This window comes from Lactuca saligna, chromosome 4 (genome assembly GCF_052625555.1).
Source record: "Lactuca saligna cultivar CGN05327 chromosome 4, ASM5262555v1, whole genome shotgun sequence".
Taxonomy (NCBI): domain Eukaryota; kingdom Viridiplantae; phylum Streptophyta; class Magnoliopsida; order Asterales; family Asteraceae; genus Lactuca; species Lactuca saligna.
This window is the reverse complement of record NC_136420.1, coordinates 53,609,741-53,729,232: the sequence shown is the minus strand read 5'-3', so window position 1 is coordinate 53,729,232 and position 119,492 is coordinate 53,609,741. Positions and strand designations below refer to the sequence as shown.

Below are 119,492 nucleotides of genomic sequence, written 5' to 3'. Positions count from 1 at the left end.
AGTAAATATTTTATGTTCCTTATAAAAAATCATTAGGTTAGATTTTGATGTAAGCTTTTTCAAGATTAGAGTTTTCTTTGTACGTTCATATCATAATTAATATACACAAAACCTTTATCAGATTACTTGCATATTATGGTGATTGATTCTTGATTGTTCTTGATATTTCGCATTCGTCATCTCGAAATTATTTCCAACAAGTGGTATCAGAGCAGGTTCTTGTATATCTCAACAATTATTGCAAGAATGGATCTTGTTTATGATGATATTTTATCATGAATCTCACCTTGTATTTCAAGTTTTGTTAGTTTTCTAAAAAGAAAAAGTCTAATACCTTGTTTTATTGCAAAATCTTGTTCAGATCTGTCATCTTCTATTCATTATTTTCATCTGATTTGTTCTTGAATCGTGTTTTGGAAGAAAAAGAATAAGAATGTCGTGTTTTGTCAAACTATTTGTGTTCAGGTCTACTTTATCTCTCTAAAAACAATCTCAGATCCTTTTTCTCTCTCTAGAACTCTTATCAGATCTACATTCTTTCTCTTTAAGTTGTGTCACTTGTTGAAGATCTAATGAATTTATTATTCTATAACTCAATTTTAGAACTTGGATTAAAGGTTACTAAACCATACTATGGTGTCGATAAAGTGACTTTGTATCACGTTCTTGGTGATTATACGTTGAGGGATGTTACTGAGTTATATAAATTTTTTGTTAACAAGAAAATAAAAGAATACTCACGTGTTAATGAACGTGAATTACAAAAGAATGAGAGAATAGTAGAACAATTTCGTACTATCTATGGACATTTATATTGAGAAAATAAACAATAGATTTTGGAGATGAAAAGAGTTGAAAAGGAAAAGGAAGATATTCTTGATATTCTTGGTGAAGTTCATAATGTTCTTCATGTTTCTGAAGAAAAGATGACTCTAGATGTTCTTGTTGAGGGGGAGTCAAGTGGTTCATGTTTTTCAGAAGTTTTACAATCTGAATCTAGATGTTCTGAAGACGAATCTCATTGCAAAAATTCAGAAGTCGTGAATGTGAAGACATTTTTTTTCAATTGGAACTCAAACAAATGATTTTTTTTTTTTTTTGTGATGTTTTTGAAGGAATGATTCCTTACAGAAAGCCAATACTTCAAGATGTTCAGATTTACCAAACTCCTAAGGATTGTGTTCAAAAGTTGTAACACCCCCGTTTTCATGTATTTTCAAATTCATCCCCTAGGTTGTAATTAGGTCATTTTTAGTCCTTGGGGAAGAAAGGAGTTGGCCGTTTTTGGATGAAGGTGTTGAAGTCTAAGTAGTCCGAGACTCCAAGTGTTCAATGATGTTTCGGAACCAAGGGTATAATCGTAATTTGTTAGTTTGGGCCTTTTTGAATTTTAGGTTCTCGTTCGGAAAGCTTTAAGACTATGATGAGTTGCTAGGAGTGTAAGGCTTTTCGCAACCTTTCTGTGGATATAAGGATCGTCGATAACGGAGTTGAAACAGAAATGTAACACCTATTCCAGGAATTGCTTAATGGATGCAAGTTTTTAGGGTTTTTGGTGTTGTGATTCGACGAGTTGGGAGCCCTGACTCAACGAGAAGTCATTTAAAGGATCGTAGGATTTCGACCCTACTCGAAGATTCGGAAGGCCCTGACTCGGCGAGTAGGCGTTGTAGAGGAAACCTTAATTTTAGGGATTGGTATTTGCAGCCTCCCTTATTTCCCCCTTTTTCCAGAGAAACCTTAGTCTGTGACCTCCCTCTCTTTAAGTGTGTGTGTGCTTGGAGAGTGATTCTTGGCGCTCTTTTGGAAGGAACTTGAAGCTTAAAGAGGTTGTATTGAATGGAAGGCAGTAGATACGAGATTTCCTCCAGTGTTCAGCTACTTTGAGGTATAAAGTCGAAACCTTGGCTTTTCATTGCTTAGATTTCCTTCTATGGAAGTTTATGGCCATTAGCAGCAGGGTTTGGGATCATTCTTGGATTTGTGCTTGTTATGAGCATATGGCTTTAGATCTGGATATTTCAGGGCCTTTGGGGACTTAAAGTTTCCAACTTTATCAAGTATTGGCCCCCTTCATGCTCTAAGTCCCTTGTCAAGCTTTTATTTAGTGTTTCTAGCCTTGGATGCTTTACATAACACGTAACGTTTGCAACTTTACATGGTAACTACAGCATAAGTGGTTGGATCTGTGATTTGGAGCTTTGGTTTCCAATGTATAGGACCGAAAACGAGAAGGACTAAAGGAACTTACCAATTTCTTTAATCAAATCGACGAGTCGACCAAGGAGTTTACGACCAAGGGGTTTTCGACTGAGTGGGTTGCGGTCAGAAGTTTGCGGTTGAGGTTTTACGGCCGCAAACACTATGGAACCCGACGAGTCATTCAAGTGACTCGGCGAGTTGACGAGTTAAGCAAGGAAGTCGACGCATTGAGGTCAACATGGACTATTGACCTTGACAGTGGATCTTGACTTTGTCCAGGGTTGACCTGAGGGTATTTATGGGATTGTGTCAGGTTAATCACCTGATGATTATGGGTAGTTGAGAAGGAGCAACGTGTGAGATATATCTGACTTCAACTTATCAGTTCAACATCCGAGAGGTGAGTCTTCTCGCCATACCAATGGGACTAAGGCACCAAATCCGACCTATTTTATAATAGTTGGTATACTTGTTGTGTAGAGTTGTGTGGTTTGAGTATGTAGTAATATGTGGTAGAGATAGCCTTTATGGCTAACAGTAGAGATAGCCTTTATGGCTAATGGTAGAGATAGGCTTTATTGCTAATGGTAGAGATAACCTTTGGGGCTAAGGGTAGAGATAGCCTATGTGGCCAATGGTAGATAGCTTGATAGCTAATTGATATGTGATACGTGGTAGAGGTAGCTTTTATAGCTAATGGATACGTGATGTATGGAAGAGGTAGCTTGTAGCTAATTGTTCTGTATTATATGGTAGAGATAGCTTTTATAGCTAATAAGTTGTTAACCTAATTAGGGTTGTTTATTATTTGGATAAAATCGAATTGTCCAATTGGACAATTTGTATTGGACTATTTGGTTTGGATATTCGGATTTTTAGATTGGTTTTTAACAAAACCGAATTACTATTTTGGATTTCGGATTGCTTTTGGCTTATAAAATATGAGCTGAATAGTCCAAAAAAACCGAATAACAATTTATTATTTATTTATTTTTAATATAACTATAACTATTAATTAATTCTATAATTTATTTTTTCAAATAAATTCGAAAAGTTTCATCTAATAAAAAACATTAATATGTATTTTCTATGAAAAGTTTTTTAACTATTAAATGTTAAACTATAATATACATTCTTAATAGTTGTTTATAAATTTTAACTCACAACTAAATAATTTTTTTTTGATCTTTTGTAAAAACTGGATAATATTATAATTATATGTCATTTTAAAATGTTTTGGTTGTTGAAAACCGAATTATAAAAACCGATCCAACCGAATTGTAATTGGATTGGATCGGATCAGATTTAAATTTAGTTTGGACTATTCAGATCTATATTTTAAAAAACCAAAATCAATTTGGATTTACTTAATTGGATCGAATCGAACCAATCCATCCAAACGAACACCCCTAAACCTAATTGGCAGACAAGTCCTTGGACGCTTACAACATTAACTAAGTGGATGACTACCCTTATGAATCAGAGTCTCCTCGCGGGAGAATGTGGCTTTTGTGTATAAATCTATACGAGATTGACTATCACGCACCTTGCTGCTAGCTACAGTCGGACCGGCAGGTCTATGGGTGACAAATGTCATAAAGGATATCGGCATCCGTTTCACGTCGTATCAAGTTTAAGTATGACCATAAAACTTGCCAATAGTACGGCACTTTTACGTAATAATACACTACTCACGAACAATTGCTTTAATCACATAAATATGAATTATATTTATGCATCACCGTTTCGGAACCCTTAAAGTAACAACACACACACACACATGGGAAAATAAGGGATTTTACCAGTCAAACTTCAATACCTTACATACTGGTAGTAGCCAGGGTTTTTAAAACGAATCATACTTTACATACAATAACAAACAACTTTTATACAAATTCAATGACTAGTTTCCATTACAAAAACATACTTATGAATTCACCAGATTTATGCTGATATGTTTTCAAAATCGCTTCTAATCTCAGGACAACAGTAGATAGGTACTCTTGCTAGCTTATGGAAAAGATGGAGCATTTTTGGAGTCTCGTCTTTATCTTTTGTTTATATATATATATATATATATATATATATATATATATATATATATATATATATATATATATATATATATATATATATATATGTTTTTAGTGTATACAAACTATGTTTTCAAACAAATGTAAATATTCATATTATAATGTAATGGTTGTGTTTCACTTCAATTACTATGATGCAATTATTGTGATACTACAAATGACGTCCTCCAGTGCCGAACGTTTCCGCTGTTCCGGTTTGGGGTGTGTGACAGTCTAACTAAAATTTTTCTTAATAAAGAAGATATTTCTTTTTTTACAAAGATCTACATAATTACGATTCATTTGAGAAGGACGGACCTTTGTTGGAATATCTTTTTTCATTAAAGTCATCTTCATATGGAAGAATAATTATATGTTTCTTTATGTCCCAAAAAGCATTAGGGTGGTCGGAACATATATTTATAATTAATTTATTTTTTAAAATATTAATTTTTTCTTGTAATTTTGGATTTGTAATTGTTCCTCTATGTTTATTATTAAAATTTCTTCTTTTAGAAAATTTATTTAATTTGTTTTTAAATCTATAAGATCTATCCAACGAGTAAAAGGTTTTGCAATAAACTCAAAAAATACTTCATAATTTTGAAAATTTCCTAAGATTCATTTTTCATTAACTCTGAATGGTAATATTTTTTTTTTGTAAAAACAAAGTACCCAAAATAATTCTATTATGGGACGTTTTGTTACAATTTATTGTGAAATTTAGCAGAATACAAACTTTATTGTTACAAATCTTGGCATTAGATAATTTATAATTGATATCTAATTTTTCTCCACTAACGGTACGAATAACATGAGTATTTTTTTCAAAATATTTGATAGGAATTAAGCCTTCTTGTATGCAATTTATATCTGCTCAACTATCAACAAGAGAAATAATTTTTATTTTATAATATTCTCCAATTATTAATTTTATTTTGACGTACCATTTTTGGGATGTAACTAATTGCATAGCACTTAAGAATTCACCAGACTCATTAGTTGAAGTTGATGTTTTATCATTGGATTTTTTTCAAGAGTGATAATTCTATTTTCTAACCTATTATCATTACTTTTGAGAAAAGTAATCTTCTTTTTCAGGTTGTTACTTTCCTGTGTGTAGTGTTTAATGAAATATTATTTTTCATTTTCAATCTTTGATCTGTGTCCTTTATAGAATAAATTTGTTCTTTGACTTGAGTATTTCTTTGATCATTTATTATTTGATCAATTATTTATGATCTTAATTTAGAATCATTTATATTTTTTAAAATGAAAAACATCATAAATGGTCCCCGTAGTTTTCCAAAATCTGAAGTTTAGTCAATGTGGTTTAAAAACATCATAGATGGTCCCTGTGCTTTCCAAACTTTTGATGATTGGTCCTTATTGCTAACTCCGTTAAATTTGTTAGTTAACTAAAGGGCATTTTCGTCTTTTCACGATCACAGGGACCATTTATGAAGTTTTTCTATTATTTACAAAGGAGTCTCTCTCTCTCTCTCTCTCTCTCTCTCTCTTTCTCTCTCTCTTTCTCTCTCTCTCTCTCTCTCTCTCTCTCTCTCTCTCTTTCTCTCTCTCTCTCTCTCTCTCTCTCTCTCTCTCTCTCTCTTTCGCTCTGATGCCTGCTTCCCCCTCCTTTGTTTCCCTCTCTCACATAGTGTACAAAAAGTTGAAGCTTTCATGGTGCCATGATTCATCGGCTACCGACTGCACGCATCGTGGTAAATCAAATGCCCCACCGTACCCAGCCCACCATGCTCAACAATTGCTAGGTCGATGTTGATTTCTCCCTCTCCGGCAAATCTGAGTTGTCAACCCTTTTCCATTCAATTGACTTCTAATCGTCAACCCTTTCAAATCTGTTCGTCGTCGGTGTGGGTCCGGCGGTGCTTGGGCTTTCTTTAATAGGCAACTCCGATAAGGGTTAGATCGACAAAACCTAACCTTGAAACACCGAAAAGGGTTAGATCGGCGAGGTTTCACATCAATGGTGAGAGGGATAATCGAAGAAGGACGACTGGCGGTGGTTGATTCCATTAAACATACCAGAGAGAGACAACCAAGGAACTAAAAATAGTATCAACTAGAAATCGGACCCCCCCTTCAATTCATATAATTCGATCGACAAACACAGTCACCCAACGTCGCATGCTCCTTCTCTTTCTTCTAATCTCGATCACAAATCTCCTTTTTCTCCTTTTTGAATAGACTAGCCTCTTCTTTTATCTTTTATTTTTTACATTTAAAACTATTAGGGATGATGATAATGGAGGAATATGGGAGGTCTTTGGTGATTGAAGGTGACGTTGGGTAGTGATGTTTGTGTGGGTGGTGTAGGGGGATGAAGAGGATAGAAGAAGTTGATGAAGATAAGTGAATGGAGACTGGAATTAGAAACTTGTGAAGGTTTGTTTGAAGGTCAATTGCTATGGGTTTTATGGAGTAGGACTGTAGGGTAAGGTGGCTGGAAGTTTTGAGGAAATAAGGGTGGTGATGGGAGGTGGTTTTGGTGGTCATGGTGGTGAAATGGTGAAGGTGGGTCTTGGTGAAGCGGTGGCTGGAATGGAGATTATTGAGCTAGGAACGGTGTTTGGTGATGGTGAATGGAGGAATAAGGTGATTCATGATGGTAGAAGGTGGCGATGGTTGTGTGGATCTTGGGAGGTTGATGGTGGTCATGGAGAGAGAGAGAGAGAGAGAGAGAGGGGGGGAGAGAGAAACAACTTTAACATTAAATAATAATAATAATAATAATAATAATAATAATAATAATAATAATAATATTAAATAAGAGAAAAACTTCATGAATGGTCCTTGTGATCATGAAAAGACGAAAATGCCCTTTAGTTAACGAACAAATTTAACGGAGTTAGTAATAAGGACCAATCGTCCAAAGTTTTGAAAGTATAGGGACCATCTATGACGTTTTTAAACCATAGGGACTAAACTTTAGATTTTGGGAAACCATAGGGACCATTTATGATGTTTTTTCTTTTAAAATAGATAAAATATCTTTATTTAAGACGTTTATTTTGTAAATTATCCTGAAATTATGATTGAATATTATATCTCATCATCACATGAATAATTATTTTTGTCTCTACAAAAACAATTATTTTCTTCTTTATATATAAAGATGTGTAAATTTCTTCATCAGAATTTATATTGTTTATTTCATTATCAGAGGATGATTCTTTTGATGTATTTAAAAGAATTTCTTTTAATTTTTCTTTCATATTATCTTCTAGATTTAGATTATTAATTTTTTTTTATTTTACATTTATTGGTATAGTGATCAACTCTACGACATTGTTAACAAGTTGGTGGATTATATTTTTTCTTTTTATTATATTTTTCTTGTCTAAAATATTTTCTTTTAGCTCTATATTGTTTTTGATTTTCACTATATTTTTTATATTTTTAGGGGTATATTCATTTCTAAATTTCTTCCTATTTTTAGAAGTATCAATACCAAATTCCTCATAAAAATGACCTAATTGTTGTCTTTCAATAAGACAGTTGTTTGTAAGTTTGGGAGAAAACCTTTATATGATGCACTATATTTCAGAAGATTGGTATGATTTTCATGAACTAGATTTTGGTGAAATGAAATGGGTGTCCCTCGAAAAGACAAGAGAAGAGTATGCATTCTTTTGAACTGCTGGAATATGGTGGCACTAAGAACATTACCAAAGACAATTACGGGTTCTATAGTCTATACCACAAAGATGTGGTACTTCCCCATGAATGTTTGAATGTTAATCTTATACACGTGTGATACTTTGTTAGCACTCCTTTCTCTGTTTTTATCTTTGCATATGTTGGAACATTTTCAAGATATTGAGAAGCACCATTCGTTGATTGGGATTTTTAAAGATGTGGTACTTCCCCATGAATGTTTGAATGTTAATCTCATACACGTGTGATACTTTGATCCCTTTCTAAAGTAATGGGCTTGTTAATTACATGTACCATGTATAAAAACAATATTAAATTTTGTGTACAGTTTATATTTATAATAAACCAACCAAAAGCTACAAAAAGATAATAACACATATAGAAGTGTGTTAGATGTGGGGAACAAGGGTTTTATTATATGTTTAAGTATATTTATATGTTTAATTCGTATTTAGTTTCCAAAGTTTTATCCTCTATTCATAATTGTTGCACTGATGACATCCTTAGTGTAATCTACATACAAAGTATTTAGAATTCCAAACCAATTATTATTTCATACTTAACAATGAAATTTATACCATTTATAACAATGTATATTTTCCAATTTAATTTTCAACATGCTTACAACTAATTTGTAGGATTTAAATTTCAATTTATATTAAATTGTATAATAGCCTACGAACCAGAGTCACCAAACGCTCATGTGTTAATTATAAATATATACAAAATGTAACTTACATTTCCTCTCACAAATTTACTGTAGCTAAAAGTGCTACATAAAATGCATAGCGTACAAGCCTGATTTGCGTTCAAATATATTGTCGTCCCTCGCCACACATCTTTCAATTGTTTTGAATTGAACTTACAGAATCGGTCCTTACAGTTTTATATTCTATTCTTGAATTATCCAACTTGCCCCTTTTCTTTCAATTTTTACCTTTACAACCAACTTAACTTGTCATTTTCGACCTTTTTCATTATTTTATTCGTTTTTTACCCTGTTACTTCTTCTTCACAATACCCTTTTTATTTTTTTACTTGCCATTTGCCTCATTCTAACTTTTTTTTTTCATACTTTTTCCTGAAAATCTATGTTTTTTAAATATAATTTACAAGACCAGTATATACAATAGTATCTGCCTATATATTTTGCTAGCAATAAATACAGCGATACATACATTTTATCAATACAATTGTTAAATTAAATTAAAAAACAGATTAGACGGCAAAAAACTAGATATAAATTGTATAAAATAGTTCCTAAATTCTTCTCAACTTTACTTATAATGCGCATTATAATACTTCTTTTTACATTATGGTCTCTACATTCTTATGGATTATTCATAAGCAATCTACTTACAAAAATAGTCCCTAAAATCTTTTAAACTTTTGATAATTCAGATAACATTCATTTCTTTTAAACTTTTAGTGTTTTCTGAAGTTGTGATATACACAAGAAAACCACAAGTAAGAACCCGCAGCAAGCGCGTGATCAAATACTAGTTTTTAACATCACTTAAGTTGTATATATTTTGGTTCGATGGGTTTCTCCGGTTTAAACCAAAACCAAAACCCAAGCCCAAACTATTAAGTATTATTTATTCCATACTGTTCAGAATTCAGTTTTCTTCAAAATCCTTTTCCGGTTTCGGTTTCTTTGAAGTTGGGCCCTCTTATGGATGCACATCAGAAATTAACAACGATGAAGCGAACCACGAGAAATATCGTTGCCCCGAAATTGTCAATAGCTGACCAGGTAATTTTTTTGTAAATCTTTTTTAATTCCAGTTTTATGATTTCAATTTCGCTTAATTAGTCCATTACTTAATTATCTAGGGTTTAATTGTTTATATCTATGCGATTCGTCCTCTCTTCTTGAAGTAATGGTTTTTTTTGCTTTATGTAGTTGAGGAAATGAGAGTATAAATGTTTTTTGATTTCTTGAAGTATGTTACTATACAAATTCACACCTTCATGTTTTGCTTTCCTAATTTTATTATAAGCATTTAATCTCACTTTTTTGATCAATTGATGATTTAGTTTTGGGCAAATCTGGTAGTCCGATCCGCTTGACAGGTGGGTTATTGGTTTCTTTCATTCTTGATTCTTTATGTAAGCCTTTGATTTTTTTTTTCTCATGATAAAAGATTTAGAATAGTTTGTCTGGTTCAACGGTTAACTAATCCTTTAGATTATTCAGCCAAATGTATATTTGGAGTGCATTTTTTCAAACTCAAAAATTTAGAATAGCAATGTGGAATTTGCATATAAATAGCAATTTATTATGGTTTTCTAGAGTGGATAAAGGATTCTTGAGCCCTGTCTCCCCGACTTTCCCAATGCTTGATGTAATTGCTTTTAAGGGGAACATATATACCCTACACACTGGTAATAGTGTGTGTGAAATGAGACTTGGTCTAAACCCCAAACTAACTTTACTTGAATTCAAGAATTCTCCAAAGCTGGGTTTGAGCTTAGTGCTTCAGCAGTTTGTAAGTTCAGATGAAAGCCTTTATGTGTTTGATTGGATTGTACAATATGATAAGTGCTTCAGTGCTCACAAACTAGATTTTGGTGAAATGAAATGGGTGTCAGTGTCTCCACAAGGAGAATCTGTTTTCTTTCTTGGCGAAATGAAATATGGTGTTGCTATTAAACCAGAGTCATGGGCTGACTCTCAGTTATTACAATACAAGAGATATGTTGCCACTGATCAAAGTCCAAAAGGCATGTTTAATATGGACCACTTATGGTATTTCCCCCATGATTGTTTCAATGATAACTGTATACATGAGTGAGTGATACACTTAGTTGTTAGCTTTGCATATGTCACAACATTTTCATGATATTGAGAAGCAACATTATATTAGTGGATTTGGATTTAGTAGTTGGTTGCATAATAGTTTTTGGTGTCTTTTATGTAATGAAGTCACTTTTCTTGGTTTTTAGATGTAAATTGAAAAAAATATGTATATGATTTCTTTTTATCGAGTTTGTATAATCTTGGGTATTTTATTCTCAGCTTCTCGTTACCTGTCCATAAGTCATTCCAGAATTGAGTTTTTGTCACCTGATTTGATAATGTCATTGAAACATAGCCCCATCGCCTCAATATCTTTTTTTACCCTAGCAATGTTATTCCAAACTCCTGTTATTATTATTTTTTTTGGTTAAATAATCGATTGGCTTGTTTTTCAAGTTGTGGAGTCCAGTAATGACTCTAGGCCATAGTGAGGAGGGCTTATATTTGAGTCTCCACCACCATTTAACGATGAGAGAAACGATTAATGCACGAATTGAGCCCACTCCCAAACCTCCAAGTTCCCTTGGAGAAATAATCTTCTCCCATGAAACCCACTTTATTTTGTTTTTCTCCTCGTGACCACCCCATAAGAACTTCTTTCGAATCTTCTCAAGTGTTTCTATAACACCAATAGGGGCTCTAAAAAGAGACATGTAGTATGGGGGTAGATTACCTAATACAACCTTAATTAAAGTAAGTCGCCCGCCAAATGAGAGGGTCTTAGATTTATATCGAGTGAGATTGGAGCAAAAAAAATTCTATTATTGGTTTCCAATTTTTAACCAAATTCATATTTGTCCTGACCGAACCCCAAGATAGGTGAAGGGAAAAGCTTCAGCTCACACATTAGAATATGTGCCCATTGTACGGTTTCATTTAGTGACGCCCCTACACCAAAGACCTTAGGTTTGTTGAAATTTACTATCAGGCCTGATGAGACATGAAAACATTTGAGTATTCACGTTGGATTTTTCAGGTTATACCTTGACCATTCACCCACAAATAGTTCATCGTCTGCATAGAAGAGATGAGATATTAGTGGTCCATCCCCCGACATTTTAATACCTCTGTAAATGTCTTTTTCCACAACCAATTTCACTACTGCATTCAGCCTTTCCATTGCTATTATGAAAAGAAATGGTGATAATGGGTCCCTTTGTCTCCCTCCTTCTGTGATGTTAAACTTAATGGTAGGGGATTCGTTGAAACCACATATGCATGAGAGGAAGCAAGGTTGCCACAAATTCATGTTCTCCATTTAGTACCAAATCCCATTTGAGACATCATCGAGTCTAAATATTCTCAGTTTATGGAATCAAAAGTTTTATCAAAATCTACTTTGAAAAGTAGGGTTTTCTTCTTTATACTTTTTGCTAATCCACATATGTCGTTACGATTAATGGACCATCACGTATGCTCCTCCCCTCCATGTATGCAGATTGAATCTCACCCACTACCTCACCCATAACTATTTTAATCCTAGTAGCAAGTAACTTGGATATAATCTTGTACATACATCCAATCAGGCTAATTGGTCTATAATCGCCTAGATTGGCTGGATCTTTAACCTTGGGGGCAAGAGTTATAAAAAGAGGAATTACACCCACGACCTAAAGTGCCGAATTCATCGAAATGTTGTACGAACTTCATTTAATTGGTGTGGTTGTTTGCTCGGTTGGAATTTGATGAAATTGATGAATTGACAATAACAAACTCATGTCTAAATCATGAAGGGGTGTGAAAATATTACTTAATTATTATTTTTATGTGAAATTAAATATCCTCCACATTTTATTTATACTCATCTTCCTACCATATTAAATATTGACATGTATCATATTTAATAACACATTTAATGAAATTAATAATAATTTAATCTATTTGTCACCATTTTATATGAGTATACGGATAGTACGAAGAAAATATAGAAGGATATTTAACATGTATTTATATTGTGTTAGGAAAGTATTAGTCGGGCTTTATTTCAATATATATGGTGTTTTGTATAAATAATCTATCAATCTAATGAGAAGGCATGAGGTTGACTTAAAAACGCTTTCAATTTTCTTCCTTGGAATTTGATGGACTTGTTTATTTGATGAGACAAATTCATCTCTAAATCTTGAAGTTGTGTGCAAGTATAAATGGTTTAAATACTAAGAGATTGTTTTTGTAGTTCAAATAACAATACAACTATGTGTTGCAAACTATTTTTTCTGAGCGTTTTAAGTTGTAATTTTTGACAATCAAAAAACTAGTTTGTAAGGTTTTTTTTAACTACTCCAAAGGTTTTTATCAATCTCATGGAGTGTTTATTTTATTTTATTTTTTATTTTTTATATTTTTGAAAATTCTTCCAAATATACAATTTAGTAATTATAAAAAAAACTTATATTCCCCATGTCGTATATTATTGAAAATAATATTTATTGCAAATATAAAATATTCAACGATGGTTACTAACTTATCAATTTTGGTTAAAGTTCTATTTAACGTTTTTGATGATTACATTATTTAGTTATTACTTATTTCTACAAAATATAATTTTTATTTCGTTGTTTTAAATGAATATAAAATATTCAACAACGGATATATCTAAGCTTACGAATTTATCTATATGATGTCGGTTTTGCCCTTATACAATGTCGTTTTTATTGAAGACTGAGAAATTAGTATTGGGAGTACTAAGAAAAACTGAGAAAGCGTTTTTGCATCTATATGATGTCGTTTTTTTTTGTAGTACAAAATTTGCTAAGCATATTGCGATTTCTTTTTTTGCGTAAAGCAGAATTGTTCTGCGTATTACAAAATTTGCCATAATATTATGTACATCGTGATTATTTTATAGAGAGCAATTATTGAAGTTTTTTTTCTTTGTAGTGGTCTTTAAACGACGTTTTCCCAACAAAATGAAACTTGATATTGTGTAAATGAAATCTTATGTTCAGAAAGTTTTTACAAAGTCTGTAATTTAAAAAAAAAAAAAAAAAGTTAAAATCTTAATTACAAAAGAAAAAAATATCTCATTTGTCATATTTATAATAAAAGGATTATTCTTCCATAATAAAAATTGTTTTATTTATAACTATTCCATATGGTTGGGAATTGGGCTTTCTTCAATTTTCCTTTTCCAATTTTCGTTTCTTGGCCCTGATTTGAGGAGAAGTTGGGCCCGAAGTAGCAAAAATATCGTTTCCCCGATTAGGTATAAATATTATCAATCTTCTAAGTTCTACCGAAATCATCAACAGCCTTCAATCAGGTAAATTTTTTGTAAAATATTTATATTTTCGGTTTTATAATTTCTATATCTATGCGATCAAGTACTCTCTTCTTTAAGTAATGAGTGAATCAGAGCATGAATGTTTATTGATTTCTTGAAGTATGTTACTATACAAATTCACACCTTGATGGTTTTGGGTTTTCTAATCTTATTATATGCATTTAATCTCACTTTTTCGATCAATTGAAATCTGGTAGTCGGGTTATTGGTTTCTTCATTCTTGATTCTTTATTTAAGCATTTGATTTTTTTTTTCTTTTAAGTTGGTAATGACAAAAAAAAATTAGATTCGTTTTTCTGGTTCAATGGTTAACTAATCCTGTAGATTATTCAGCCAATTGTATACTACTAATGCATTTTTTTCAAGTCGATCAAAAGCAGCTTTCTTTACAGATTATGTAATTGATCAGTAATCGTCTTCATGTTTTTGATTTCTAATATTGTCTAACAAAAAACAGTAACATTGCTTTCATTCATGGATGTCACAGAAAAGGTTGAATGCAGTAGTTGTAATCTTGTTGTGTAGGTGTGACCCTTTATTAAATTATAGAGAATAATTTTACAATTTCAAGTTACCTTTCATGTCGTATAGGACTTTTAATGTGTCTAGGCACAATCAGATTGTATGTGGTGTAGACATTTTGTGCTTGTTTTACTTCAATATCCTTCTCATATATGTGCTTGTTTTCTCTTTATATGAGAAGAATAGTGTTTGTGTGTATGTGTATCTTCTGTGGAGTTAGTTTGCATTTACAAAGATCTTAAATATTTATCTTACTTTTGCTAAGTGTAGGAATGGCTAAGCCAAGGAGTAGGAATAGAAACCAGAATCAAGATGATTCATCTAGCAGGAAGAAGAGGTTCAAGACTTATGACCATGGTGGTGTGGCACCTTGGTTAGAACTTAACCATGATTTGCTTTATTTAGGTATGATGCGACTGAGAGTTGTTGATTTTGTTGCATTCAGTGGAGTTTGCAAGTCATGGAGGTCATTCGCACTCTCGAACTGGAATAGGGTTATGGCATCCAAACCACCCATGTCCATGCGTATATCTACTAATGTTAATGAGAGAGAAGAGCGTTACCTCTATCTAGAGGACTTTGGTGGAAGAAAGTTCAAAACCATTCTTCCCCGTTTGGTTGGCCGGAATTTTGTTGAGTTAACTTGTGGTTACTTGGCATTTTTCAATCCACATCCCAAATTGATGTTACTTGAAACCAAGAATGTTCCGGATCCAAATGGTTATAAGACGTTTCTAAGTTCGGGTGAAAAACTTTATATGAGGCACTATTTTTCAAAAGACTCGTGTGACTTTTATGAACTAGATTTTGGTGAGATGAAATGGGTGTCCCATGAGAAGACAAGAAAGGAATATTATATTTTTTTTTCTATATCCAAGTTTATATGGCAAAAATGTGTTTTCAAACCAGAGTCATGGACTGGCCCTTGTTTAAAGTACGCGGGATGTGATGTTAGTGACAACACATATGGGGCTTTTTTTGCAAACATGTGGTACTTCCCCCACGATTGTTTGAATGTTAATGTCTTACATGAGTGATACTCATGACTTGTTACCACTCTTGACTTTCTTTTTATCTTTGCATATGTTGGGATGATCTTTTTCAAGATATCGAGAAGCACAATTCGTTGATTGGGTTTTTTTAAATTTATTCTTTAAAACTTTTTGTTGTCACTCACCATTTGCTTCAAGTGGTAAATCTATCAATTATACCTAGGGCTGTAAACGAACCAAACGAACACGAACAAGATCTTGTTCATGTCGTTCGTTTAAGTTAGCCGAACAACAAACGAACACGAACGGATAAACGAACGAGATTTTCTTGTTCATGTTCGTTCGTTTAACAAATTAGTTTGTTCATATTCGTTAATTTATGTTCGTGAACATGCTAAACGAACATAAACGAACAAAGATAAAAAAAAAAAAACACAATTGAACATATATGAACATAAACGAACATATAATATATCAATATAATAAAAAAAATAATTGAATATAGATGAATATAAATAAACTTAAACGAACGAACATAAACGAACGTAAATGAACATTATAAATGAATGTTCACGAACATAAATAAACGAATGAGACCATTGTTCATGTTCGTTCATTTAACTAAACGAACGATAATTTTTGTTCATGTTCGTTCATTTATTAAATAAACGAACATAAACGAACTTCCTGCCGAACAGTTAACGTTCAGTTCGTTTACAGCCCTAATTATACCTCTATTTTTTTATGAAGGACCTTTCTTTTTCGGTTGATGTAAATTGAAAATGATATCAAGTGAATTGTGTCACAAATAGGGACAATGGATGATTTTATTCTTACCTAATGACCTGTGATTATTTTTTGTATGTAGGTCCTTTTAATGGCTTACCATTTTTTTTAATATAGCATGACCTTTTTTTAAACAGTAACAAATCAAAAGAAAGGGACAACGATAGGATGAGACTTTTATGGAACTTCGAATAACCTTTTTTGTTCATTGTATGTTTGTATAATGGCCAAATATTTTTTATATTTGCCATTCATCTTACACTGATTGACCTTATGATGGCTTTCCGTCATGGATCATTTTGTTTCATATTTGAGTTGACCCCTTTTTAAAGTAACGGGTTTGTTAAATATATAAGTACCATGTATAAAAACAATATTAAATTCTTTGTACAGCTTATAATAAACTAACCATAAGCTACAAAAAGATAATAACAAATATAGAAGTAGGTTAGATGTGTGGAATAAGGGTTTTATGGTACGTTTTGATATTGCTCAAATGTGAATTGATGTACGTATATTTGTATATTTATATGTTTAATTCGTATTTAGATTTCAAAGTTTTCCTCAACTCATGATTGTTGCCTTGATGACATCTTTAGCTTAATGACTTTAATCTACATACAAGTATTTTGGTTTACTGACATGGATGGTTTTTTTAAATCAAGAAGCCCCAAACCGGCCTGGCCCAACAACACGATCTCGATTAAGTCCTAGAGAAGTCGGTATAGCTCGGTTAACGAATGTCCATACATATGAAAATTGTCCCGTTAGAGCTACTGATGTCAAATTGGGGAAATGTGACTGTGTATTTCTCTAACATGATACTAGCACATCACAACTAGGACAATTTTTTTATGTAACATGATTGGGGGGGGGGGGGGGGGGGGGGGGGGGAATGGGTAGTTGCACAAGGTACAATTTTTTTATTTAAAAACAAAAAACTTATAATAACAATAAGGATCCATTTTTTCTGGTTTGTCCTGGGCCTTTAAGGATATTTCATTCCTCAGGACCGATCCTGATGACAAGATGTGTTATATTGAGCTAACATAAAACGATTCAACGACCGACCCAGATGACAAGATGTGTTATATTGAGCTAACATAAAACGATTCAACTGGAACATGGCAAAATAGCAAAGATGACATACAATAATCATATTACTTTATTTAGTTCATACTAGATCATACAAAAACATGACAATAAGAAGAAAAAAATTGACAAACACGTAAACACATGTTATTATTGCGTAAATTTTGAAAAAGAATATGACACGACATTGTGTTTTTTACAACAGATGCAGTAATATGAATTTAAATTTCAGTTTCATCTAAATTTCGTTCACTGTCATATATTTTTGTTATGCCGCTTATTTGATTGACACCCTAGAGTCGACGATAGACTTGCCATGTTGACTAGTCAAAACCCACCCACTGGTCGGGGTTTACTTGACGCCCCCAACCAAATGTGCACCTCTAGTGGGTGGGGGAAGGGGGGGGGGGTGACTAACAATATTATTAGAGAAAATTACATACAAAAAGTCACGTCGTTGTTGTCCTTTTATTTTATAGAATTTCCACGACGTATGGTATATGAATAGTGAATAACGATTTTTTAAATTGAAAAAGTAATGGTTTAATGACAAACAATTAATGACTTTCCTAGTAAAGTACAAGAGCCGATAGACCCATATAGATTGAGTTATGGTTGATAGCAGAATGACCAAAGTATCGGAGCCTATAGATCTGCATAGATTTAGTTAGCGTTGATGGCGGAACGACCAAAGTACGGGAGCCTATAGACTCGCATAGATTGAGTTAGGGTTGATGGCGGAACGATCAAAGTACGGGAACCTATAGATCTGCGTAGATTTAGTTAGGATTGATGGCAGAAGACAAAAGTACGAGAGTCATTATTTGTATGCATGTATATGTATTGTGGTATATTGTGTTTTGGGGAACTCACTAAGCCTAGCGCTTACCCATTTGTTATAAATGTTTTTCAGGTACTTCGTGAGAAGGGAAAGGTTCGACTGTACACGTACACACTCGCAACATGTTTCCACATGATGTCATTATACTCTGGTATATTTTAATAAATAAAAATGAAAACTTTTGGGTTGAAAATTGGAACGTTATAGGTGATTTTATCACCTTCCAAGGTTTTATGTTGGAGATCTAAAAGGATAAGGGCTCTCCTCGTATATCACTATGTTCTGACATTTACTTTGTCTTATTTACTGTTTGATCGCTTACAACATTTTTTTTTTCATATTTCCTTGATTATTTATTTGATTTCATTATTAAAACTACCATGATATTTTGTGGTATCTTTGTTCTTTTTTGAATATCTTAAGGTTAATTGTCTAAATTCATTCATTATATGACTTTAACAATATTTTTGTTCTAAATACTTCAAATACACTTTTTTGTACTTTAAAACAAATCAATCTTATTAAACAGTTTTTTGAATATTATTGTTTTCTTCCCATGATCCTAGGAACAACCAAGATCTTCGTCATATTTCAAAATCTTAAGCACTTCAGCTTTAAACATTATATTTTAATAATCACACCACACTTACTAATTTAGTTATGAAATTAGTTTAACAATTTTTGACCAAAACAAGTTGATGCCATCCATGGGACAAGTGGTGTTATATTAATTTTTTTTAACATTATTCAAAAACGATTTTCTTGGATTTTTAATCACTTACATAATTTTTTAATAAGAATGTCTTCTTTACCAAAATCCACTCATAGCACTATTCCATGCATCTCTGGTGGTCAGAGCCTATCCCTACCTCCTGCTATCAACCCAAAAAGAAAGAATGTTGAAATCTCCAAAAGTATTGTCCCATCATCTTCACCAGTCCAATATCTAGGAGGTGCAATCCAGGAAATGCCAGTTATGGTCTTAAACAACGAGATCATATCCATGCTGACCATAATGGACCGACATATTACTAAACAAAGTGAAACCAACAAAATGTTATTTGAAAGAATGGATAAATTAATCTCAAATTCAAGAAGGCTTGTGGGGACGACATGTAACATTCATTTCCCAGTACATAATTTATTTTGGATTAATCTATTCAATTTGTTGAAATTTGAAAAACTGAAAAACGAGGATTTATTTGGTTTGCGCAGCGCACCTCTTTAGTAAGTGTGGCGCACCTGGCCCATGGTATGAATGATTTATTAGGATTTTCGTGGTATCTAAACAAACATTAACCCCTAAAGTTTGATCATTCTCAACCCCCATGACCCTTTGAGTGACTTTTCAAAAGCTCTAACCCTCTCCCCTCTCATTTTGAGCTTGAAAACTATTTTGGGAGCTTATTTCTCTTGATTTGGTGTGAAGCTTGAAGAAAAAGGTGCTTGCAAAGTGTTTTGGTGAAGGGATCAAGTATAGATCCATCAAGGTTGCTTCATTTCTTGGTCACTGTGAGTAAAAAGCTTCTAACTTGCTCATTAGTTTCATAGATCTTGTTATTTTTCATATTTTTCACTTTTTAGTCCCTTTGAGCTTGTGTTTTGTATTTCAGAGAACTCCAATACCTTTTGAGCACTACGGATCCCTCTTTGGATTTGTTGGACTAGGAAAGTTATGTTTTGGTACTTGTCCTTTAAGCTATGCAAGTTATAGTAGCATTTTAGGTTAGTTTTTGGACAAAATTCTAGATCTTGGTTGTTGTGGTACGTCTTAATGGATAAAGTTGGAAACTTTATCCATTTAGACTTTGTTAGAGTTCAGATCTGGAAGATGGGGTTGTGATGAAACATCCCAAAAATACAGTCCAAAAATTTCGTTTTAAAACTTATAATAAAACCATCAATCACCCATCATCATAAAGAAAATCAAGAATCATGTATCTTAAAACATCATGTCAAATACTATATCAAAATCATATGAGAAAAATATCATAGTCTAAACATCCCAGGCTAAAACTATGGTGTGTAACATGCGATCATCCCAATCCCTTCCTCTTGCTAGTGGAAGTACCTGAAACCAAAACTGAAAACTGTAAGCACGAAGCTTAGTGAGTCTCCCCAAACTACCACATAACATGCAACTAAGAGATACGGTCCCCGCCCACACTCCGCTTTCTAGGAGATTCGGGCCCCGCCTACACTCCGTTGTATAACATACATACAAGTATCACACAGACAAAAAATATATCTACTATTATCAAACAGTCACATAACTATACTTAAATAATACTACGAGATTCGGGCCCCATCCACACTCGGCTGCTATAAGATTCGGGCCCCGCCCACACTCAACTACTATCATATCACATATACGGGACGACCTTTGTGCCGTAGACCCGTTCCTACTGAAGGAAACTCACCTCGTAAGGCTGACTACTGAAAACTCGAGTGAAGAATCTCTGACTGCTGCTCTAGCAACTCCCTGGCTATCAATTCCATAATAACACTTAATCAAAAAGTGATAATTCTTCCCAGGGTAAAATGGCCATTTTACCCCTGGTCAAAGTCAACGCTTGGGTCAAAGTCAAAGTCAACGTTGACTCCTAGTCAACCCAACTCGTCGAGTTATCTCCCAACTCGGCGAGTTCCTAAACTATTTAGACTCGTGGTTAACCGAGTCGACTCGGCGAGTCCCTTCACAAACTCATCGTGTTTTGTCTGTCATAAAATCGGGACACCCCGATTCAACTCGTCGAGTCTCTCCTTGGACTCGTCGAGTTCTTCAAACCCTAAGTCCAAAACTATGTCCAGCTCACTGAGTCATCTCCTAAACTCAACGAGTTCACTCATTAACAGAAGAGTTGGGGGACCACGACCCGACTCGCCGAGTTGCATTAACAACTCGTTGAGTCCCCCATGATCTTAATCTATCCAGTCGATTTCAGTTGGGTTCATTGCCTCCAAAAAATATATCTGAACCCCTAAGGTCCTTATGTCACGTAAAGTTTCCAATTTTACGTGCATACATGGGGTTTTTAGCTCACAAGGTCCAAAAAGGTGTATCATAAGGTGCATGAGACTCCCATGGCCATAAATTTGGCACATTTATTCCATAGAGTCCCTCAAAGACTCTAGATCTGCAGTTGATACACCAAATCATGCTTGCATCCATGAATGGTTCCAAAATGCACTCCAAAAGCCCTAAACTACTGATGGGTATTAGTATACTACAACATCTTATGGTGCACATACAACCCTAAATGCTTTGGATCTATGTTTTCTCTAATTATACATGCAATATTGTTTCCAAAGCATTAAGCCTACAACTAGCATACAAATGACATAAACGACATAGAATGAGTTGTAAAATTACCTCTTTGTTGTAGCTTGTAGTTTTGGCCTTTAAGAACTTAGCGCCAATAATGTGAATGCCTCAAATGGAATCACAACACACCTTGGATAAAGGGTGACTTTTGAGAGTGAATTCCTTGCTCTAAAATGCCTCATATGAACTCTAAGAACATAGGTCACAATTTTAGTTATGGAGAAACATCTATATATATATATATATATATATATATATATATATATATATATATATATATATATATATATTGTAGGATTCCAAGGGTCATGGGATCCATACCCATGGGTTTATGATTCATGGTTCATGTGACCCAACTCTTTATGTATCCATACATAAACTTAGTCCAACATGGATCATAAGCCCAAACATATATATATATATATATATATATATATATATATATATATATATATATATATATATATATATATATATATATAAATATAACTAATTTACACAATTAGTTCCTATTAATTTAATTAGTCTCTTTTGATCACAAATAATTCCAGATTAATTCTTGATCAATACTAATTAAATCATATGATTTCATATTAATATATTAGAACTTATAATATATTAATAAGTCATAAATAACCTCTTCTTAAACGTCCATCTCATCAATTGTCCATATGCTATGCAACCCAAATAGACCATGTTGCTCTCGGGTCAAGTACATATCAATTATAGTTATGGGCTTAGACACCTAATCCAACAGTCTCCCACTTGGATAAGTCTAATAACTATTATTGCAAGTACGACTCCACAACCCGACTAGCAATCGTAACTCTTAAAAGTCGTTGTCAAACTCTGACCTAGTCAATGATGTGTCCATTAGATAAGGGATCATATATTCCTCCGTTCTAGATATCATATGGACTGAGACATGTATTATAATCATTCTCTCTGTCCATCTGTTGTTTCCCGATTTCCAATTTATGACTACCGGATAATTGAACAAATCAAATCAGTCCAGGCTTAGCCGAGCACTTAGGGGTGTCATCACTAAATCATCAAGGGGCCCACATATATCGCTTTTAACCACATGGGGTAAAAGGAATGAATAAACTTCGACCTAAATGCGTGCTTGTACCTACTCATCAAATTACACACAACAATATGTTTTATTACACCAAGTTACTATTGCGTTTTCATACGTCAATGTGCAACTGACTTGCAACTACAAATCACATGTCTCCGTTTCAAGAATATAAGATATTATCATCTCACAATCACTCGTGATAAAATCTATGAAGTGATCGGTTGAGCGTGGGTTGAATCCAATACTCGAATCTTATTCTAGGAGTACTCATGAACATTGTAGTTAACTTGTGCTATGACTAAAATACCTCTACAGACTCATTCATGATAGTCTTGCCTCAATACCTACTTCTAAAGTATGATCAGCTATGGATGGTTTGAATAACCTAGTTATTCAGGAAATCAAAACATGCAAAGTGAAACACAAGAATAATACTAATCCAATATGGCCCCAAAATTTTTGAGTGCCATATTGATTACTCATTATTCATTGTATAATGTTTCGATTTATCAACTTAATGCTTGAATCAAAAAAATAGTTATGTCATGCTTCAAGCATGCAAACTATGTTTGTCTATGGTCCTGACTTTGTGAAATAGATCAACTGAAAAACATTTCAATGATGCTCATTTCATAATTCCAAATCTTTATCGTAAATGTAAGAATGTCAAATTCTTGCAATTTACTATAATCTGTTAGATTCTAAACTTATATGCAATGATCCTCTTGTAATGACTATGCACAAAAGTCACAGAGACTTGGCAACAAACATTACAAAGTATTCCAATGGAGAGCAATTCCATGGAAACGAAGTCTCAAATCTAAAGTACATTCATTTGAAAATCCTTCTTGCATTAAGTTTTCTAACCTTACATAGATTTAAAGAATAACTTCCACTTATGGAAACATTTCCATCTTCCCATTTTGAATAAGAGTTACCTCTTCTCAGAGTATGTCAACATGGTCCTTTCCAAAATTTAAAATATACTTCCAACTGTCATTGAACAACCAATCTTTGATAAACCTTAGATTGTCCTCGACAGTTGCTTAACCATTTTAGTCATATCCGGTTCTATTCCTTTTTCCCTCTTAATTCCCAAGGCATTTGGAAAAATTAGAACATGAGAATATTATAGCATATGCAATCGATCCTATACCCGAAGCATATAGGATGTGATTCATAATGTCAAACATAAAGACATGATCCTTGATAAGCCTTTTGCTATAATATTTCTATTTGTCATTTTCTCACAATTCGAATTATGAAGAGGGATGCCGTAATCATAATCAAATTTTGAGAACGCAGTTAACATTTCCATATATAGAATTTCCTTATGTTGAACCATTCCAACATAACATTCATATACATTTGACTAAATTTGATTAAAAAACCAATCTAAGATTTTGGATTTGAAATGAAGTATAAATTCCTCTCCCTTAATTATAGCAAAACAACTTTTCAAACCCACAACTTTGCGAATTGGAACTTTTGTTTTCTATAATTAACATTGCTAACTTGCAACACTTTCCATAATAATTATGCTCCCAATATCATCATAATTATTATCTTACTTGCATAACACTTATGCTCCCACTAGCTTTGACATGTATTCAGAAATCAGCTGGACTTCTAGAAATCAATACTTATTGACTTTCATTACCAAAGTTCAGATTTCGGATACGAGATGCTTCGATAAGACTTTATCTAGGCTTCTCAAACTCATACACCTTTCATTAAATAGCCCACATGCGTGTCTTAACAATTTTAGAACTTACAACAATAAGTCTAAAATGTATAGACCTTTTCCATTTCTCACAATTCGAATTATGAAGAGGGATGCCGTAATCATAATCCAATTTGAGAACGCAAATATCACAATTGCTATCTCTTTAAAATCTACTTAGTGAAAGCGCTTCCTCACAATCATTTTCATGAATTGGAGATAAAACTTATGACACTTTGATTTTATGGTGTATGTGTTCCTATCCATGTGAATTTGTCATAACCATAATCACAAGACAAGGTTAGTGACAAATCCAAACTCATATGGACTGAACTTGTTTAATCTTAACTTCTTGCCACCTTGCAGCACAAGGGTCTACCATTGCTTGCAAATTGTTATGCAAACAATTGAGAACTCATAAAACTCAGATACATGGTCAGCTTAACTGGATTGGGCACAAAAACAAGAACATGCCAACACGATAGGTTATAAACCTCAAGTCGTGTGCTAGTGATTAACAATAGGTTTACTCTTTATTAGTTCTTGAAGTTTTCAGGATCTTTAAGACTCCCACTGACCTCTTGACATATAAGTTTCTCTTTGTCAAGAGACATCACTTGACAAAAAAATATTCAAGAGTTAGTGTGGTTTCTTATCAAGACAAACACTTCACACAATTGGTCTTAGTTGGTCTTTGTTTTATCCAAAACATCACAACTTACCAATTTCAAATGTACAAGAGTAGAAAAAATTTTACTCTACATTTGACAAGTGTTATAAACCTTTCTTAAGATTATGCCACTCAAGTTACAATCTTGGAGTATGACTCTAAGACTTGTTCTTGGAACGAAGTATGATTCACCTTTTGATTTAACCATTTCAACAATTCACGATTTCTCTTCTTAGCCATACAAGTGCACTGAGGTGTCCTTAGAGGATCAATTGTGATATGATCTTTCATAATCATTAAGATGATCATAAAACACAATACTAAAGTGCTATCCTATCCTTTCAGATTGGAGAAACTTTTATCTTTCTGCCTAATTTGATTGTTCTTTTTCGTTCTGCTATACATTGAAACTTTTTCAATGGTTCAGAATTATATTTAATCTTGTAAGTATAACCATATTTACTAAACTTTAGTAAATCATGAAGAATAGTCTTATCGCTCTTTGTGGTGGACTTGACCAGCGCACAACCAAGTGTACCTGATCCCCCAGTCCTTCACTTGAATCACATATACATGTGGACAAGGAATTAGTCTTAATTTCCCAAAGATGAAGTTTCTCATTCATCACACAATACAACTTGCATGATTCCGAGTTTCTATCCAATTGAAACTTGGATGATGAGAATCTTTCCTTATTTTGTAAATTTTGACTCTACCACAAATGAAAGAATCAAATCCATTTTCCAATATTGCTATCAATGGAAACATATTAATAATAATTTTTCACAAATGCCATTGTAAGGAGACTTAAAATAAGATAAAAATAAAAAAAAAATCTTTATCTATAAAAGTGCGGAAAACTTTTCCTTACAATGCAAATACAAAAGAAAACTATGTTGTTATCTATTCCTAAGCAATCTATCATAACTCTTAAGCAGCAGCTCAAAATTCTAATCATCGAACCATGCGATTGAAATCCAACTTCGCGACCAGATTCAACATACTCTTCCTTTAAGCTTCCTTCCTTTTGCATGATCCTACAAAACATCAAAATGCAACCTTGTCACATCATGTATTAAGAATCAACAATTAGGAACTTAATATAATTAGACAATGGACTTTACCTGATGTAGAGTAAAAAAATCTTGACTTTACCATTCTTGCGATCTTTCAGGTAAATCTAGCAGCTTCGCAACCAGTCCCCCTTCACTTGGCAATAGAAACATATGAACTCTTTGGAAATGGTACACAAGACTATCTCAGACTTAGCCTTTCTATTTACCATTTGGTCAAATGACTTGACTATGGCTGGTCCCTTTCCATTGGGAAGAGAAACCTTTTCTGGACTTCCAATGTTCTAATTGTCAATGTCCATGGAAGTTTGGGGAGTAGATCTTCCAATAAAATTTGCTTTACCGGTGCACCAAATCATTGTTGATTCAACAACATTAAGCAAACATGTTAGATTAATAAGGGTCATGTCATAATCTCCCATATAGTAGTCCTTAAAGAACCTGCTATATGACTTAGGAAGTGATTGAAGAATCCAGTCAACAACCAACTTCCTCTAGACTTTGACACCCAACTCTCCCAACCTGTCAATATGTAACTTCATCTCCAAGATGTGAGCACATACACACTTTCCTTCCTGTCAATAGGGCTTTGAGTGACCTTGAACTTGTGGGTTAGGGAGAATTATTGTAGGAGGTGGAGGAAGTGAAGTTCTACTATAGCATGAAGAAGGGATTAACCTTTCACCTTGATTGCCTGCTGGATAATCATCTTTATAAAGAAAGCTTTTTCCATAAGATTCGGGAAGACCATAGTTGTTTGAACTTAGACATTTATGAGGGAGAAATTCAAGTTAGTTGATTTTAGTCCTTAATATAACACCCAACATGAAATATTAAGGCTAGGACCCAACACAATACTTTACAATTCGGAAGAGGGATGTCGTAATCTGAATGCAAAAATATTCGAAGGTAGGTAAATGACGATTTACCAATTTCCACCATGAAAAATGAAATTGATTATTAAGTTTTAAATGGATTGAAATTCCTATATCCTTTAAGATTCATTGAAATTTCAATGGCATGTTTAAATCCCGATTTTGCTCTTTAAGTTTGTAACTGGGATGCCGAGGATCACAAACAAGGTGTGAATAACCATGCAAATTAGCTTGGTACACCCAATGTTACAACCACCTAGTCAATGAGCCGATTAACCACACACACTCCATTGATCTATGATTAACATCAAGCTACCATTTTCCATGCAATGTCATTCCCAAATTAGTGTCCGTTAACCACATACTCTCCACGAACGACTTAAGAAGGTGCAAAGTGCAATTTCATGGGTTAGCATTAAATTCACATTTTTCCAAAGTAACTAAGATTGGGAATTTATAAGTGTTTAGTTACTTAGTATTTCATTATACTTTTAATGAGAATTTAAATGTACTGTGAAACTCGTTCGGCTAACAACCCTCCACCAGTCAAGAAAGCGGTGGGTGAGAGTGGACACCCATTAAACTACCATTTTATAGGCAGTAACCTTATACCCCCCCTCTTATAGATCGGCTTCGTGAATAAGATCTACTAACGGTAAGACTGACTTTATTATAATAAATATATAACTATTAAACCTATAATATTATAATAGTATAAGGATTGAATTTTACACTTTTAAAATTCTAGGGTTTGGAACTAAATGTTTCAAAGTGAGACTTTGCATTTACAAATTCCAAAACTTGAGGGCAAGTTTTGAACTATTCAAAAGCTTTTGGAATCCATAACTTATCAGTTTAATAAAGGTTTTATGAAAAGACTCTTGACATTTTATAACTTGAGGAAAAGTTATGGAGTTCACAAAAATATTTATGTAAAAGACTCTGCAAGTTCTATAAGTTGTGGACAAGTTATGGAAGATTTAAAACCATTTAATGATAACATTTAAAAATGAGACTTTTAACTTTCCATAACTTGAGGACAAGTTATGGATTTCATCAAAAACATTTAGATAAAAAATTGTAACTAACAAAATCAAACAATTTGTCTATGATCTAATTAAACTCATAAATTAAGATAATTCATATCAAACAAATTTCAAGAAATTAGCCTAATCACATAAACCAATACAAATCATGAAACTGTGACAATTATCTTTTATTTTGGATCAGGATCATCATTACCATATCAACAAAATCAGATTTTATAAACTAAAACATTTTATGGTAATGATTCTAATCCAAAAAAGGCCAAAAAAAACTCGAAAAGAATGTTCACTGGAGCACCAACTCGGCGAGTACATGAACTGGACTCGTCGAGTTGGACCTTTTTTGAGTGGACTCGGCAAGTTCACTGTTCAGAATGCAGAAAATTCGATTTTTTGCTTTGAAAACCAATAAAACATCAAGTATAGTGAAAAACAATCCTAGGATCTTGTTGAGCGTGTCAAACCCAACAAATAAAGAGGTACGGTATACTCCAAAAGAATCCCACTATATTGCAGTAAAAGTTAGTACAAGGCAAGTAGGGTCGATCCACAGAGACACGAGATAATCAGCCTATACCTCTTTTCATAAGGTATTATGGTCACAAACAGTAAAAGGGGGGTTTAGAATGAAATGATTAAAACAAACAACTAAAAACACAAGTAGTTAGCTAAATGAGTGAATTGAATTCTGAATTTGTAAGGACTCCAACTCTATGTATGACAACTTAGCAATGCGATTCCAAGATAACATGATATTTGCTCAATTCTATCTAAGTTGGTACTTGAAAGTGTTAACAAGATCTAACACTTCCCATTCACCACATTAATTAACCAAAACAAGCTCTTTGATTAACCCTAACCTTACTAACCTAATCTAAACAAGCTATTAGAATTAGAATTAGATTAAAAGATTGCATTAAGCTTTATGTGAATGTTCCCAACAACACCCAATACTCCTCACAAGCTCGGGAGTGTAAAAGTGTGTGAAAAGATTTACACTAAATTCATTCAATGGAAATCAATTTAATGCTTGTTACTTAGTCCAATTCACAAAACAATTACGGATTTTGCAAAATCAATAACTTGAATGACCAAACCCTAATTCAAATGGCCAATAAGAATCACAATTAAAATTAAACATTCAATTGAAGCAAAATCAATTTCACTAGATAGAAATTAAAAGCAAACATCAAGTCATATGATTGAAATCACAACCAAGAAGTCAAAACATGAAGTAGGAGAAACTAGGGTTCTAGCCACACATGGTTAGAACAAAATCACAAGTTGTAAAGATGGAAATGATGTGCAATTACAACTTACAAATAAGAGAAATAATGTTTCCATATGCTAAACGATATAATCCTTGCGAAAACCTTCAAAATTCCCTCACCAATAGTGCTCTGATATGTTGTGTGTGTGTAAAAATGACCCAATTTCCGTGATATGAAAAATAGGAAAAACTGTCACAAGGCAGTTTTTGGGTCAAACACGACCCGTGTCAAAATAGAGTAAATCAACATGGTTCATGTTGAGTGAAAAATTCTCTTCAATCCTCAATTATAAATCCAAAGTTTGATGCTCAAAACTGCTCAATTGGGCCAAAACGACCCGTGTCAAAATAGGCTAAAATGACAGGGGTCGTGTTCAGCAGGGTCAAACTCTTATTTTATGGTCAACACGGCCCATGCCCATTCTGCAGTATAAAACCAACACGCCCTGTGTACCCCTATGACTCCAATTCCAAACTTCAAATTTTTAACTTTTCTGCTATGCATCCGATCAACCCGAAAATCTTCACCAATGCTTCCCGGCACCTCCAAAATCACAATCCAACCTCTGTTTCACCTGAAAAAGAAATGAAAATGTGCAAATAAGGTTGTTATAGATACTAAAGTGAATATGAAAAAATGCAAGAAGAATGAAGTATAACTAAGCTAAATAAATGCATAAAAAGGGACTGAAAAGTGTGCAAAAAGGTGCACAAAATGCTCCTAACAGCTCTGATACCACTAATGAGTTTTAGTATACTACAACATCCTATGATGCACATACAACCCTAAATGCTTTGGATCTATGTTTTCTCTAATTATACATGCAATATTATTTCCAAAGCATTAAGCCTACAACTAGCATACAAATGACATAAACGACATAGAAATGAGTTGTAGAATTACCTCTTTGTTGTAGCTTGTAGTTTTGACCTTTAAAAACTTAGCACCAGTAATGTGAATGCCTCAAATGCAATCACAACACACCTCGGACAAAGAGTGACTTTTGAGAGAGAATTCCTTGCTCTAAAAACGCCTCATATGAACTACAAGAACATAGGTCACGGTTTTAGTAATGAAGCAACACACACACACACACACACATATATATATATATATATATATATATATATATATATTGTACGATTCCAAAGGTTATGGGTAAACCCTAATCTATACCCATGAGTTTATGATTCATGGTTCATTTGGCCCAACTCTTTATGTATCCATACATAAACTTAGTCCAACATGGATCATAAGCCCATATATATATATATATATATATATATATATATATATATATATGTATATATATATACATATATATATATATATATATATAACTAATTTACACAATTAGTCCCCATTAATTTAACTAGTCTCTTTTGATTACAAAATTAATTCCAAATTAATTATTGATCAATACTAATTAAATCACATGATTTCATATTAATATATTATATTATAATATTTTCATAAGTCATACATAACCTCTTCTCAGAAGTCCATCATATCAAATTGTCCAGGTGATATGCAACCCAAATGGACCATGCTACTCTCGGGTCAAGTACATACCAATTATAGTTATGGGCTTAGACACCTAATTCGAAAATTACCCCATAAGAAGATATAGAAAACAAATGGTCAAGGTATAGACTTGATTACCAGAAAGTGAAGGAAAAGTGATGTTGCTTCTGGATCTACAACCTTCTCTTGGAGTCCTTTAGCTTCTTCTTCTTCTTCTTCTCACAAGCTTCAAATCATACTAAAACACTCAAAAATGGTTCACACACTCACACAAATCTCAATCTCACTGATTAGGGTTTTATGGACAATGGAGGATGATGAGGGGGGGGGGGGGACAAGGGGTGTTATGTTCTTTAAATAGGGGGGCCAAACGCTTCAAAATTAGGGTTTCATTCTGGCAGTCCTACTCGTCGAGTAGGCACCAAAACCCACGTACCTCTCAATCTATACTCGACGAGTTTGGGGCTACCAACTCGTTGAGTTGCCTTGTAAAATGAATAAATAACTATTTAAATGCATATTAGGGATCTGGGCATTATAATTCTCCCTCACTTGTCTTAGACTTCGTCCTCAAAGTCTACTATCTCGAACAAATCAGGGTAGTGCTCCCTCATTTCCTCCTCGGGCTCCTAAGTCCATTATGATCCCTTGCGGTGCTACCACTGCACCTTCACGAACTGAACAACCTTGTTCCTCAAGGTTTTCGTCTCGTGATCCAGAATTGCCACCGACCTCTTATATAATTCAGGCTGTTGTCAACTTGAATATCCTCCAAGGGCACAATCGCTGAATCATCCACCAAGCACTTCCGCAACTGGGAAACATGGAAAGTGTTGTGGATCTGGCTGAGCTCTGCTGGTAGATCCAATCGATATGCCACCTTGCCCACCCAGGCTATAACCCTGAAAGAGCCAATGTACCTGGGGCCCAGTTTGCCCCGCTTTTGGAACCGGATGACACCTTTCCAAGGTGACATCTTTAAGAGGACCATATCGCCCACCTGAAACTCTAAGTCTCAACATCACTTGTCAACGTAGCTCTTTTGTCGACTCTGAGCAGTCTGGAGCCTGCTCCGGACCTGTTGGATTCACTCTGTAGTCTTTAACACTACCTCAGTACTCCCCATGACTCTCTGGCCGACCTCACCCCAACATATTGGGGTCCTACACTTCCTCCCGTAGAGCATCTCAAAGCGAGGTCGGTCTATGCTGGCATGGTAACTATTGTTATACGCAAATTCCGCTAACGGAAGATACGTATCCTAAATGCCACTGAAAATCCAAAGTGCTTGCGTGTAGCATGTCCTCAAGAGTCTTTATCGTCCTCTCGCTCTGTCCGTTAGTATGAGGGTGGAAAGCGGTGTTGAAGTGGAGACGAGTGCCCATCTCCTCGTGAAACCACTTCCAAAATCTGGAAGTGAAACGTACATCTCAGTCTGACACCACTGAGACAGGCACTCCATGTCGTGCCACTACTCACGCACATATATCTCAGCCAGCTTCTCGGCTGATATGCTCTCCTGGATCGAGATAAAATGAGCACTCTTGGTTAACCGATCCATGATGACCCATATCAAATCTACTCCACGTGCAGTACTAGGAAGCTTGGTAATGAAATCCATAGTGATATCTTCCCATTTCCATATGGGAATGTCCAATAACTGTATCTTTCCGTGGGGACGCTGATGTTCGGCCTTGACCTTCCTGCAGGTCAAGCACCTCTCCACATATCACGCTACGTCCCGGTTCATGCAGGGCCACCAGTAATCAAGGCGAAGATCTTGATACATCTTCTTCGCCCCAGGATGGATAGAGAACCTCGAATTATGAGCATCATCCATTAGAACCTGTCGTACTTCGCCCCAGTACGAAACCCAAACCCTACCATGCAGGGTCAACAACCCTTGGCTATCATAATCAAACGAGGTAACCCGACCTACAATCCTCCCGTACTTCTGGCGCTCTTCCTTCAGGCCCTCAACATGTGTCTCCCTAATCTACTCCAGTAGTGGAGTGATCACTATCATCCTTAAACATATATCTCTGATCGGAGCCACCACCGCCTTGCGGCTCAGGGCATCGCCCACTACATTGGCCTTGCCCGTGTGGTAAGGATTCTCACAGTCATAATCCTTTACCACATCTAACCACCGACTAAGCCTCATGTTTAGATTTGGTTGATCCATGATGTACCTCAAACTTTTGTGGTCCGTGTATATGGTACAACAGACCCCATAGAGGTAATGCCGCCAAATCTTGAGGGCGAACACCACAACCCCCAACTCGAAATCATGTGTCGGATAGTTAGCCTCGTGAGGCTTCAACTGCCTCGACGTGTAAGCTATTACATGACCCTTCTGCATCAGGACTGCACCCATGCCCGTAATCGACGCGTCTCAATAAACTACGAAGTCATCAATTCCCTCGGGCATAGTCAAAATCGGTGCCTCACATAATCGTTGTCGAAGAGTCTCAAAGGCTGCTTACTGCTTAGGCCCCCAACGAAATTTCACCGACTTCTTGGTCAGTCTAGTCAAAGGAACAACAATCTTGGAGAAATCCTGGATGAATCTCATGTAATAACCCGCTAGACCAAGAAAACTTCAAATCTCAGTTGGAGACCTCGGAACCTCCCACTGCATCACGACCTCTATCTTGGCCGGATCGACCAGAATGCCCTTCTGGTTGACAAGATGCCCCAAAAACTGCACCTCATGCAACCAGAACTCACACTTGGAGAACTTTGCAAAAAGTCTCTCATTCCTCAATGTCTCCAACACCTCCCTCAGGTGCTCCTCATGCTACTCCTGAGTCTTGGAATAGACCAATATATCATAAATGAAAACTATCACATACTGATCCAGCATCGGTCTGCACACCCGGTTCATAAGGTCAATGAACATGGCTGGAGCATTGGTGAGCCGAAACGGCATCATCACAAACTCATGATGATCATAGCGAGTCCTAAAATCTATTTAATATTCCATCTGTTCTTAAAGTAGATTGTTATTTACATTACTTCATATTTTGCATAAAAACCTCCCTTTTGTGACCAAAGTACCTTGTGCAAAGATTCATATACTTTTGTCTCGTGTCTCTAAAAATTGATATTGCTTGCCTTGTACTACTTTTTAGTACGTTATAACAGTGTATTTAGAGTTTGTTGTACCCCTATTACTTGTTGGGTTTGACATACCTAACAAGGTTAATGCAATGTCATTAACGTCCTCTAAAGATCTTTTTTATGATGTCTTGGCAGGTTAAGCACCAAAGGTGAGTTACACTGTGAATGATTGACAAAACAACATGGCTTATTATCTCATTGATGACATACATCCTTCATGGACTGCCTTTGTCAAGTCAATAAGTTCTTCACAACTTCAAAAACACAAGTTGTTTGTTGAACATCAAGAGATTGCTAGAAAAGATGTTAAACGAGCATTTAGAGTTTTACAAACTCGTTTTGTATATCTTCACTGCCCTTGTCTTATGTAGGATAAAGATATGATAAGGAAAATTATGATTCTATGTACCATCATTCATAATATGATTGTTGAGGATGAACGACACACATATTTTCATTATTATGATCCATCCAAATTTATAACTACAAAAGACAAACAATCTTTTGAATACTCTACTCAAGGAATTACAAATATATCAAATTATATGATCAATAGGGCACAAGTTCACAATAAAGAAACGCATAACACTCTAAAAACGATTTGATTGAGTATATATGGAGAGAATTTTGAAGAATAATTAAATAGTTTGCATCATCTTTCGTGTTTGAAACTTATTTTATCTCTTTTATTAAATATGTTTGATGAATGTAAAATAATTTTTTATATATTTTTATTTAAATTTATGCTTAAAATAAGTAATTTATTTGTTTCAAAATAAAATATTTATTTTTAGTATTTCTAGTTTTTAGTAAATATAAATAAAAATAAATTATATATATTTTTAAATAAAAGTGGATTGGGCTGGGTTAGGTCGGGTAGTCTAAGGATTTACGTTGCAGTATTCTTCCTTCGATCCTTTGCATTCGTAGAACACAAGCCATATGTGAGATTCCTAGTTAGAGAACTGAAACCCTAATCGTAAAAACTTTGGGTTGTGTTTTTCGGTTCTTCAGGTGTTTACTAATTCCTTCTCTAAACGCTTGCGTAATTTTCTTTTTCAATTCTGTTTGTGAGCGTTAATGACTTGCAACAAATTTGATTCTCTAATTTAGAAAGTTAGGAATTCTGATTATATATACGTTCTTGTTCTTCAGTGATTCAATGAGACCCAAACACCCCCGGATCCATGTCTATCTCTCTAACTACGTTCCCCCGATACCCAAATCTACCCACGGCATGTCTGCAATCGAAGAACTCTCTGTAAGTTTCATTATTTTTATTATTTTCTTTATTTTACGTTTATAGGGTTTTTCTGTAATTGAGAATGATGAGATGATTTTCTTCTGTCAATTTGGGTTTTGATTTTACTCTTTCTAATTTAGGATTCTACTATCACCCTGTCTTCTTCATCTTCTTTTCGTTGATTTTTTTTTTTTTTTTTTTTTTTTTTTTTTTTTCCTGTAAAATCTGATTTTTTAGGTTTGTTTCTGTCGTATTGTGTTGTTGATCATTTGATAGATAAAGTCTGGTGTGTTTGGTTAGTTTTGTTGCTCGTTTGAGAATGTCTTGTAGATTCAATGTTATGAAAAAATAATTTTATGAGATAACCAGGTTTTATTCAAATTTATGTGATCGTGTAAGACTCCATAAGTTAAACTATATTAATTTGTTTCTTGTATCTCTTCCTTTGATCTGCATATTACTAATAATAGAATTCAGTCAAACTCTTGGATCTACTCATATTTCTGGATTTAACATGTAAATTTTCATGGCCATAACATGATAACCTCATTTTCTTGTATCTTTAATGGACACGTGGCTTAAAAGGCAATGTAGTTGTACTTCACTCCTATTGTTATCTAGTTATGTAGACCATTCCTGATGATTTGTTTATTACTTTTAAATGTCTTTTATTTGGTACCAAGAAACATCATGAAGTGTTATGGTCTACAACAGTCATAAAAGCATTATTTTTCTTTTTTCCTTTTCCTCTTTTCCCTCTATGCATTTTTTACAAAGAATGCATATCCAATAATATGCGATCTTTATTGTGATTCTACTTGTTACTTGGTGTCTGAAGTTTGCATACTTACAGAATTAGGTGAGATGAACTCCATCAGTGTTGTGGAATGAAATCATTGTTTAATAAAAAATGCAACAAAGTGGATTATGATGGCCATGGGTCACCTGTAAGTTTAGATCCCTTTTGTTTTTTATTTAAAATCTTGCTTTGATTTCTTTCAATTTCATTAGGGTATTTCCATTTTATTTGTAATTTTCATTGTGATGCTAGGTTAAAGTGGTAGGTGTAAGGCAATATCCTTATACTAAATGTGAAACAATTTACTTATCATTACATAACACTACAAGGAAAACGATCATTAGCGGCGACAAAAGTCGTCGGTAATAAGTCAAGTTGTCGCCGGTGATAGTAGTAGCGGCGATACGTCGCTATTGATGAACTTGTCGCCGCTAATGATAGATGTCGCTGCTAATGACCGTGTCACCGATAATGATAGATTTCGCCGCTAATGACCATGTCGCTGGTAATATAATTCTGTCGTCGGTAATAGTGTCGCCGGTAATTACAATTTTTTTTTTTTTTAATTAACGATTTTGGTTGCCGATAATAATGTACTCGGTGATTACATAACAACATTTGATTAAATATAAAAAATAATAGTGTTGACGCTAATTACAAAACAAACATCCGATTATAATTAATTAAATATCAAAAGTCATAATATCCAATTATATATAAAAAGTAATAATATCGTCCGATATTAGTGTTGCCGGTAATTGCAAAAAACAACCAAAGGTTTACAATCTACCAAGTAGCAAAACATGACAACGTATGCAAATAAAACTCATGGTGGCCTACATACCATCATCTTCGTTCCCATTGTTTCCTTGATTATTTTGGGATTGAAAAAACGAATATAGCTCATCCCTATATGTCGGGTCGTTCAGCATGGCATGAAGATTTTCCAACTATATAATTAATAACATATATAAACTTATAAGTTAAATTATCAAACATAAACAAAAACTATCAAAATACATTGTTATTTTTAAACCAAGATAAAAAACCAAAGTACGTTGTTATTTTTGCACTTGGGACAAAAATCTAATTACCAAAGATTTTAGCAAATTATCACCACAAAACCAAAATTACCAAATCAACATGCATTTTACGATGCTAAGTAGATTGATATTTTTAAACTAAGAGAAAAAACCAAAGTACGTTGTTATTTTTTGCACTTGGGATAAAAACCTAATTACCAAAGTTTTTAGCAAATAATCACTACAAAACCAAAATTACCAAATCAACATGCATTTTACGATGCTAAAGTAGATTGCTATTTTTAAACTAAGACAAAAAACCAAAGTACGTTGTTATTTTTTGCACTTGGGACAAAAACCTAATTACCAAACTTTTTAGCAAATAATCACCACAAAACCAAAATTACCAAATCAATATGCATTTTACGATGCAAAAGTAGATTGCTATTTTTAAACTAAGACAAAAAACCAAATTACGTTGTTATTTTTTGCACTTTGGACAAAAACCTAATTACCAAACTTTTTAGCAAATAATCACCACAAAACCAAAGTAGATTGTTTTACCTGTGATGGTTGTGATGGTTGTGGTGATGGTTGCGAACGCTGTGGAATCGGCGGGAGAGCAGAAGGTTTACGGCCAATGCCTCTAATATGACCACGTCGCTCTCCTAATACTTTCTCAAACGCAGTTCTTTCTTAAGCGGGTGTTAACTGACTTTCACATTGAGTTTGTTCTAAGAGTTCTTCAACTAACCGATTCTGAAACTCTCAAAAGTGAGTAACAGTTAAGTATAAATAAACATTTCATTATATGATAAAATTATAATTAAATACTTACATATTGTTGTTCCGCCTCAGCAGTAACAAATACATCATTCTTATCGGTATGAGCTTTGCGAAACGTTTCCACTCTCTTAAGGTTTTGCTTAACTTTAAAAACTAGATTATATTTTAAATAAATAATTATATGTATCGTACTTTACCTTCTTATAGCAAGTACTGCTATACGAGCTCGACCCCCACGATTCACATTTGTTTGCATTTCGCGTATTTTTTTGTTCCTTTCTGAAGCAATTTTGTGTTCGTTTGTTTGGAAATACTCAACTGCTTTTTTCCAATTATCAACTTTCATACCCTCTGGAGGGTTGGCTATCGCTGCCGAGATATCTTCATACCCTCCGACTAACATAAAATATTCTTTTGCGTCAGCTTTACGTCTCGATAACCTTTTAACAAAGCTGCTTGGAAACTTTCTGTCAACATATTAGCTTGTACATCCCGGTACATTTGATCCAAATCAAACTTTGTCTACAAAAAAAAGTTAACCAAGTAAAAAACAATTTTAGTTAACCATACAAAATATATTTAAATAAATAATTACCGCTAAATGTTGTAATACGGTGTCCTGTATTGCATACAGGGGAAACTTTTTTCCAAGTGCATTTATCAAAAGGGACCATCTGCCACATTGTTTTTCCAACTTCTCGGGAAAACATGTCTTTCGGCTCTCCTACGGGATCAAATGTGATATCCCTATCATATTCCATGCTAATCGGTTTGCCCTGGTTCCGTAAGATCGCTTTTTTAAGCTTTATATTTTTCGCTTTGCCTCGAACTTTCCTTCGTGCAGATTGCTTAACTACAAATGTAATTAAAAATTATTAGAAACGGTATTTAATTTATAATAACCGAGCAAAAATAGTAAAGAAGAATTCATAATAAGACTTATCGTCCTGCTCGTGATGACCAACACCTTTACCACCTGGGAGAGGTGCGTCCTCAGCTCCACCACCCCCGTGTCCACGACACATAACAGTAGCCATGGTATACATAAACAAAAACCATATTGTCATTATTTCTTGAAAAATTTATAAGATATACAAATACAATTTTTATTACAAGTACACATTACATAGAAATAAACATTTACATAGGAATAAACATTTCTATTTAAACAAGAAATCCAAATAAAGTTCATATTACAAACACGTATTACATAAAAACTATTCTAATCAGAATCTTCCTCATATCCTTCAGTGTCTTCTTCTGTATCAAAATCAGAATCGGTCTCATCGTAATCAGTCTCGCAATCAGATACATCATTGACTATACCAGTATAGCATCCTACTTATGCCAAAACCACATACTTTTCCACATAATACACAAGAGCATGAAATTCACATACATATACCACATATACACCAAATACAAATACATTCACATACACACAAAATAACATCCTACTTAAATTAAATACACATATTTTCACATATATAGATAATAACTTCCTATTTATACCAAATACAAAAATTTCACAATCATATACCACATTTTCAACAAACATACATATATTCACATACACACAATAACATCCTACTTATAACAAATACATATAATTTCGTATATATATAGATAATAACATCATATATATATATATATATATATATATATATACTTCTACCAAATACGCATACACCACATATACATCAAACACACATACATTGACATGTATACACCGAATTCACACATATTTATACAAATACCAAATATACAATCTAATTTTCACATATGGTAATTTTCACATTATTTTCACATACAAATACCAAATTCACAAAAAATGAAATAATAGAACCTGCGGCGAAAATCAACGGATATGTAGCAAAAAAAATTGGTCTTCACCAGAAAATACCCTCACCGGTAAACCCAATGATAACACTACCAAAACACTGAAACTGAACAATTTATTGCAATTTAATCATCAAATTCAGCTCTTAATAATCACCAAATGTCCCTAAAGGTTAAACTAAAAGTGGAAGTAATACAACAATCAAATTTATTATTTTTTTTTCTAATCCAAAGACAACACCACTAAAAACAAGAAATTGAACAATTTATTGCCATTTAATCATCAAATGTAGCTACAAATCGAAATTAACATACAAATTAAAATGGAAACAACAAAATCAACAAACGTTTTTTCAAGAAATGAAGCTAGAAATCGGTCCTAAAAGCCCTAACCACCTCTTGATCCTTAATCTCACACAATGTGGGGAGATATGTAGTTGGAACAACCTAATTGAAGACAAACTCGGTAGAAGCTAAAAGAGGCGAAGTGTGGGATGCAACAAACAGAAAGCAAAATGGGAGAAATAAAGAAACCGCGTGCTTTTTTTTATCTGCGAGAGCCTTTAGCTGTGACACATTTAGCGGCGACAATTAGGGCTTTACCGACGACAATCTGGAGGGAATGGTACCGCGTCATTTTTTAGCTAACTATTAGCAATGACATTTTTACCTTTTAGCGGCGACACATATGTTGCCGATCGATATTAGGTTAGTGCGGATAAGGGGTACCCCAACCATTGGATTGAATATTTGATCGAACGGTTCAGATGTAACGGAGGGGGAAAACGCGGATTCGGGTGATGACCCTTTAGCGACGATGCTATTACCTACGACGTGTACTTTTAGAGGCGACTCTAGCATTTGTCGCCGCTAAAAGTCCACATCGCCGGTAATAGTGTCGCCGTTAAATAGTGTCGCCGGTAATATTCTTGTAGTGTCGCCGGTAATAGTGTCGCCGTTAAAGGATGATACACGCCTTTCTTAAAGAAAGCCATCAATTGTAGAGGAGCAACTTTTACCATTTTTTCTCTCTAATAGACAATGTAATACTTTTAAACAAAGTACTTTAAATAAATGTATAACCATGTAAATAAAATATAAACGGTTTTTCAAACTTACATTTAGATCAATGTGGACAGTGAACAGTTTGTACGAGCTAACATCTCTCCAAAGGAAATCCACTAGGATTGATTGTTAAAATATACCACAAATGAGGGTTTAGTAGCAATGAAAATGTGTCAACATACGTGTGTCCATCCATGATTTTACAAAAAATTTCAATGCTAACTTTATTTATCGGGTGTAAGTAATAATAATAATAATTATTTAAATAAGTTTGAGATCTACTATAAGGGTGAAAGAAAGGGAGATGTTGGATATGATACATGTGGAGTATTGAAAATAACTATTCGTCAAACTTTTTATGTAAATCTGCTTGAAATTCTATTAGGACACAAGTTGTGTATCCATATTGACGACTCATAGTTGAATTTCATGCAAATTTACATAAAAATGTTTGATGAATAGTTGTTCTCAATACTCCACGTGTGTGCCATAATACTCCACATCTTTCTTTCTTTCATCCTTGTAGTTGATCTCAAACTTATTTAAATAATATTATTAATTTATAACCCGTGGAAACCACGGTTTTAAATTAAGTAAACTTTTATAGTAAAACCTCAAAAGTATTAATTAATTATTTTAGATAAATTAATTACGATATATTTTTATTAGTTATGTGAAATTATAATCGTTGATTCAAATAAATATATAAAATAAACTTTTAATATATATTAGACATTTTTTTATTTGTGAATTAATGAAAAGAAGAATATAAAATTTAAAATTTAAAATTGAGAATAAATACATTAACAAATAACATCACATTAATTAAGAGGTATAATAAATTTAAAATGGAGAACTAATAAATTGACAAGTGGCATCATATTAATTAAGAGATCTAATATAGTGACACATGTCAAAATAACTACTCTTTTATTAGTATAAGGATTATTATTACTTATACCCAATAAATAAAGTTAGCATTGAATTTTTTTGTAGAATCATGGATGGACACACATATGTTAACATCTTTTCATTGCTATTAAATCCTTATTTATGGTATATTTTGATAATTGGTCATAGTGTATTTCATTTAGAGAGATGTTAGCACATACAAACTCTTCGTTGTCCACATTGATCGAAATGTAAGTTTGAAAAACCGTTTATATTTATTTACATAGTTATATATTATTTAAAGTACTTTGTTTAAAAGTATTACGCCCTCTATTAGAGAGAAAACATGGAAGAAGTTGTTCTTTTACAATTGATGTCTTTTTTTAATTTAGAGAATCTTATGATCGAACCATTTCCAAATTGAATTGACTTTCTGTGAGTATCCGAGGTATCATGGATACAGTTTTATTAGTGATGATTGGATGATTCGCATCAGCAATAACACATGGTTAAATCGGTTGGACGATGCTATTGATCTATGGTTGTCGGTTAATCCATGGGTTCACTTCGTCAAAACGCTCCAAGAAAAAAGGAAAAATGATCGGTATCTTTATTTTCTGATTTATTTTTATATTTAAAAATATAAATGAATAATTTACATGAAAAATGATCGGTATCTTTATTTTTTTCGATTTATTTTTATATTTAAAAATATAAATGAATAATTTACATGGCCATAATTTATAAATGTTGTTGGAAAATCATCGGTGGCAAATAAACTACTCCCTTATGTTTGTTTTTTTAAAGACATTATATTCGTTCAATTTGTTTCTCCAAGATGGACCATAAATTTATATATTATATACGTAAACATATAAACAATTATTGGCGATATTTTTGTTATAATTAAGAGAATATAATAAAGATTAAGCTAACAATTATTGGCGATATTTTTGTTATAATTAAGAGAATATAATAAAGATTAAGCTGCATATAACCTACAAACACGACATCAAATTGTAAAGACCTATTATGCATTAAAAAGAAAGCATATAATATACGATTCTTAAAACTGGTTCATTTGAATTTAAATAAGTTATCTTTTTTTAAAGAAATTATAGATTTTTATTGATATGAAGTTAACTAAGAAAATCCATTTATTAATAGTTATCGTTTTTTCCGAACATTTTGATTTTAACTGAATTAACCAATATAGAGTTCGAACTAAAGATACTAGAAACCTATCATGAATGGAAACGGCAGTTAGGGCGCCGTACCCGTATCAGATACTCTGGGGAAACGGATATGTAGGGGAAACGGCAGTGAAACGTTTCTTGGACATATCAACAGATCTAGAAACGTTTTGGATAAGTTTCCACAAAGTTTCCTGATTCTTTTTTGTTTTGCGTGGGCTTTTCAAGTCCAAATAGGCTAATGGAGTAATAGGCTATAATTGCCCCACAACTATCACTAATCGCTGCCTCCTTGGATAATTATAGTCGAAGTCGTTTACTGCCTTGTGCACCTTCCTGTCCACGATCAAGAATAACTGAACAAGAAAAAATTCAGTAATTCACCACTCACCAATTCAGAAATCGATTATTATGGTCTCATAAGAACAAGAAACACAAGGATCAAGTACATTAATATATATATATATATATATATATATATATATATATATATATATATATATATATATATATATATAAAATATTTTTATATTGCCGTATCTTTGCCCTATTAGTATCTTGAATTTTTTATTTTTGCCGTTTCCCGTTGCCGTATCCGTTTCCGTGCAACTTAACTAGAAACAACTAACATCGGAATTATTCCTAGAAGAAGTTTTTAATTCTTTATGATACATTTGTTGTGAGATTTTTATATTTTCAGTGTTTGTTTCAGACTTCTTTTAGTTTATTTTCAAGCATTTTGTGGTGACTGTTTGTGTTTGTTTGAAACTTGATCTATATTAAAATCAAACTTTTTTTGGTGAATGTTTTATCTATACATAACTTATATATGTTGATGCTTTCTTGATTTACTAATGTTTTATGTATATATAAGTTTATTAATATGTTGATGTTAACATGTTTACTAATGTGGATCTTTCAACTTTAATTATGATGTTTTTTTTGTTTCATATTTGCTAAGTGTTATTTATTATTTATTATAAAAAATGCAATTACTAAATTTTAGTACAAAAACTCAATTAATCATTCATGGTCAATTTGATTGTAAATAATCAGTAGAAAAATAAACATAAATATATATAGAAAAATTAGAAATATGATCACATCTCTCTCATTCCTCAAATACGAATACAAGTATTAGATACTCACCCAAAATTAAGTAATATTTGATCTTTCTTTAAGAAAATAAAAAATTAGCAAACTTTTTGAAATAACAGTTTAATATAATACAAATGTAATATGTTTATTTGAACTAATTAATAAAATTCCAAATCTAGTTTTTTATATTATGTTAAATATTCAACAATGCTTAAGGATCCACATATTTTGATTAACCAATTAAATCCGTCAATCCCATGACTGTACCAAGATTTTTTAGGATTGATATTTTTCCTACAAGTTATAGCACTATTATTTTGAATGTTTTTTTTTTGGGTTAATATCATAAAAGACATTATATCTTTTGGTTTTTTCCGGATTAAACCTTAATTACCTTGTTTTTTTTTTTTCATTTTTTCCATAAAAAACCATCTACTATTTATTTATTTTTTCATAAAAACCCTCAACCTCACATTAGACAAGTTTTTTTGGGGGAAAAAGTGCTAACATGGCTAAATAGAATCAAAGAAATTGGAAAAATGCAAGGTCTTTTTCAGGAAAAAAAACCAAAGTTGAGTTTTAATCCTGAAAAAATACAACATATAAGGTCTTTTATGATATTATATATACATTTAAATATTTTCCTATAATGATATTTGAACTTTTTTCCCATCATAAATTTTATTATAATAATCAAACCATATATAACATTTTACTTTATTTATAACAATAGACATTACACATTGAAAAGTCATTATACTTTTAATAGTTTTTCAGTTTTAAAATATTATGCTTTATAAACAAACATCTTGTAGCATTATTCTTTCAGTTCCAACATACTTTTAAAACCCAACCTATTAGAGTACATTTACTTATTTTTTCTTCCAAGACAATATACTTTAAAAATCTGAACTTTGATTTGGTTTTGATTTATAGCTTTTTACTTAGATTTATTTCCCTTTAAAACATTATACTTCTACTTTTTTCATATTAAAGTATTGTATTTTGAAAAACTAATCAAGCTTACTACTTTAATTTAATGCATTATGCTATTATGCTTTCAATGGTGACCGGCTCTTCCAGGTAAATGGCATATCATTACCGGTTAGGAAAAGTAAAGAGTTACAATGTTATACATTCAATATGTGATTTATTCTGACATTATATATATATATATATATATATATATATATATATATATATATATATATATATATATATATATATATATATATATATATTACACTTCAAAATCCAACATATTAATACATTTTACCATTAACATTTAAACTTGTTTCTTCATCCAACTATTGGATAATCGAAATAGTTTCATTTTTAGCGTTGTACTTTCATGATATTATAGCGTTGTATTTTTTTTTTTTTTTAAATTTTTTTTATCTATTATAACATCATTCTTTCATTTATAGCATCACACTTTCAACTTTCTTCTTATTATCATATGAAAATGCAACCCATTTTTATCAGTGCAGATTAATTTGTTTTTGGATGACATTGTAATAGTTGGGTAGGATTTCCAAAGCACATTGCTATAATAGTAAGAAATAAAAGTAAACAAATAAATACAAGTACACTACTAGTTCTTACATTTAACTTGTTTAGGAAATTATGTAGTTCATTTCTTGCTCACAACATACTTCCATTTATTTGTTACTATATATAGCCTTTTACTTTAATATCTTTCTATTACAAAATTGTGCTTTCAGTCTTTTCTTATTAAGGCATTGTAAGAATCTACCCAGTTATAGCATTTTTAGTTGCTTTCTGTAATAAACAAAGAATACTTTTAGACACCCTTTAAGATTTCTGAGAAAACAAAAAAAAGCTTTTACCATATCATAGCAGTCTGCCTCCTATGTTGTTAAATTTACACTTCAGTACTCATACTTTGATTGTTTCCACTAACTAACTGATACATTATTTATTATGTTCATCAAAGCTGTTCTTTTAGATGGAAGATGGAAATCTGAAACACAAAAGAGGATGATTTTATCATTGTAAAATACCAACAGAGAGTCCTTTTTTTCATGTGGCAACAAATTAGTTAAGCTTTACCAAACAAAACATCACAAATTCCAAAATATCTTTAAAAAAATCAACTCAACAATATGTACAGAATTATACACTCATAATATACCAACTATGACATGATCCCTTTGTCAAGCTATTGTTGCTACAATGGCGTAATATACTATAAATAAAAGTCGCCGCTAAAAGTACATGTCGTCGGTAAAAGCGTCGCCACTAAAGGGTTATCACTCGAATCCGTGTTTTCTCCCTCGGTTACATCTAATCCGTTCGATCAAATATCCAATCAAACGGTTGGGGTCCCTTATCTGCACTAACCTAATATCGGCGACACGTGTCGCCGCTAAAAGGTAAAAATGTCGCCGCTACTAGTTAGCTAAAAAATGACGCGGTACCCTTCCCTCCATATTGTCACCGCTATTGACCGTTGTCGCCGGTAAATCTCTAATTGTCGCCACTAAAGGCTCTCGCAGATAAAAAAAATGCATGCAGTTTCTTCATTTCTCCCATTTTGCTTTCTGTTTGTTGCATCCCACACTACTCCTCTTTCAGCTTCTACTGAGTTTGTCTTCAATTAGATTGTTCCAACTACATATCTCCCCACATTGTGTGAGATTAAGGATCAAGGGGTGGTTAGGGCTTTTGGGACCGATTTTTAGCTTCATTTCTTGAAGAAATGTTAGTTGATTTTGTTGTTTCCTTTTTAATTTGTATGTTAATTTCGATTTGTAGTTGCATTTGATGATTAAATGCCAATAAATTGTTCAATTTCTTGTTTTTAGTGGTGTTGTCTTTGGATTAGAAAAAAAAATGAATTTGATTATTGTATTACTTTCACTTGAAGTTTAGCCTTTAGGGACATTTAGTGATTATTAAGAGTTGAATTTGATGATTAAATTGCAATAAATTGTTCAATTTCAGTGTTTTTGGTGGTGTTGTCTTTGAGTTTACCGGTGAGGGTATTTACAGTTTCTATTATTTCATTTTTTTGTGAATTTGGTATCTGTATGTGAAAATTATGTGAAAATTTTCATATGTGAAAATTAGATTGTAAATTTGGTATTTGTATAAATATATGTAAATTTGGTGTATATATGCCAATGTATGTATGTTTGATGTATATGTGGTGTATGAGTATTTGGTAGAAGTATATATATGATGTTTTTATCTATATATATGTGAAATTATATGTATTTGTTATAAGTAGGATGTTATTATTTGTATGTGAATGTATGTATGTTTGTTGTAAATGTGGTATATGATTATGAAATTTTTGTATTTGGTATAAATAGTATATTATTATTTATATATGTGAAAATATGTGTATTTAATTTAAGTAGGATGTTATTTTGTGTGTATGTGAATGTATTTGTATTTGGTGTATATGTGGTATATGTATGTGAATTTAATGCTCTTGTGTATTATGTGGAAAAGTATGTGGTTTTGCTATAAGTAGGATGCTATACTTGTATAGTCAATGATGTTTCTGATTACAAGACTGATTACGATGAGACCGATTCTGATTATGATACAGAACAAGACACTAAAGGATATGAGGAAGATTCTGATTAGAATAGTTATTATGTAATACGTGTTTGTAATATGAACTTTATTTGGATTTCTTGTTTAAATAGAAATGTTTATTCATATGTAAATGTTTATTTCTATGTAATGTGTATTTGTATTAAAAATTGTATTTGTATATCTTCTAAATTTTTCAAGAAATGATGACAATATAGCTTTTGTTTATGTATACCATGGCTGCTGTTATGGGTCGTGGACACGGGGGTGATGGAGCTGAGGACGCACCTCTCCCAGATGGTAAAGGTGTTGGTCATCACGAGCAGGACGATAAGTCTTATTATGAATTGTTCTTTACTATTTTTGCTCGGTTATTATAAATTAAATACCGTTTCTAATAATTTTTAATTACATTTGTAGTTAAGCAATCTGCACGAAGGAAAGTTCGAGGCAAAGCGAAAAATATAAAGCTTAAAAAAGCGATCTTACGGAACCAGGGCAAACCGATTAGCATGGAATATGATAGGGATATCACATTTGATCCCGTAGGAGAGCCGAAAGACATGTTTTCCTGAGAAGTTGGAAAAACAATGTGGCAGATGGTCCCTTTTTATAAATGCACTTGGAAAAAAGTTTCCCCTGTATGCAATACAGGACACCGTATTACAACATTTAGCGGTAATTATTTATTTAAATATATATTATATGGTTAATAAAATTGTTTTTCTAGTTTTTTTTTTTTTTTTTTTTTTTTTTTTTTTTTTTTTTGTAGACAAAGTTTAATTTGGATCAGATGTACCGGGATGTACAAGCTAATATGTTGACAGAGAGTTTTCAAGTAGCTTTGTTATAAGGTTATTGAGAATATAAAGCTGACGCAAAAGAATATTTTATGTTAGTCGGAGGGTATGAAAATATCCCGGGAGCAATAGCTAACCCTCCAAAGGGTATGGAAGTTGATAATTGGAAAAAAACAGTTGAGTATTTCCAAACAGACGAACACATAATTGCTTTAGAAAGGAACAAAAAAATATGTGAAATGCAAACAAATGTGAATCTTGGGGGGCCGAGCTCGTATAGCAGTACTTGCTATAAGAAGGTAATGTTAACTATTTATTTAAAATATAATCTAATTTTTAAAGTTAAACAGAACCTTAAGAGAGTGGAAACGTTTCGCAAAGCTCATACCAATAAGAATGATGTATTTGTTACTGCTAGGGCTGAACAACAATATATAAGTATTTAATTATAATTTTATCATATAATTAAATGTTTATGTATACTTAATTGTTACTCACTTTTGGGAGTTACAGAATCGGTTAGTTGAAGAGCTGTTAGAACAAACTCAATGTGAAAGTCAGTTAACAGAGCGACGTGGCCATATTAGATGTATTGGCCGTAAACCTTCTGCTCTCCCGCCGATTCCACAGCCGTCGCAACAATCACAACCATTACAGGTATTTTGGTAATTAGGTTTTTTTTCCAAAGTGCAAAAAATAACAACGTACTTTCGTTTTTTTTTTTTTTTTTTGGTTAATCTTAGTTTATAGATAGCAATCTACTTTAGCATCGTAAAATGCATGTTGATTTGATAATTTTGGTTTTGTGGTGATTATTTACTAAAAACTTTGGTAATTAGGTTTTTGTCCCAAGTGCAAAAAATAACAACGTACTTTGGTTTTTTGTCTTAGTTTAAAAATAGCAATCTACTTTAGCATCGTAAAATGCATGTTGATTTGGTAATTTTGGTTTTGTGGTGATTATTTGCTAAAAACTTTGGTAATTAGGTTTTTATCCCAAGTGCAAAAAATAACAACGTACTTTGGTTTTTTGTCTTAGTTTAAAAATAACAATGTATTTTGATAGTTTTGTTTATGTTTGATAATTTAACTTATAAGTTTATATATGTTATTAATTATGTAGTTGGAAAATCTTTGTGCAATGCTGAACGACCCGACATGTAGGGATAAGCTGAATTTGTTTTTTCAATCTCAAAATAATCGAGGAAACGATAGGAATGAAGATGATGGTATGTAGGTCAGATGAGTTTTATTTGTATACGTTGTCACGCTTTTCTACTTGGTAGATTGTAAAACTTCGGTTGTTTTTTGTAATTATAGGCGACACTAATACCGGGCGACATTATTAGTTTTTATATTTAATCGGATATTATGATTTTTGATATTTAATTAATTATAATCGGATGTTTGTTTTGTAATTAGCGTCGACACTATTATTTTTGATATTTAATCGAATGTTGGTATGTAATTACCGAGTACATTATTACCGACAACCAAAATCATTAATTACAAAAAAAATTAAAAAAATGAAAATTGTAATTACTGGCGACAGTTATTATCGGCGACACGGTCATTAGCAGCGACAAGTTCAACAATAGCGACGAAGTAGTAGCGGCGACTTATTACCGACGACGCGTCGCCGCTATTACTATTACCGGCGACAACTTGATTTATTACTGGCGACTTTTTGTCGCTGCTAATGATCATTAACCTTGTAGTGTTATGTAATTATAAAAATTGTTTCACATTTAGTATAAGGATAGAGCCTTACACCTACCACTTTTGCCTAGCATCACATAGAAAATTACAAATAAAATGGAAATACACTAATGAAATTGAAAGAAATCCAAGCAAGATTTAAAAAAAAAAAAAAAAAAAAAAAAAAAAAAAGGTATCAAAACTTACAGGTGACCCATAGCCATCGGAATCCACTTTGTTGTTTTTTTATTAAACAATGATTTCATTCCACAACACTGATGGAGTTCATCTCATCTAATTCTGTAAGTATGCAAACTTCAGACACCAAGTAACAAGTAGAATCACAATAAAGATGGCATATTATTGGATATGCATTCTTTGTAAAAATTACATAGAGGAAAAAGCAGGAAAAGGAAAAAAGAAAAATAATGCTTTATGACTGTTGTAGACCATAATTCCATAAGAAAAACCACTTCATGATGTTTCAATAAAAGACATTTAAAAGTAATAAACAAATCATCTGGTCAACATAACTAGATAACAATAGGAGTTAACTACAACTACACTGCCTCCCAATTCATGAAGCCACGTGTCCATTAAAGATACAATAAAAAGAGGTTATCATGTTATGACCATGAAAATTTACATATTAAATATAGAAATATGAGTAGATCCAAGAGTTTGACAGAATTCTATTAGTAATATTAGTAATATGCAGATCAAAGAAAGAGATACAAGAAACAAATTAAATATAGTTTAACTTATGGAGTCCTACATGATCACATAAATTTGAATAAAACCTGGTGATCTCATAAAATTATTTTTTCACAACATTGAATCGACAAGACGTCCTCAACGAGCAACAAAACTAACCAAACACACCAGACTTTATCTATCAAATGATCAACAACACAATACGATAGAAACAAACCTAAAAAATCAGATTTTACAGAAAAAAAAAAAAAATCAACGAAAAGAAGATGAAGAAGACAGGGTGATAGTAGAATCCTAAACTAGAAAGAGTAAAATCAAAACCCTAATTGACAGAAGAAAATCACATCATCATTCTCAATTACAGAAAAACCCTATAAACGTAAAATAAAGAAAATAATAAAAATAATGAAACTTCCAGAGAGTTATTCGATTGCAGACATGAATGGATAGATTTGGGTCTCGGGCAAACGTAGTTAGAGAGATATACATGGGTCCAGGGGTGTTTGGGTCTCACTGAATCAGTGAAGAACAAGAACGTATATATAATCAGAATTCCTAACTTTCACTGAAGAACAAGAACGTAGTTAGAGAGATATACATGGGTCCGAGGGTGTTTGTATTTTTTTAAGGGAAATCTCGGATAAAATCTCATTATTTTGGTCTAATTTATGGTTTAATCTCAACTTTTATATTTTAAATAAAAAAGTTCTGATTATTTTATATTTTGCCAAAATTAACAAAATAGTCTTTATTTTTTTTTTAATAAAAAATGACAAATTATCAGATAAAATTATAGATAATTTGGACTTTTCTGTTCAAAAAATAAATATTGGGATTAAACGGTATAGTGACCCAAAATATTTAGACTTTATCAGAGATATCCATTTCTTTAATCCTTTTTACGTCTATTTTTTACATATAATTTATGGATGTGCAGATATAACTTATAAGATGTCGGATATGTAAATATTATGAGTTTGAATTCTTCTATCCTTTGAGACCAAATCTTTATTTTTGTTAAATTCATGCGTTGAACTACCAAATAACAAATAATTGAGATCAAGCGATTACCCAATGTTTCATCAAGACATTTTTTTCTTTTTTCAAATTATAAAGTATTATGACATTTAAGCAATATAATAATTTAATTGGTTATACTTATAAATAAATGATATTGATTTATAGGCTCACTTGCATTTTTTTTATATAACTATGTTCTTATAGAACACAATGTTTACTTGTATATTTATAAGGAATAGTGGCAAAAATAACAACATCAATTAAAGAATTTGACCCACTTTTTTTTCTTTATATCGAAACGACCCTTCAGTATGGAATGGACATTTTGGATTTAGGACATTATATAATTCAGCTTTAGTTTTTTATTTGCACCATCCATTCCAATTTAGTTTCTTTCAAAACGGTGTATAATCTTCAACATTGATATATTTTGCTTTTATTTGGATTTAGCGCCCAAAGTGGCCTATATGTCAGTTTTAAACGTTAAAATAACATCTTTTTGTTTCTATGCTTGGTATGTTGCATTGCATTTTATGACATAAGCCCCTACTTAGTAGTATGTGCCCGAAATAGGACATTCCTAACAGACATGAAAAGATGTTATTATATTGACACCCACGATTGAAAAAGACATGAGGCTTTAGCGATATTAGAAAAATATGATTGTTTCACCGATCTAGGTTTAACTCCTCTCCCTGTTTAAATTTCATCTCCTTCTAATTTCGATCTAAGTTTGGATCTTGATTGAACGCCACTTGTGATCCCCTTCATCTCTCCGTCGCCTTAAGACAAATATTAAGCAAATATTGCCGATATACATACCCCCCACGCATAGATAGGGCTCAAATCAAGAAAAAAAAGGGAAGGATATATGATTAAGCTTTAGATCAAGGGGGAAGTGGTGCTATTAACCCACTACAATCTGATTTCAAATAAGCCCATAAAGATTTGTTTTATTATTTTTCATATAAAAGAATTCTCACAAAAAATTATTCTTAAATAATTTGATTTTGATGATAGTTATTCTTAAAGAATGCATGAAGGGAACACAATGATCAAGAGGGACTGAATGTTAGATGATGGTGTGTGGGATGGAGATAAAAAATAGTCATTGATCTTCCAAAAAGAATGCATTTTTCATTGTTTGTTTGTTATTATTGAGTGTTACATTATCATAGAATAGTATATAGAGCTTTTTATTTTGTAAGAATGTGATGAAAATATATATATTCTATAATAATATGTATTCTTTCATAAACATATTCTATTATAATGTTCGAATTAAGATAATTATTATCCATAAAATCAAATTTCTAAAATTAATAGATCTAGTACAATGAGATTTATGTGATTATTCTATTTTCTTCAATTTAATAATATAGGTAAATCACTTTCTTAACACAACTAAAACCATTGGTCAACATTCATCCTTACATCTACACAATAACATACACACACACACAAACACACACACACACACCCCTTCAGCGTCACTGCGTATCATAATACCTCATGTCATGGTAAACCTCCCATTCTTCTCGATAACGTGTACAAATAACGTCAAAAATATTAGAAGTTAATATACTTAAACATGTAACACCCTTTTTCCAGATTAGATCAGTTGAGGGCTCTGAGGGATCAAATGCAAGGTTTTTGGGAAAAACCTTGTGCCACGACGTGGGAAACCAATTTCAAGAACGCACATATAGATGGCAGCCACGATGTAGCAAGAGCTAGGCCACGATGTGGCAGTTGCTGCAGCCCAAGCCCACGATTTCTAGGGTTTTCTCCATATTTAAATGCCTTGACTCTAGGGTTAGGTCATTTCCTTCAGCCTCCACCCTCCTATCTCGAAACGCTAGCCTCTCAGCTTGCATCTTGAACTCCTTGTTGGTATTTTGGCCATTTGAAGGTTGTAGGAAGGCTTTGTTGAGCAAAGGATCAACTAACATCTTGTCTTCATGTCTGCATTTTCTAGACTTGGGTAAGTCTCCAAGTTCCCACCTTTATGGTTCATTCTTTGTAGATCTAGGTGTTGAGCTCATTTTTTTTCTTGATATGCTGGCATGAATGGTTGGCTATGATAAAGTTGGCAACTTATAACTTCTTGAGGTCTCTTGGTTATCCTATGTTCCAGATCTAGACTTTCATGTTGTTTGGTGCAATGCTTGGAGTTTTAACTCCATTTCTTACCCTTTTTGACCTATTTGTGGGAGTAACATGCATTGTACATGCATGTCCATAAAGTAACAATTTTTATGTTTTATTTAAGGGCAAGGAAGCCCTCTGGAAATTTGGAGCAAAGATGACTTAATGGATTAAGTCCTTAATGTGAGAAAAATGATTTCTAGAAGTGGCTACGACGTAACCAAAGAATGATCAAAGCATGGTGGAGTCTCGCTTCATGATTTTTTTGGTCTTGGCATTCCACGATGTGGCCAAGGAAGGCCTACAACATGGCAACGTCCTGCGTGTCGCTTATTTTGTCTGGACATGCCCACAACGTGGCCAAGAGATCACCACGTCGTGGTAGATATTGACCTGGTTGACCATTGAATTTTGACCAGTTTGACCTTGGGTCAAACTTAGAGGATTTGGATTGTTGATTGAGGATTTATCTCTTTTGGTGTTAGTTGGTTCACAAGATTGAGCAGTGCAAGTTGTGAGAGTGTTAATGTACTTTTTCGATTCTTCACTTCAAGTGAGTTTCTCATTATGCCATGTATCCTATATATATATATATATATATATATATATATATATATATATATATATATATATATATATATATATCCTTTGCATGGTATGATAGTGGTACTGTTAGAGTACAAGTATGCTAGTTAAGTAGGTTGGCTCCTTGTTATGCTTATGCAATATAGGACCTTTGTTGTCTTGGTATGCAAGACTGGTAAGGCCTTGCTTGTTGATTGTATGATATTGCTAGGTGTCATGATTGGTTAGGGTAATGATAGTATTGACTGTTATTGAATGTTTACCCTAAGGGATTGTATGTAGTTAAGTGCGATAACCTGAGAACTCGTGGTCTAATGCTCGACTACATGATTCTTGTTTAATTTATTGCTTTTCGGTGGATCATTTGTTCGAATGTCTATCTGATTCTGACTATGTATAGCTTTAAAATTGTATGGAAGGTCAGGATTTTGTCCTTAATAATAGTACAGAAGACTAGGATGTAGCTCCTAGCAATGGAGTTTGGGCTAGGCTCGTTATGTATGGTTGGATAGGGTCCGTATGTATGTTTGGGTGGGGTCTGTTATGAGAGTTGGGTTGGGCCTGTTATGTATGATATATGTATGTGGATAGGAGTTTTGGTTGCTCGACTCTAGAATCGAGGATTGTATGTGGATGCGTTGTATATATGGTGGAATATGTAGTATACCGGATAACTCACTAAGCTTTATGCTTACAATTGTGGATAAAATATTGTGTAGGTTGTTCGTGAGAAAAGAACTCAACGGGATTGTACACACGCATCGAAAATATTCGTTTACGTGGTTTTGTAATTTAACTATGATAATGTGCGATTTTACCAAATGAATGTTACTTAATGATTTCCAAGATAAAGGTTTTAATTGATTAATTTATTTTGAAAAGGAAAAATCTATTTGAAATTTTTAGGATGTTACAAAGCATATATTTGGAGCCTTGCCTATTTATCATGACCAATATTTTCCAATCAATTATATTACCATGAAAATGAATGTTAAAGCCTAGCTAAACTCTCTTCGAAACCTTATATTATATGCATTTTATATGTCTACCAGAGTAAAGCTGTGAAAACTACAACTGCTTGATTTATTGTAAACCTAATTCGCAGACTCAAATTCAAACTTTGACAACAAACCTTGTGATATGTATTTGGGAAGATATGCCAATGTTAAGTGGAATTGATTTCACACTCTCTTACTCCCAATTGTTGGATTATGTAGAATCTATAAATGGTTTTAGAACCAAATGGATTTATTTTTTAAAACAATTCAATTTTAATGTATTTCGTTTCTGGTTTTTATATATAGAAAATGGTAGTCGAAACATGATAACTTTCTTATGCACAACAATTTAGGTTTTAGAGGTTATATAATATACAAATTGTACAATTTTTTAAAACATGAATAGTTACGTAAGAAAAAACACTTCCCAAAAAACCATACATTGTAACAAAAAAAAAGTTTTGGAACCAAACGGTTTGTTTTTAATTTAGCTTTGGGTTTTGTTCAATCTTTTTTGTTCGATTTCAGTTTTTCTTGCCCAACCCTATAACCCTATTTTCGGAGAAATGAAGCGAACTAGCAGAATTATCATTCCTCGATTGCTATAATTGTGGAAGTAATGTCTCGTAGTTCCATTTCTGCCGATTAAAATTCTTAATCCTAGAAACTCAAACATATTCTTCTACCCAATTTGTCTACCGCGGTGAAAGGTAACTTTCTTGTCAAATATTTTTACTTTCAGTTTCATCTTTTCAATTTCGCTTAGTTGATTGCTTGATAATCTACGGACTAATTTTTTATATCAATGCGATTTAGTACTCATTCATAAGTTTCTTGAAGTAATGATTTAAATCTGTTTATGTAGTTGAGCAAGTCAGAGCATAAATGTTTATTGATTTCTTAAACTATGTTAATTCACACCTTGATGGTTTATGGTCTCCTAATTTTATTATCACAATTTGATTTGATCTATTACTTTTTGGGAAATCTAGCAGTTTGATCCATTTGACGCGTGACTTACAGCCTTTTCGGTTTCTTGATTCTTTAAGTAGCATTTGATTTATTTTATTTGATTTATTTATTTTTTCTGTTTATGCTAAATTTTAGAATAGTTTTTTCTTGTTCAATGGTTAATTGATCGTTTAGATCATTCACAGTTTTTTCTGCCTCTATAAATGAGTAATAGACTTAGCCAATTGTATATTAGGAATGCAATTCTTATTAAGACTTTTTACCTTCCTAGAACTGTTAATTTCCACTTTGCATCATCTAAGACTTCACTAATATGTCTACGCACAGTTAGATTGTATATCGTGTATACATTTTGTTTCTCTTTTTACCTCATGATCCTTTTCATATTTGTGCTTATTTTCTCTTTTCCTTTTGCTAAGTATAGGAATTAATCGCTAATACAAGGAGTAGGAATAGAAACTGAAATCATGATGATGCATCTTGTAGGAAGAAAAGGTTCAAGACTCGTGACAAAAGTGGTGTTATACCCTAGTCCGATCTGAACCATGATGTGCTTCTTTTAGTTCTAATGAAACTGGGAGCAGTTGATTTTATTGCATTCAATGGAGTTTGCAAGTCATGGAAATCACTCGCACTCCCTAACAAGAAGATGTTTATGCAATCCAGACCACCAATGTCGATATGGATCAAAGATTGTCCTTATAAAAAAGAATGCTATTTAGAAGACTTTGAAGGAATAAAGTTCAAAATCCGCCTTCCTAATTCTATTGGCAGGAGATGTGTTGGATTAACTTGTGGTTTCTTGATCTATTTTGGGTGTAAAGTCCTTGACTTTTGGCTTGTGAATCCCATCAAGGCATCAACTTTATTTCCCTCCGTTCCCTTGTTTAGCAAAGTGTGATCCGATTAAGGCTATCCTTGTCTTTTCACCTTCAATATCTGGATGGGTGTTGGTGGCGTTTCTGAAATATAGTCATTCAATTTGGTTTTGTATATTGGGTAATTAAAGGAGAATGGATTCATGTCTACTCTGCTTACAACCTCCTTGATTTACTTGCTTTCAAGGGGAAGATATATACCCTATCATCCATCAATTCTTATTTATGTGAAGAACTTAAACTCTATCCAAATCCCAAATTGACATTACTTAAAACCAATAATTTTCCAAAAACGGCTTGGAGCTTCTTACATCGGGAGTTTGTAAATGCAGGTGAAAAGCTTTATCTCTTGGATCGCGATCCAAAAAAAGATATCTTTAAGGTCCAGGAACTAGATTTTGGTGAAATGAAATGGGTGTTGTTAGAAGGAAAGGAAATAGAGGAATATGCTTTCTTTCTTAGTGTCTTGAATATTTCTGTTGCTATTAAACCAAAGTCGTGGACTAACTCTCAGTTATTACAATACAGGAGATATGTTGTCACTAAGAAAAGTCGAAAAGGTAGGTTCAATATTGAACACATGTGGTATTTTCCTCATAAATGTTTGAATGTTAATATCATACATAAGTGACACTCTTTTTTTTTTGTTTGTATCTTTGCATATGTTTGATATTCTTAAAACATGAATCTTGCAACTTATTGTTTTAAACAGTTTCCTCACTAGTTCCATTTGGTGGGCACAACTTTCATTTATATCATCTGTTACTATGGGGTTGAAGATAAATATTTCTGGAACTACATTATTTGATTTTTTTTAATAATAGGACGCATCTAAATGTTATGGAATATGTCTCATAACAGAAATAGATGATTTCTTATCCAATAACTACATCTCTTTAAACCGATCCTGGAACTGATAGAGTTCAATTCCAATATCAATCAATAATACACACGAATAAAAATGCAAGAGATGGCTTTTATCATTTTTATTTATAGATGTTTGCTTTCACTTAGTTGTGTTTTTTTGAACAATGTGGGATAAGAAGTATACAAAGCCCAATAGAAATGGTTTTAGTCTCTTTACATATACATGTTTGTTTTCCCCAATTATTGTAAACAATTTGATTATTTGATTTTAACTGATTTAATTAATTTATTACATTTTCTTTCCATGTCAAATTTTCTTCGACAAAATTGCATAAATGATTCATATGGTTTTGGAAAAGTTCCAACTTCAGGATTGCTATTGTGATAACATCCCAAGAAATATATCCTTCTCATTAATATCAACATAGAGGGTATTTGACTAATCTTTTGAGGGGTCAAAAGTTCTTTTTAAAAAAGATAGAATGCAAAAGATGTTTAGTAAAACCATTTTAAAAACTACTTTTTGATTTTTTTATATAAAGAAAAGTGATTTTTTGAAAAAATCAGGAAATACTGTCTTTTTGTAATTTTTGCCAAAAGAATTTTTGGCTCCCAAAAAGATAAGTCAAACACCCCATATAAGAGAAGTGCACCAAGGTAAAAGCATAAAAATCTAAAACCAAATAATAATAATAATAATTAATAATTTATAAGAGGAGTGAACAGGAGGAATATTCGGGATGTCTAAACCGGACAGGCGTGCCTATTTATGATATTAATGGTTGTGTTTTTGAACTATCAATATAAAACAATTATTTGATCATTTAAATAAGATTTTAAATGCAGAACTCAAATCAAGATATCAAGTGAATTTAACAATGTTTAAAATAGCTAAAAAGTTTTAAATGTTTAAAAATATGAAACCAAAACATATCAAATTAATTCAAAAGCCAATTTTTATTTATTTATTTATTTTTGTAATAATTGAAAGTATTCCAAATAAATGGTTTTTAAACTAATCAACAATAATAGATGAAAATAACAGACAATTATAAGTTTTATTACATTATTTCACAAAAATGGTTGGAATTTTAAATATTAATCATCGTGATCAAAGACTAAACATGTCAAATGACTCATTCTTAAATCTATTAACTATGTTAAAAATAATATCAAATTAAGAAGCATATTTAGTTTTACCGATACGAACAATCATATTGATAAAAACATTATATTAATATAATAACAATGATGATGACAACGACAAGGACGTCGTTGCCAACATCAGTGAGTAGACATCAAGGACGGCAGCAACCATAAAAATAACAATAAGAATACCAACATTCCCTTGTCATTTGGTACCCTGTTACAGGTTTTGGTATCATAAAGAAACGGAAAAGACGAAAGCAATAGACTTCATCAAGGAGATAATTAATTATTTTTTGTTTTACATGAAATAGCTTTTTTGATTCTTTCCTTTTATAACTATTATTCTGAAAGGTAAAACCTAGAGCATACAAACAGGCCGAGGATAGTTCATTTTCTAAAATATAAAATACAATAATTTTTTTTATATGGAATCAAAATACCCTATATATTTTATTCAAGATATTTTAGGAACACATGTTAAAGATCATTGGTCAGATATGTTTATATTTGGCACGGTTCCCAAAAACCTGTTTATCATTTTTATATTTATACTTGGATTCCAAGAAGCTACACACGCCTGCCTACTTATACACTTATATGTACCCATGCAACAATATATGAGCTTAATTACTCCACTCTTTATTCATAAAGAAGCCATGGAGTTCCATCTCTCATATTCATCCATTGTACTCACAAGCTTTCCTCTTATCATACTACCTTTCTTACTCTACATCCTCAACAGAAAGAGAAAAAGGGCAACGAGAGAAAAGAACCGAAAACCACCACAAGCAAAAGGAGCATGGCCTATAATCGGACACCTACACCTTTTGGGTGGACCTCAGCTACCTCACCATGTTTTAGGTGACATGGCAGATATATATGGCCCTATATTTAGCATTAAGCTTGGTGTTCACCAAGGTCTGGTGGTGACTAGTGGGACGATAGCTAAGGCTTGTTTTACTACAAATGACAAGGCCTTTGCAAATCGACCAAAATTAGAGGCAACAAAACTCATGGCCTATGATAATGCCATGTTTGGTCTCGGTCCATATGGGGAGTATTGGAGACAAATGCGCAAGATGATCATGCTTGAAGCTCTATCTCAAAGGCGAGTTGATATGTTTGGACATATTCGAGCTTCGGAGCTTAGAGCATCCATCAAAGATTTATATGTTGGTTGTATAAGGGACAAAACGAGTGAAAATTCAGAGATGGTGATGAAGGTGGAGATGAATCAATGGTTTGGGAAGTTGGTTGCAAATATTATGGTTAGGATTATTACAGGGAAGAGGTTTTTGCCACATGAGGAGGAAGGGGTTCGATTTCAGACCATAGTAAGAAAATTCTTTGAGTTACTTGGGGCATTTGTGGTTTCTGATTTTATCCCTTACCTCAAGTGTTTCGATGTGGGTGGATACATAAAAGTAATGAAGAAGACAGCCAATGATTTGGACAACATCTTTGAGGGATGGTTAAAAGAACACAAAAAAGAAAGCAAATCTCCCCAACAAGACCATGAAGGCAATCGAGTCTTCATAAATGTGTTGAATTCCATTCTTCAAGATGCTTCTCAAGAGGAATTCCCCGGTTTTGACCATGATACAATTATCAAAGCCACATGTCAGGTAATTAAACTCATACTTTTTCATCTCATTGTTTTGTCATTCGTTTCCAATTAATGTTTTGTAATTTTTCCAAAACCCTAATCCAAGATCCATTTTGGCAGCAACTCCTAGTAGCAGGCTTGGACACGACATCTGGGACATTAACATGGGCTTTAGCATTACTGATCAATAACCCAAAAACACTAAAAACTGCACAAGACGAAATTGATGAACATGTTGGAAGAGACAGATTGGTCGAGGAATCAGACATGAAGAACTTAATCTACCTCGATGCCATCATCAAAGAAACATTACGTTTATACCCAGCTGCACCTCTCTCAGCTCCTCATGAGTCAACGGAGGACTGCATTGTGAGTGGCTACAACATTCCGAAAGGCACTCGCCTGTTGGTCAATCTTTATAAGATGCATCGCGACCCAAACATCTGGCAAGATCCCCTCGAATTTAGGCCGGAGAGATTCTTGACAACTCAGAAGGATATTGATTTCAAAGGGAAACATTATGATTTACTTCCTTTTGGTAGTGGTAGAAGAATGTGCCCTGGTATTAACTTTTCCCTCCAGGCTGTGGGTTTAACACTCGCTACTTTGATTCAACAGTTTGAGATAAAAAATCCATCAGATGAACCTATTGATATGACTGAAAGCTCCGGAATGACTATCTGCAAATCAACTCCACTAGATGTCCTTTTGGCCCCGCGGTTATCCTCTAATATGTATTAGCTTGGTTGATGATGATATATCAAGTTCAAATGGCCTACAAATCCCTAAGAGCCACCATGCAGTTCCAGTAACAGTCATAAAGTTACCGAATCTTGACCCAAAAACATGATCCATTTTCATTCTGGTTTGAGAATGTGTATGTACTTGGTGATCAAGTTAATATAAGCTTAAATATTGTTGTGTAATGAAGTATATATTGTGGTTAAATTCGTTTACCGCTTGTATAATATCATCTTCATGCCATGAGTTTAAATCCGTATAATTTGTTCCTCGTATCATCAAGAACAATAATAGTGTAATATATATCAAGTCTGATTATAGTGTGTTGATTAACATTTATGTTTGAAGTAATGTGTAGTGTAACATCCGCATCTTCATCATATCTAACTATTTGCATTAATGTGCGTAGAAGAGGAATAAGTGATTGTTGTTGTGAAGATGAGGCTCGATCGGTTGTGTCCGATTACACATCAAAGAAGCAAGAGAAAACCTGAGGGGACAATTAGTTAGCCCATTTTTTTTGTTTTTTGTTTTTTTTTTTGCCAAAAAGTAAGGTATTTAGAGTATTTTTCGTTCTCAAGAAATAAATCACATTTTTTGCCGACTTGAAGAATGATTGAATAAGTATTTAGAGTTGAATTTTACATTATTGGAGGGAAAATGATTTTATAAGATTGGTGGGAGCGGGCAACATCATTAGGCGTTATTCCGATGTGGACGACAAAAAACGGTGTTATAACGTCTTGTACACCCCCCCCCCCCCTTCCTGTTGCGTTTTTTGGTTTTATGATAAAAGATGTTATGATGGTAACAGTAGGAAAGGAGACATTTTATTGGAACGGTCACATTTTTGATCGTTTGCAAACGGTCACGAAAATTTAAAAAAAAAATCCCTATTAATATAAATACACAACATTTTTATCTCTATTTTACCTACAAAACTTAACAAATTCTTTTAAGAATTCCTATTTTTTTCAATTTCATTTTCTTTTCTAGTACTCTATTTAATTAAAAAAAAAATGGATCTTTTTGATTCGTTACATCCATACAATCATTATATCGACGAGGATGATATATTCGTGTGTATGATGTATCGATATGTTACCAACATGCTACCCCAAGAGTCAACTCCACTAATGATCAGACGTGCGGTGTTGAACAGAAATCATAAAGAATGACATAGACGTCTATTACATGATTATTTTACGGATAATGTGTCTACCAACCTAACGATTTTAAAAGAAGGTTTCATTTGTGGAAAAATGTATTTCAACGAATAACCAATGCAATGGAAAGCGTGTATTGTAATTACAGTTGTTTTAAAATTTAAATATATGTTTCTTAGGTTATTAAATAATTGTTTTAAAAATTAAGTATATGTTCTTTAGATTATTAAATAATTGTTTTAAAAATTAAATTTATGTTTAGGTATGAATATTTCCAAATGTGGTATGATACGAGAGGTAAACGAGGTTTTACAGGGTTGTAAAAATGTGTTGTTGCAATCAAGCATATGACTTTGGGAGGGTGGGGGGTCGTCTGATTCTATTGATGACTATATGAGAATATCAGAGCGAATTGCACGAGAAATGTTGTATAGATTGGCGAGAGGTGTTATTGAAACCTTCGCTGACAAATACTTGCGCAAACCTTCATTGAATGACATGCAACAACTATATGTGGCACATGAAGAACGTCATGGTTTTCTGGATATGCTTGGAAGCATTGATTGCACAAAGTGGATATGGAGATATTGTCCTATGGCGTGATAAGGTCAATACACAAGTGGTCATCTTGGATCGCCTTCGTTAGTATTACAGGTTGTTGCATCACAAGACTTATGGATTTGACATGTTTTTTCGAAGTTGCGGGTTCTAACAACGACGTAAATGTTCTTGATCAGTCATCAATATTTCAACACTTTTTGACAGGAAAGGCATCGGATGCTCCTTTCACAGTAAATGACCATGAGTATAAGTTCGGGTATTACCTCACAGATGGAATATACCCACCATATTCCATATTTGTGAAGGCGTTTCGACACCCGATAGAACCAAGAGACAAATTTTTCAAAAGAAGACAAGAAGGAGCACGTAAGGACGTGTGGCGTGCTTTCGGAGTTCTAAAAGCAAAATGGCACATAGTTAAACATGTGGCACGACCTTATGAGTTGGACACTCTACGAGATATTATGTATGCATGTATCATATTGCATAACATTGTGATTGAAGATAAAGGACGAAACATTGCGGAGTATTCGCCTACGGAACCTGGACACATTCAATTTCAACCAATGACAACATAATACTTACATAGAGTCGTTGATATTCAAGATCAACGAAAACACAAACAACTTCGAGAAGACTTAGCACATAATATCTACGATGACACTGAAGATGAATAATTTAGATCAAAAATGTAATTTCTTTTATCATTTTTTTTTGGATTTTAGGTTTGTAAATGTTTTTATCCTTAGTTGTAATTTTTTAGGTTGTTTTTAATTTAGGATTTAAAATTTTATTTTTACTTTTAAAAAATTATTTTTAATTTATGATTTAATTTATATAATAATTATAAATATTATGACATGAATAAAAAAGAAATTGGAAATATAGAAACTAAAAACATCAAAAAAAATAAAAAAAAATAAATAGTGTTACTACATGTTATTTGGTGTTGCCCATTTCCACATTGGGTATTATAACATCCATATATGACTAGGATGATGATGTGACACCTTTTGGGTGTGGTAACATGCAATAACATGTTGTTAACACCCAGCAGTCTAAGGTAATGAAATATCATTTCTACAAACATTTAATCATTCCTTTTTACACGATTTATCACAAAACTGATTCGAACTGTTCAAAACCTACAATTTCGACAGAATTTTGCAAGTTAATGTGTTTTTTGTACACAAAACTTTTGTGCATACAATTTTACCATTACATTATGTCTTTGTCATCTTCCACTAGTACAAAAAGTACCTATGGCATCGGTTTTTAAAAAAAGGGTTGTCATGGATTTGTTTATTTGCATCACTAAAAGTTATTAATCAAATCTCAATAATATTTTAGTTACATGTTAACTTAAAGTCATCACAAAATGTCATCAATTGTGACGGTTTTTTGTTTGATATATGGTTTTATGTTGTGATGATTATTAACCGAGACGTAAATACATATAAGGTGACACAAATTTAAATTTTATGTGACCAAATCATAATCACGGTTTAATTCATTGATAAAACATGTGACTAAATCTTTTTAGTGACTAATTAAAAAAACAAAACATGTAAGTAAAATTATTTTATAATCACTTTTTTTCATCTTTATTAAAATTTCAACATTTTGGTTCCTTACTTATAAAATTTTCCTCTTTAATCCTAAAATTTCAACGATTTTGTTTCCATCCTTACCACAAATTTTCCCTCTCTACCCTGAAGTTTCAACATTTTCATCCAAGCAAGAAAGGACTGTGTTAGACTTAAATAGTCATGTTCCATGTTTGTAGCCGCCATCTCCCAATCCCACCTTTGGATCGAAAACGACTCACCATACGCACATGCTCTTCATATTTCTCCTTCTTATTTCTCTTCCTCTCTAACCCTAATGCAACTTACTGCACTTCTTCTCTCAACTTCCAGATACCTGTTTGGATTCCCCACACAGATACACACACTCATGATTGAAGGCAGAAACGATTGAAGGCAAGAATTGGCGACAAGGGCATGATTGAAGGTAGAAACGTGAAAATAAGTGAATGTTATTCTCGATTAGCTAAAAAATTACACCTCTCAATGAAGAAAACGAGGAGGCTGAAAACTATGAGGAGTCCTTTTAGGTTTTTCTGACTCGAGGTTTTATAGAATTTTGTTTTTCTCTTTGATCTTTCATACCGAGTTGGTAGGGACGAGGACTAAGGACTGAGGTGTAGAGGTTCGAGAACTTAGGCAGGGTACCGAAGTTCAATCCTTAGCAGGGAATCACCCTGAGTAGCAATCGATATGAGATTTGGTCCCAAGTAATGGTAAAAAATAATGTGTGCCTGCGTTTTGCTTTCAATTTCAGTTTTAGTCAAATGTTTCATCTCCCCTCCTATCTAGACTCAAAAATACAGCTTTCAGTTTGTTCTTTGTGACTTTGCAAGTTTAGATTGGAAGTTGTTTTTTAATTTTGATGCTCTTCACAACTTGATGCTTAACCTGATTTCTGATCGTCGTAAAAGCCTCCAATTTTATATAAAATAGTTGGTTATGTCTCAAGTCCATTTTTTGATACATTAAAACCCTAAGATAATGGAAAAATTGGTTCATTTTTACCCGGTGGCCGAATTTGACCTTCTAAACCAAGGTTTTGAAAACCGGACCGGAGATCGAACCAGTCGTCTTACTGGTTCGAGGGTTCAAGTGGTCCAACCGGTCGGACCGATCTCAAAAACCGGAAAAACCGGTTGATGTCTTAATTATATTTAATTATATAAAAATACAAAAAATAAAAAAATAATAATAAATATTTTTTAAAATTTTCGGTTTTGACCGGTTCAACCGAACCGGTTTTTACCGGTTCACAAGAATACCGGTTTTTTGGCCTTAAAGAACTGGATCCGGTACCTGTTACTGGTTGAACCGGCCGGTCCGGTCCGGTTTTCAAAACATGGTTCTAAACCCGGTCACCTTAGTTGAATGGGACAGAATTTGAGGAGTTGGAAGCTGACGTGGCTCCAAGATAGCACTACTTCCATCAAAGAAAAGAAAAAGGCGACGACCTTGAAAAGAGAGCGAGGGACATTCGAACTCGGGTCTTCCATAAAGCAAGGAGCGTTTCAACCACCAAGCTGAGGAGTTTTGGTGTTTTTACTTCACAACATGTTATATTTATTATTTAACTAGTTTATAACCCATGAGAATCACAGCTATAAAATTAATTAACTTTAATACTAAAAACTTAAAACTATTAATCACTTATTTTAATAAATATATAAAAGTATAATCATTGATTTAAATAAATATATAAAACTATATCACTTTATAATTTGTGTTACTTTTATTTTATTTTTTATTCTAATGTTATTTAATTTAATGTAATTAGAATGGAAAATTTAAAATTTTGAAATTTAATATGGATAATCAATAGGTTGATAAATGTCATGCATTAATTAGGAGACATAATAGAGTGACACATGGCAAAAGAAAAATAAAATATGCATTAATTATAAGGCCTGATATGGTGACACATGTCAAAAAAAGAATAAAACTATTATTTTATTAGAATAGGGAGATTTTCTGTAAAAACTAAATAACAATAATAATAATAATAATAATAATAATAATAATAATATGAGAAAATAACACATGAAAAAAACATTTATTCAAAAATACCAAAAAATGACATGTGTCCAAGTTAATGAAAGAATGACATATGGCAAAACTATTTTCATTTATTAGGGAGGATATATATATATATATATATATATATATATATATATATATATATATATATATATATATATATATATATATAATAATAATAATAATAATAATAATAATAATAATAATAATAACATAGCATTTTTATATAAATGCCTTAAATAAGATCTAGCAAAAATAGAAATTAAAAAACATTTATACCTTTAAAATATATGTATATCCTTATAATAATAATAATAATAATAATAATGATAATAATAATAATAATGTATAAATTTATAAAATAATAATAATAATAATAATAATAATAATAATATGATTTTAGAAGTATAAATATCATTTTAAATATATATATAAATACATTTGAAAACAAATTTATGTTTATATATTTATATTTATTTAAAAAGATATTCGAAATTGTATCTATATGTCACACCCTAAAACCGAGAACGGCGGAATACGTTCTGAGGTGGAGGACGTCATGTACAGTATGATAACAATTGCATAATAGTAAAAACAAGCAACAACAACAATTGTATTAATATAGTGATTTTAAATACAAGCGTGTTCTGTATAGTTCTGATAGACACCAAAAGTATAAACAAAACAAATGATGGGTCTTGTATACGCTCCGTCTTCTCAAAAGCTGCACCAGGACCTGTCTATCTTTGACCTGAGGATACAAGTTATTTTGAAAACTAGTATCAGCATAAAGCTGGTGAGTTCATAAGATTTTAGTGTCGTTGCTTGTATAAAAGTGTTGACAATCATGTAGTATAAAAGCTGAAATTAGTGTTTGAAAGTAGTAGAAATCCCTAGAAAATCCTATAATTTCCAGAATTGTGCATTTGTAAGTTAAATCCTTCGAGTGTGTACAAGTATTTTTCATTGAAACTTTCAGTTACAAAAATAAGGTAATAAGTTTCATTCAAGTAACATGGATGAGGAAAAGTATTGTCGACTGGCTGTAGTAGTGTCGCAAACTTCAATTAGTAATATGTATTTATTTACTTCGGGAAGTTAATTTGGACTTTAATTCTTAGTGAGCTAATTCAGATATGGATGTAATCTCTCATGTAACCAATATGAGTGATGATAGAGAGAGCCCGATGACCTTCCCGGTCATACGTGGTGTAGTGATGTAGTTCCACCCTTGGGCCTAGTCGGTTCAGACTGTAGTTAACAATCGGGATGTAATAGCGTCTGTCATGTATAGATCTATACATGTAGTGTTGCTTTCCTTTCAGGAAGCTCTGGTTACATGGTATTTGCGCAGTAGAGTGCTGCATAGAGGGATAGTGTGTCATGTTCTGGATTAGTGTATTCTCTTGTATTATAGTATAGTAAGTTTTAGTATAGTATAGAGAGTATTCTCTTTAATGTGCCTTAACTCGTAATATTAGTAATTATAGTGAGTATCATAGTGATAGAGGTAACGAGCAGTAGTCTTAACTATACCTATTATTGTTAAATAGAGTGTAGGGTTTCATGCCTTTGATTTACAAATGTGTTGAATAAGATGAAGACTTTCATATCTAACACAAGTATATATGATATATAACTAAGGAATCAACGATAGTTAGACGAATAACAATGTACCCTAAGACCACAATCAAACAAGAACAGGAAATAAGGCGAGCTATCGGTCCTAAGTCCTTCAAGTCTTACTTATATAAATATATTGGTGTAGACATAGTTTAAAAGAAAAGTAGTTTAAACACAGTTTGAAAATATTTTAACAACAAATTAACATAGAAAATGCGTTTTGATAATTATCTAAAACAGTTTTATTGACAAGTAGCTAAAAGTATAGAAATTCCTTTTTGGTTGCAAGTTATAAATCACATATGATGTGATGCTAAAACTTGTATCCCCCCCCCCCCCCCCTTAAAACATGTAAAAAAACATTTTGAAAAGGTTAATTAAGGGGTATGAACTCACCTGTAGCGAGTAGATAGGGTGGAAGTGTCGGGTGAGCTTTTGGTGTCAAGTAAGGACTTGAACACACTGTATGACCCTAGTAGCATATGAAGACATATGTTTACAAGTAATTAGTGATTATGACACTAATTAAACACATATAGACATCCTAATGCGAAGAAAAACTCTTTGGTCAAGGGCTAGAAGGTTATTGGGTTGCAAGGAAGGAATGTTAGGCCTCACTATGGAGTTTACTCCTCAAACACTCACCTTAGGTGAGTTTACGGCTGAGGGACCATTTCCCCCCATGAGTTTACGGCTGTAAACTCATGGGAGGAGTGTATTTGTGAGCTTTCAAGTCTCTTGTATCACTAGGAAGGGTTCCAAGGTAAATTCCAAGGCTTGAGGGGTGTTTAGGGTTCAAAAGGGGCACTCCCTTGGAGTTTGCGGTCTTTGGATGACTCCTTGGGAGTTCACGGTCGTAACACACTAGGGTTTACGACCGTAAACCCTTTAGCACACTATTCGTTTCGTGTTTTGTGATCCTAAGCTCAATCATACAAGTTTCTAGCCCATTTAACATGCTAAGGAGGGAGTTAGGGACACTAAAACACCCTTTTTGGTGTTTACGGTTCATGAATATTCATGGACCGTAAACTCATGTTTACACTCCTAAAGGCGTGATTTCGGGTTTCCAACTTAATGCATGTATGTTTCTAAGTCAAGGATGAGTATTAAAAGAGTTTTGGAGGGATTTTGGGCTTCAAAAACCCCCTTAAGGGTGTTTACGGTTTTGGGAGGTATTCTCAAACCGTAAACTCGAGTTTTAAGGTGTTTGGGTGATTAAATCTCGAGTTTGTATGAATGCAAAGCTAGACAACAAGTTAGGGAGTATTACTTATGATTTTGGAGCTTGAATGAGGTGATTCTTAAACAAACCCACTTATAGAGAGATAAAGCTTTTAGAGTGAGAAAAGTTCATGGGAAAGAGCTACTCATCCCTTATATAGGGCTTGAGTTGCTGGCCAGGTGGGGATCCACCCCATACCGACGTTAAACGGAGTTTAAAATTTTACCTGTTTAAATGGTCGTAATTAAAAACTTTTTCCAGATAAATTGGAGGGTATTTCACGTGTTCTTATTTATTTTATTACGACACTAATAAAATAAAATAAAACATTTATTGATTTGTCTAACCCAAATGTTAACGAAAATACTAATAAAATTATTTTATTAGTGGCAATGGGTTATAGTAAGGAAATAAAATTTCAGGTTGTCACAGTATAAGTTCAAATAAATTTTTTAATAATAACTAGAAAGGTTACCTCCGCTACGCGGGGGCAGAAGCTTTCAATGTTATTTCCGAATTAATAAATATGTCAGACGTAGAAAGTGCATGGATGAAAAGTCCGGACTTTGTCCCGGACTGTTTTTTCATGTTTTTATGAAAAAAATGTAAAAGTTTTGACTACAAGGACCAGAAGTGTCAAAATGGCTAAAGAATTAAAAGGGTAGGAATTAGCAACTTTTTAGAAAATGGATCAAAGTTGTCAAACTGTTAAAGTTTTGTGGCCAAACTTTAAATATTAAAAGGTTCCTGAAAAGTGTAAAAATATTGATTGCAAGGACCAAAAGTGTCAAAATGGGTAAGGAATGAGGAGCAAAGTTGCCAAAAAATATTGAAATTTACGATTCCTAACTTTGAAGCCCAACGATAGTATAGGGACACATTCTGCCAAAAAAATAACAAGTTCACTATTCCTTTTCTTGAGAACTATAATAATAACTAGATGCTAACCCCCGCGTTGCGGGGTTGGAAGGTATTGTTTTTGTGTACATGTATAGTAGATTGTCTTAATTGGTAGACACAGTTAAGTATGTTGTTATTCTCTGCAATCCGTCATTTTACAATTTTGATGCTTAAAATAATAAAAAGAAAGGACATTGCCCTTTGCAGAAAAAAGGATCCAAATTATATAAAGCCAAACATTAAAATGAAAATACATTGCTCGATTTTAGTTTTTTTTTCTAAGATATGCAAAAAAAAAATCCACTTAACATCAGTCTTGCTGATGTGCACTTGGCAGACTCATTAGTTCTTGACGCATCCCACTAAATGTGGAAGAGCTTCTGCCATTCAAGTGTAACGCCCGTAGATCCGGGCTAGTCAATTTAGAGGCAATAGGGTCGAAAATGACTTTTCAACAAAAGATTATTTAGAATAAATAATCTTAACCAAGTTGTAGAATATGTCACAAGGTTTTCGTACATATAAAGAACGCCGAAATCTGAGTTATAACGAAGAAGTTATGGCCCGTCGAAGTTTCGCGACGGAACCGGCACGACACCGGGAAGCGTAAATAGTGAATTTACGATGGAGGACTTTTTAGCCTTAGTGATCTAAATGAAATTCGTAGAATATGTTAAACTAAGAGCGTCGATAAAAAGAACGCCCAAATCTGACTTCGTATGAGGAAGTTATGATTTTTCTAAGATTCAGCTTAGCAGTATACAACCCGAAACTCGAATTTTAGTTCGAGCGGTTTTTGGATTACGCGACCTAAATGAGAGTTGAAGGTCTCATTAATAGGAACTCAATGGTAAAAAGACAGACGAAAATGGAGTCCGTATGAAGGAGTTATGATATCTTCGCGGTCATTTAACAGTCTAAACGCCTCCTACTGTTAAATTTGAGATCGGTCGAGAATTAGCCGACGGAGTCTAAACGAAAGTTGTAGATCTTGATTTTACCTACGCGTGGATATAAAGAACGTCGAAAACGGAGCTCATATGCGAAAGTTATGATTTTTCTAAGTTTAAAGGCTGATACGCGATAGGGGGTGACGTGGCACCACCAGAATTGGACACGTGGCACCACCAGAAGGCCGCCACATGGACCAACTCGGCGAGTAGGTCCCTCCTACTCGGCGAGTAGACCAGTCAGCACCCCTATAAATAGAGGTGCCGGGTTCCATTCATTCTCACACCTCAACCCTCTTCCTTCTCTCTCTAAACTCTCTCTCTAAGCCTCCCTAACCCCCCAAAGCCTAGGGTAACTCCCTAGCACGAGGCGGAAGTCCCGAAGCACCCGACGGATCCGAGAAAAGAGCCTTTCGGCTCGGGAAACGCTGCTCCAGCGAAGCCCGGTTTTGCGAAAAACCCGCTGTAAGTGAGATACGCCTACGCTAGTTTTAATATAGCTTCTAATTAATTACAGTAACATTATTAGGACCTTAAAATAATTGTTTGGTCTATTATTATGAGTTATATTAAGTGTTATTTAACGCTTATATAATAATAATAATAGCTATACTATTAATTAGTCGCGGTTATCGTTAGACTAAACCCTAGTGGTGTTGATACTAGGTTTTATCGAAGGAAATTGTTTTGAAAGTATCGAAGCGCTGTCCGAGTGTTGAGTCACCACCTATCAAGTGAGTGCATAGTCCCTTTCATCTTACACATAGATATGAAGTATTTTATATAAACTACGTGCTATGTGTGCATATTATCTGAATACTTGCTGTCTATGCTGGATGAACGTTTTATACATGTTTTAAAGGATTCAAAATTGTATACGTATTTTATATATACGAATATGTTGGGTATGATGATGGGTAGATGAATGATGAGAGATAGAAGATGACGTGAGTATACATTGGCAGCTATAGACTTAGTGCCTATGGGACAAACACCGATAGCTATGGACTTAGTACCTGTCAGACGTTGGTAGCTATGGATTTAGTACCTGTTAGGAGTTGGTAGCTATGGACTTAGTACCTATTAGTTAGACACCGGTAGCTATGAATTTAGTACCTGTAGGAATTGGTAGCTATGGACTTAGTACCTGTTGAGCACTGGTAGCTATGAATTTAGTACCCGATGAGTAAGATATAGCGGCTATGGAATTAGTGCTTTACGAACGAACATTGGCAGCTATGGATTTAGTACCAGTCCTATAACCCTGGGAGTAAGGGATTCCGGAATAAACGAATGCAGGATAGACGACTCTTAGGTTAAATCCTTAAGAGTAAAGAAGATAACGGGGATGAGTAATTAGGTTGATTGTTTGATTGAACATAATAATTATATTATTGTGGGTTGAAAACCCTATGTACTCACCAGGTTTCCCAACCTGACCCACTCAGTTTATGTATATCACAGGTGACGAAGTGAAGTGACATTACACTGAGAGATTTAAAGAGATGTAGATCACTAGTGTAAATAATTGTAAGTTCTGTTTATGCTTATGTTTCTGTATTAACGATGACATCCCAAACATTTTAAGATGAATAAAAATACGTTTCTTCGAAAATGTTTTAATAACGTATTTATCGTGTTTTTCTGGGAACAAATTCCGCAACCTTTTTATAAAATGAAGTACTCTGATTTTTATAAAACATAAACAAAATCGGTCTTTTCTGGCCGTGATTTTGGGGATGTCACATCAAGTATGTCCCCATCAGTGATTTCTTAACACCTCCTGAATAAAACCAATTGTCTGAATTTTTAATGTTTATATTAAAAAAAAAAAATTTACTTGAGCTGTAGCAGTCTTGTCCATTTAAAGCTTCTTTCAAGTCCGGGTTGAATTTAGGGCATGAAAAGAACAACAAAAGAGATAAACTCACATAAGGATCTACACTCCCAATTGCAATACAATAACACTCAAACCATTTTTCGGTTTAGGAAGCAGGTGCCAACCATAAACTGATAACCACTTCATTAGCATTTGCAGGGACCTTAAATTCTTGTCCCTATAAAAGGCATTAACCTTGTTAAGTACGTAACTGACATTTTTAATGCTAAAGAATAGTGGTATGTTGAAAAAAAAAACACAATATTCTCTTAAACATTTCATCGAGCAAGTGGCAGACAAACCTTGAAGTACAAATTCTGATAAAAAAGATCAGCTACATGTAATCTGTGTACAACAACATTACATAAAGATATAAATGAAGCAAAGGAATTAGTATTATGGCTCAATTAGGTAAAGAAAACTTATACAAACAGATAGATATGATGAAAAGTGAAAAAAAATTAAAGAAATAAACTTATTAAGGTAGCTTACCAAGGGTTTGTGTTTGTCATCGGGGATGAAAAGAGAAATGTGGTGGTATTGTGGAAGCTCTTTCGTTCCGAACCATACATTCTTTGTTCTTTCTGTGAATTCACATGAATGTAACGATATTGCAACAATTTCCAATCTAAACACCAAAACAAATTGAAGAAGTGCTGAAATTGGAAGACTAAATGAAACCAAAATTGAAAGATAATCGGACCTATATGGGTGAAATTGAAACACAATTAGGATTTATGGAGTTGAAGTCTCTTGTAACAGGAGACGATCGAGCGAGTCGTTTCCTAACTGAATGAGGCGGTGTTGCAGTCCCTTGTAACAGGAGACGATCACACATAGCAATTAATGTCAGGAAGTCGATGACTCATTAGGGCACCACCGGTGACCGCTCGTTTCGTCGTTTTTCACCAACAGTGTGGAGCCGGTAAATGGGGTGACGGTGGTTCGTTGTAAGGAAGAGGAGCCGAATTTTTCTTAAATAGAGAAGGGTAATAAAGAGAAGTCGAAGGATTGTCTCCAAGATTTCCAACACAGAGTTTCAAAACTGGAATATAGAGCAGATAAGAAAAAATCGATAAATCGTCGGTAGGGAAAACGGAATACACCCAAGAAGGATTAAGGTGGTCGATTGGGAAGCATCTAGTTAAACTGTATATGAAGATGCATAGTAATGTATCTATTGGAGGATGAAGGCGGTGGACACATAGTAAAAGCGAATGCGTTACCGGATTAAAAATTAAAAAAAAAGAGCCTATATATATATATATATATAAATAATAATAATAATAATAAAAATAATAATAATAAAAATAATAATAATAATAATAATAATAATAATAAAAATAATAATAATAATAATAAAAATAATAATAATAATAATAATAATAATAATAATAATAATAATAATAATAATAATATTGGCGTTTTAGATTATAAATATAATGTTTTAGAAAGCCTTTCAAAGAAACCATCCTAGTCTAGTGGTAAAAGGCTTTGTAACTTGGGGAGGTTGCTTGAGTTCGATCCTTCTCAGCTACATTTTCTTATTTAATGTCAAAATATTTAATTATGGAAGCTGATATAATTGGGTTACCTGCTATAGCCGGGTAATGGGGTTTTAATGCATAAAAAAATAGACTTGGGACATAACCAACTATTTTATGTAAAGTTGGGGGGATTTTATAACAAAAACCCTTCTGATTTCTCCTAAATGGAAATTGATCTTTGGCTTGGTCTTGCTTGGAGTTTTTGTTTTGTCACGACTATTTTGTCGATCCTCCCCTAGTCAACAATGAGTAAGACATCAACTAAAGATTCAAGGTAATTGACTTTTTACTTTGTTTTATTATAATTTCTAGCCAATTTTCCTTATCATAACATCCTATTTTGTAGCTTTTTTTATGGTTATCTTTAAGTTCTTTTATCACATGTCAATATGGTACATGAAGCTAAAGTAAGAGTCACATATACGTATCCCATTAGCTTGTTTTCTATTAATAATTTAGCATATTTTGATTTGAAGATACATAAAATAGCAAACAAAGACCCTACTATCGTGGACTAGGGTGAAAGTTCTTTGTATGATTATGGTCAAGATAATAATATATGGATAAAGTTCTTTTGTAAGGACCTAAAAATCACGCCATAAAAAAATTGTTTTTAGATTTATAAATCTTTAATACATATTTTTCCTAAAAACCAAGGTAACATAACATTATCAAATCATAGTAGTTCGCAGAATACAAAAACATATGGTGTGTACTCTGCAGTCATCCAGAGCTCTCCAAATTGAAAACCGAAGTACCTAAAACATAAACTGAAAACTATAAGCACAAAGCTTAGTGAGTTCTTCAAAATACCATACAACATACAACCATATATTATCATGCAACATACATCTTGTTGACATGGACTCCCCCATGGTCTTTATCTAATATGTTATGGGATCCCCCATGGTCTTTACCTGGAATGCCATGCGCTTCCCCCATGGTTTGACATCCAATTTCCACGGGCTCCCCCGAGGTCTTCCATGCAAGTATCACAGAGACAAATAGCATACCACATAACATGCAATGGGCCTGTATTAGTGTCTTCGACCCATGGATATAGTAAGAAGACTCACCTCGTACTACTGAATCATACAGAAAACTCTTGGTTGATGGCTGACAAATCCTCAACTACCAATAACAAAACAATACCCAATTATCAATTGGGTTCCAACCCATAACCATAACTTCATACCTGGGGTAAAAGACCATTTTACCCCTAACCTAGCCTTGTCCAAAACTATGGCCCAAACTACAATCTAAAAGGCCCAAAGGACAACTAATCAACCAATGGCCCAATTTTCCAAATTGGGCCCAAACCCATTACATGGGCCTTACCTTGAGGCCCAACCATTCTTCTAGTCCAAAACACTATGCATTTCGATGGCCCATTAATACTTAAACACTCAAGCCCAAAACACCAATAACTACTCATGACCTCCATGGCCTAATTTTCCAAATTGGGCCCAAACCCCTTTATGGGCCTTCCCAAAATCACTATCAGACCAAAACCTAATGGCCCAATAGGGCCCAAGCCAGTTAAGCCCAACAGATGACCCACATCGAAGCCTAATAAGCAAAACTTCTCCAGACTAAGTACGTGAGGCGTACTCAACTGTACGCTACACGTACAGGCTGTTTGGCTTGTACGCTGCATGTACAGACTTGTACGCCCAATGTACTCCTCCATTGAGCAAAAACCTTCATTAAGCTCTTAATGTTTTATCCGATAAGTCCAAATCACAAATCCACTTCTAAATTAATGTTTAGAACCATAAAGTCACTGACTTGGTGACTTTGCATGCCCGAAAAAGACCCAATCTCAAAGAGTAGCATTCTTCTTTCATAAAAATGTAACACTCTAATCCATGTAATTACCCTTTATGCCCTTGAAATGATTTTGTGTTGCAATGTTGCCTTTCGTACGATGGGTGTACTTATAGGTGCGGTTAGCGTACCGAGGTGGAATGATCGCGAAGGTGCACCACGTACGTGGGGCGTACAAGTTGGTATACGGGGCATACATGGCAGATGGAAAAAACCCTAATATCTGAGATTGAGACCTATATAAATGTCCTTTGGTCTTTTGGACCAAACCCTTATCAATCTCCATAGCCTCATTTCGTCCTTTAACCTAGATTTCGTTGTGAGCGTAATTTTTGAGCTTAGAAAGTGTGTAGTTGGCTATTTTAGAGAGCATTCAAGAAGGAGAAAGTGGTGAACAAGCTTTGGGTGTCATTGAGCTTCTAGATCCTGCATCAAGTTCATCTTGAGGAACTTCTGAAGGTATAAAGTCGTAAACTTGTCATCTCTTTTGTTAGTTTAAGCTAAGGTTTTTGCCATAGAGTCCCTTTTTGGTTCTTAGACTTTTTCTTGTGAGTTGAGCAACTCCAGAGAATAATATGGATATATCTGTTCTTTGTGAGCCTACTAGATGCATAAAGGTGCCATCTTGAGGGTTTTATAGTTTCCATGCATAAGCTTGAGGTCTTACATGAAGTCTAAATGTAAAGAATGAACTTTTGGGGTCCCTTATGGCGTACAAGGGCATAAAGTAGCCAACTTTATGCCTGAGGATGTCTTAATGAGTCCAGATCCAAAATTGGACGTTGAAATGCCAAGTATTAAGCACTTAATGGTCGTGGTGCTTAATCTGCTTATACGTCGTGCATAGTGTACTGTACGCAGTGCATACTACTTAACAGACTAGTACGCTAAGCGTACTGAAGTGGTATGCAGGGGGTACGCACCCAATTGGGTTTGGGCTTGTAAGCTTATTAGGCCTTATTCAGTTTTCGACCTGGTCCCATATAGAGTTTTAGGTTGATATTATGTTTTGGGCCATACTTATTTTGGTTGGGCCTTATTGGGCTATGCGGACCATTAATGAGGATGTCTTAATGAGTCCAGATCCAAAATTGGACGTTGAAATGCCAAGTATTAAGCACTTAATGGTCGTGGTGCTTAATCTGCTTATACGTCGTACATAGTGTACTGTACGCAGTGCGTACTACTTAACAGACTAGTACGCTAAGCGTACTGAAGTGGTATGCAGGGGGTACGCACCCAATTGGGTTTGGGCTTGTAAGCTTATTAGGCCTTATTCAGTTTTCGACCTGGTCCCATATAGAGTTTTAGGTTGATATTATGTTTTGGGCCATACTTATTTTGGTTGGGCCTTATTGGGCTATGCGGACCATTAATGACTTTTATCTTGGATCTTAGGCCCATTAGCAAAGGGAAGAATTTTAGGTTAATATGGAAGGAATTAGGCTTACATGATTGGACTCTTTAGTTGTGTATAATCCTAATTTAGGGTTAATTATATCATTATTCAGTGTGTGGGTTCAGACTGTTAGGCGAGCAGCTTTTGTGTCAGCAGATTGAGGTGAGTTTTCTCACTACACTCATGGGTTGAAGGCACCAAGGCTGGCCCATTAATTGATATGAAATAATTAGTAATGGAGTATGTAAATGTTGTTATTTGATCTATATGTGGATTTATGTGAAGACCGTGGGAAGAGCCCATGACACATGATAAGACCATAGGAGGAGCCCATGGTTCGGGGATACAAGACCATGGGGGTAGCCCATGGCATTCCAAATGAAGACCATGGAGGGAGTTCGTAGCAAACATATATGTATATATGTGTGCATGGTATTATATGATTATATGATTCGTGTGTTTTGGGAAACTTACTAAGCTTGTGCTTACAGTTCCATTGAATCTTTCAGGTACTTCTAAAGGGCTCATCTTGATGGTGTGGTGTGCATTCTTCAGTGTTTTCACATTTAGTTTTATACTCTGAATTTTAAAATACTATAGCTGTGTAATGGGATTTTTAGACACCTTGTGGTTTAAATTTATGAAATTAGAAGTTAAAATTTTCTGTAAAAATTTGGGTTGTTGAAGAAAAGGACCCAAACTCAAACATGTATGGTTTTAAACTATAAAGGTGCCAACTTTATGGACCTTGAACCTCAGAAACACTAAGAAGGACAACTCAAAGCTCCTGAGTGTAATCAAGACCACTAGATCTCATTCTAGGGACCAAAATGAACCAAAACTCATAAATGATAGATCTAAGATATCAATGATCAAGTTCAAAGCTTTTTACCTCTAACAAGCTGAAAATGAGACACATAAGCAAGATCCATAAGCTCTTCCTTGATTCACATCCTTGCACCAAGCTCCATCTTCTTAGAAATGGACCAAACACACCAAAAATGGAGTCCATAAGCTCAAAATGCCACCATGAAGGCCTAAGGACAACTTCTAGGGTTTTAGAGGGTGTGGGATGACTTAGAAAATAAAGAAAGAGGCTAACATTATGCTTATATAAAGTACAACCCTAAAATTAGGGTTTTCAACCTGCCCCTCGTACGCCCATCGTACCACCTCGTACGCCCAGCGTTCGAGGTCTCACACCGACCCAACCTCGCACCTATGTTGCGCATTCCTATAGATATGCCTTGCGTAACTCCCTTTTCCTTGGTACGCCCTACGTACCACCTTGGTATGCCCTACATACTAGGGTTTTCCCCAAATCCTAATTCATGCGAAGACCATAACTTTCTCAATACAATTCTGCATCCGACCATCCTTATATCCATGAAAAGGTATCAAGATGCTTAACACTATTATCATTTCATACTTTCCATAAGATATCCTGAACGAGAATCCACTTTCCATAAAGACCGAGTTGACAAATTACCAAAATGCCCTTTGATTCCAAAACACAAACCGAATACCCAAACCATCCGAAATACCTTATCGAACCCCAACTGAGTTTGAATCTCAATTACCCAAGGGTTCAAAGCCTACTAATACCCAAACCCTAATCACCATGCCCAACATGGGATCAACTCGAAACATGGCGTTACAACTCTCCCCCACTTAAACTAGATTTTGTCCTTGAAATCCGTCCTTACATTTCTCATCACGCCAAACAATCTGAACACAACCACGACCCGAGAATAATACAGTCTTCCTAAGACAACTAAAACCAACCCTAGTAGAACTTACCAAACCTGAAAAAGAACAAACCTTAAAGCCTTTTGGAGAAAACCACCACTATCTTTCCCGAAACCCGAAACCTCAAATTGATCTGACTTCTCGATAAACCGCCCATACTGAGTTGGAGCTCCCCAAATAGATCCTTACACGACGATTTGGAGCTCCCCAACTCGTCGATTTCCCGCCCATAACCCCAAAATGTTTGATAAATAAATATTACCTGGACCAAGCGTTACAAAAGACTTCATTGGGATGAGGCGGTGTCGAAGATGGCCCCCAACTGTGAACATCGGTCGAGTTCGCCCCATCAAATAGTTGGGTACAAAGATCAGGGCAAAGGAGGTGTAACTTCTGGTTCTTTAGGTAAATTTCTTACCCTTTTAGTTTCAAATAATGTTGCATAAGGACCTAGTATGTGTAACGCCCGCAGATTCGGGCTAGTCAATTTAGAGATAATGAGCATCAAAAATGAGTTTTTGATGGAAAATTATTTATAAGGATTAATCTTAACCAAGTTGTAGAATATGTCACAAAGGTTCCGTACATATAAAGAACGCCGAAATCTGAGTTATAACGAAGAAGTTATGGCTCGTCGAAGTTTCGCGACAAAATCGGCACGACGTTGTGTGATGTAAATAGTGAATTTACGATAGAGAACTTTTTAGCCGTATAAATACAAACAAAAGTCATAATATACGTTAAACCGAGAGCGTGCATAAAAAGAACGCCCAAATCTGACTTCGTATGAGGAAGTTATGATTTTTCTAAGATTTGGCATAACAGTGTACAACCCGGAATTCGAATTTCAGATTGATCCATTTTTGGCCAATGCAACCTAAATGAGAATCGAAGATCTTATTAATAGGAGCTCAACGATAAAAAGATGGACAAAAACGGAGTCCGTATGTAGAAGTTATGAATTTTACGCATTCATTTAACAGTATAATCTTCTCATAGTATTAAATTTAAAATCGGTCGAGAATTAGCCGATTGATTCAAAAGGAAAGTTGTATATCTTGTCTTCACCTACGCGTGTATATAAAGAACGCCAAAAACGGAGTTTGTATGCAAAAGTTATGAATTTTTAAAGATTGGATGTTTTACCTGCGTCTGACGCCACGTGTTAGCGCCAGACTTCGCCTTGGAGCCTACGCAAGCTCATGACGTGAGCACCCATTTTCACGATGTGAATCGGCCCAGACATCATATAAATAGAGGTGTAAATCACCCCCAAAACTCACACCTTTCATACTCTTTCTCTCCAATTACCCCCAAAACCTCTTCCCCCTTCCCTAGTACCTCCTAGGTGTTAGAGGCGAGTCCCGGAGCGCCGGAAGGCTTCAAGAAGAAGAGCTTTTGGCTTAGAAGTTCTGCCCCCACAAAGCCCAACTCCTAACCAAACCCCCTAGTAAGTGAGTTATGCTTACCCTACTTTAAGTATAACTTATGTTTAAGTTCATTATCTTTATTATGAACCTATAAACAAGATTTATCAGTGATTCCGAGTCATTATACTGATTGATCTACTTACGGGGATGATGTCTAGGCTGTGATTTAGTGAGGTGTTTAAAGTGGGATTTCCAAACAGTATACTTCGTATACCAAACGGACCTTACCTCCGATATGATCCTGCCTGGTTGTTCCTTACTTGATAGATCATGAAAGTAGACTTTGAGTTAATGATGAATCTATACTAATAATTAGTCGTAATAAAGATTAGAATAAAACTTAGCAATAATAATGCTAGGTTTCGTCGAAGGAAAATAGAATCGTTAGAAGCAAAGCGCTGCCCCGAGTTTGTAATCATCACTTTAACAAGTGCATAGTTATCTTACACATATATATGAAGTATTTTATATAAATTACTTGCTATGTGTGCATATTATCTGTTTATTTGAGATCTATATTGGATGAACAATTTTATACATGTTTTAAGTGATTTAAACTATATAAGTATTTTATATGTACGTATATGTTCGATAAAACATAGGTAGATGAACGAGGAGGGATGAAAGAGGATATAAGTAAACAATGGCGACTATGAGACTTAGTGCCTAGACCCTGGCGACTATGAGACTTAGTGCCTAAACCCTGGCGACTATGAGACGTAGCATTTGTTGTATAAACTCTAGCGACTATGAGACTTAGTGCCTAAACCCTGGCGACTATGCGACTTAGTGCCTATTGTATAAACCCTGGCGACAATGAGACTTAGTGCCTAAACCCTAGCGACTATGCGACTTAGTACCTATTGAGTAAACCTTGGCAACAATGGATTTCATGCTGATTCCTTAGGATGATCCTTAGGAATAAATGAACGAGGAATAGATAATTCTTAGGGTAGATCCTTAAGAGTAAAGAAGATAATGGGGATGGATAATCGGGTTGATTGTTTGATGTTTAAACATAATAATTATATTATGGGTTGAAAACCCTATGTATTCACCAGGTTTCCCAACCTGACCCACTTAAGCTTATTTGAATCACAAGTGCCGATATGAAGTTACATTACACTGGGATATTAAAGAGGTGTAGATCACTAGTATAAATGAATGTAAGTTATGTTTATGCTTATGTTTCTGTATTGACAATGACATCCCAAATGTTTTAAAATAAATAATAATACATTTATTCGGAAAATGCTTTGATAATGTATTTATCATGTTTTACTGGGAACAAATTCCGCAACATTTTTATTAAAAGAAGTACTCTGATTTTTATAAAGCATAAACAAAATCGGTCTTTTTCTGGCCGTGAAAATGGGGATGTCACAGTACGATGGGCGTAAATGAGGTACGTTGGGCATACCTCGAAGAGCATTGGACATGGGGTAGCCCCTGGTACACTGGGCTTACCAATTGTATGTTGGACGTACATCAGCCAGGGGTTATTGAGATGTAACAATATTTAAAGGAATCTGACCCATTATTTTAATCCGAGATATAAGAGATTTTCCATATATATTGGAACTTAATTTAGGTGTATAAAAGAAAATTACCAATATAGCCTTATCTAGGTTTTTAAATTGATTGGTCCACAATCATCCCTACATCCACACAATATATAGTTAGTACATATGAACCTAACTCTCTCTCTCTCTCTCTCTCTATATATATATATATATATATATATATATATATACACACACACTCACACCTTCGCTTTGGCTTCCCATTCTTCATTATTCATGTTGAAAGAATTCGTTATAGGATTATAAAGATTTTCGGTTTTACTTTTAAGTTTTAACCACATTGCATACTTTGCTCTTAAATAGTTATATCAGTTTTTCATTTGTTTTCTGTCGACAAGAAAATTATGATCGTTTTTTCAATTTCTCTGTGACTACAGTCCATGAACTTGCTTTTAGGCTACTACCCTCCCGACCATTACTTGTTAATTCGTGTATACATGCTTCCAAAAAAGTTTTGTCTACAATCTCTTACTTCCAACTAATTCTAGTCATTTTATCTGTCATGTCTATTATAAAAAGAAAGATAAATCATCCACATAACACACATTTACAACATAAATCAAGCATAAATCTGAGTTCATCACATTTTTAGCAACATATACGACATAAGTTTTGATTTCATACAAATAAATTCTGATTTCATAAGCATATAACATTTTCTGAGTTCTAATTTCATACAAACATATTCAACATTTTCTGATTTCAGACCAACATGTACAACATTTACTGATTTCACATACCTAAAATCTGATTTTATACACACATTAGTTCATATTAAAATCACCCATTAGTTTATATAGAGAAAATCAGATTTTATATACAAATATCAACAAATTTTATGCACACCCTTTAAACCATTTCAATCCAAATAGAATGAAATCAGTAATTTCATTAGACATTAACTTTTTTGTGATTTAAAAAAAAAACAAAAATAAAAGGTAGAATTCGTTACCTGCTGTGGTGGTCGTCGCCGGTGTTGTGGAGGTCGTCGCCGGCGCTGTGGAGGTTGTCGCTGGTCGGAGATGCTAGGAGCAAAACTCGCCGGTGGGAGATGTTGAGGAAGAGCCGACTGATCGATGGAACTATTTGTTCGAGCGTGTTTCTTTTTAGGTCTCCAAGGGAAGACGAGGGCAAATAAGGAAAAAAGGGTTGTGAGCTTTTTCTTTTCCAGTCAGCCAATATTTTTAGGCTTACCGAGTAAGCCGTTTGGGTTAGCATGACTGGCCGAATCAACTACAATATGCATCTATAAAACAATCAGACTGTTGACCGAGTCAACAGTAAGCACTGACCAGACTCAGTAAATTCAAATCAAACAACTCCTTAGTTATATTCTTTTATTCTCTATTCAGATAAAGTACTCAACCTTGTAACCCTTAAATATTATTTTATTGAGATTAATATAGTATTCTTCAAAATGTGTTTTTTATTTTTCGATTTTAGGTGTTCCACTATAAGTCGGGTGTTTGTACGATTTTTTTGTTTGCTTTTTGAATATTAGAATTTCTTTCTAAATTGCTTAAAATTTGGAATTGCTTGAAAATAAATGGTTTTATTCTGATATCGATGATACTATATTATTGTATTACATCTATATCCAACCACATCATTTCACTAAGCCGTTTGGCTTACATACGTATCTTCATATATTGAAAATCATAAATTTCAAATATAAACTAAATGGCTTTTTGTCTATCCGTATTAAGGTGTTGAAAAATTATCTATTTTCTAGTTGAAGGATTAAGTTCTGTGATAAAAATTAATAATTTAGAAATAAGATTTAGAGGCACGTTAACGACTTTAACGTTCAAAAAAAAAATAATAAATTAAACATCATCATAATTTCATTACTTCGGCTACACTATAAATTATATAGGCCCCAAATTATTTTACTTTCCGGTGGAAGTTGGGGGCTTTTGGCGGGAGAGTATTAGTGAAGCTAAGTAGCGACTAGCTAACTAGCCTTACAGGAAGTGATAAACTTCACCAAAATCACCTGCAGAGATTGCAAAATGTGGAATCACCTGTAATTTTTTCGATAAATTCTTAGTAAGCTTATTAAACTTAAGCCGATTCTTCTCACCGAAATCGTTTACAGCCCCTCAATCAGGTAATTCTTGTGGTAAATTATTTTACTTTCAGTTTATTATTTCAAACTCGCTTGCCTGGCTGCTTACTTGATTATACAGAGGGTTTAATTGTTTATATTTATGCCACGATTCAGTACTCGTTCATAACTTTTCTTCAAGTAATTGAGTAATTCAGAGTTGAAATGTTGATTGATTTCTTGAAGTATGTTACTATACAAATTCATGGTTTTGGTTTTCTAATTTTATTTTATTTTTTTAAAATTGCTGGGCAAAATTTGGTATTTTGATCCTTTTGACACGTGGGCTATTGGCTAAGTGTAGGAATGACTAAGACAACGAGTGTGACTACAAAATGGAGCCATGATAATGCATGTAGCTGTAACACGTTCAAGACTCGTGACAAAACTAGTGTGGCACCATGGTCAGAGCTTAACCATGATGTGTTGTTTTTAGTTATGATGCGACTGGGAGTCATTGATTTTATTGCATTTAGTGGAGTTTGCAAGTCATGGAGGTCATTTGCACTTTGTAATAAAAAGAGGTTTATGTCATCCAGACGACCCATGTTGGTATATATGGATCCCTAAGTATCCTTATACGAAAGAGTGCTACTTAGAGGACTTTGAGGGGAACTATTTCAAAACCCTCCTTCCCCATTGTGTTGACATTGGTATGAACTGTGTTGGATTAACTTGTGGTTACATGGTCTTTTACGGGGAGAAAACCCGTGACTTTTGGCTTATAAATCCTATCACAAGGAATGAACTTCACTTCCCAGCTTTCCCAGGTTCACCAGGTAAGGCTATTCTTGTCTTTTCACCTTCGATACCTAGGTCTGGGTTGGTGCTTGTTGTGTTAAATCGATTCAGCTATAGAATATGGTTTTCACTAGAGGGTAAAGGAGCATGGAATCATGTCTCTTCTGTTAACCACTTTCTTGATCTACACGCTTTCAAGGGAAAGATATATGCCCTAAACTCCGATGGGAGTTTATATGAACTGAGGTTCAATCCAAAGCCCAATTGACTCTACTAGAAATCAAGAATTTGGGGGAGTCGTGTATCTTTCATCGGGAGTTTGTAAGTTCGGGTGAAAATCTTTATGTTATACAATACATTTCCGAAGGTTTCTTCCAAGTTCAGGAACTAGATTTTGGCGAAATGAAATGGGTGTCGCTAGAAGAAAATACGATAGGAGAATATGCTTTCTTTCTAAGCATATGGAATCATCATGGTGTTGCAATTAAACCAGGGTTATGGGCTGTTGACCCTGGGTCAGAATTCAAGAGTTATGATTGCTTCTGTGACTCTACCCATGAAACTCAGAAAGGGAGGTTTTTTAAAACACGCATGTTGTACTTCCCCCATCTTTGTTTGGATGTTGATCTTGTTAATGAGTGATCATACATGTGTTAATTACCACACTCTTAAGTCTTATCTTTTCGTATGTTGAATATTTTCAAGACTTGTATCTTGCAACTATCTTTTGCTTCATTATCATCTAATTCTCCGTTTTATGTTTTTTGTGTGGATTAAGAACTTGCAAAATTCATATATCCGAGAAGGTTAATCGACATGACATATTTCTCCCTCCATTTTGTGAAGATTTAAAAATGAATGTAATTAAATATGTGTGGTACACTTGGTGCAACATGACGTGTCATTCTGCCTTGCTCGAGTCTGAGTGGGCTTAAAGATTGCCAACCCTTTATATATTTTGAAAATATTGAGCAAGGTAAGCATGAAATATGTCCAATAATTTTACAGACATAAGTATAACATGGTTATGGTCAATCAAGTGCTGATAAAGGTCATTACTAAACAAGCAAATATTTAATATTTTAACGTTACTCATTGTAGATGTCGCGTTAATTTATTTGTGCCTTTGATTTAATACAACAATTAGCCAATAATGAGTTAGAAGAATGGTCCCTTAGTCTTACCAAATACTACAATATTGGTCCCTCAGAATGAAAGTTTCTCAAAGAAGTCGCTAAGTTTGATTTCTGTTTCAGAAATGGTCCCTCCATAAACAATGTTTCAGTCTTTCTGTTAAACACTCACACGTGTAATGCTCATGAGGGTATTTTGTTTTTTTTCTTCTCTCGTCTCTCTCTAATTAATTATCTGTAACCGTTTTCAATTCTAATCGTAGATTTTATCTTTAGATAACAAAGTAGCCTCATGTACATTGCACATGGGAGTGTTTAACAAGTGGTTGAAATGCTGCTGTGGACAACTATGAAACAAAAACTAAATTTAGGAAATCTCTAGGAAACTTTTATTTTTGAGGACCATTCTTGCAATTTTTTGTAACGCTTAGGGACCATTTTTGTAATTTACTTAGACTAATTACGTTTGTATTATAATACAACAATTTTTGGTTTTTATTGCGTATACCGATTGTGGTCGATGTAGAATTACATAATATATTTTAAAATCAAAAGGTTTGTAGTTTAACGGTATTAGGTGTTGGTGAAAAGGTATTCATTAGCAATATGCTTAAGTTCAACTCCCCCATTTGGGACAAACAGAAAGATATAGTCTATGAGTATAATAGAGGGTGTGTTGGACATTTTATATAAACATAATATATTTACTAAATTGCCTAAAATGGTCTCTATAATTGTCATCATTGTGATGTGTACATTGAAAATTAAGTATTTGTTGATATTGTGAAAAGCTTTTCATGTGATTTGTCCCCTTGATGATAATTCACTTCGAGAGCATATCTATTTAAGAAACCGTTGAACAATGTACATTGATTTAATATATTAATGTCATTGTTCAATCTGACAATCAAAAAACGCACGTCAAGTCCTTTACTTGAGAAGCAAAAGCTTCCAACATGATTGTTTGTAAGATAATAAGATAAAATAGCCTTGAAAATTCTGAGAATTGTGATTTCACTATCAAATCAAAGTATTGGGTGGTACTCCCTAATCTTTGATTTGATAAGACTCAGAAGAGAAAAGAACAGAGAATGAGTATATGAATTTTCGTAAGTACAAAAAAAACTGACCAAAATCGGTTAAATACCTTATTTGTCTGAAAACTGTCAAAACTGTCAAAAAACAGTTGGCAACAGTCAACAAACTGTCATAAACAAACTGTCATAAATCCGGATTTTCTATAAGAATTAATACCAAGTCAAAAACGGGTCAAATATTCTAAATTTGGATTCGATCCCAGCCAGGGGCTGCGGCCCCTTGAACCCCGCTTCCAGGGGCGCTGCCCCCGGACCCCCGTTCGTTCAGGGGCTTCGCCCCTAAATGACAGTCTACTTTTAATCTTGAATAAATTAAACAAGTGTGCACTCCACACCTTCCTTACTTGTTTAATATTTATCAAAATCACTTTTGGTCAATAAAAGTAATCCCATTACACTTGAATCATATTAGTGAAACAAATCACCAACATTGTTGACACACAGCACTCTATGATCACCTTAAGTGAATTGCCATTGCCAATCAATGGGACAACTTTTCCAAGCACAATCAGTGGTGAAATCAATATTAAAACTCAAATGTGCCAAACTTAATTTAGATAACAAAATAAACCGGTCAAAAAATTTTGATTAACCAAATTCAAACAAGCTACAAACAAAAATATTTAGGTCTTATGATAAATTTTTTTTAAATGAATTAATAATCATATTTAAACTATCAGAATATCTTTAACACAAATATCAAAACTTCTCTTTTTGTTATTTTTAGGGTTTTTGCTTCTTTACATCTCTTTTTTCCTACTTCCACATTGTATAATCTTATTATTAGACAATTTAAAGATTATACTTATTGTAGTTACAAGACCTTATAAAGTAACATAATTACATGTATAATACAACTTACTATGATTATGCTTGAATTTTATTGGCAAACACTAACCCTCGTGCCCTTGGATGTTTGTCGTGGAGTTTGAACTTGTTAGGTAGTTTCCATTAACTGTTTTCCCTACATATATGAAAGGATGAGTGTGTTTAATTTATGCAGGATTGTAAGCAGCTCCACTCATCACTGTTTAGGGTGTCCATTCAAAAATAATAAGGATGTCCATTTAAACAATTGAATATAACCTCTAATTCTTCATTTAAATCAAGGGGTGGACACCCTTTGATAAAAGGGTGAGATCTCCTTGAGCACAATGCATACAATAAATACTACGTAGCATATGTGAAGACCCACAATGTTCTTTATATGCAAATAAACCAATAAATTATACGCTTAATGTCTTCAACATTTTGGTATTATCGTGCACATGGTGCTAAATATTTCAAACTGCTCCCTACCTTATGGTAATGGTCAAACATCAACAATATTTTTTTTTCCTAGTTATGGTGAAAGACAATTATTTCCGATGACATCTTCCTTTGTGTTGAAATAATCAACATGGTTGGGTAACGAGCCCACAATTCTGATGAATAGTTTGTGTTTAATTAAAAACATACGTCTAAGGATGTTCGGTGGGAAGGCATGTTGGTCGGAAAAGTAAATCTGAAACAAAACGGTTGTGTCCCTCTTGACGACCTCAAGAAATATCTATTTCCCTTGATCGCTTATTAGAACTTTATGAATCATCTCAAGCTTTTTTATCTGCGAGCATCTAAAAACTTTTAATAAGTGTCATCTTCATTGATGATAAACTTATTTATTTGTAGTCGATGGCGTCGTTGTACATAGTTTGAAGAAAAAAACCGAAAACGATAAAATATCATATCATCATTTTAAATTTAATGTATAAAATATTCTGAATTAAAATGAAACGTAAAAATAAAAAAGAAATTAAATATCCTCCTACCTTTTGATCCTACCAATCCTCCTACCATTTAAATGATCACATGTATCATATTAGTATTCTAAAATATCATTAAATCTTATTAAATGAGCATTAAATGTTACAAATATCACAATTTTATTGGGTATTAGGATTAGGATATATAGAAAAAAAAAATAGTAGGAAAATAAATGATTCTTATTAATCCAAAAAACAAAAACTCACTTATGTCGGCTCCAAAGCCAAGATAACGTGAAAATTAAATAGGGTGGGGTCCAATTCCATATATGTTGGGCCCATTGGGGCCTATTATGGAATATGGATACTGGATTCATATTACCAAATTATCAGGCTGCAGAAGATATTGTCGTATGATTCACCAAAATTACTCACAAGATTGCCATAATTACAGAAGCAACAATATTCTTGGAGTCTACTTCTACCAATTTCTTAAACTTTTAAACTCAAGTCGATCCTTCTAATTCTATCAAAGTGCTCTACCTTTTGTCAAAACAATTTTAGTTTCGGTTTCGTTATTTCAGTTTTGGTTAGTCGATTACCTGATTATCTAGGTTTTAATGTTTATATCTTCTCCGATTCATTACTCGTATAACTCTTCTTGAAGTAATGGATTTTTCTGCTTTTGTAATTGGGTTATAACTCATATGATGATATTGAAGATTATCTCTATCATAATATGCAACATATACAGTGATTTTTCAATAAGTTTTTTGGATTATCTAGGGTTTGTTTGAGTTTGGTATTTTGGTTTTTATATAAGGTTTTGATTTCAAGAAACACGGCCATAGGCAAAAGTATGACTAGAAACCGTAGCCATGTTGATGCATCGTATTGGTCAGAACTTAACCATGATGTGTTGCTTTTAGTTATGATGCAACTGAGTTGTTGATTTTATTGCATTCAGTGAAGTTTGTAAGTCATGGAGGTCATTTGCACACTCTAACAAGAAGATGTTTATGGCATCTAATTGCCTACGTTGGTGTGGATCCCTGATGATCGTTATACGAAAGAGTGTTACCTAGAGGACTTTAAAGGAAGAAGATTCAAAACCCTCCTTCCCAATTTTGGTGGTAGGAAGTGTGTTGGATTAACTTGTGGTTACTTTATCTTTTACGGGGAGAAAACCCATTACTTTTGGCTTCTAAATCCTATCACAAAGCATGGATTACATTTCCCTGCATTCCCCAATATAGCAACTGATCATGGATTTAAGGCTATTCTTGACTTTTCACCTTCAACACCCGGGTCTGGGTTGGTGTTTGTTGTTATAAATAGATACCAAATCCAAAATAATGGTATATGGTTTTCCATAGCGGGTATAGGAGCACGGGGTCATGTCTCCTCTGCTTTCCGTATCATTGATTTACATGGTTTCAAGGGGAAAATATATACCCTAAGGCCTGGTGGGTGTTTATATGAAATGAGACTCAGTCCAAAACCCAAGTTGACTAAACTAGAAGTCAAGAATTTTTGGGTTCCACAGATCTTTCATCAGGAGTTTATAAGTTCCGGTCAAAACCTTCATGTGATTGACAGTTGTCACTATCCGTACATGGTTTATGAACTAGATTTTGGCGAAATGAAATGGGTGTCGAGAGAAGAAAAAACAATAGGAGAATATGCTTTTTTTCTAAGCGTATGTAATCGTCATGGTGTTGCAATTAAACCAGAGTCAGAGTCAGAGTCATGGGCTGTTGACCCTAATGTGCTTGCATGTTAGGGTATTTTGGTCTTTTTACCTGGTCTTTAATACATGTCTGTAACTGCAACATATAAGTAGTTAGATTACCTTAACATGCAAACTCTAAGCTGTCAATTTTCATAACCTGCAAGAAGTTCATGACTTAACATGCAAATATATGTAGTTAGATCACCTTCGGTTTTCAGTTTAATAAGAGTTGTATATAAGATCCAAATAAGTGTAAGGTTTTGAAACCATATATTGTCTCAGTTCAAATATACCAAAACTGTTGTGATACTAATTAGCCAAGGATAAGTAGTTGTTACAGCGGATGGAGGAGAGAGGGAGGGGCTTAATGGGGGAAAAATTACCAAATTAGTCCTCATGTGTAGGGCACATGAGGGCTCTTGACAGTATCAACCAAATGGAGTGAAGAGAGAAGGACCAAAGCTGCTAATTAATATATATATATATATATATATATATATATATATATATATATATATATATATATATATATATATATATATATATATTAAAAATGTCTCATCTTAGGAACAGTAAAGTTCCTAAGATGTTGGCAGAAATAGTCCCTTCTCTATGTATAAATGTTAAAAAACATCTATTTTTTTGGTTTGGATGGTTTTATGTCATTTTCTACTTTCTCGCCGATCAGTTGGACCCTATGTATAACCAATTGCTCTGCTCCTACATTCGAATGTGAAGTTGAAGGTACCGATGTCACCATAATGTTAAAGGTTTGATATTAAAAGTAATAATTTCTTTTTTATGTGGTAATTTTATGCAGTTTTTGATGTGTGTGTTCTTTAAGTTGGTAGAGATACCATTTACTTGCTTTGGTTTCCCATGTTTTCATCCTTGCATCAGCAGTTCTGTTCCTATGGTCAAATGAGTAAGCTTTTTATAAAGAAGGCCTGTTTTGCTCATAGGGGAGATAAGTTTTTCTATTAAATTTAAAATTATAACAAGAATATGTTTTATTAATATTTACAAAAAAAAAAAGTTGAATTTGATGTGTGATTGTTTGTGAAGATGTTACCTACACTCCAAATCAAATAAGAAATATGGAAGAATCAGTGTGAATACAGATAGAATCTAAACCTGTAAAGCTCATGGAAATGGGAAGATTCATACTTGATTTTCATTGTTTAATTTTTCATAGATTCTGCTTATATATTCATCATTTGATTATATAAGTTGATTAATTGAGTTCTCCGGTTTGTATTTTTTCAAGGTTAAAGAAATCAGAGCATGGTTAAACAATCACAGGGGAAGTTTTGCAATGTTTCAAACCTAAAGCATGGTTAAACAATCATATGATTGTTGAGTTGAATTCTTATATCTGGAAGTAAGTGAATGAATTATTGTTCTGCTGATTTGTTTATTTTCTTGGATTTTTTTTCGTACCATGGTTATTTAATTATCAACTGTCTCTTATATACCCTTTCTAATTTCCTTTTCATATATTTTTATTTGAATACAATTTAAGGGAAAAAAATACCACACCCCATCATTCTGACTTTCTGATTCATCCAAATGGCTGTGAAAGTGAAGATCAATGGATTCATGGAAGTCCCACGTCTCCTTGGCCTGTTTCCAGATCAATGGATTCATACATGCTAAGGTATAAACAAAGTTCTAGGGCTATTTATTTGGGCATTTTTGTCTTTTCACATTGATAAAAATTCTTCATGGTTTCAGACATTATCAACTTCTGATCCTCGTGATCCCGAGATTTCAAGTCTCATTGCCGTCAAAATGAAAGAATTTCATCAACTGGATATTTCTGGATCCAAGACTCCTCTTTTATGGCCAAGAATGCAGTATTTTTTCTTTCTTTCTTTCTTTCAAAAATAGATTATAAAGTTACAATCGTTTTGTAGTTTGTTTTGGGATCTTTTTCTTTTCAGAAAGTGATTGATCAATGCTAAGAGCATGTGATCTCAAGAAGCTAATGAGTTTCGACTTGATACACTAGAACATGAAATCAACACAGTGGAAAAGGAATTGTCAAAAAGTCATCAACATGTTGCTTTTTGTCACAATGATTTTCTGCAAAGTCCCTGGTCCTCAGATTATTACCACACATTCTGTAATGAGGTATGTCTGTGTGTATGTATATCTAAATTTACAAAAAAAAAGTCATTATCTTTGCAATTTTTGATTTGAGGTCTGCCATGTTTTTCTGTTGTAGACAATCTCCTGGAGGGCACAATGTTGTTCATTCACAGACCTGAAACTAATTTTTTTCAATTTCGTGGTAAGATGGTGAAAATATGTTGTTCAAAATTCACAGCCCTCAGAATTCACTTAACTATTATATTTTCTCAGTTTAGCTTGAACTATTGTTATAATAGCTAATCGAAAAGTAATTAGTTCAATAACTAAATCAGTGAGATGGTGATAATATGTTGTGTTTTTATCATGGTTGTAGAAATCGGGATTAATCGGCGATTAATCGTGGATTAATTATTTGGCGTTCTCTAACCGTTAAGGATTAGGGTATTAATCGGAAATTTAGGATTAATCTGGTTTGGTGGGATTAATTGGTCAACAAAAGTCAAAAAAGTTGAAAAAAATGTCAAATTTTTTTTAAAAAGTTAATTTTTTTTTCAAAGAATCAACTTTTTTTACTCCAAACTTTTCAAATTTTCAAAATTTCAAATATTATACCAAAATGTTCATATTTTTGTATTTTCAAAATTTTAAATTACAAACTTTCTTATTTTCTAATTTTGAAGTACTTGTTTTTCTTAAGATATATTAATATTTGATTAATTTTAATATATTATTATTAATCTATGGTTCCTGATTAATCTCCGTCAAGACCAATTAATCCCTTAACACCAGTCGACCGTCGAACGATTTTTACAACCTTGGTTTTTATATATTTTAACTTTTTTTTTTCAATTGGGTAACCGAAAAAATGGTTTTCTTAACCTATGAAGAAAAGTATAACCAATAGTTTAATTACTATAAAGGGTCAGATCGGAAAAAATATGAAAAATGTTTTATAAACTGGTAAAAAAGTGAAACATCGCTCCATAAATAAGCATTTAACCATTAGTCAAATCAATTGTCTATGTACAAATAAGATAATTCTTTCCGATTTCAAAGTTATAATATTACTTTTTTAACACTTAAAAAGTCAAAAGTCAACGTTGACTTTTCCATTGAACTTCGTATTTCTCATAGGCTGGTTAAGCCACAATTGCAGACGCCATGATCCGAGGTCTCCCCATCATTCTAAACGATTACATTGTTCACCAGGTAATTTTTTTATTAAAGTTGATTTCAGAATGCAAATGTAAAATGGTCATTTTTGTCTAACACCTTAGAAATATGATACTGTGCAAGAAGTTGGAAATGTACCCTATGTAGTGGAAAATGGATGTGGGAAATTTTCAAAGTCACCAAAAGAGGTTGTAGAAATTGTTGGTCAATGGTTTGGTCCTAAAACACATGAACTTAGGACTATGATAGGGTTTGATCTGAATTGATATTAATTTAAACTATCACAGATCAATTACAAACATCGAATATTAAAACACAACATAAATTCAATCTGGGTACATATCTGTTTGTTTTTGAGAATTTTTTTTAAGAAGACTCAAAAAGGATAGAAGAACAAGAGGATAACATGAGCAATGGTATGCAAACATTAGCCGGAAAAAGAAATTTATAGATAAAAGCAGATGAAAAGTCAACATACCCACAATGTGTAAATGAGGCTAATTTTTGGTGCCGTTTTCGTGTTATGCTCTGATTTTTTCTATGTTTTCAAATGATTCCTTATTTAATCATTATACTTAAATTCTGAACATTTGTTTTTGTTTGTCTGTGTAGCTTTAAGAATCCAACATATGTGTTTTAAAAAAAGAATAGATCTCAGTTTACTTCTACTTTATTTCATTTTTAGGCATCATACTTTCATAGTCAACCAACTATAGCATCCTACTTCCATCACGAACGACTGATAAACGATGACACCATCTTTTACATAATGTCTTCAGTCGGTTTTCTTTGATATTACTGGCGAATCCGACCCCCGGAAAGCGGGGGTTTCCTATCTAGTTTAGATTGAAATAGGTAACATTTTGCACCAATCGCCAACTTTGCATCAAATGTGTTATATTCAACAAACCTCAGGGACCAAACATCTAACCTATTTTATCTAATATATCCTCTCATACTTTAAAAATAACATGATAAACGTTTTCTCATTGACGTATCATTACAATAACGTAATTTATATAACTATCGTCATGACATATTTAACCCTCCATTCTGTGAAGATTTAAAAATGAATCCAATTGAATTAAATATGTCAATCTGTCTTGATTGGATCTAAGTGAGCTTAAATGTTGCCAATCCCTAAGTTAGAAGGTAGAAACTTCAATATTATATATTTCCAAAAATTTAAGCATCGTAAATGTAACCAGGTCTTAACAAGAAAAATTTTCATTAACTTTGACATAAGTATATAAAATGATAATGAAGAGGTGCACGTTGAACCTAGACCATTAAATCCCAAGTCGGTCCAGATCAAATTTATCTATTCTTGAACCAGTTTCATTTAAAGTTGTTAGCCGTGACCATGAGTTCTGACCGAGCTTTAAAAGGAAAAGACCAAATCATTGTGTTCTTGCCAAAGTTGATGACACCATCCAGATATTAATATAATTTTGGATAATTATATCATATTACTATTAATAATTTTGATGTGTGTATATATATATATATATATATATATATATATATATATATATATATATATATATATATATATATATATATATATATATATATATATATACTAGTTTATAACCCGTAAGAACCACGGTTATAAAGTTAATTAAACTTTCATATAAAAAGTCAAAATTATTAATTAATTACTTTAAATATATTATCATTTAATAGAAATTTTTTTAGTTATATAAAGTTATAATCCTTGATTTAAATAAATACATAAAGTTATATCATCTTATAATATGTATTAAATTTATTTTATTTTTCAATCTAATGTTATTAATTTAATATAATTAGAGTGGAAAATTATAAAATTTGAAATTTAAATAAAAGAATCAATTATTAGTTTAATGTAATTAGAGTGAAAAAATTTAAAATTTAAAATTTGAAATGACTAATTAATAGGTTGACAAGTGGTATGGTAATGGATATATAACATCAATGAGGTGTTTTAATTGTATGACACTTGCCAATAAGAGATTAAATCTATTCTTTTATTAGATAAGGATATATATATATATATATATATATATATATATATATATATATATATATATATATATATATATATATATATATATATATATATTTGAGATTATAAATATAAACAAAAACCAACTTCTTATATGTGAGGAGATTATAAATATAAACAAAAAATATACTAATATCATATTATTGTAGCTAAAAGTAATGTACAAGTACTGTATGCGTTAATTATAACTTTAACCCTCCAACTTTGTATGATTCATTAATTGTAACTAGTAAAGAGGCCACGGCTACGCCGTTTTTGGGGTAATCTGGAAAAAATCGGCAAATTTTAAAAGATATGTGCTGAAATTGTAAATCACCACAAATAGGGGAGAAAGTCGACAACACTTAAAATTAGATTTCAAAAGTGTATAACCAAAAGAATGACACTGCTCGCGAAAATTCAAAAATATTGTAGCAATAATGTTAAATGTTACAATGTTGGGAAAATATGGTGACAAAATTCAAAAGGAGGTTTTTTTAATGTCAAAATGTAAAAGTTTTTAGTACAAGGACGAAAAGTGGCAAAATCATAAAAGATTTGTGTCAAAATATCAAAAATGTAAAACTTTTGACTGTGAGGACTAAAAGTGTCAAACTCACTAAAGTTTTGTGGCAAAAACCAAAAAAGCAGAAAAATTTAATGAAAACGCAAAAATATAAAAGTTTTGAATTTAAGAGCGAAAAATATTAAATGCATCAAATATTTGTGGTAAAAACCTAAATGCTAAAAAGATATTATCAAAATCTAGATATTGACACAAAATACCTAAATATAGTTGAGAGATTATTTTTGCCAAAAAATCTGCGAGTTTACTATTGCTAAGAATCATTTCCATAATATATATATATATATATATATATATATATATATATATATATATATATATATATATATATATATATATATATATATATATATATATGGGAAAAGTGAATATATGGCTGTCATGTATGTAATATTAAGTATAGAAGCATCAAAAATGACTTCATTTTGATTAAAAAACACAAAAAAATTTCATTGTTAGCTTCTTCCTATTGCTTTTGAGCTTATATTATTGCTTATTTCATAATTTATCTCTAACATCTATTTATTTCGAATGTGTTGTTTATATTAGATCTATAGTAGGTCTCATAACTTTCTTTGACACATACCATATATATATACTTGCATGGTTCTTTTTTATGTGTTATGGGAAGAAGTTTATTGAGTTTTTAATGAACAATTTTAATCTTTCACTGTAGTTTTCTTTATTAAATTTGAATATGAAAATTTATAGGTAGTTGATAATGTATTTTTATACATAGTTTGTAGTGAAAAATTAAATATTTAAAACTCCATAAAAATATGTACAAAGCCTATCATCTAGTCTAATAGAGAATAGAAGAAAGATGGTAGATTGATTTGATTGCATTTTGTTAGAACTATGTAGTTTTTGATGGTTCTATACCTAATATTAGGTACATAACAATCATATATTCCCTAAGCCATATATATATATATAAATATATATATATATATATATATATATATATATATATATATATATATATATATATATATATATATATATATATATATATATATATATTGTAAAATCATATTTTTGATTCCTTTACTTTTTAAAATATCATTTTCATTCCTCCCCTTCAACTTTATAAATTATCATTTTTTCCTTCAACCCATCAATTTGGCAAAATGATATTTTGCATCCGTTTACTTTTTAAAATATCATTTTCATCCCTTTATCTTCAACCTTCTATCTTCAACTTTGTAAATTTTATTTTTTACCCCTTTGTTTTCTGAACTTTCGTGTTTATACACGCTCCACCTTCATCTTTACAAAATATTACTTTTATACGTTTGTTTTCTAGACTTTTGTTTTTATTTTACTTTAACCCACTTCACCTTCAACTTTATAAAATATTACTTTTACAATTTCGTTTTCTAAACTTTGTAAAATGTATTTTCCATCATTTTATTTTTTAAATGTTACTTTGACCCTTCAACTTTGAACTTTGTAAAATGTCATTGTTTAATCAATTATCACTCATAATACGCAACAAAAACACATAAAAACTCGCGACAAAACGCGGACTCAATTACTAGTTAGCCGAGGATAGAAAGTTCACTTATCTATTTGTTTGTTGTAAAGTCGCACAAAAAAAGCTTATTACCCAATATAACAAGTCATTTACAAGTTGAAGTAATATGGGTATGGGTTGCAGGTGGTCGGGTGTTGGCATGGGATAACCAATATTAGGTCATCTACGGGTGTTGGGCATGGGTTAGGACCAAAAAAGGTTATAATATGAGTATGAGTTGCAGGTAGTCAGGTGTTGGCACAGGTTGACCAATATTAGGTCATGTATGAGTGTTGGGCATGAGTTTGGACCAAAAGGGGTTATAATATGGGTATAGGTTGCAGTTGATCGGGTGTTGCCACGAGTTGACAATTTTTAGTTCATGTACAGGTTAGGACCAAAAGGGGATATAATATGTGTATGGGTTGTAGGTGGTCGGGTGGTGGCACCTTTATGTCATAGACTAATAAAATAAAGATAAATGACCATTTAAAACAAAATCAAATAATTTTTTGAGCCTGAATGATATTACCATTTTAATTTAATCATTTAATTTATAATTGGCTATGTTTAATTTAAATTATAAATAGTTTAGTTTAATTTATGATTATTTTAATTTAATTAGTTTACTTTACTTATCATTAGTCATTTGCATGACATAATTGAATTATTAGCTCCAATTGTAATGCAAGTAACAGATAACCAAGAAAGTCTTATGTAGAATAGTTACTACTATTAGTTTGATTGTTGGATCATTGAAAAATTATATACTTAAAGGATCATATATTCTGGATGTTTTGTCTCACCACTCTGTGTAAGTGATTAAGCTAATACAGTTTACTAATTATAAGCTAAACTAAACCATTAAAAAAAGTAATTATAAGTTAAACTAAAGTAATTTAGGTTTAGTTGATTAATAATCCTGTAGTTTACTTTAAAATTGTGAAGGCTAAATGCCTTATACATAAACACACACATCCATACATATGATGCATCTTTCTTTCAATTTTTTTCCTTTTTTTATTCTTTTGTTTCTTGTTTATCAAACATAGACATAGTTTTGATTTTATTTATTTATTTATTTATTTTTTAGTAAATTTGATGTTTGTGTATATGCATGCACAAAATTGTTGAACTTGAATCAACACATTTCTTTGGAGCAAATTTCAACATTTTTTTGTTTTTTTGTTTTTGATATTGGATTTCAAACATAAAAACACAAAACATCCAAATTGTCAAACTAATACATCTTCAAATATAAATAAAGACATAAAATATAAAACATCGTTGTCGTTGTAGTCTTCATTCCAAGTCAGTAGTCATTGTTGTTTGTATTTATTCATCATCTGCCATGTCGTAGCGCAATAAACCCCTGATAAAAAATAGTTGTTTTTTTAAAAACATCAAGCATTATGCTTCTCATTTCAAACTTATTTATTTTCGTACACATTAAAAAAATTTGGTTTAAAGCTAAACAGTTTGTAGGATAATAAACCCTCGATAAAAAAAATAGTTGTTTTTTTTTTTTAAACATTAAAGCATATCCATAACAAGTTTGATAGTATCCCAACTTGATTCCCACGAAGCCGTAACCTTATTACGGTCCGCAAGGTTGTCATGAAACATGTTTAAAGTATTTTTTGATGTAAGCCACATTCAAACATTTTGAAAGTGGAGTTTCATCGGATATTATTTTCCTAATTCGGACCTAAAAAGACGGTATTCACATTAGCACAAAAGTGCATATAATTTTGATATCGAGCATCACTAGAACTATAAATATATCTTAGCATGTCTTTGAAACCATCTTTTATAGTTTCAATGTTAGTTAATCCATCTTGTACGACCAAAATAATGATATGTACGACTATGAAAAAAAAAACCATCGCAAATTGGTTTATATTTTAGTTTTAATTGTCCAACCGCGACTAGGGCTGTTAATCGGGTTAACCCGATCGAGTTTCGGGTTAAACGGGTCGGGTTAGTCGGGTTTTACTAGAAAAAATATTCACCCGAAACCCGACCCTAATAAGGTACGGGTTAGTCGGGTTCGGGTTAATCGGGTTCGGGTTAATCGGGTTTCGGGTTAGTAGTGTCGGGTTAATCGGGTTAGTCGGGTTGAGGTTGAAATGTAAGATGAATTTATGTTGTGTCATTTTAATACATAATCCACATATATAGGGACTTAAAATGTAAAGTTGGTATACGATATGAATTTTTGGAGTTTCTTTTACCATTAGTAATGTAAATAGTGAATAAAATTCATAAAACTATTACAACACAACCGTACTGCATTAAGAAGAGAGGAAAGTTATGCCATTTTATATATCTCTATACATAGTAAATTTATTATCTGATTTGTTTAAATTAGAAATTTGTATTAGTTGGAAAATCTTATGGGATATTGAATTCATGTCATTCAACCCAGTAAAAAAAGTTTTGCTAATATATTCTTAATCGGGTTACTCGGGTTGCCCCGAAACCCAAAATGTTTTGAAAAAATCAACCCTAAACCCGACCCTAAGAATAATTCAGGTTAGTCGGGTTAACCCAAAATAACCCGATTAAGAGTTCCGACCCTATTAAACCCGACCCTAATTACGTTATTCGGGTTTAGGTCGGGTCGGGTTAATCGGATTCGGGTTTTTTTGACACCCCTAACCGCGACAGTGTTGTTTGATACATTATCAAAAAATATAGAAAAAAAACTTTTCCTTCAAGTTTATAAGTTTTGATCACACAATCTAAAATTTTAAATAAATTTCTACCGGTGTGCGGATACTCAAACAATTCAAACGTAATCGTACGCTTTAGCATTACACACTTAGGGGTTGTTTGTTCACCTCTTATTGCCTTTTAATAAGAGGTAAATCTGAATCTGTCCGATCAAGAGCGTTTGTTTATCACTTGTTTTAGCATCTGAATCTGAATATTTTCACTTATCCGGTCAGACATATACTTGTATCTGAAAGAAAAAAAAAACAAGTGTTCCTTGTTTGCCCTTTTTCCCTCTTCCCTCTTCCTTCCATCAAACAACATACGTCGATCTTCCATCAAACAACAAACGTCGATGTTGCTTCCCTCAGTGATCCTTCGACGTCTCTACCATCTCCGACCTCGTATAACACCGATGCTACCCTCGCACAACATTGCCGCTTTGCCCTAACATTGGCACCGTCCCTTTTGCCCTAATACTCGGTGAGACATTTCTCTTTTGGTTCCATACAAAAAGACTTCTCAGGCTAGCATTGTGATTTGTCATCTCTGCAACTCCGCCACTCTGCTATCCTCGTCCTCTGCCAGCAACAACAGCCTCAGGTTGTAAGAAGTTTTTTTAGTCGAGTTCAAGAACCGCTATGACTGTTTTTTCTTTTTCTCTTTTCTAAAATCAGATGCTCATATGTTGTTTTATGATGTGGTTATGTGTTGAGATGCATGACTCAAATGTACACAAAATTGCTTGAATGGTCTCATAATGCTTGAATGAATTGACCATTTTGGAGCAGAAGAAAGCAGATGAGAGACTATTGAAATTGATGGATGATCATAAGGTTTATTAAAAGCTATTTTTATTCTTAAAATTCATGAGTGTTTTATGATAATCATATCTTTGGTTAATGTTTTTTGATTCAAAAGAAGCTTGGTGAAATTATGTTGTTGATTGCTGAGTTATATTGTTATGAAATTATGTTGTTGATTACTGAAATATATTGTTGCCGTGATTTCTAAAATATGTTATGGAAATCTATGAAATTTTGTTGTTTTTCTAAAATATTGATGTGAAATTGTGCTGAAAATAATGATTTGTTGCTGATTTGAAATAATGTTGTTTTTTTGGTGAAAATTTTCTTGTTTATTGCTGAATTTTGTTGGATTTATAAATAAAAAACATTGAATTTTGGTTATATAATGATTTGTTGCTGATATGAAATAATGTTGTTATTTTTTTTTTGAGATTTTTTGGTTATTTTATAAATAATAACATTGAATTAAAAAAAAAACACATAAGGGTAAAATAGTCATTTTTATCATTCATCACTATAATTCAGATGTTCCAACCAAATAATATTTAAAAATTCAGATCTTAAAAATTCAACCCCTTTTAGAAAGTTAGACCTCTTAAAAATCCACATCCTACCTAGCAACCCCTTATTTGGATTAATCCAATGAGCGGTAATACACATGTACACATCTAGTGAATCGTGAGGAGCCATCCAAACATCACAAGTTAAATTCACACCGGTTTCTAAAGATTGAAAACCTAAAATCATTTCATTTTTTGCAAGTTTCCACATTTCAATACAATCACGTCTAATAGAAGTATGACTCACATGGTAATATCGTGTTTTGAGAGTATCTCGGATGAATGAAGTCAATCGTTTGTTGTCGAAGTTGTCAAAAGGCAGACATTCTTGAATCCCGAACTTCACCATCATATCCCGAACTTTAGCAAAATCATAATTCTACAATGTTGTATGATTCGCCATTGTTGTTTGATTATGCCCCGACCAAAATTTCACCGCGGAGCATCTCTTGGTCATATGAGTTTTCAATGTCGAATTCTCATCTTCATTGAAAAAAGCACCACATTTCTTGCATAGCGCTTTTCTTGGACTGCTCGAAATTACACACAAATCAAAATTGCCCAAATAGCCAGATTTCTATTTGTTTCTTTGATGCTAGCAACTGTAAGATTGTTTGATGAATCTCCAGCACCAACATAAGTCGAATCCATTGCTTGAATTAAGAGTTTTTTTTTTTTTTTTTTTTTTTTAATCTAAGACAAGGTTTTCTAAAGTTTAACCCAATACATCTACTAGCCATTTATACTATCAAGTATTGGTGAATATGGACAAAAGGGACCCAAAAACGAGATTGCAACAACCATAAACGACTATATAGTCGGTAGAATAAGACAAAAAAACGGGCACATTCCCCTTCTCAAAACACCGGTTCAAAACCGGTTCAACTTAAATTGGCCCTAACGGTTGGAATGACGATCCGACTCAAACTGGCAGTTTGGTTCTTGAGGGGTTCGGTTCATGGCTGAACCGGTTTTCAGATCGGAGGCGTGTTCGGTTCATGAACTTGTTTTTTTGCTCATGCCTAACTCAATGGGCGTAGCTAGTATAGGGATGGAGTGGGCCTAGGCCCACCCACACAAAAGGAAGAGTTGTAGACGTTTACAATGGACGCACATGTATCGGATTATAACAAAACCTATTTTGTTAGTTTAATTTTCAGTCCATGTTTTTTATCAAAAAAAAAAAAAAACCCAAATATACCATTGTTCGTGATTTTTCGTCATCTATCCATAAAGATATATATATTGATATATACAAAATGATTTTTTTTCAAAAAACTCACTTCATTTTCTTTGTTTGTTGAAAAATAAGTCTATTTTTTATAGAAAAAATTAATAAATATATCAAAATTCTTACTTTTTGGTACTCTTTAAACATAGATTCCTATTGATGTTAAAAAAAATTGATATTTCAGTTCAAATTCATATTGTAAACCTGTTCAGATTCACATTGTGAACCTTCTCAGATTCACAGTATGCATAATAGTAAGTTAGATTCACAATGTGAATCTGAACTGATCGAGATTTTTTACATTGTAAATATTAAAAATTGAAATATTTACAGTTTAGATTCACAGTGTGAATCTACATTGATTGATGTATTTTTTTTAGTCGGTGTTGATGTTTATTAATAGAGTACAAAAAAATAATATTTTTGGTATATTAGTTTTTTTTTTTTTTTTTGATAAAAATAAATTCAAATATTGAAAAAACTAATAAAATAAAGTGAGTTTTTTTTTTCGAAAAAAAAGTTTGTTTTTTATATATCAACATGAATCTATATGGAAAGATGACGAAAAATCGAGAACAACAATATATTCGTTTTTTTTTTTTTATAAAAAATGTGGCCTAAAATTTTTTTTAAACAAAAAAAAGAGGTGAATTTTTGATAAGGAGGTGAATTTTTTTTAATATAATCCGGTGTGTATGTATCCAATGTACAAGTGTACATCTGTTTCCTTTGTCGTTAATCATTATAATTTCACTCACGATTGATTCATTGGTTCATTGTTAATTATGGTTTCTTTATTGAAAATTAGATTTTTTTTTTCTATATTTTAGAATTCTAACCCAAAAAAAAGTTTACATCCCACAAAATCCTTCAAAAAAAATTAAAACAAAAACTTTATGTATAAAATTGCGAAGATGCGTTGTGATATTTCTCTTTTTTCTAAAAATACAAAAAATACATATATATTTTTGGGTTGGTAAGATGTGGGGGGGTTTGGTGAGGGAAATGACACTTTAAAAGCCGCCACCAAACTTTCCACCACCAACACCAATGCCACCTCCTCCTCCTCCAATTCACAATCTTCGATCTCTACGCTAGATTTAGTTCAACTCACCACGGCTATTGCCTCTTGTGTGCAAAACGCAGAAAGGGAGAATGTCGATTCACGTCAACAACATAGCTAATTTTACTTCCAATCTCTCCAAAACCCACAACCCTTCTTCCAAATCATCATCATCACCATTATCCTTTTTATCTTTTGGATCGAAATTCGAAAACCCGATGATGAAAATCGCTCTTCCGTCTAGTCAAAACCTCCGGAGAAACTCACTTACCATTTCAGCTTCTGTTGCCACTGCTGAGAAGCCTTCCACAGCACCGGAGGAGATTGTGTTGCAGCCCATTAAAGAGATATCTGGAACCGTTAATTTGCCCGGATCCAAGTCTCTATCCAATCGGATTCTTCTCCTCGCTGCTCTTTCTGAGGTATCACAATCTCATTTGATTTGATTTTGTCAAAAGTACTTCAATCAAAATGCTTGTCAAGGTTAATGAATTAAGTTTCCAATTCAAATTTGATAAGTTATGTACTTAATATTGCTTAACTGAGATAATTATTTCATTGCAGCTACATTATAATGTAAAACAAGTGTAATAATTGTTTACTTGCAACAATTCATCATGTATTCTGCATTAAAAAGGTGCATGATTTGGTATCAAAATCGAAATTCAGCTCATCTTTTGCTATTGAGTCACAGACTATACAATTTTGTTTGATATTTTGTAGATGTATTAATACTTTTGCAATTTTGTATAAAGTTTGAACTTGCTGATCATTTGTTAGAAAACATGCTGGATTTGTTATTTTGGGGGTTTTGTATGTGCTCCTTACAGTCGATTTATTGCTAACTGAATAATCAAAATCAGTAACCCTATCTAAACAACCCCCCTTGATATCTATCTACTTCTTAACGTGGGAAGTGAAGAGGTAGAATATTAGTATCATTGTATTACATAAAATGGTTTTGTTCACAATCTTTCAACTTTCCATTCTTCATATCATAAATTTTAGTGAAATATATTGTCAGGGGACTACTGTTGTGGACAACTTACTGAACAGTGATGATGTTCATTACATGTTGGGGGCTTTAAGAGCTCTAGGGTTACATGTTGAAGAAAATGGTGCACTTAAAAGGGCAATTGTGGAAGGTTGTGGTGGTGTGTTTCCAGTGGGTAGAGAATCCAACGATGAAATCCAGCTTTTCCTTGGAAATGCAGGAACAGCTATGCGTCCATTGACTGCTGCAGTTACTGCTGCAGGGGGTAGTTCAAGGTAAATTTTTAATTAATCTTTTTCTAAAAACATCTAAACCTTTACCTATCAGTTCAAACAACTAATGGTCAAAACTTAACATTGTTATCAAGTCTACAGAAATGGAATGAATTTTTCATCACTTTTTTATATCTTATATATGCATAATACCACCCACATTCCTCTTTACTTAACATTTATGATATGGATATTTTGTTCAGCTACATTCTAGATGGTGTTCCTCGAATGAGAGAGAGGCCAATTGGTGATTTAGTCACAGGTCTTAAACAACTTGGTGCAGATGTTGATTGTTTTCTAGGTACAGATTGCCCACCTGTTCGGGTAGTTGGAAGTGGAGGCCTTCCTGGTGGAAAGGTGAATCTCAAATGACCTTTATACCCCTTACAAAACCAGACACAATAGGTTGTACTGCGTTTGACATGCATTGGACTGGGACTGAGACTGACTGATTGAGACATGTGGGACCAAAGTTGAAAGTTTTTTTGTCTCACCCAAAAAGACACATAGTGACATGATAGTTGAAACAAAACTTTATATATAATAAATAATTGGTAAAAAAATGTAATTCTTCTTTCTATCTTTTAGTGACTTTATTATTTATTTGCATTGCATTGCAGGTGAAATTGTCGGGATCTATTAGTAGTCAATACTTGACTGCTTTACTGATGGCAGCTCCCCTAGCACTAGGAGATGTAGAGATAGAAATTATAGATAAACTTATCTCTATACCTTATGTGGAAATGACACTTAAGTTGATGGAAAGATTTGGTGTTTCTGTACAACACAGTGACACATGGGACAGGTTCCATGTCCAAGGTGGTCAGAAGTACAAGTAAGACACTGTTTCATATTGACTTAATTGGCTTAATGAGTTAAGCACTTAATCTTGACAACTACACAGACAGGGCTGTTTCTTTTTTACTTAATTCAGACAAAATGACTTAATGGGTTAAGCCAATAAACCTGGCTTCGTATATTGAGACATTAAGAGTGCATTTGGTTGCGGAAAATATTCTAGTTTTCCATGAAAATGAAAATTTTGAAAACGCATTTGGTTGATTCAGCTTTCAAAAATTTTCCAAGAAAATGAAAATTTTCTGTTTTCTAAATTGTATGTAAATTAGAAAAGTGATTTTTACAGTTTTCTAAATTTCTAAGATGGAAAATGAAAAACTCCACCGGTTCCAACCAAAAGTATTTTCTAAAATTTTCATTGAAAATTGAAAATGAAAACCAACCCTATTTTCTTCTGAAAACATTTTCCAAGAACATGTTTTCAAAAAATAAAGTTGAAATTGGTGGGTATTGTTAGAATTAATAAATATTATGAAAAAAAAATTGGAATGTAAGGGTAAAATGGTCATTTAGTCTCATTTAGACTATTTATTCAGTCTAGAAACCTATTTCTCCTTCTTTCTTGACCCCAACACCTCTCGTATTAGAATTAATGAATATTTTGATGAAATAAAATTGGAATGCAAGGGTAAATTGGTCATTTGGAAACCTATTTCTCATTCTTCTTTCTTCATCCCGACTCCTCTCATATTAAAAATGATGGGTATTGTTAAAATTAATGAATATTATGAAGAAAAAAGAATCAGAATGTAAGGGTAAAATGGTCATTTAGTCTCATTCAGACTGTTTATTCAGTCTAGAAAAGAAACAAACCTTATGTATACCAACACTTTATCCAAGAATCCCCTTAGCCTCTCATTCAAAAAACAGAACAACTTAAATTCACACTTTTCTTCAAATTGATGGGATTTTATAATAACAACAATAATAATAATAAACAATATTTCTTCAGGTCCCCGGGAAATGCTTATGTGGAAGGTGATGCTTCAAGTGCTAGCTACTTTTTGGCGGGTGCCGCCATTACTGGCGGCACCATCACGGTGGAAGGTTGCGGGACCAGCAGTTTACAGGGAGATGTAAAGTTTGCTGAGGTTCTTGGACAAATGGGTGCTCAAGTCACGTGGACTGAGAATTCTGTTACAGTGAAGGGCCCACCAAGGGATCCTTCCGGAAGAAAACATTTGCGTCCTGTTGATGTAAACATGAACAAAATGCCTGATGTTGCCATGACCCTTGCGGTGGTTGCTCTCTACGCTGATGGCCCCACAGCCATTAGAGACGGTATGACTCCTGTAAATAAGTTTGAGTAAAATTACAACTTTGGCCCTGCATTATCTCGAAAGTTATGGTTTTAGTCCGGCTGTTTCATTGATTTACATGTGTGATATTTGGTAGTGGCTAGCTGGAGGGTAAAAGAGACCGAAAGGATGATTGCAATTTGCACAGAACTAAGAAAGGTACACGTTAATAAAATAAAAAGGATTTATCTACCGTTTATTTGTTTAACGCTGAAAAGACTGTTTTGCCCTTGGAACATTTCAGTTGGGAGCAACAGTGGAAGAAGGACCTGATTATTGTATAATCACTCCACCAGAGAAATTAAATGTGACAGCGATTGATACATATGATGATCATAGAATGGCCATGGCTTTCTCACTTGCAGCATGTGCTGACGTGGCTGTAACCATTAAGGACCCTGGTTGCACCCGTAAGACCTTCCCTGACTACTTTGAAGTGCTTCAGAGGTTCGCTAAGCACTGAACCAAATCTCTTGACGACTTTACCCTTTTGCTAGTGCTTTGGTTATACTACATATTTGAGGCTATAATTGTCTTCTTCTTTATGAAATTTGTAGTTGTTTTTAGAGGACCACTACAAAGAATGTATTATGTTTAAGCTGGATTTTGAAATCACTTGAATCGTATGCAAATTCTGTTAGCAAGATATGATGTTTGATGCATAATGTATGAGTTAAGTTGTTATAATAAAAGTGTTTTGAATATAGCAAATGTTTTGTATAACTATTAGTTTAATGATTTTTTGACTTTTTTTTTTTTTACGCTTGGAATACAATTTATATATAGCCACTAGACTAAATTAGTAGTTGAGTGCCTCTAGTTTGGATTTTGATTGTGTGTTTGATGTTGAATGTTGATAGAGAAAACATGAGGAATCATATCACAACCAAGATATGCATTAGAACTTTCATGATTTGGTGGGAACATATCTATAAAAGTTAGCTATGTATCTTTGACAAGGATTCAAAGTGATGTATTTTTTTAATTAATATTATGTTTTAGTCTTGCTTTAATATTATTATGTAATTTTTTTTAAAAAAATTTAGTTTGAGTTAATGAAAAGTTTCAAGTTTTATTATCTTTGAATTTACTTATAAATAAATTAAATTTCTTATAAGGCATCCTAGTTACCTTATGTCCTTATTAGTTATTAGAATTAGGTATTCTTGTAACTTTGTGGAGTCTAATATCACCGACTTCCATGAATAGCTCATTTTTTTTGGACTGAAACAATGCAACATGTTCACGTGCTTTGTGTGTATTTTATTCTCATCGAGTCATTGTTGTGTTTTTTTCTCTTTATTTTATTATTATTATTATTATTTATATATATTTTTAATTATTATTTTGCTTGTATTACATGCGTGACATCCGTACGTGCTCACTGATACCTAACAGGTAAATTATATCAAACATGTACAACTTTTGTACTAAATTATAGCAAAAAACTTTTTATTCGAAAATATAGTTGAAAATATTTTTGTGATGTTAACTAAAATCCGATTTTGTTAAAAAACAATAGTTTTAGAGCTTCTAAAGCTTTTAGTTATATTCATGCCTAAAATAATCATTTAACAAAATAGTTCAATTTTGTTTATAATAGAAAATGGTTTAAAACGTGAAATGGCGCTAAACTATTATAATTGTTGGGTTCAATTTAGAAAATTCAAAACTGTAAGAGGAGAATTTCATTTTTCGTATAATGAAAGGAATATTTACACTTCTAACATCTTCGGAGCTATCTAAAGATCTTCTACGTAACTCGTCAAAAAAATGAAGCAACGGACAACTTTTCTACTACTACTTTAAGTATTCACATGTTTAAAGGTTTCCAACTTGTTATTTCTTTAAACGAGGATTTCGAATACGAAGAACATGTTGAAAGCTTTTTCATGACTTTCAAATTGTCCATCTTTGTTCAAAACTCAAGTTTTTAGGCTATTTTGGTTTGTTTTGTGCATTAGCATCCTTCACTGTAGATTTATGTATACGATGTTCGTAGGTAGTTTATTCAATTTAAAATATTTTTCGAACATGAACAACCCATTCAAAACTCAATGAACTTCTTCGAATCTCATTGAGGTTCGAGACTAAGTAACTATGATTTGATTTGAAAGATTTGTGTATTAACATCTTTCTTAGTGTATAAGAAGTCATAAAGCTATTATAGGTACTTCATTTAACTTTACATTTTATTTCTACTATGTTTGAAACTATGGAACTTGACGAAAATGTTCGAAACTCATCCATGTTCAAAACACATAAGTACTTCATTTAGCTTTACATTTTATTTCCAATATGTTTAAAACTACGAAACATGACAAAATGTTCAAAATTCATCCAAGTTCAAAACGTAGGTAGAGATTAGAAACATAGGGTTTTTTTTTTTTTTTTTTTTTTTTTTTTTTTTTTTGTGTGTGTGTGTGTGTGTGGGTTTATTATAACATAGTTGTTCTTACAAGGTCATGTTGACTCCAAAATACAATACCATACCCAAAAAGGTGATAATGGATAAGCTGAATATGATATGGTTCCGCTTAGATACATTTAGGGCGCATGTGTTGGCTCTAGGCTAGATCCACCTAAAACAAATGGACCATATTCTTGTTCATCATGTCCTCAATCATGGGGTTCAACCTATCCACCCTTTCTCGACCAGTGGATCATGTACATTTTGTTTATGTACTAGAATGAAATTCGATTGATTACGTGCAAAAGGATAATACTAGGATCAAAGTGTTCATAAGGAGGGTATTCCCAACGTTAATGTAAAATGATAATTAGGGCCTCTAAGCATGATTTTAAGTTTGCTTATTTATGTATCTAAACAAACAATGATGATATCCGTCTTTATTTCATATATTCCTTAGAGGCCGGTTTTTTTGGGAAACGATTATCATCGGTTAGTGAAAATGATATAATGACCATTTTAGATAACTTTGATTGATGGAACACATATGATGCTTTTACTTTTAACTTAATTGTCGGCATCTCATCACTTATCATTTACAGTCATGTAACATGTACTCATAGGCCTGTCACGTATGGAACCACACATACAAGAAAATGAAAAGGGAATCCTAAAAAATTGAGAAACATATTATAATTCTCTTTGGTAGGGCACCATCCATGTATACAATATCGAGATTGGGGTATGCCTTCAAGGATTATGAAATCTTATAATTATTTATTAATTATTAGTTAATCATGAATGTTTCGGTTGACATTCTTGATCGTTTAATTGAAAAATATAAAAATAGGAGACATTTCCCTTGTATATATATCTTTCATGGCATGAAATACGGGTATCATCCTTCAAGTGATTTTTTTCTAAACTTTAGGCCGTTATAAGGTTGAAGCATGTGACTTTTGAACTCGGTTCAACTCCGTTTTGGAGTGTTTCATACCAAGTGATCATCATAAGGACACCTTGATTGTAACACCCGATCCATGATATGCATTCAATTCAAGTATTTATTATGTTTTTCTTTGGAACTCGACGAGTTGGAGGCCCAACTCGTCGAGTAGGGTCATGATACGCGGGAAGTTTAAGTGATCTACTCGACGAGTCGGGAGACTGACTCGGCGAGTAGATTCTGTTTGAGTGAAACCCTAAATTGAGGGTTTGCACCTATTTAAACACATTATAATGCCCCAACTTAGCCCCCCATCGTCCAGAGCAAACCCTAACTCGAAACCCTAGCCGTTTTTGTGTGTTCTTGAGCCTTGTGGTGTTATTTTTGTGTGATTGAAGCTTGAAGAGGAGAAGGAGTCTTGTGAGATCAAAGGGAAACAAGAAGATCCAGAGTTCTAAGCTCATTTCCAGATTATTTGAGGTATGAAGCTGAAACTTTGTCTATTCATTGCTTGGATCTTGATTTTGGACCTTTTCTACATCCTTCTAAGCCCTAGTGAGGATGTATTCGGGATTTGGTATAAGAACTGAGTTTGCGCTTCAGATCTAGGGCTATTGGGGGTCTTTATGGCATAAAGGTGCCCACTTTATTTCCATAAACACCCCATGCATCTTGTAGACAATCTTTTATGGCTTTTTGAGCAAAAGACCCCATGCATGTACACCAAGTTCGGAACTTTACATGAAAAATGGACATTAGGAGGCTAGATCTATGGTTTCGGTGTGTTAAGATCCATTTAAATCGACTGTATAGTAATGGTCAATGATGGACTCGACGAGTCGTTGTAATAGCCCTGTCAAAAATACCCGTTACCCGAATTACCCATTCAATTTTTTTGGGTAACGGGTAAATCGGGTCTCGGGTTAATTTTTTCGGGTAAATGGGTAACTCGAATTTTTTTCGGGTTGGGTAAAGGGTAAGTTGTTTGGGTAAAGGGTATACCCGATTACCCGAAATATATATAAGAAATAATGTCCCTTTATGAGTTTATCTAACCCTCCCAATTCCCAAATCTCAATTTCCCTCGTTGAGGCTCGTTCTATTTTCCCCACGTCAAAAAACCCTCGTACCTCGTCCGCTCTTCGTTGGTATTCATCACCAATGGATGACTATATTGAAGTAGAAGATGGGACGATTGAAGTTGACAACCCAACCAATGATCAAGTTCCACAAGAAAAATAGAAAAAAAAAAATAAAGAATTCAACCCAAGATCAAAAGTTTGGAAAGAATATGTGATATCTCAAATATTATTGAGTAAAAAATCTCAATGTTCAAAGTTTAGCACGACATACTTATTTCATTACATTTATTTTTAGGTGGCATTAAAAAATAAAAAATAAAAAAATCGGGTAATACCCGAATTACCCTTACCCGACCCATTACCCGAATTACCCAAATTTAATTTGGGTAGGGTAACGGGTAAATTTTTTTTATATGAAAAACCCATATTACCCGAAACCCGAAAATTTTACCCGATCAACACCCCTAGGGTGTAATGACCACCAAATCCTTTCTGTAGATGGATTCGATGATAGGATGAAAGGTCACTCAGTTGTTTAGGCTCATAAGGGACCTGGGAATCATGGGACTCGATGAGTGTTTGAGCAAACTCGGCAAGTCCAAGACAATCTCTCAATCTTTGAAGATGTACTCGACAATTTGTTCATACAACTCGGCGAGTCATAGACTGGACACATTCTTATGAGAGAGATGAACTCGATGAGTTAAAGGATGAACTCGGCGAGTCGGGTGAAGATGTTCCCGATGGTATGATTGAAGGAGTACCCATCGAGTTCTTGCTAGGCTCGGCGAGTAAAATCGGAGGTTGGTTTGGATAAGAAGAGTATGGACTTGCCGAGTTGGTAGACCAACTCGGCGAGTCAGGTCAACTGGATGTTGACTTTGACCAAAGTTGACTTTGACTGAATTGAGTTGACCCCGGTTGGGGTTGCATATTCAAATTGATAACTTAGAAGGATTGTTGTGTAGGGATTGAGGAGTTGAGGAGAGTCGAATTTCACATTAAGGACATTTCCGACACTACACGACATCGAGATAAGTTACCTTCCACTAGAAGTGGATCTAAGGCACCAAGGCTGGCCCACTAGGAGTTATCTAGTTGAGATAATTGTCTGGTTTGTTATTGTTTGATATGTGTGTATGCCAGTACGCTATGTTATGTGAGATAGTATCAGTAGGAGGGGACTAGTCCCCGATTCGGTCGCTAGGACCAACAGGTAGGTCGGACACCCCAGATATGTCTGACAGCATGATTATGATATGATATTATATGCTAGAAGTAGGGGGTGAAATAGTCCCCGTGTTTGGTTGAGATAGACCGGAGGGTAGGTCGACACCCCAAAATAGCCTAACATGGGTAGGTCAGCACCCCAGAACGACTTGATATGGGTAGGTCAGCACCCCAGAATGGCTTGACATGGGTAGGTCGGGCACCCCAGAATTGCCTGACAATATGCATGTTGTTTTAGTATGTGGTATGATGGGGGAACTCACTAAGCTTTGTGCTTACAGTTCAGTTTTGGTTTTAGGTACCTCTTCGCCTAAGGGGAAGGAGTTGGCGGTGTAGCGGCGCATCACACACACACTCATGGTTTCCGCATGGAGTTTCTGGGATTGTAATATGATTTTATTACTTTTGATGATACGGTTTTGAGACACGTTGTTATGTTTTTATAAATTGATATGACAATTGGAAATGTTTTGCTAAACTATGTTACAATTTACTTAATTAAAAATGAAATTTTTGGCCTTGAAATTTGGGATGTTACATTGATGGTGGTAATCCATCGGTTGAACGCATGAAAAGGGGTTACAAAACTTACATATTAAGATTGTAATAAGATCATCTCATAACCAAAGGTACGTTTCTTAACATCAATTGTTTTCATTACTTACTAAATTAGATAATTAGCTAATTAGTTATATTTGTACATGATACTTAATGCTCGTGTATGAGGAGGAGTTTGTTTATTAAAGGACTAAAACCACACATTTTGCATTGATGTTTTGGTAGATTTTAGGCCACCATTTAAGAATAGGTAGAAAGACTTTCAAAATAGCCTTCGTGATCATAGTCTTAAAAATTACAATCTTTAAGACCAGAGTCTACACACATATAACTGTCTCTACCTCAAAGATTATCTCTAAGACCATACAACTGTCTCCACCTCAAAGATTATCTATAGGACCATCAGTACCACCACACATGAGACCACCACCCATAGGAGCATCATTATAAAAATCAATACTAGTAAAACCTAATGGAAATGTAGGTTACAAAACATTTCTCTAAGCAGAAAAACATTTAAGAATTAAATGATTAGGGCACATGCAACCTAAGAAGGATCTATGTCTTTCATATAAAGGCAACATACTATGAACTATCAAACTAGAAAATTTTCCTATTAAAAATTGAATTCATAAGTATGAATACATACCTTGTTGATTGTTGAAGTAAACAACCAAGAATCCTTTTGTTGATCTTTTTGAAACAAGCACCACAAGCACCGTGCCTCTAGTGGTTCACACCCAACACAATCAAGAAGGATATTGAGGAGAGAGGACGTAGTAGGTCAAAATTTTGGCCAACCCTTAGGAAGAATGAGTGCCGAGAATCAAAGGTCTAGGGGACTTTATATAGTGCAACAAGGAAAACCTGGATAACCCTAAAACAAATATAATAATATTATATTGAATTAGTAATTATCCAGCTTCCTATTTATCCATATATGGTATTCTAGAAATCCTAGAATATCCTCTAGAAACCGTCCATGCCTTTACAAGGAAGGTTCTGGAGCCTTTTACTCAACTATTAAACAACTGCACTTTCGTCCTTATACTTTTAAATAATTCTTTTAATCACAAAATTAATTCCAATTAAATTTTGATTAAATATTAATTAAATATTATTATTTCTAATTAATATATTATTCTCATAATATATTAATAAATTATTTATTTCAATTTATTAATGAAATAATAAATCAATCTCTCTCTAAAAATCATCAAGTCTAATTGTTAGGTTTGAGGGAAACCCAAAAGGATTGTGCTACTATCAATTCAATTATATACCAATTATAGCTATGGACTTAGACACCTAATCCAACAATTTATCCATCATTCTTCAAGAGCTAAAAAACTATTAGTATTTACTAAAGGCATCTTTGGTGGATATAATGATTGTATGTAATGATCAGAATCCAGGTAATTACACTTCTTTCCCTTAGTATGAAAATTTATGGCAATTTGGTCCTCTTGTACACTGGGCATACTTGAGGAGTACAATTAGCATACTAAGGGACGAGTGATCGCGGAGGCTGGCCATGTACGCTGGGCGTACTAAGGGTACGCGGGGCCTACGCGAATGAAGACCAAACCCTAATTTTTGGGCTTGAGATCTATTTAAACGTCCTTAAGTCCTTTGGACCAAAATCTAATAAGCCTCCATAGCCCCATTTCATCCTTCAACCTCATATTTCCTTGTGAGTGTGATTCTTGAGCTTAGAATGTGTGTTGGTGGCCATTATAGAAAGCATTCAAGAAGTTGAAGGTGGTGAACATGCTTTGGGTGTCTTTGAGCTTTCAGATCCTGCATCTAGTTTATCTTGAAGAACTTCTGGAGGCATAAAGTCATGACCTTTTCATCTATTTTGATTGTTCGAGCTAGGGTTTTGGTTATGGAGTCCCTTTTTGGAATTTTGACCTTCTATTATGAGTTGAGCAACTCCAAAGATTAAAATTTCTAGATCTAAGCTCCTTTAGTAGGTTTGATGCACAAAGATGTCATCTTGAAGGTAGTCTTGACTCCATTCATATGCTAGAGGTCTTAATGAGAAGAATGAAGTATTGGGGTCACTCATGGTTTGCAAGGTCATAAAGTTTCCAACTTTATCCCCTAGGATGTCTTAATGGACTCAAATCTAAAGTTTTATGTTGAAATCCCAAGTATTAATCACTTCATGATCGTATGTTGCATATCATGCTTGTACGCCATACGTAAATTCATGTACGCAGCACGTACTGCTTAAAGGGGTAGTACGCTTAGCATATTGGAGTGGTACAGAGGGCGTACACACTCCAGTTGGATTTGGGCTTTGTGTGGGCTTGGAAGCTTTTGGGCCTTATTCGGTGTTAGGCCTAGTTTTATTTAGAGCTTTGGGCTGATTTTCTGTTTTGGGCCATAGTTGTTTTGGGTTGGGTCTTATTGGGCTGTGTGGCCCATTAATGTTCTTTAGCATGGACCTTAGGTCCATTTGCAAAGGGGAGACCTTTGGGACATTATAGAAGGACTTAGGCTTAAGGTTTTAGACTCTTTAGTTAGGTTATGTATAATCCTAATTTAGGGGTAATTGTATCATTGTTCATTGTGTGGTTTTGGACTGTTAGGTGGGCAACTTTCGTGTTCAGTAGATTGAGGTGAGTCTTCTCACCACACTCATGGGTCGAAGGCCCAAGGTCGGTCCATTAATTGATAAATGATTATTAGTAATGGAGTATGTAAACGTTGCTATTTGGTCTATATGTGGATTTATGTGAAGACCATAGGAGGAGCCCATGGCCCGGGGATACAAGACCATGGGGTAGCCCATCACATTCCAAATGAAGACCACAGAGGGAGTCCATAGCAAACTTATGTGTATATATGTGTGTGCATGGAATTATGTGATTATATGATTTGAGTGTTATGGGAAACTCACTAAGCTTGTGCTTACAATTTTATTGAATGTTTTAGGTACCTTTATTGATAAGGGCAAGGGCCCGTTTTGATGACGCGACGTGCATTCTCTAGTGATTTCATATTTTGCTTTTGTACTCCGAACATTAAAATAATATGGCTATGTAATGGGATTTTTGTACATCTTGTGGTTGATATTTATGAAATTAAAAGTTAAAAAAAATTCTATAAAATTTGGGTTGTTACATTGTAATAAGATCATCTCATAACCAAAGGTACATTTCCGAACATCCATTGTTTGCATTAGTTACTAAATTGGATAATTGGTTAATTAATTATGTGTGTACGTGATATTAACAAGGCTTGAAGCATAACTTTATAATGCTCGTGCATGAGGAGGAGTTTGTTGATCAATGGAGACATAACCACACATTTGTGTTGATGTTTTGGTGGATATTAGGCCACCATCGAAGAATAAGTAGAAAGGATTTCAAAATAATATTTGGGTTCATAGTCTTTAAAATTACAATCTTTGGATCAGAGTCTCTGTAACACCCTATTTCGATTTGTTTCCCATTTCAGGGTGGTCATCAAGGAGTAGGGATTAGCAGACTTAGGATCCACGAAGAATTGAGATTTAGACTCATTTGGAGGTGGATGATGTAATTTGGATGATCCGGGTGTCTGATTTGTGTTTTAGAGCCAAAGGGTGTTTTGATAATATGTCAACTCGGGGTTTTATGAAAATTAGATGTTTGTTTGGGTCATTGTAAGGCATGTATGATTTTATTAAAGCGTAGAGCTTCTTGTTACCTTTCCATGGATATAAGGATCATCGAAATAAAATTTTATAACGAAGAAGTTATGGCCTTTGGAGTGCTTTAGGGTTTACAGGGAAACCCTAGTAAACGGGGCGTAGGGGTGCGAAGAGTAGTACGTGAGGCGTAATGTGGTGTACGCTTAGCGTACTGCGAAGGAAGGATCGGGGGTGCGAGGTCTCATACGATGGGTGTATGAGGAGTACGTGGGGGCGTTCGAGATGTAAATGAAAACCCTAATTTAAGATGTTGTACCCTATATAAGCACTTTAAGTCCTTAGGTCTAGCCTCTCTACCATCCCCCAAAACCCTAGAAATCGTCCCTTAGCCTCCATGGTGGTGTTTTTGAGCTCAATGTTTGCATCTTGGTGTGTTTTGGTTCATATTCAAGAAGATGGAGTTTGGTACAAGATTGTGGATCAAGGAAGAGCTTGTAGATCCTGATTCTTTACTTCATTTCTAATTTGTTTGAGGTAAAAAACTATGAACTTGTTCATTGTTGGCTTATATCTATTATATATGAATTTTGGTTCCTTTTTGGCCCCAAGAATGAGGTCTAGTGGTTTGATAACACTATAGGAGCTATGAGTTGCCACTCTTGGTGTATCTGAGGTTCTAGATTCATAAAGTTGTCTCCTTTAGGGTTTAGAATCCCCATGCATGAGATTTTGTCCATTTGGTGAAGGTAT

General features: G+C 33.4%; 5 protein-coding genes and 2 long non-coding RNA genes across 23 annotated transcripts; 5 read left to right on the top strand and 2 right to left on the bottom strand.

The window, feature by feature from the left end:
- Positions 1-11,090: 11,090 nt before the first annotated feature.
- LOC145039617 (uncharacterized) lies at positions 11,091-12,016 on the bottom strand. Its single transcript, XM_078987651.1, has 2 exons — positions 11,742-12,016; positions 11,091-11,397 (listed from the first exon to the last, which is right to left on the bottom strand). The coding sequence occupies exons 1-2, from the start codon at positions 12,014-12,016 to the stop codon at positions 11,091-11,093; spliced, it is 582 nt and encodes a 193-aa protein (XP_078843777.1).
- A 22,840-nt stretch (positions 12,017-34,856) lies between these two features.
- LOC145041877 (uncharacterized) lies at positions 34,857-49,706 on the top strand. 6 transcript variants are annotated; one of them, XM_078990084.1, is made up of 8 exons: positions 34,857-34,999; positions 35,141-35,246; positions 36,082-36,175; positions 47,707-47,794; positions 47,909-48,166; positions 48,261-48,587; positions 48,802-48,945; positions 49,412-49,706. In XM_078990084.1, the coding sequence occupies exons 6-8, from the start codon at positions 48,381-48,383 to the stop codon at positions 49,523-49,525; spliced, it is 465 nt and encodes a 154-aa protein (XP_078846210.1). In that variant the 5' UTR covers positions 34,857-34,999; positions 35,141-35,246; positions 36,082-36,175; positions 47,707-47,794; positions 47,909-48,166; positions 48,261-48,380; the 3' UTR covers positions 49,526-49,706. The 6 variants fall into 6 exon arrangements, with proteins under 6 accessions (XP_078846210.1, XP_078846214.1, XP_078846209.1 ...); XM_078990088.1 differs by lacking the exon at positions 36,082-36,175; XM_078990083.1 differs by lacking the exon at positions 47,707-47,794.
- Positions 49,707-59,882: 10,176 nt separating this feature from the next.
- On the top strand, positions 59,883-61,942 carry LOC145038508 (cytochrome P450 CYP82D47-like). The gene is made up of 2 exons (XM_078986843.1): positions 59,883-60,942; positions 61,044-61,942. Exons 1-2 carry the CDS (start codon positions 59,923-59,925, stop codon positions 61,662-61,664), a joined length of 1,641 nt encoding a protein of 546 aa, XP_078842969.1. The 5' UTR covers positions 59,883-59,922; the 3' UTR covers positions 61,665-61,942.
- A 1,420-nt stretch (positions 61,943-63,362) lies between these two features.
- On the top strand, positions 63,363-63,969 carry LOC145039616 (uncharacterized). The gene is made up of 2 exons (XM_078987650.1): positions 63,363-63,471; positions 63,596-63,969. Exons 1-2 carry the CDS (start codon positions 63,363-63,365, stop codon positions 63,967-63,969), a joined length of 483 nt encoding a protein of 160 aa, XP_078843776.1.
- Positions 63,970-67,664: 3,695 nt separating this feature from the next.
- Positions 67,665-74,804, bottom strand: LOC145038507 (uncharacterized). 3 transcript variants are annotated; one of them, XR_013679410.1, is made up of 5 exons: positions 74,295-74,804; positions 74,084-74,175; positions 73,894-73,936; positions 73,644-73,769; positions 67,665-67,765 (listed from the first exon to the last, which is right to left on the bottom strand). It is a non-coding gene; the product is annotated as an uncharacterized LOC145038507 (long non-coding RNA). The 3 variants fall into 3 exon arrangements; XR_013679409.1 differs by lacking the exon at positions 67,665-67,765 and having other exon boundaries at positions 73,357-73,769; positions 74,084-74,219; XR_013679408.1 differs by lacking the exon at positions 67,665-67,765 and having other exon boundaries at positions 73,357-73,769.
- A 15,535-nt stretch (positions 74,805-90,339) lies between these two features.
- On the top strand, positions 90,340-102,750 carry LOC145041876 (uncharacterized). Of its 10 annotated transcripts, none has more exons than XR_013680468.1 (6): positions 90,340-90,535; positions 92,946-93,059; positions 93,201-93,335; positions 93,413-93,811; positions 93,906-93,971; positions 94,907-95,270. It is a non-coding gene; the product is annotated as an uncharacterized LOC145041876 (long non-coding RNA). The 10 variants fall into 10 exon arrangements; XR_013680467.1 differs by lacking the exon at positions 90,340-90,535 and adding an exon at positions 99,218-102,750 and having other exon boundaries at positions 92,234-93,059; positions 94,907-94,981; XR_013680463.1 differs by lacking the exon at positions 90,340-90,535 and adding an exon at positions 95,631-95,998 and having other exon boundaries at positions 92,234-93,059; positions 94,907-94,981.
- A 2,620-nt stretch (positions 102,751-105,370) lies between these two features.
- Positions 105,371-109,584, top strand: LOC145041875 (3-phosphoshikimate 1-carboxyvinyltransferase 2-like). The gene is made up of 7 exons (XM_078990082.1): positions 105,371-105,873; positions 106,476-106,720; positions 106,921-107,074; positions 107,338-107,552; positions 108,528-108,856; positions 108,971-109,032; positions 109,118-109,584. Exons 1-7 carry the CDS (start codon positions 105,544-105,546, stop codon positions 109,334-109,336), a joined length of 1,554 nt encoding a protein of 517 aa, XP_078846208.1. The 5' UTR covers positions 105,371-105,543; the 3' UTR covers positions 109,337-109,584.
- The last annotated feature ends 9,908 nt before the right edge of the window (positions 109,585-119,492 follow it).

Bases quoted from the DNA above. Each gene is read 5' to 3' on its own strand.
- LOC145041875 (XM_078990082.1), top strand. From the start codon at position 105,544: ATGTCGATTCACGTCAACAACATAGCTAATTTTACTTCCAATCTCTCC. The intron at 105,874-106,475 runs GTATCACAATCT...ATATATTGTCAG, and splicing joins TCCTCGCTGCTCTTTCTGAG to GGGACTACTGTTGTGGACAA. The intron at 108,857-108,970 runs GTATGACTCCTG...GATATTTGGTAG, and splicing joins CCCCACAGCCATTAGAGACG to TGGCTAGCTGGAGGGTAAAA.
- LOC145039617 (XM_078987651.1), bottom strand. From the start codon at position 12,016: ATGGAGAACATGAATTTGTGGCAACCTTGCTTCCTCTCATGCATATGT. The intron at 11,398-11,741 runs GTATAACCTGAA...GTCTCTTTTTAG, and splicing joins TTTGTGGGTGAATGGTCAAG to AGCCCCTATTGGTGTTATAG.
- LOC145038508 (XM_078986843.1), top strand. From the start codon at position 59,923: ATGCAACAATATATGAGCTTAATTACTCCACTCTTTATTCATAAAGAA. The intron at 60,943-61,043 runs GTAATTAAACTC...CCATTTTGGCAG, and splicing joins TTATCAAAGCCACATGTCAG to CAACTCCTAGTAGCAGGCTT.
- LOC145039616 (XM_078987650.1), top strand. From the start codon at position 63,363: ATGGTTTTCTGGATATGCTTGGAAGCATTGATTGCACAAAGTGGATAT. The intron at 63,472-63,595 runs GTTAGTATTACA...ACTTTTTGACAG, and splicing joins GGTCATCTTGGATCGCCTTC to GAAAGGCATCGGATGCTCCT.
- LOC145041877 (XM_078990089.1), top strand. From the start codon at position 48,381: ATGTTAGTCGGAGGGTATGAAAATATCCCGGGAGCAATAGCTAACCCT. The intron at 48,588-48,801 runs GTAATGTTAACT...TGGGAGTTACAG, and splicing joins GCAGTACTTGCTATAAGAAG to AATCGGTTAGTTGAAGAGCT. The intron at 48,946-49,411 runs GTATTTTGGTAA...TTAATTATGTAG, and splicing joins AACAATCACAACCATTACAG to TTGGAAAATCTTTGTGCAAT.